Source organism: Nuphar pumila, chromosome 2 (genome assembly GCF_984573655.1).
Source record: "Nuphar pumila chromosome 2, dmNupPumi1.hap1.1, whole genome shotgun sequence".
Lineage (NCBI taxonomy): Eukaryota > Viridiplantae > Streptophyta > Magnoliopsida > Nymphaeales > Nymphaeaceae > Nuphar > Nuphar pumila.
The window spans coordinates 137,410,527-137,520,344 of NC_143250.1; the positions used below are offsets into that span (position 1 = coordinate 137,410,527).

Below are 109,818 nucleotides of genomic sequence, written 5' to 3' on the forward strand. Positions count from 1 at the left end.
GATTTTACCAATTTTGTGTAGGGATTGACGGACATGTAGTGCGCAGATGAAGAGAGAAAAAAGGTGTTGAGAGGTGAGATGAGTAAAAGGCCATCTTCAGGGGGATCTCTCACTTGTGATTTTGATGATATTCTACTTGAATGAGAACCTCTCCTTTAATAAATGAGAGTTGTTGGTCAAAGTCCTCCTCTTAGCAGCAGTTACCCAACAAAATAGGAAATCTACCGATTTTCTCTCTTAGTAACTGAACCACTTCATGTCTATCCAAGTAAAGTACATCCGAATGTGCCTCATTTGGATAGGCCAAGTACTGAGCGGTTCATGTGTTGGATAGAGAGTTGGCCCACCTCTCTTCTCAATGCATGAACCCATGCATGAACATAGCCAACCATAGTCACGTATGACCAACATCTCTCACTTGACCATGTGAATATAATCACGATGCAAGATTTTGCCTTCCACTATAAGAGTATTTCACTTGCATCAAGGTTCTTGGAATGAGTTACTTTTGTCACTCATTTATCCATATGCCTTATTAGACATATCTTAATCCTATACAAGATACATGTTTTGAGAACATTTCCTCTGATATGCCTTTTGTTAAGAGATCAACAATCATATCAGATGTAGTTAAGTAATTGACTTTGATTTCATTTCTTTCAATCATATCATGAATATAATGATATTTTATCATTATATGTTTATTTTTAGAATTGTCCTCTCCACTCTTTGTAAGAGAGATGGCAATTTGTTTATCACAATAAATTTAAACTGACTCGTTAGTTATATCTTGCTTCAAATCATTAATGAAGCGGCTTATCCAAACAATAAATGTGGTAGCAACATTGCATACAATATATTTTGCTTCCTGAGTATGCTAGGTTACACAACCTTGTTTCTTACATGACCATGAAATTTCTTCTCCTTCGAGAAAAAAATATATTTAGAAATGGATTTACTACCATCTCTACGGTCCTGAAAGTCAGCATCAGAATATCTAGTCAGTTCTAAAGCTTAATCTTGAAAACATAATTTCAAGCTTATAGTTCCTTTTAAATATTGAAATATTCTTTTCACTACTTGCCAGTGAGGCCAACCAAGATTACTTTGAGAGCGGCTATCGAGGCCAACAACAAAGCTGATATCAGGCCTCGTGCATAGCATAGCATGCATCAAGCTTCCAACAACTTGTGCATAAGGGACATTCAGTCTTTCTTGTCCATCACCAAAACTATAAATCTTGCTTAATTTGATACCTTTAACCACAGGCATTCTAACAGGCTTGCAATCACTCATTCTGAATTTATTGAGTATATAATTTATATACCTTTCTTGACTCAAGCTTAAAAGTTTTGAATTTCTATCTCGAGTGATTTTAATTCCAAGAACATATGATGCCTCTCATATGTCTTTCATCTTGATTTGAGAATTTAACCATGACTTGGTTTTGACAATCATATCATTGTCATTTTCAGTCAAATGAATGTTATCCACATACAGTGAGATGATAGCAAATTTGCTGCCACTTTTCCAAACATAAACACACTAGTCAAATTTATTCGCCACCAATCCCAATAAAGTATTTTTCTTATAAAACTTTAAGTAACACTCACATAGTGATTGCTTGAGTCCGTATAGAGATTTTTTTAACCTATATACTTTATTTTCTTAGCCTTTAATAATATAGCATTCAAGTTGTTTCATGAAAATGGATTCCTGAAGCTCACCATTTAAAAATATGATTTTAACATCGATTTGATGTAGATCTAGATTGTAATGAGCTACAATAGCAAGAATTATCCTTATTGAGGCAAAATTTGTAATAGGTGAATATGTATCAACATAGTCTGACCCTTCTTTTTGAGAAAAACCTTTAGCTACCAACCTAGCTTTAAATTTATCAATACTACCATCAAATTTGAATTTTTTCTTTAAAATCCATTTGCATTCAATTGTAATGATCACAAAATTTTGATAATTACTTAAATAAATAAAGATAAATTATTATCTTGAATATGACATTTATTTATTTAAATATGCTTGAGAATTATAGTTTATATGGTATATTGATTCAAAATGAAATTCTAGCTAAATTAGAATTTTATTGAAAGTTAAAATGAAATTCAAATTTTATTCAAGGTTAATTTCACATAAATTAGGAGTTAAATGGAATTTGAATGAAATGTAGATGAATTTGAATTCCAAACAAATTTGAATTTTAAATTTTGGTTTGATTTGCATTTGAAATTAACTTGGAATTTTAAAACCCCATAGGGACAATTTAGGGGTTTTGAAAATTATTAATTAATTAATTAATTAATTATTAAATTAGGAAGTAGGGGGTGGGATGTCCACCTAGGTGGGCCCACACCCTTGCTGGACATGCTTTCCATAAAGCAAGTCCAAGTCAAAATTTAAGAAAAAAAATCTAAAAAAAAAAATTGAATTTTTTTTGGCTAAGTCAAAACTTACCAAAAAAAATGGTAGGCCTTGACTTGGCTTAAGCCAAGAGTCAAGGGACTCTAGCTAGCCAAGCTAGTGCTAGGAAAGGACAACATGAGGCATCCCTACCCCTGGCTCAAGCTAGAAAGAAAAATAGAAAGGAAAGAAAAAAAACTGAAAGCAAAAAAAAAAAGCACAAGCAAATAGGCAAGTATTTCTTGTCTTGACTTTTGGAAAGTAAAGAAAGAAGGGAGGGTCATGACCCACCCTCCTTCCTCCTTACTTTTTAGACCTAAGCAAGGGCTTTATTAACTCTTGCTCAGCCAACCCATTGTTGAGAAAGAGAGAGTTCGTGCGGAAAAGAGAGAGAGTTTAGAAAAAAAATAAAAGAGATTGTGTGTGTGTGTGAGAGAGAGAGAGCAAGGTAACCGTCCAGCCCCCTTCTCCTTCTTCTTCTTCTTCTTCTCGATGAAGGTGTCCAGCAGCCATTGGAATTTTCAGTCAAGCTTAACGACCTTTGTTGGCGAATCCAATATGGGACACGAAGGTTTTACCGATTCGAAACACCGAAAGAAGTAGGTTCACCTATCGTATAGGCGTAAATTGATCCCAACACATGAAATATGCATAGGACCAATTTTTAGATCTGATCCAAAGTGAATCAGACCTTAGAGTGATTCAAAATTTGGTTTTACGTAAGTTTTAGAAAATGTTTTTTGGTGAAAATACATCACCAAAGTATATTTTGTACAAACCGGCTTTTAAAAAGGGATTTTAGTGAAATCGGTTTCTCTGGTTGAATATGTAGTTTTGATTCATGAAAAGGAAGCATATTTAGGTGGTTTAGATCTTTAATTTTATGTTACAAATCTTATTAGTATGAGAATGGTGCTTGATCGATTGTATGATTAGTTTGATTAGGTTTTTATTAAGAAGCATGAATAAATTGATTTTTTTTTGTGATGTTTTCATGAATCATGAATGAGTAGTGCTCAAAAATCATGCAGTTTAGCATAGAAAATTTATAATCAATGGTTGTATTGTACTATGATCATGTTATTTTAAGTAATAAGCATGTTAGATTAATTTTTGTGTTACAATTAACATTAATTAATGACGGATTTCTAAATTTAAATTTTTGTTATGTTGTTCACGTTTTAGACCTGACATGTTTTGAAAAAAAAATTGACAACTCAATACATACTAGTCCACTAAATACAAATAAGGATACAATCGTATTTTACACATCTCAGGCTTGATTTTAGAGCCTTTATTTATTTTATTTAAGTAAGTTTTTAGACCAAAATGACCTCTACAACAGGGCATAAGTTTTCTGCCCTGACAATAGGACTGACACTAAAATTGTTTTATTTTCAACCTGACAAATTTTAGAAACAAAACTCTATCTCCTATAATACGAATCAAAAAATAAAAATAAAAATGATGAGATGTTCTACACATCTAGGGCTTGATTTAAGTCTCTTCATTTGCCCTGATTGAGTCTGTTTTAAGGGAGTTATGTCCTTTGTAACAAAGCATTATTTTCTAGCACTCTTTACAGGGTTGTTCTGACCAATTATTTTGATAGTTAGGAAAAACCATTCAAAACAGCTTATTTAATTTTGTGAAAAAATTGAGTGAGAGTCCACATATAGAGGAAGACTTAATATAACGAATTTTTCAAAAAGAGTTAACAGTAGCTCCCAAGAAATTCCTAAATTTAGAGGATTTTCTGCAGACTATAGAAACTTGTTTACAAAAATTTCTGAACAATCTCCAGTCTTGAAATTTTCCTGATTTTATTAAAACTGATTTTAATGTTGTGTTTAGAGTTATGTCCCTAATATGTTGGGGCAACCTCAGTTAAATTTTGAGAGTTAAATCAGATCCCTGTGAGTTCGGTGGATTTTTTAAAATCAAGTTAATAGTGACCCAAATTACCTAATTACTACATGTTAATGCCTAGTCATTTTCTATATTATTATAACATAATCATGGATGCTTAAACTTGATTATGGGATGATAGGCATGTTAACTGAATGTATTGCATATTCAATCACAATTGACCATCATGTATATGTTAGATATGCTAATGAGTATTATTCATCATATGGCATGAACTGTGGAAAAATAAATGGATGCACGTGTTGGTCGTTGATTGGGGCATGATCAGGATTGAATTGTGTATGCAGCCTTTGTGCAGGCATGTGTGCATATGATGTATGCTTGATAATAAAGAATGTGTGGTATGAGCTTGAACACGGCTCATGAGTGAGCCTGGGTTCAATAGAACCCATGAGTGCCTATGAAGTACCAAGGAAATAAAAGATTGTACAACAATGCACATAATTGCCTGAAGAAGGTCATGCTTGAAGTCATCTAGAGATGGGGTTTGAACTTCGAGTTGTGTTTGAATTGGTTAAAACAACCTTGTATTATATAATCTCCTTGAGTGGAGATTGGGCTAGAGAGCCCATGTGCTGAGAGCACTAGAAATTAATTAATGAGGCTAATGAATAAATAACACCTATAACTCATTCAAACACGGAGCCACTTTAAAGAAAGTGGTGGTACACACAACTGGTTGACCGTTGCCGCTTTGGAGAGCTAGGTGTCTCCGTTGGTCCCCAGTCTCCAGTCGTAGGGGGTCGGACTACCGTGTGGCCTAGGTGATATGTCTTGAATATCTATAGAGTAGGAATCGATTCCATATGAACCACTAGGAGATTCTCTCGGTCACAGACCACTCCAGTGAAAACTCTGAAGGGAGTTCGCAGATTCTTCTAATTGATGAGGCTAAAAAAATACGTGGCATAACAGACACCTCATTGGATTGGATGAATCAGAGTTAAGAACTTGAGAGTGTACCTTCAGGGTTAGAAATGATAAACAAATCATTAAGTGCAGAATCACTGGTTTTGAGACAGTCTGTACATAAACTTATTGGTTATTTTAGATTTTTAAATTATAGCATAATTGTTCTGAAATTAATTTCAAGCGTGATTGATTGTGATAATGTATTTATACATGTCCTGATATACCATGTTGTATGCTTTAATTGATATCTGTAATTGTGTCAATGCCTATTTCTTGCTTTGAGGGATATTTGTGTTTATATGATTTGTACAACCTACTGTGGTTATGGTTTGACGCCCACACTTTAACATTTTACAGGAAGCACTTAGGCTGGACTAATGGAGAATTACTCGACAACGTCAGGCAGATGATCACATTTTTTCTTGATGGATCCAACATAAATTTTGGATTACTTTATCTTTTATTTATTGAAATGTAAACTCTAAATTATTTAAGCATGAAATGATATTAAATTTAAAAGTTATCGCTTAGTGTTAGTGTATGTGGAGCTAAGTTATTATAACTCGCCCAAAGTTGCATCAGATTTCAAAAGATTTTATTATGTTGTGTTATTGGTGTTTTAAAAAAAAATATAAAAATTCTGATATAATTTTGGCACGTTACACCAATGACTTTTATTTTCTCATGTAAATCAGTCAATTCCCAGACTTGATTTTTCTTAATGGACTCAATTTTCTCATCCATAGCTTTTACCCAGTTTGTTGACTCATGTAATTTTATTGTCTCATTATATGATAAGCTATCTTCCATGTCATCAAAGTCTAAAGCATATCACAGTTCCTTTGACAAGTAGACATAATAGTCATCTAAGTATGATGGAGGAGCTTTAGACCTTTTATGGCCAACCTGAGTTTATTGATAGAAGACAAATAACTAGTAGTTGATTCATCATTACTTAACTGTTCTTGTGAGTCATCAGAGTCATAGTATAAATCAAGATACTCATCTCTATTTATTTTAAGAATAATTGGTTTCATATTTTGATCTTTCAATAATACAACATATCTACTTTCAATTAAACCCTTATCAAGATGGTAAAATCTACAATCTTTAGATTCTTTGGGATATCCAATAAAGATACACTTTATAGATCTTGTATCGAGTTTATTTCTTGATCGCTTTATAACCTTTATATGAGCTACTGATCCCCATCTACGAAGGTGATTTAGGTTAGGTTTTCTTTCAGTAAAAAACTCATAAGGTATAGAGACAATAGTCTTACAAGAAACCGTATTTAAAACATATGTTGGTGTATGTATCGCTTCTCCCTAAAATACTTTGAGTAATGAAGCATTAGACAACATGCATCTAACCATGTCAAAAAGAATCATATTGTATCTTTCAGCCACACCATTTTGTTGAGGTGTGCCCAAAGTCATAGTTTGAGGTATGATCCCATTAGTCCTATAGTATTCAGAAAATTCATTTGATGTGTATGCTCCTCGATCGGACCATAAAACTTTTATATTTTTACCAACTTGGGTTTTGGCTTCTTGATGATATTCTTTAAATTTTTCTAATGCTTCGTACTTATATGTCATAAAATATATACAGTTATATCTAGAATAGTCATCAATAAAAGATATGAAATATTGCATTTCGTTATAAGTTTAAGTCCGGAAGGGACTACAAATATCAGTGTGAATGATTTTTAATAATTAGGATACTCTAATTACATTATGTGTAAATGGTTTTCTTATCATTTTACCATAAATACATGATTCACATATATGAAAAAAGATTCATCAAAGCCAGACATTAAATTTAATTCAATAAGTTTTCTCATTTTCTTTAAATTAATATGTCTGAGTCTTTGGTGCCATATATCTACATCCACATTAAGGATATTATCAATATAAACAAAAATAAATAGAATTTTATTCATCTCGGAATCTGAAATTTTAAACAGATCATGTTGTTTGTCAAAAACCTCATAAAAAAAACTCGATCGTGTTTCCTCATAGTAACCTTTCCAGATAAAAACCTAACTTCAAAACCCTTAGCAACCAATGCGGGAAAAGGCATTAGGTTCCATCTTATGGACGGTATAAACAAAACATTTGATAACAAAACATTGTTTCTTGAAGTTTCAGTATGATAAGTCTCAACACCCATAACATCAAGGTAGGTGATGTTTCCCATGTATACACGATGTTCCTCGGGTTTATACTCCACCATGTCCACCATTCCTTCCTTACTCTTGGCTATATGTCGTATCACCTTAGAGTCCATGCACTATCCAAAAAGTGCTTAGTCTGCATATGAGCATTCCGATATCATGCGGATTATACCACGCATCTCCTTTTGCTTGTCATTTTTATTGTTCCTGCCATTGTTGTTGTTTGGCCGATTCCAATAATCTTTCATGAAATATCCGAGTTTTTCACACTTGAAACACTTCACTTGGGAGATGGTTGTCTGTGGCTTGTATAATGTTGGAAGCTTTTTCTTATCAAATTTTCTATTACTTTTAAAAAACTTGCTTTTGAAATGTGGGTGCTTGAAAGTACTATGGTTATTGTTTGAGGCATCTTTAGCAAAATGTAATTCACTTTTTTTGTATTGATGCATATGTTGCTTCTCAATTTTAAGTTGAGTTGTTAGTTCTAGTGTCAAGTTTTTAGAAATCAACATAAGAGTAGTTTGGACAATTTTTCATGAAGATCGGAGGCTATGGAAAATAATTGATGTCCGTATACGATCAGAAATCACATTCTCAATGATTGCCAAGTCCTTTGCTATTACTAACATTTTATTCACGTGGCCAACTACATTGTCATTTTCTTGCATCCTACATAAAATATATTGCTCCAAGTGCAATTCAATATGAATTTCTAAGGTAGTATCATATTTCTTTGAGATAGCTTCAAACATAGACTTTGCAGTAGGATAATTTTCGAACACTCTGATGAGATCGTCATCCATGTAGGTGAGCATGATGATTCTAGTTAACATGTTATCCTTTTTTATATTTAATATAAGCATTTTTATTTGATTCAGGAGTTTTGTCACCAGGGTCTATCATTTTAGTAGCTAGGCATTCACAACGCTCTCTAAGGTCAAAACAAGAAGAATCCTCTTCTTCTAAATATGAAAATTGATTCCATTCAATTTATCAGTTTTGGCTAATTTGATAAAAAAAACCTACAAGACACTTTTCTGGTTTTAAGTATTTTATGTTGGCAAAAAATAATACAAATATATCCAACATTCAACAGGAAGATAAATATCACAACATTAGCCATGAACTCACAAAATATCATGTTCACAATCTGTAAATTCATGATATTAAACACATTTTGTCATGCAAATAAAAGAAAATATAACAAATACTCAATTTTCAACAAATTTCAATTAAAACAAAGTTTTATGAGGTAAAATGCAAATTCTAAACACTTTTGTAATTTTAGAAAAGTCATAGGTCTGTACTGACAAAAAAATATAGAACCCTAAAAAAAATAATAAACTAAACTTTTTAAATTAAAAAAAAAGTTCTAAGGGGCTTTTTGAGAATTTTTAAAAAGATAGGAAGCTATCTTGGGTATTTTTCATACTATAAGTTCCTTTATGAAATTGCCCAGAAATCTAGGCCCTCGTTTTATAAAATAGAGAGTACAAACATAAATTTGGAATTAACGGAGGGTAGAGAAGTAAATTTTCAATAGCAGGATATAAGTGGACTTAAATAAAAGATAAGAGGCAAATTAGTAAATGAACTAAAAAATATGGCAAGTACATATCAAAAGGACTAGGTGTAAAACGATAAAAAAGGCAGAGAAAAAGTATAAAACCAAAATCGTCGGTTCTAGAAAACCCTAATCTCAATTTTTTTTTCTTTCAGTCTGGTTTCTTTCTACAAGTGTTCTTCTAGATCTACCGCTTCACGACCTTCTACAAGCCTCTGGCAACCTCAATCCGGTGGATTGAGAAGGGGAAAAGAGGTATATTACCTCTGGTTTACCTTGAGACAAAAAAAGAGAGGAAAAACCTGTTAGAGATGGGGAGATTCGCCGCCTAGGGAGGAAAAACAAGTTATAGGAGAGGGGATCTTCTTCCTCGTCCCTTTTTTCAATTTCAGGGGTCGCTGGATATCGGCGACCCACTGTGTTTTCACCCTTTTTTATTTTGTGGCTGGATAACTGTGTTTTTTTTTGTTTTTTCTTTTTTTTTATTTTTTTGGTAGGAATCAAATGTTTGATTCTAGTGACAGAGGTCACCGGAATCCGACAACTTCTTGAGGTTAGATGCAAACCCTGATTCGGGTTTGCCTCTTCTTAAAAAACAAATTGGTGAAGAGGCTTGTTTTTTTTAACTCGTCGTAGTCAAGAGAAGAAAAACAAAGACTTTGTTGTTACTATTGTTTGTTATTATTTATTTATTTTATTCTTTATGCTGATCCGGTGTGACAAACTCACACCTTGCTATAGTCTATCAATAGGGGTCGCCGGAGTTCAGCGACCTCTTGACAAAATAGTGTGCTTTTTCTTAACGTAGGAAGTAGACTCGGCAAGCGCCACCGGTGACTCAGACCTAGCATCGGATGAGATGGCCTTTATGTACTCACACGACATTTTTTTTATTGTTATGCTTTTTTTTATACAGGGGTTTCTGTTTTTTTTTTTTTTTAGATTTAGAAACAAAGGTTGTCAGAATCCGTCAACCTACCTGTAACGACCTGATCCAGGGCCTCTTGAGCCTGGGTTCGTGGACGTTAGTTCCCAGAGGAAAATTACTCAATAATTTCAAACGCAACTCCAAACCATGACAGAAATTTTTATTTTATTTTTTTTCCATTAATAATTAAAGATCCATACATCTAGTTACAATATCATAACCATTCAAAGACAAAAATAGAATAGAAAGCAAAGGTAAACCATACTTCTGATGTGGCAAAGTCGCGGTCTGATACTAGGTCATGTAAGTGATGACAGCAGTCCCTAAACCTAGAGTTGCAACCAAAAGAAAGAGATGAGTCTACAACTCAGTAAGATTTCATTTACAAATAGACACGACCGTTGCAACTGTAGTGAGCTTTAAGCTCCTAGTCTTAGTTTAGTTTGCTACTTATGCGCACATATTATTTATGAGTTTTACCCCCTTTACCGTATCTCTATTATCATTTTCAAACACATCTACTCTAATCGGTTATTCCGGACATAGCCTCTTCGGGCGTGGCAACCCATGTAGACAACTCAGAGTCTACGATATTGGCCAGACATATGAACCACTCACAACAACGTAGTTCAAATCGGGTCAGACTATAGACACAGGTGTTGCAGCCGCTCGCTGGTTATAAGCCGAGAGCGAAAAGAGCTCAAACGATAATTAGCCATAGAGTCAGGGTGGCTATACCTGCCCCCAAGGTGTCTCAAGAAACTATACCTGCCCCCAAAGTTTTGTGGTTCATGCTACATCCTACATGTGTCTAGTGGGCAACGTTTTAACCCGTATGGGTCACTTAGGAACATCTGAGGTATTCTCAAGTTGCTCAAGAGGTACACACCTCAACATTGCCCCAGACCATGCCTCCTAGTAGAGTAATTCATCGTATTCTATGTGATCATCCTATACACAACTTTCTTTCATTGTCCACATCTTGAAGTCAGTGCGTTATATAATCATCAATGTATGTCCACTAACCACTCTTTAACACATGTTCACATCTCTGAACTGTTAAGGATGGCAACCCACAATAGATTACTTCACGACACTTACAATGCCCCTCCTAAGGCATAAGCGTGACATTTCTCAAGGAAATACCTACCCTGAGACTCTGGAACTCTACCATCAATTTTCATAACACATTAATATCATACATGCAATCATGTCATGCTACATTTATTTCATAACTCCGAAAATATGCATGATTAGGTTTAAGCATCACACTTCAACTTTATAAATTCCTAGGCATGCAAAACAATGTCTATTTAAAATAAACAAAACTAGCATACTTGAAGTACTTGGAATCATCTACAACGATGCCTAAACTAAATAACATGTGTTTTAATCAACTAAGCAGGAATTTGCAAATGTTCACTTACCTGAAACGCTTAAATTCCAAATTCTGAGTTTTACGCAACCTTTGATCTGAAATCAATAAATACCTTATATTACCAAAATACCCTTAAACTTAACTGTCAAACTCTGACCCTATTCTTTCAGAGTTTGTCCTCACATCCCCTACTAATAGATCCTACTCAAGCAGTAGAATCCACGGATTCAAGAATCGCATGAATCTGACTTCAGAGTACTTAGCTATGCCTTGTATATTTTGTAGGCATTTCAAGGGCAAAAAAGTCTTTTTGCTTTTTCAACCAATCATAATGACCTCTATGTCATCTTTATTTCATGTTACTTTAAGATCCACCTCTATACTAAAATTTGACCACTTAGGTCCTCAACTCAACTTCGATTTGGATCTTGGATTCAGTATTCTTGATCCAAACCCGCTTGAAATAGTTTGACTGGATCTAAATCGAGTCGTCTTATCAAGTCTGACTTGAGTTTTGGGTCCAAACTGGGATCCAAACCAGAATCCAATTTGTAACAAAAAAATCGAGTCTTCACTACTTCAATTTTTTCACCATACACGCGCGCGTATCTTTACATACCTCACGCATCCGATCTATCTCGGTCTAGACTGAGTCGGTTTGACCCATATTGGGCCCGCCTTTGGTCTGGACCGAATTGATCCCCCATTACAACCCAACTCCGTCTGCTTACTAATCCAGACCCGATTTGGTCTGAATAGACCATGACGGACTGTCACGGTATATAGCCCCAACTTGGTCCGTTAAGACCGAGTCGTCGGTCAGTCAGAGTACTCAGACCTTGACTCGGTTTGCGTTGATCTGTCTCGATATGGGTCATGCCCAAACCGAGCAATATGGCCCACTCGGTCTGCAGAAAATGCAAATTGAGTCTGCTCTGTATTGACTCTGCAATAGTTCTAGCAACACCATTATCGCCGAGTTATTGCAGCTTCTGCAGATGGGTCGATGCCTGTGGTGATGAGGGCAACGGTCGGACCTCCTACCTCCTTGCGACAATCGATCCTCCCCTCCCCATTTTTGTCACCAGCAAGAGACAATAACAGAGGGGAAACCACTCTATCGCTCTCCTTCTTCTATTGCAAGGCAGAGACAGGGTTCTCCCTGTCCCTGTTTTATTGCAACTCGTCGGCAACTGTGAGGTTGCCGGCGACCCCCGTATTTAAACAAACAACGAGAGGGAGAGAGCTTACCTGACGGGAACCGACAACGGCTGCAACACCTCCTTCGCCTGTTTATCCCTTCACGTTCCCTCTCTGCTCCTCTGGTGATCGAATAGGGAAAGGGGAGTAGCCCCTCCATGGCTTTTATAGCCATGGGGTCGGTTACCCCATCCCTTCTGTATTAAATGGGGGCAGCCCCCTTCCTCTCCCACAATCTGATTCGTGGGAGAGGAAGGGGCGTCGTTTCCCCCTCCTTCCGTAATTCCCCACGATGGGGGGAGCGTTACACTACCAGTTTAAAAAAAAATAGCAGCCTTAATCTGAAAGGAAAGAATTTTCATTCTATGTTTTGATTTTTTTATTGTATTTTATTCTCCGGTGGCCGGATTTCCACCCACTGCAATTGAAAATCTGGTTATAGGAGAGTAGAGGTCACCAGATAGGACCTTCCGATTTTGACAGCCCCTTACACACACAAAAAAAACTGACCTCTTTCACTTTCCTGTTTGCTTTTCGATGGGTTCGAATGATCGGTGATTGGTGGCTCTGTGTGACGATCGACAACTCTGAAGAGGATATGCACACTACGAATATGAACCTGTGGCTCTAATACCACTGTAGTGATAGAGCGCATATGAAGATAGAGAAAATGAGAAGAGAGGTGAGATGAGTAAAAGGCCTTCTTCAGTAAGGATCTCTCACTTGTAATTTTGATGATATTATACTTGACCTCTCCTCTAATAAAGGAGAGTAGTCGATCTCCCTTGGTAGCCCTTATTCAGCAAAATAAGAGATTTACCTATTTTTTATCAACTCCATGTCTATCCAAATGAAGCTTCTAATGTGCTTATTTTGATTGGCCCACTAATGGGTGGTTCATGCATGAGTGGGCCCACCACTTTCCTCTCCTCAATGCATGAACACATGCATGAACATGGCCAACCATGGTAATGTATGACCAACATTTTGCTTATAGGATGAACTCATTTAGAAACTTATATAAGTTGTATCAATTTGGATCCATTAAAAAACTCCATTCTCAGGGGATATATGGATGTTCATCTTTGATGTCTTACAAATTAAATTAGGCGTATAAGTCAAGTCTCAGTGAGTTTGGATGATGCAATCTATCTTATTCTTTTTCTGCTTTAGTTTCTTGATTATGAAGCTTTAAAGAGATAGACTTATTCACGGCACCAGTAAGAGAAAATTACCTGAAGATTCGACAGAGACCGTGAAGCATGTGGCACACATGCTTGTAGTAGACCTGACATTGTTTCTTTGTTAATTAGACAATTTGATATGTGTAGGAAAAACTTGCCTTATTGAGAGATAATGATTAATAATAACAATCATTAGAAGTTTTCAAGACATTATTAACTACAAGAACTTTGGTCTTAGACAATCAATATGTCTTATATTGGTATTGTAAGTTAATGTATTGGGTGAACAAATTTTTTTTATTCTGATAATGGTAACTAGCATGAGTGCATTGTATTAATGTCAAACATCTAGTACGTCTTTTGATATGGTATCAATTAGTATATTAGTAAATATATATGTATTGAGTCAAAGTCATGATTTTATAAACAAGTTTTTTGTAAATCTATTTTTTCTGAGATATATTTATAATTATTGCATTTTTTAAATTTTATTTTTGGTATTCCTAAAATTCGTACCACTTTTAAAGTCTTATTTTAATTAAAAGTATTACCTAATAAGGGACTCTCTCATCAATTGAGAAAGTGGAGGTTGGCATCAACTCAAACTCAGTTTCTTAACGAGAGACTGGAGTCCTTGTACTCTATAAATAGAGGGTCTCACCTTAAGGAGAAGTGATAGAAAAGTCGTTTTTAGTAAACTTGTGTTATGTAGCCAAAAGGTAAGCTTAGGTCCGCCTCCATTCTGTATGATCTTACCCATTTTGTGTGATCTTAAACCCCACGGTGGATACAAAAGCTTAAGCAATGGTGGTTCCAGTTAATGTTGATCTAGCCTTGTTTCTTACTCTTTTTTTTCAAACAATATGGATTTAAGAGCTTTGGCTAGACAAAGGTATGTTTTTTTTTCTCTTTATTAAGGGCATTCTTGGTTTATATATTATTTATTAAAATTCACGCTTGGATCTTATACATATACTTGGATCAGATTATACCTAAAATTGGACAACATTTGACATAGTCATTTTGAAGAAGTCATAACTTTTCAACCTCATATCAAAATTCAGTGATTTTTGATGTATCAGAAAACTTATTAAATTCTCTAAATTCTATTTTTTTAATCCAAAAGAAAATTCTTTTTCTTTCATGTCTCAAATTGCATGCCAATCAAATTATTTTTATTTTGACAGATTTGGTTGCTTATTTAAATAAGTTTGATCTTATTTTTTATTTTAACTAAAAAGATATTTATTATCGTTGATCATAATTGCATGTTTGTTTATAATTGCAAATGTCTATTATTTGAAATTTGATGCAGCTAGATAAGCTTGGATATTTCAATTGATTATTTATGATTATATATTAATTTAAAACACTGATTTGGTCATGAAGATTTAATTTGCATATTTAAATTAACATGACATATGGATCATTTATAGAAATGCTAGTTAATCTCATTATTATGATTATTTAAAAAAATATGATTGTTTCTAACAAAAAATAATATAATTTTATACTTAATTGTAATTATATGTGGATATGTCATACTCGATTGATAATATTTTTTGTAGTATTTAAATTGTATAAAGTTTATAAGTTATTTTTTTAAATCTTGTCCTACGATATTTTTTAAAATATGAAAAATTAGTAGAGATGACTTAAGTTTAAGACATTGCTAAAAGCACACATAAATTTTGTTACAGTTAAGGGCACGTTTGCATGCTACAGAAACCAAGCCGTTTTTGCTGAAATGCCCGTTTGCATGCTACAGAAACCATGCAAATGAGGGTTTCCCTTTCCTAGCAGAAAGGGTGCCCCATTTCAAAGGGAACCACCCCCTTTCCACGGTAACCTTTCCCGTGTGGTGTTGTTCTGAGTCCCCTTCAGCAGAACAGGACTCCTCAGAACCCTCTTCCTCGGGATGCAAACGTGCCTAAAGTTGCCCAAAATTTCCTTTTGACAAGGTGGGCATCAAATCTTCGCTGCAATTTACTATTTTTTTTTTTGACAGAGAAAGCTGGGGTTAGGCAGACATCTGCCAGTTATACAACTATACCATTGGGATTTGAGCTTGCAACGTCCCAACACAAGGTGACAGGAAGTAACTGCTCCTGCCAGACAAGTGGAGCCAGCCCCCGATGGTTGCAATTTACTATTTCACTCAAAAAAACACTAACCTTCTTAGCAATAATCAAAAGCACACCAAATTTGAGATAAGCAAAAAAAGTTGTCATGGGACCCTCAAATTTTGACTTGAGTTAATGACAAACCCAAGTTAAATTGACAAAAACATGAGTTTAACTAACAGAGCGAAATGAGACTTTGATTATAATCATAATATTAACTTCAAATTTCTATTTGACAGTTTCAATATAAAAGTTGGGTCCTAAAATGTCCTTTGAGAAAAGGAGGGACTCCAAATGCATTTTCTTTGATTTTAAGAGCGTTCTATATCCAAAGAGAAACATCCAAGAAAAAAGAACCACCTAGCCTCATACGGCAGCACCATCAAGCAGGAGACCGGTTTCATAGAATGGCATTCTGTATATCAAAACATGCAACTTGCTGATGCAAGCAGAGGAGCACATTCATGGGAGCATAAATTGGTTGTGGCAGGTCAAAACCAAGAAGAGCCTAATGAAATTGAGAAGCTGAACCAACTTACTATAGTCTAATGGCATACTTCGTTGAGTATCATGAAAGAATGAATGCAAGAAATGGACTCTCATGTGCCTTTACAAATTAGAGTTGCATTCACATTTAATTGAGAATCAGAATCACTAGGAGCCTCATGTGATTCGGAATCACGACTCCAAACCAAATTTGATGGTATCACATGTGGACCAGCAAACCCTAACAAAAATGTCCAGAAATAGACCGGGACAAGACAACATTTTCCATCACAAGCATTTGACCACAGTTCCGAGGATCTGTGCCTTTCAAAAAAAAAAAAAACAGTTCTAAGGATCTGATGCAGCATGGGTAGCCACTGATGTGCAGCGCCAACACCTACATTCAAGGCATTCAAGCGATGCATCACATATCCTAAGATGTCACACATAATTCACTTTTCTTTGGCCAACCTGGAGGTCGAGTCAGAGATCCTCAATTCTTAAATCTGATCCCTCGGATTTGAGAACTGAAGCATTGAAAGATAGACACCCTAAGCCACTCAACTATAAGTAATTAAACCAAAATTGGCTAAAAAGGATTGGCATATTTCCTTTATCGACTGAGATTTTTACCTAATGAAACCGAGAAAGTTCCCCAAACGAACACCCAGATTAAACAAGAATTAGGCCTGGTCTGGACCCAAACAGAGCCTAGATGTCAAAGAAGGGGTCTTACTAGGGTTGGATCGAACCAATTTAAGATCAGGGTGCTCACCAAATAGCTAAGCTTCAGTTGTTGATTGCATTTCAGTGCCTGTCAGTTGTCTCACCACTTATGCATGAATTCTATTCGATTAAAAAAAAAGCACAACAAAAAACAAAACAAAAAGGATCCCTGTTTGTCAAAAAGATATTAGTAGCAAAAGATTTGTATAGGAGGCCCATTATAATCCATTCCCCGGTTAAGGATCTTTTTACAGAACAAATGTTCATCTGACACAAACTACATTAGCTTACACTCGTAACACATCAGTTTGCACATGGTGAAACATGCATAAGAAACATGAGCATAATCATACAACATTCCATACAAACATTTGGAACTGTTAGTTAGAATCATCAAGAAAAACCATGAATAGCGAACATCTCTCCCGTTTGCCATGCCAGTGCGAAAAAATGGGTTCGAATCATATTGCTTACAATGCTATGCTACAAGTTGCAATTAGTTACACCTGCAAAAACTAAAAACTAGTTAAATAAATATTGCTTTCTTCCTTTCTTTTTAAGCAACATCAAGTGCAAAAGTAACCATGGTTCAGACAGCTGCAAAACAAGCATACCTCGACTACATGGTACAAATCACAACTTTTTGCTTGCTTAGCGCATGGTCAATAATAGTGTTTCCAAACCGCATCTAATATACCAGACTATGAAAATGGGAAAAAATTGGAATCTTGTTTGCAGAGAGAACTATTGATAGTTCTTGGCTGATAGCACATGTTGAAGACCAGATTTTAAAGCTACTGAAGCACACTGCATACAATGAAAAAATAGTTGAGTGACTTGCAAAAACTGAGAATGTTATCAGGTCACACTAATAGGAATATCCAATAGAATGCAGGTAAACCAGGCATGGCAATTTAACAAGACTTCTCATCTACCACCGAGACCCAAATTGAGCATCTTCTTTGATCACTATGGTAAATCCAGCATACAAAATATGAATGGACAAAAAACGTGAAGCAATTCATCTTACAATACAAGTACTCATCATTGCTTATACAAATTCCTCCCAGTAGACATTACTACCAAAAACTTCATAACATCATGTTTATCTTTGTAAAATAGGAGAAAATGCTGGATACCAATTTTGTAGTACCTGACATTTTTGACACTGTAAGTTACATGATTGGCAAAAATTGCATCTAGTTATAAATGCATTTTTGTCTGTTCTATTGGTAATGTCTTTTCAAGTTAGTATTTTGAACTCTAAAGACGCTTTCTAACACACCAAGAAAAGAAATAAACAATCTCCTACATAAAAAAATGCTAGTTTGACCATAATGGTGGATGCACCAAAGATAACCCAGTCATGCAGTCATGCTATAGGAAGTAGACACACCTGCAGAATCAAATGGCATAATCTGGTGCCCTGTACGGATGGTATGACATGGCAATTTAAAAAACTGAGGGTACAGGGACACCGCTATATATATATATATATATATATATATATATATATATATATATATATATATATATATATATATATATATATATAGAGAGAGAGAGAGAGAGAGAGAGAGAGAGAGAGAGTAATGCGCTGGTTCTGCACACTTTCTCATTCTGCCCCCTCAAAATCGCATGTTTTTGGTATTTTTTCTTACATCTAACACCATAGATGTGATCCATAGGTTTTGTTTAGTGGGAACCAGCATTTGGATCACCGAAATCTGACCTGTATACAGGTTTTTCTGGTGAACCAAAATCAATGGCTATGAAGGTATCTTTTCCCGGCTCATAAAAATATATTTTCTCATCGAAAAAACATGATCCAAGAGACGATTCCCACTAAATCGAGCACGCTAAACACATCTAACGATTCAGATCTATCATAGAACACTTCAAAACTATGGGGCAGAACGAGAAGTGGGGCCTAATATGTTCATCTCTCTCTCTCTCTCTGTATATATATATATATATATATATATATGGTTTGGGTCTAGTTCATATGTGGATCCATATCAAGGTCTATATTAAAAAAATTTAAAAAAAGGTCTGTATGTGTAATTTTAGAAAAAAGGAGATGGAAATGAAAATTTAAAAAACAAGGTCTATATGTGTAATTTTCAAAAAAATAGAAGGGGAATGAAAAGTTTTTATATAAAGGGAAAGGGGTCTCTCTCTCTCTCTCTCTCTCTCTCTCTCTCTCTCTCTCTCTCTCTCTCTCTCTCTCTCCACGAAGGAGAACGAGAAGACAACGAAGAAGAAGGTAGAGATTGGGAGATTCCCAGCCAAATCAACATCCAAAGTTCCAAACAGGTTCCAATTTTAACATGTAAAATGCCTTGTCACGATTTCATAACTTTAGATGATTTGATTTTAGAAATCTTTTACCAGATCCAACTATTTACCACATGTGGAAAAAAAAAACGAGTGTGGATTTTGGGTTGAGTCTTAGTTGGACCCGACCCAACCCACAGGCCCACGTATCTGTGCCACACCTAGTACCCGTAGTCCCGTACACATGTCGGGCAGTGTCGACATGGGTACGTGGCCTGTTTTGCCGTGTCCAGGTAATATAGATGGTGCCACACATGGTCATATCAGAGAATGTGAGAATAATATGCAGTTTCAAGGCAAGGAAAAGGTGAAAAAAGAAAAACATAGACCAAAATTGCTGCTCTCATAAAATAAGAGTAATAAAACATTTTATGTTGAGGAAAATAACTCTGCCAATGATTGCTAACATAACATCTGTGAGGATCCCTGCACTAGTTTTTCTTTTTTTTCCTTTTTCTTTTCATTATGATGCACCCCCATTATAGATTTCCCATATTCTTCAGGATTCTTCTGCACCCTTTTTCATCAAGATGTTGATGGCAGTTGGAGATCTAACAATGACTTTTAAGACATCCAAAGGAAACATTTCCTCTTTTCTTTCATATTATAATCCATGATTATTACTTCAATTTAAGGTCATGTCCCTAAATCCATGTGCCAATGTTGACATGCATAAAAGAATACTTAGAAAAAAATTTAACAGTTAATGCAAGAGACCAAGGAATACAGAACTCAAAAAGAACTACATGATGAAGATAATTAGTTGTAATATAGTCAGCCATTGACAAATACCTCTCGCTGAAATGATTACAGGTTTTCAGAACCAATCACATATAACTAAAGGTAATAAGTACCCTGAAACAGTAAAAGAACGGACGAACAAATGCACACACAGAACCACCAGCAGGATGAACTTAAATATGATGTGAAAGAAGGGAAAAATACCAGCAAACATTACAAAACAATCTTTGATCAGTCAGTATTAAGGCCACCAGAATTCTTGTTTAAGTGCCAGGTGGTTTGGCGCACAAGGAGCCCAAATAAGCTCCAGAAACTCGGATCGACTGGATGTCTTCAGTTGTGACTCAGAAGGAGCAAGCTAGTACACAAACCCCGCAACTATCGCCCGACCTATGAAATGTGGGTACTACCAGGCATCCGTACCCATGTTATACCATGCCAATACAGGTATAACATGGGTACGGATGCCTGGTATACTCTGCTAAGGTTTACAAAATACTTTGTATAAAGCCAACAGATTGACAATCATGAATCGAAAATCTAAAGGACATCAAAGATATAAGTCAACTAACAATCAATAAATAAGTATATAACTAACCTTATACACTTTCTATCTTCATCATTGACTAAAAGCTAACTGGATCATAAATGGACAAAAGGGGTTGGTTCGGGTCCAAAACCTAGACATAATCTATTCAGCACCTTTTAGATATAAGTTGCATCTACTCTGACCTCACAAATGTGTTACAGTATGTTTTGTTTGCTAGGAAACACACCATGGTTCATACTTTTTCAATGTAAAAATATGATCTTTTGATTCTTGAAAATTTGGGCAAATTGTGGGCCGTTGATTCTTTAAGCCCTTGGAAAACCTGCTTACATTACATGCTGTGATACATGTTCTAAAACCTATTTGCTACTAAACATGCAATGTAAATCACATCTATAAGGTCAGATCCACAAAAAAATTGCAAAAAAAATTGAAAAAAAGGAGTTTTGTACTACATTGTATGTACAAACGAATGTAGCAAACATATATATATAGGGTTAATATTTGGTGTTATTGAAGACAGAACTATCAAGCTACAGTTTGGTTGCTAAGGATTATACCTTGGATCATGTTATTTCCATTTAAAACTATGAATTTTTGAATCATGAAATTTTAGTGCATTGTGGGACGCTAATTTTTTGAAGCCCTTAAAAAAACTGCTGACATGTCATAATCACACGATTCAAACCAAGGTTTCTAGACTAGGGAGCGAAAGCAGGAAACGACACGGAAAGCATAAGCGAGAGACAAGGCATTTTAAAATTTATAAGCGAGAAGCGAAGTATCAATTTGAAAGCAAAACAGGAATTCAAAAAGGCAGCAATATGAGAACTGAATAAGAATCGAACAAGCAAATAAAAACTAAAATAAAGTTGATTATTTTTATATTCATGATTTTTCAGTAAAATAACTAAATTTTTGTTAAAATCTAACAATGACGGTTTCCAATTCACAAAAAGCACATGGAAAGTGAGTGGAAGCATAAGAGGAAGCACATGAAAAACATGAAAAGAAACGTGAGAAAAACATATAAGAAGCATGGACAATGCATGTGGGAAGCATAGAAGAAGCATGGGGGAATCGAGATTCCCATGAAGTTTCAATAGTGAGGAGTATCACGCTTCCAAAGTGAGTTTCTGGGAAGCATGCTTCCCACCTACCTAAGAAGCTTCCGGTAACTCTGATTCAAACACATTTTCTACAAAACAAGCCTTGTAGTTCGAACACACCCATAAGGCCCAATCTAGAAAAAAATATGAAAAGAAGGTGATTTATACTTAACAGTTCTATGCCTTCAGTAGCACCAAATATTTACCCTATATATATATATATATATATATATATATATATATAGAGAGAGAGAGAGAGAGAGAGAGAGAGGAATTGATTCCTCCTAATCATCCAAGAGGTGTGAACGGAAGTGGTTTTCATTGTTTCAAGGCATGCTTGATAAATCAGACCCAACAGATGTATTCAGCATAATCTATTTGCAAAAAATCAGCTGTTGGATCATGCTTTTTAGACGAAACAATATGATTTTATGAGCTTCAAAATTTATAAAATTTTGGGCCATTGATTTTGTAGTTAAAAATTAGCTCACATGTCATAATCGGATGATTCAAAAACCAATTTTTACTAAACAAACCATGTAGATCACCTGTAAGGTCAGATTCTGAATAAAGTACTGAAAAAATGACAATGTCCACACCCTCGAATCAATAGGAGGAACCTCTCTCTCTCTCTCTCTGTATATATATATATATATATATATATATATATATATATATACATTTTCCTCCTGCTGAAGAAGGATAGGTAAGAGCTCTTCTCTGAGTAGTCACTCATGAATAACTGCTGTTTGAGGGAGTTGGAAAGTCTTGGATAAAAACTATTCCTGTAAGTTCTAGTTCAAGGGCGAAGATCGAGTTATTTGGGTCTTGGGGAATTGACAGAACGAACTGCCAGTTAAAGTATATGACATATCCATCCATTTAACTATGGACTTATTTGCCAAATTGACATGTCCAAAGGAATCCATGTTGGACTTATTGGGTCCTTGGCTATTCATGCAAGGGTTGGTGATTGTGTGTCTATAGAGAGAGCCCTTTTTATGAAATATCTGAGATGTCAGAAGTGGAACAGATGCTTTTTACCAAATCCTATTAATCGGAGTCGGATTCGAACTAGAAAAAGGAAGAACTAAAACTGAATCTGACATTGAATGTGAAGGAAATAACTGAATCCAACCCAGGGTCCTGTTGAAGATGCGGTCTGGGTCGGGTCCCCCATTGAAGTTTATGTAAAAAATCTTTCCATAAAATCTGCACACGTGTGGAAAGCAATCAGCTGGTTGGATTGCTACATCGAGCAGTGTTAGTGAGTGCGAGCCTCAAGGTTGCAATTTTCATTTAGACATATGAGAATCCAATTGGATCTTGGTAAAAAACCGAATCCGGCCTGATTCTGCCATGCAAAACCCAGTCTGACCTGATCTCTCAATCAGATTTAGATTTTTAACCAAACCAACAAAGGGTTCGGGTTGGTCGGATATCCAACCAAACCAGCTACAAGAACCTAAACATACTGCACTAGGCATAATGAAGAAATGTATATATTTAATATTATGAAAAAGTGAATAATACAGGAATATTTTTATCCAAACTACACAAGCTGGCTCCGTCATTTGCATACAATCACATTTTCTTGTCCTTTCTGGAACAATATAATATATTGATATTGAAGAAATAAACAGAAGACGGTAATACCATGGCAGAAAAACATGACCAACATACCTTAAACCATCACGGATAGATGAAAGCAACTAAAGAAAAATCTTTTCATTAATACCGCTATTTCATCTTAAGAATAAGCAAGAAAGCAGTTATCCACCATCCAGAGGGACAGCAACTTTCCAAATGCACCCTTAACTATTTATTTAATTTCCAAAGTACCATAGGCTATGTCACAAGGTTACTCCATGTTGAATCCTGTCCCGTATCCCCTTATATGTAAGTCCTATTGAAAACTTTATAAAAATAGTTGTATCCATTTAAAAACACTCGCATTTGAAGTTTCAGGTTAATATTTTATGGGAGTATTCACAGCACAGCCACAAAGAAAAAGCAATTTTTGAGATCTCATGAACTTCACGTGCACAAAATTACCACAGTACTCTCAGTGTCTGCCAAATTTCTTTGGCATCAAAATTAATCCATAAATTCAAAAGTCTTCTAACAGTTTATTAGCAGTAACAATAACTAAAGTAAAACCGTAGACAATCAATTATCATAACAATGTTATAATATATATTATTTGTTTTGTCTGTTACAAGTGTTTATCTAGATGAATTCACCAGCATACCTGCAGATCACGCATAAACAAAATCCCACCGCTCTTTTCGCATGTCTAAAACCTCTATATCTCCATCATCATACAGTATCTGCAAGAAAAATTAGGTACTGAGGCATTATTTTTTCCACAACCACACAGAGTAAGCAACAAATACAACACTGGTGCAGGAGTGCAGCTAGCAACAAAACCAAGGTCAGATATCCATAAATGGATATGCATCACTAACTGTGTGTTTTTTCTCCTTTGCATTATAGGATGATATTTTCCCCTTATAGAACCTGCAATTTCCAAGGTACATCAGTTAAAAAAATGTAATGTGAAAACAAGATTGGTAAATGAAACAGAAAAGGACATTTTGCAAGAACTATAGAAATAAAATCCTCTACTATTAAATAAAAGTTATAACAAGAATAAAAACAGTTAAAATAATAGCTACGCTTTCGATGGTTGTCGTATATTTTATTCATCAAACAAATGCGCAAACTTTTTAAAAGATACAGAAGACCTATGTCAAATATGTTAAGTATGCTGAATAAAAGAGCCTAATACCATTGTCAAATATGTAAGCGTGTTGAATAAAAGAGCTTGCTAACAAATGAGCAAGGAATGATACCAAGGCAGTTTTGGAAGAGTTACTTGCATATTCACAAGATGCAGCTTATTTATTGCTTTGTTTGCATCTTACCATTTTTGTTATCAATTACATATGTGCACCTATCAAAGATCCTATCAAAGCTCTTGGGTTACACCAAAACTTGTGCAACAGAGGAAGAACAAGCAACATGAGAGAGGGCTGTGGGTGATCACAATTCCCAATATGGGAAATCCTGTGAAATCTCCCAATATATACCGCAAAATGTAACAAAATGGATAGAATCCAAAACACATGCAAGAACACTCCTTCAATCAAGTGAAATGCTTGATTGAATCAACGAACCACCCACACAAGGGTTTTAACAAATGTTGTTATTGCATATAATCACTCATAAGAGTGTTAAAGAATACATGGCCACTAGTGGCCTATTTATACTATAAACACCACAAGGTCGGGCAGCCCAAAGTGGCTGTTGGGCTGCTCCCAACAGTTAGAATTATAACCGTTAGGAGCAGCAACAACAGCTACTTTGGAGCTGCTCCCAAAAAGCAGAAAAAACTACAGTAAAAAGCTGCAAAAAGGAACAGTAAAAAAAGACAGAAAAAACAGGTTGTCAGCCCCTAGTGGGCTGACGCTTATTACATTGAAAAGACCAAAATACCCTCTATGGGTATTTCGGTTTACAGAAATTTATATATACATATATGTATATGTATACATATACACATACACATATGTATATATATGTACATCTTACCACCACCCCTCAAACTCATGGTCCAGCAACCAAGAGTTTGCCAAGTAAGAAGTGGAATCTGGGTGACGGTAGCACTTTGGTAAAGAAATCCGTTAGTTGATATTCGGATGAAACATAGGGCAAGGTGATAGTCTTCCACAGGAATTCTTCACGAACGTAGTGGCAATCCATCTCAATGTGTTTCGTCCTCTCGTGAAATGTATGATTGCTTGCAATGTATATAGCGCTCTTGTTGTCACAACACAATTTTGAAGGTTCTGCAATGTGAACCCCCATGTCTTCAAGAAGTCTCAGCAATACTAATTCAGACGCAGTAGTTGTCATAGCACGATACTCAACTTCAGTGGAGGAGAGTGACACCTTCTGCTGCTTTTTACATCGCCATGAAATTAAAGAGTCACCTACAAATACACATAACCAAGTGATTGAGCGCCTATCATTGACATCCCATCTCCAATCAGAATCAAAACAGGCAATGACTTCTAATGAAGAGAAGGATGATAAAAGCATACCAAAATTAATAGATTTTTTAATATATCTAACAATTCTCATTACAACACTCATATGCACCGTAGTGGGAGTATGCTGAAATTGACTAGCAAAATGAATAGCATGAGATATTGTGAAAGTATCTCCAATAAGATACTAATATCAAGACCTTAATATTCTTGATATTAAACCCACCACGAAAGCACAATATAAGAACACTTTAGAACACTTGTGCACAAAAAGCACAACCCACAAATAACTCACAAATGCACAAAGGCATAAAAACAATGGAATCGATTTATTGAGAACTTGGGCTTTGACTCAAAGCCATAAGAGAATACAAGGGAGAGCCCCTATTTATAACCACACTAAAAGGAGCCTTGGAGGGGCTCCACTCATAGACGTTGGATCCCCTCCAACGGTCACAAATGTGATCGTTGGAGGGGCCCAACGTCTATTTGAGTGGGCCCCCCAAGGTTCCTTTAAGTACAAAAAATAAAAAAGAAAAATAAAGAAAAAGAAAAACTAAAAAGAAATTACAAACACATTCAAAAAGTGAATGTGCGTAAAATGGAGGAAAAGACGAAACTACCCCTACGACTAAATAAGAAGAAATATATATTATATATATAATAAGTAGATACATATACATATGTATTAATATATGTATATGTATTACCTTATATATAAAAAATATATATATATATATATATATTACATTAGGTGATAAGGTACATAATTTAACACCCCCCCTCAAACTTAGGGCAGGATGACCGAGAGTTTGCTAAGAAGAAAGTTGAAACGCGGAGCACACAAGGCTTTGGTGAAGAAATCCGCCAATTGATATTCGGACGTGACATATGGAAGGTCAATGATTCCTTTGAGGTACGCCTCCCGAACGTAGTGACAATCCATCTCTATGTGTTTGGTCCGCTCATGAAAGGTGTGATTTTTAGCAATATAAATCGCGCTTTTGTTGTCACAGCAAAGCTTGGTAGGCCCTTCAATAGTGATCCCCATGTCTTCCAACAACTGATGAATCCAAACGATTTTCATGGTAGTAGTCGCCATGGCTCGATATTCTGCTTCAGTTGAGGATAAAGACACCTTTTGCTGCTTCTTACATCTCCATGAGATTAATGAGTCTCTTAAGAATACACAAAAACCAGTGGTGGAGTGACGGTTATTTGGGTCACCTCCCCAATCAGAGTCAGTATAAGCAATTAATCTCAACTCAGAAGAAGAAGACAGAAAAACTCCCTTATTAATAGTGTGCTTTAGGTATCTTACGACACGTAAGATAGCACCCATGTAAACAGAAGTTGGTGCATGCTGAAACTGACTTGCCGTATGCACCGCATGTGAGATATCTGGTCTGGTGATACTTAGGTACATCAACGATCCTACTAATTGCCTGTACGAAGTAGGATCAGAGAGAGGAACACCATCATCAATCTTCATTTTAGCTCCTACTATAGCAGGAGTTTCACAAATTTTATCATCTGTAATACCTGACCTGTCAATAATCTCAGATGCAAGCTTAGTTTGAGACAAAAAATATCCTCTATGAGAGTAAGCTACCTCAATACCCAAAAAGTAAGTTAAGAAGCCTAAGTCAGACATTTCAAACTTATCCTTTAAAATAGATTTTATGCTTTTAATCCCTTTAGAATCGCTCCCAGTTATAAGCATGTCATCCACATAAAGTAGTAGAATAACAATCCCTGCATTAGATTTTCTAACAAACAAAGCAGTATCAGCAAAGCAGGATGAGAAATTATTTTCTAACATAACGGAGTTAAACCTATCATACCAAGCCTTGGGAGCTTGTTTCAAACCATAAAGTGCTTTCCGAAGACGAAGCAATTTTCCTTTAGGATACTCCATTCCAGGAGGAGCATCCATATATACTTCTTCGTTTAGGTCTCCGTTTAAAAAAACATTCTTAACATCCATCTGATAGATGTTCCATTTATTGATTGAAGCAACGGTTATAAGACATCGGACGGTGACCATCCGAGCAACGGGGGCAAAAGTCTCCTCATAATCAATCCCATATTTTTGACCATATCCTTTTGCAACTAAGTGGGCCTTATATCTCTCAAGAGACCCATCACTCTTAGTTTTGACTTTAAAAACCCATCTACACCCTATAGCTTTCTTGTCTTTAGGAAGGTCTTGAAACTCCCAGGTCTTTGATAATTTCTTTAGGGCTTCAAGTTCATTATTCATGGCGACTATCCATTCCGGGCATTTTCGTGCTTCCTCGAAATCCCTAGGTTCTATGTATGAGTGAATGGCGCTTAGACAGACTCTATATTTTGGTGAAAATGACTCATATGAGATGAACCTAAAAGGGAGTCTTCTTGATCTTTCGGTCCTACGAAGATTTCCTTCACTTGAAGGGGTAGATTCACTATCATATCTTTCGAGAGCACTTCTAAAAGTATTCCTATCTCTATGAGAGTAGGTTATAGGATCTCTATGTTCTTCATTGATATGTTGATCAGAATGAGTCTCATTATTATTCAAGTCATTTTGATTTGTTTCATCATCACTAGTATCATCATCTTCAGTTAATAAATCAAACAGAAAAAAATAGTCTATATTCTCGTCATTGGTTTCAAGTTTTTCAAAACCACTAACATTTTCCAAAAAACTTACATTTCTGGAAACATATAGTTTATCACTCTTAACATCATAATAGCGAAAACCTTTATGAGTTTCAGAATAACCAAGAAAGGCACAAGGAATGGCCTTAGGAGAGAGTTTGTCATTTTTATCAGTAAGGACAAAACATTTACATCCAAAAACCCTTAACCTGCTATAATCAGGTTCTTTTTCATATAATTTTTCAAATGGGAAAATCTTGTTCAAGTTTTTAGATGGAAGTCTATTTATGAGATAGACAGAAGTAAGAGCGGCCTCCGCCCAAAGTTTTTTCAGAATATTTTGGGAAATGAGCAAAGTTCGTGTGGTTTCAATAATATGCCTATGTTTTCGTTCAGCCAACCCATTTTGTTGGGGGGTTTTAGGACAAGACTTTTGATGGAGAATTCCATAGCTTTCAAGGTAGCTTTTGAATTCATTGGAAAGGTATTCACCACCCAAATCGGTTCTAAAAATTTTAAAATTTCCATTGAATTGATTTAAAACCATCATATGAAATGTTTTAAAAGTTAAAAAAACTTCATGTTTATGTTTAAGAAAATATATCCAACTAAACCTCGTGAAATCGTCCATAAAGATAACATAGTAAGAGAAACCTCCCTTGGATATCACCGGAGCCGGACCCCATACATCGGAGTGAACAATTTCAAAAGGTTTTGTTGTAAACATGGATCTTTGAAAAAAATGAAGACTTCTCATTTTTCCAAGAATACACTCATTACAAACAAAATTTTCATTACAAAGATGCTTAATAAAAGGCAAATAAGAGATTTTAACAATGTTGGGATGACCCAATCTCTTATGCCATACATGAATATCTTTGTTTTGAGCAACATTACAAAATTGATTCTTGGAAATTTTAAGAAAATCAACATAGTAGAGGTCTCCTCTCCTAGAGCCTTCTCCAATCAATTTCCCGGACTGGCGATCCTGTATCCAACATTTATTAGAAGAGAATTTTATATCGCAACCACAGTCCGAGAGTTGAGAAACGGAAAGTAAATTTAAGTTCAGTTTTGGTATAAGACGAATTTTTGGGATAAAGAAGTCTTGTTTTTCAAAATTGCCCATTCCTTTAATTTCAAGAGGGGTTCCATCCGCCGTTGAGACAAAAGATGAAAGACAATTTTTAGAATAATCAGAAAGAAAACAATGGCTTGGAGTCATATGAAACGAAGCACCGGAATCAAGTAACCAAGATGTCTTACCAAGAGAGGAAGAGGATGACATAGCAGCTCTAGAAATGCCTCCTTTGAGAAGAGGTTGAAGAGCATCTACAATTTGATGAAGCGAAAGAGGTTCATTTGAAGTTGAAGGTCGTTCCTCTAATTGGGATGCTAAAGCCGCGGCAAGAAATTTCTTCCATTTGGGACAATTGGGTTTGATATGTCCCGGTTCTTTACAAAAAATGGCAAGTTAGTTTGCTATAATCTCTCTTGCCATATCGATCATTTTGCCCTTGATTTTTGAAATGGGCGGTTTGTAGGTCTTCAAATTATTTCTGGGTCTTGACACGGCATTAACCACTTCATAGTCATTTTGAGAAGGTGTAGCAAGGATGCTTGGGTTATTTTTACTAATCCCCATACGTGTTTCCTCACCACTTAGCTTGGTGATGACATCTTCAATAGATGGGGAGGTGAAAGCCGATAGAAGAGAGGACCGAATTTGCTCAAATTCGGGTCTAAGACCATTTAGGAAGTTGAAAAATCGATCTTCCTCTAGTTGTTTGTGCCTTAATTCAATAGCTTCTCCGCTCCATTTTGGTTCGAGCATGGCAAGCTCGTCCCAAATAGATGACAATTCGGCAAAATATTCCCGAATAGATAAATCATTTTGTTGAAGAGTCAAGGCTTTCTTTTGGAGATAGTATTTGTGAGACAAGTCCCTTGACGTATACATTTTTTCAAGGTATAACCAAGCTTCGGAGGCCCTTTTAAACTTAATGATGTTGGCATTGATCTTGGTTTCTACGGACGAAAAAATCCAAGACAATATTTTGAAGTTCTTCATTTCCCACTCATCATGCCTTTTGGAATATTCTTCTAAGGCCTTTTGTCTATCTTCTCCTTCAAGAATCTTAATTTCCCCTTTCTCTATAATAGAAAGCTTGGGTTCGGGTTTCGATATGGAGCCTTGAACGTAACCCCAAAGGCCTTTCCCTTTGATATGGGCTTCCATATTGCCGGCCCAAACATGGTAGTTCGAACCACTAAGTTTAAACCCAAGGGAGAAATGGGAGTCTTTTTCACCCATTAGAGACAAGAGAAAATGGAAAATAATAAGTACCTTAACGGATTTTCAACCTTTTCTTGACAAAAGTTGCTTCTAAAATATTGCCCGAAGTAAATGCTTCACTAGCTTGAGGGCATGTTTTTCGAGGTGCTTCACAAGAGACGAGATGCACGATCCTCTTTCTTCCAACGAGGCTCTGATACCATGTGAAAGTATCTCCAATAAGATACTAATATCAAGACCTTAATATTCTTGATATTAAACCCACCACGAAAGCACAATAAGAACACTTTAGAACACTTGTGCACAAAAAGCACAACCCACAAATAACTCACAAATGCACAAAGGCATAAAAACAATGGAATCGATTTATTGAGAACTTGGGCTTTGACTCAAAGCCATAAGAGAATACAAGGGGAGAGCCCCTATTTATAACCACACTAAAAGGAGCCTTGGAGGGGCTCCACTCATAGACGTTGGAGCCCCTCCAACGGTCACAAATGTGACCGTTGGAGGGGCCCAACGTCTATTTGAGTGGGCCCCCCAAGGTTCCTTTAAGTACAAAAAATAAAAAAGAAAAATAAAGAAAAAGAAAAATAAAGAAAAAGAAAAACTAAAAAGAAATTACAAACACATTCAAAAAGTGAATGTGCGTAAAATGGAGGAAAAGACGAAACTACCCCTACGACTAAATAAGAAGAAATATATATATTTTATATATATAATTAGTAGATACATATACATATATATTAATATATGTATATGTATTACCTTATATATATAAAATATATATATATTACATTAGGTGATAAGGTACATAATTTAACAGATATATCATGACGAGTAATGAAAAGATAAGACAAAGCCTCAATCATCAGTCTGTAGGGTGTTGGATCTTGCAAGGGTTCTCCATCATCTATCTTTATTTTGGCATTTATGACTTCTGAAGTATCGACAAATTTTTCATCTGAGAGTCCTGATCTTTCAATGATCTCCGCTGCATATTTAGTCTGTGACAAAAAATAACCACGATGTGAGTAAGCAACTTCTATTCCAAGAAAATATCGTAAAAAACCAAGATCTGTCATGTCAAAGTTAGTTTTAAGCACATCTTTGATATGGTTAACTCTCTGTTTATCATCTCCTATGATTATCATATCGTCTGTGTACAGTAGTAAAATCACCATTCATGTATTAAAATACTTAACAAACAATGCAGTATCAGTAATGCAAGATTTAAAATAAAGTTGTGTCATCACATCACTGAACCCATCATACCAAGCTTTTGGAGCTTGCTTTAGGCTATACAAGGCCTTACGTAATCGGAGAGTTTTTTTCATGTGCTAAAGACAAGCCAGGAGGGGGATCCATGTATATGCCATTTAAAAAGGCATTCTTAACGTCCATTTGAAATATAGGTCATTTCTTAATCGATGTTGTAGCAACGAGAGTTCTAAGTTCTAATAGTAGTCATGCGAGCAACTGGGGCAAATGTCTCATCATAGTCAATCTCATATTCTTGACTTTATCCCTTGGCTACTAACCTAGCCTTATACCTTTCTAATGTTCTGTCGTACTTGGTTTTTACCTTGTAAACCCATCTGCATTCTATAGTTTTCTTTCTTTAGGTAATGTTTAGATCTCCCAAGTTTTTGCTCTTTCTAATGCTTCCAACTCGTCATTCATGGTCTTAATCCATTCATGACGGTGTTTAGCCTCATGATATGATTGAGGTTCGGAATACGAATGACAAGATCTAAACCGTTGTTCAAAGGAATCATATGATACAAATCTACTATACAACAAACAACAACAACAACAACTACGCCTTCATCCCAAAACAATTGGGGTCAGCGATATGAACCAAAAAAGAAATTCACTTTGGGTCTTCCACATGAATCCTTTTCCTCCAATCATTTCTATCCAACGCCATGTCCTGGGTGAGGTTCAAAGCATTCATATCCTTTCCTATCATCTCCATCCAAGTCTTCCTAGGCCTACCCCGACCTCTTTTAACTAATATATTTTCCCATTTCTCCAACCTTCTAACTGGAGCATCATTAGGCCTTCGCCAAATATGTCCAAACCACCGTAAACGATTCTCTCGCATCTTATTTTCAATGGGTGCAACACCTACCTTCTTACGTATCTCTTCGTTCCGAATCTTATCTTTTATTGTATTTCCACACATCCATCTAAGCATCCGCATCTCAGCTACACTCATTTAAGATGATACAAATCTACTATGAGCTTTCAAAATTCTTAAGGATTTTCTAAGGCTAGAAAGATCTTCTTGGTTTTGGGAGTAACTTTCTAGAGCACATGGTGGGTGACTTTCAGTATGTCGAGCATAGGTTTGTAAATTATAGTGAGATAGGTCTATATTGTCAAGACTTCTACTCGCATTCTCATTTCCCTCGTGTATGTCTTGGTTCTCATGAATATTTTCATTCTTATCATTGACTAGGTCAAAGAGGAACGAATAATCACAACTCTCTTGGATATTATCTTTGGTAAACCTGTTTTCTTTTTCAAGAAACATAACATTTCTAGAAACATATAATTTGTTTCTTTCAATGTCATAACACCTATATCCTTTTTGGTTTTCGGCATAGCCCAAAAACACACAAGGAATGACTTTAGGGGAGAGTTTATCATTTTTGTTGGTAAGAACAAAACATTTGCTCCCGAAAACCCTCAACATTTTGTAATCGGGAGACATTTTACAAAGTTTTCAATAAAAGAAATGTTTTCAATATTTTTTGAAGGCATTCTATTTATCAAATAGACTGTTGTAAGGGCGGCTTCGGCCCAAAAATGTTTAGGAACATTTTTATATACTAGAAGTATTCTAGTGATTTTAATAATGTGTCTATGCTTTCTTTCGGCAAGACCATTTTGTTGAGGGTATATGGACACGACTTTTGATTACAATCTCATTTAAGTCAAGATAATTTTTAAATTCTTTTAACACAAATTCTCCCCCAGAATCAGTTCTAAAAATTTGAATATTGGTCTTAAATTTATTTTGTATATAACTATGAAATTTTTTAAAACAATCAAATACTTCTGATTTGTGTTTTAAAAAGAATATCCAAGGGTGTATATTATAATCGTTCACAAACACAACATAATAAGAAACGCCTCCTTTGGATATGATTGGTGTGGGTCCCCATACATCCGAATGCACTAGTTCAAATGGATTCTTAGTTATAAGATGTCTTGTTCCAAAAGGTAAAGACTTCATTTTGCCAAGAATGCAATCTTCACATATAAAATTTTTCCTTTTATAATTTGAAAGAAATGAAAATAATTGTAATTTGGTCACACTAGGATGTCCTAGTCTTTTGTGCTAAATTTCAAAGTCTTTCTTTTTCACAAAATTACAAAAAAGTTGTTTTGGCAATTCAAAATTGTTCATAACATAGAGGTCTCCTCTTCTATGGCCTTGCCGAATCGGCTTCCCGAACTGAAGATCCTGTATTATACAATCATTAGATGAGAAAACTATTTCGCAGCCATAGTCCACAATTTGAGAAACTGACAGGAGGTTTAAATTTAATTTTGGTACTACTCTAATATTTGGTATCTGAAATATAGGAGGTTTTTGATAAACACCAAAACTTTTGATTTTCAAAGAGGTGTCATCGGCAGTTAAGACACAAGAATCATTTGAGTTAAACTTGCATTCAGACAATATGGACTCATTAGGGGTCATATGAAATGAAGCACTAGAATCTAAGATCCAAGAGGTCTTACCATGGTTGTCGCTTATCAATATGACCGCTCCTGAATAAGAAGATTGAGCTTTAAACATAGGTTGCAATGCATCCATCAATTGAGCTAAGCAGAGCAAACCGATGCATTTGGAGTCGTGCACTTCACTCCTTTCAATCGAAGTCACTCTTTTGTCTTCTTTATAATCATCCTTCTTTCTTTTGGGACAAAAAGGTTTGATGTGTCTCGGTTCATAGCAATGGTAGCAAATAATTTTTTCACCTTTCTTTGGCTCATGATCACCCCCCTCTTTTCATAGTTGTTAGGGTTTTTACCATTCTCATTTCTTACAAAATGAGGCGGTTTATAACTTCTCATATGATTTTCGGGCTTTGACATAGCAGGCACGGATTCTTTATCCTTAGAAGTGGACGATCTTTTCAATCTATTTTCTTCCATAGTTAATTTTTCAAGTGTCTCCACTATAGAAGGGACTCCTCCTCTATGAAGAAGAGTGGATTTAGTTCCTTCAAATTCGGGCCTAAGCCCATTTATGAATTGATAAAAACGTTCCGCTTTGATTTGATTTTCGCGAAACTCAACATCTCGTGGGTGATGCCACTTAGGCTCAAGAAGAGTCAATTCATCCCAAAGGAGAGGGAGTGCATTGTAGTACTCTCTTATGCTCATCTCGCCTTGAGTCATTGTCTACACTTTATTTTGGACATTACATATATGCGCAATATCCTTAAGACTATACATGTCTTTAAGATATTTCCATGCATCGCTAGCGAAGTCAAACTTCGTCAAACTAGAGCATTTGTGAATGTCCACACTATTGATGAGTCATCCAATAATTTTGGAATGACTCATCCTCCATTCCTTTCATCTTTTCTCATATTCGGAAACGGCTTTAGTCATTTCCTCTCCTTAAAGCGCAACTTCTTTTCCATTCTCCAACTTTGTAAGAATGAGTTTAGGCTCCTTGTCAGTGCCGTCAACCAATCCCCAAAGCCCTTTTTCCATATTTTATGTTTTACTATGAATGCCCACATCACATAGTTAGTGTCATTTAGGCGTATGAGAATGGAGACAATCACTACACTCTCATTCTCCATTTACAACAAGAGGAAGTAAAAAACAAAAGAAGACGAGAAAGAGAGGAAGAGAGAAAAAAATGTGATATAAGGCCTTTTTGAAGATGGTCTGCGATGCAACAACCGGAATTTTGCCAAGTCTAAGATCCACTTTTTTATCACGACCTTTCTTCTAACAATCGCCTTTTGGAACACCAAAGCTCTAATACCATGTAATAAAATAGATAAAATCCAAAACATGCAAAAACACTCCTTCAATCAAGTGAAATGCTTGATTGAATCACCGAACCACCCACACAAGGGTCTTAACAAATGTTGTTATTGCATGTAATCACTCATAATAAAAGTGTTAAAAAAGAATACATGGCCACTAGTGGCCTATTTATACTATAATCACCACAAGGTGGGGCAGCCCAAAGTGGCTGTTGGGCTGCTCCCAACGGTTAGAATTATAACAGTTGGGAGCATCTCCAACAGCTACTTTGGAGCTGCTCCCAAAAAGCAGAAAAAACTACAGTAAAAAGCTGCAAAAAGGAACAGTAAAGAAACAGTAAAAAAAAGACAGAAAAAACAGGTTGTCAGCCCCTAGTGGGCTGACGCTTATTACATTGAAAAGACCAAAATACCCTCTATGGGTATTTCGGTTTACAGAAATTTATATATACATATACATATACATATACATATATGTATACATATATGTATATGTATATGTATATGTATATGTATATGTATACATATACGTACATCTTAACACAAAACCGTTACAATGCTGTACAATGACAAAAATACCCCAATACTAATATACCAAGCTTACATAATAAAAAGGAGTACAACAAAAAAACAAAATATACACTAATGAAACACAAACATTAATTGGATCCGGATATGAATCCTAGATTCATGACCCATCATAAGCAATCACATCTCAATAACCTATTCATGAAGATATTTATTAGTAACTATGCAGCATCATTAACTCAGTTCTTCATCGTAGAATGGCTCTTTATTATATTACTAAATTGTGTCAGCTAGGGGTGCACACGAGCCGAGCATGGGCTCTTCAAGCTCGGCTCGGACAGAAATAACACTGCTCGAACTCGGCTCCAGCACGGAGGCGAGCTTGAAGAACATTGCCTAGGATCGGATCGGTCCCAAGCTCAAGCTGAGCCGAGCTTGACCAACTTCCAAAAAAAATGTTGTTTTACATTTTTCAAAGGGCGGGATTTGATCCCGCCGCCTCTAAAAAGTCAGATATAAAGCCTGACCACTAGGGTAGCCCGTACTTATGATTTAAAGGACAAGGAAAATATATATAAATGAAATTTACAGCTGGATTGTCAAAAATATAAAACCTTTAGTCGGCGGCGGGATTTACACAGTTAAAAATAAAACAACTTTAGTAACCGTGGGATTTGAACCCATCACGTTTTGATAAAAAGGCATTCACCCTGCCCATAAAAGCAAATACACTTTTTCTACCATATGACAAACAAATATTTACATATCACCTAACCGAGCTTTTCGAGCTTAATCGAGATCAGCAACTTGATCAAGCTTGGCTCGCTTATCTAAGTCGAGCCTGGTCTTATGTTCAAGCTTGGCTCATATATCTTTATGGACAAGCTCGAGCCGAGCTTAATCAAGCCGAGCCTGAGCCAAGCTCAAGCTAGCTTGGCTCGTTGTGCACCCCTATTGTCAGCATCATTTGAGTAAATTATCCTTGCACTTCTTCATTTCAAGTATCAACATTTCAGTATCATCTCACTGCTTTTCTTTTTTATAACGAGAAGAAACCACCATTATGGTTCAGACATCCTGCTATGGGCTGAGGTATCACATTGACCGTGGCTCTGTTTTGGTGTCCACAGCGTAAAACTCTATGGGTACTACCACTGCCCACCAGGGATAGTTTCCTGTTGGCTTCAACCTTCCGACAAGGATGCACACCCTGGGTATTGAACTCACTGCATCCTTCAACTTGAATGTTTGGTTCCTCAAGCTAAATCCACCATAAGTCCTAGAGCTCAACTCTATCTTAAATACAAACAAGCTATCACAACTACAAGCATTTCAATGTTAGCCTGCGTTCAACTGCAGATGACAATTTGCAATTTTCGACTCATAAAAAATTACATGGTTACCATGACCAAACTGAATATTTTTACTCATGTTCTCACTTTCTTCAGACACTTATCGTATACAGTACCTTTTTAGCACATTATTCACAATAAACAATCTCATATAGTGGAATATGTTCTCATTCAGTTTCTTCATATATCTCATTGATCAACGCTCAACAACTGATTTTTGTATATTTTGGGATAACTTGTTATCTCACAGTGGTCAAAAAGCATACTTGTTTTCCTCTCACCTACTCAGGCTGAGTAGCTTGTCATTGCCTTCATGTTCAAAGGAAGTTTAGCTCCATTTGCTTTAATAGGAGCTAAAAAAAAATTGATGATGACATCCCTCTCTCCAATCCCACCCCCTACAGGCAGCTTGTGGGATCATTGATGTATCTGAGTATTACTAGACCAGATATTTCTCATGCAGATCATACTGCAAGTCAGTTCCAACATGCATCAACATCCGTCCACATGAGTGTCATCTTGCGGATTGTGAGATACATAAAGGGTACACTAAACAATGGAGTATTCTTATCCTCCTCTTCTGAATTGAAATTAATTGCTTATACTGACTCTGACTAGGGAGGTGACCCAAATAACCGTCACTCCACCACTGATTTTTTTGTGTTTTTAGGAGACTCGTTGATCTCATGGAGATGCAAGAAGCAACAAAAAGTGTCTTGATCCTCTACTGAAGTTGAATATCGAGCCATGGCAACTACTACCATGGAAATTGTATGGATTCATCAATTATTAGAAGATATGGGGATCAATGTTGAAGGGCCCACCAAGCTATGTTGTGATAACAAGAGTACAATTTATATTGCCAAAAATCATACATTTCATGAGCGAACTAAACACATTGATATGGACTGTCATTATGTTCGAGAAGCGTATCTTAAAGGAGTCATAGATCTTCCGTATGTAACTTCAGAATATCAGTTGGCAGATTTCTTCACCAAAGCTCTGTGTTCTCCGCAATTCAACTTTCTTCTTGGCAAACTTTCGGTCATCATGCCCTAAGTTTGAGGGGGGTGTTAAATTGTAATCTATTATCCTTGTAATGCCCATATATATTTTATATATATAAAGAAAGATACATATACATATATATTAAATATATATGTATATGTATATGTATCTGTCTAATTATATATATATAAATATATATCAGTCATAGGGGTATTTTAGTCCTTTTCATTTTTGCGCATATTTCCTTTGGAATGTGCATGTAATTTCTTTTTTACTTTTTTTCTTTTTCTTTTTTACTTTCCTTTTTTTCTTTTTTTGGATTGCCTTGGGAGGGACCCAATATGATCGTTGGGCCCCTCCAACGGTCACATTTGTGACCGTTGGAAGGGGCTCCAACGATCACATTGGGGCCTCTCCAAGGCCCCACTTTTTGTGTTATATATAGGGGTCTTCTCCCCTTTGTAAACCCATTCTTTGGAGCTTATGCTCTCCAATTTCTTCAATACAAATTTGTTATATTTTTATGCCGGTACAATTAGTTACTGTCACCTGAGCTGACAAACAAATCACCTAGAAACATCATTCAAGGAGCTAATAACACAATTTCTCCACAATCCTGCGAAGCAAGCAAGCCCATTGAGTTGGATTGTGCAATAGCATCATAGCTTGCACTTCCATTCCCCATAACTCGATCATTTCAGGACATCCCTTCCCCTTTTCTCTTTAATAAGAAACTCTGATTGCTATCAGTGAGTTTAGGGGTTTAACATGTACATACTGCAAAGGTTGTATCTTTTTGTTGTTTTACTGTTTTACTGTTTTCCTGGAAACTTAGAGGTAACTAACTAATGTTCACTCTTTTCCATCTGAAATATTATTGGAGTTCCTCAAACCAAATAGAAACGTGAAATAGTTGATGAAATGAAATTTTCTTGATTCAACCATTTATTCGAATTTTAAAGCTTCACATCTGCATGTTAAACAAATGCTCTTCTTGGAGCCCCATGTGTATCAATTCATATGCATAACATAAAAAAGAATTAAACATCCATCTCTTTTCTGAACTGATCAAATATAAGTTCCAATTTAAGCACTATACCATGCTTAGCTCAATCGTCAATTGGTCATTCAGCATGTCATGTACATCCCATCCCATGTCAATATGACACAACACCAAACATGAAACTGGAAGTGGTCAAACACGCATTTCTATTTTTAAGTTGGGTCTAAACTTAATGTTTATTAATCATAGTGGTCTAGAATTGTCATTCAAGAATTTGCATTTAAGATGATATTTATACTTTATTGCTTTAAATTAGGAATTTTCAATGCAAAATCAAATTGACACAAGCATACATATAATGTATGGTAGTGACTCATGTCCTAGTTTTATAACGCTTCTGTGCATGAAGCATGTCTGTGCCATGTGTGTAACCATGTCTATGACTATGCAACACAGGTGATTAGTTTCTACAAAACCATTTGCATTTTGAACACCACATAGCATGTTTGAATGCCCACTACTGGAAATAGACACTAAAGAAAAAAATTTAGGCTGTGTTTGATTCGCTGGACAAACTCGCGCGTGGACAAAGTGGTCCCCACTCCCCAGAGGACCACTTTGAATTGTGCGTGACGCACCTGTCGCACCCCTAGGAGTGCGACTGGCACATTATGGACAAACGCCATGTGGCATTTGTCCAGCCAATCAAATGGTACACAAGCAATGAGATCAGATTAATATGCACAACAGATTTGAGGATAATATAACACTGAGTTTCCAAAATTCATATTTTCCAATTAAGGCCCCTTGTTTTACAATCACGTATAGTGATATGCAGCAAGATGGGTACTAGCAAGCAAAGTACAATCGGTATAAGGTAATTTACAAGTTTCCTCTAGTCAAAGAGTTTTGCTATTAAGATGGATACTGAAATAGGTTTATATTAAGATAGAGAGTCCACAATCAAACCCACTAAATAACTAGAATTTGTAAATTTCATATAAGCTTCAATATGATAAGCAAAGCAATAAGACTGGTACTTAGTCAGACACAATATCATGGACAGAGGAACATACTGCTGCCATATACATAATGTGAGAAGGCACAGAAATCAGAAAAAAAGTAATTCAAGGCAATGAAAATACCCTAGCGCATTAAGTGCAGAAGACATGCACTATAACCACGATATAGACAAGATAAAGTCCATCCAACAACCACAATGCTGCTAAAGAAAGAAAACTTCAAACATGGACAAAAGCTCTATTTGAACTACTGCTCAATTTCAATATCAAAATTGCTCTAGCACTGAACTTTTCAGCATCTAGATCACTCCTGACTTTGCAGTAAGCTGAACATCAACAAAGATGTTAGCATCCTATCATCCAAATGTGAGAAAATAAAGGACAAGATTGAATAGAAGGAATGACAGTGGGATGGTGACCAAGCCATTAAACCTTCCAATCATACCTCTTGTCATCTGGCCACCATACTTTCACATGTAGACCAATACAATCAGCTTCCTTTTTCTTATAAGGGCAACCATTGAGAAAGACTCCTGAATTATTAATAAAAGACATGATTTTTAAACATAAATCAGAAAGGAACAGGTCTCCGGAAGAGTGAAAATAAAAACTTAAACCACATATTAACAAGTATGAACTTACCATTAGCCATTTCTTCAACAGGCCAATCCTTTGCAATGAAAAAATAAAGAAGTCAGTTCCTTATAGACAAGCAACAAGTCACAAGAATCATCTAACGCAAAAGACATTACACACACATGTTACATGAACTTTTGCCTAGCCATCGTTATTGGCCAAATACTGGTGTCACATGCATTTCACACTAGCCGGCTAGCCTAGGGAGGCACCCACTTGGCTTGGGTAATCTTGTAATTCATATAAACATCTGAGATTTTATATTCAGCTGGGAACCGGGTGGCATGAGTGTAATAATTGAATGTATTAGGGGTAGTTAGGAAGGCAAAGCTCTACATAAGGCCCAGCTCAAGTGATGTGGCTCATTCTCTGTCTTGTATCTTGAGTTTGCGCTAAGCAATTGCAAAGAAGTTCCTTTGAGAATATGGAGGTTGCCCTTCCTCTAAAAAGGTTAAAATTAGGTAGTTAGGTCCCTAACTAGTTGAGATTCACTTCTAACAAACCCAAACCACCTCTCCAACCCCTTACCCAACCAACCCAACATCACTCGTTCCCAAACCCATCTAGCCAACCCACTACTTTCCCTCTCTAGCTTCTCTTCTTCCCCAACACCACCTTCTTCATTTTCACTTGAATTACACCATAACCAAGGCATTCAAAAGTGAATGCAACATATCACCACCACCACCACCATCATCATCATCGTCGTCAAGCCTCATCTCAACTACATAGGCTGGGATTAAGTGTAACTGTTTTTTCATTCACTCCTATTTATAGCTACAAACTTGGTCAATCCACAATATTTCATCACACCTTCCCGCCTCCAAATCTTCATTAGCCTTCTTCATTTCTCTACTCCACTTTCAGTGTTAACCTTCTTCACTCAGATAGGTTTTTATGAAACAAGCCAAACCATCTCTAACCATAGGCCTTTATGCAAGAAGTCCAAACAATCTCTTTATTTGTTTATCCTTCTGATATGTTCATTTCTAATTGTACCGTGTTCATGTTTAAACTCACACATCCATCAAAGAATACGCATCTTTGTGTTACTCAGCACCACATAAGAGTGCCGGTTTTATAAGTCTTGCAAAAACACGCTGTTAATGATAAAGGCACTCATCTATCACACAACACTTCACAGGATTGTCACCAATTCATCTAGTCATCTAGCCAGCATGAATCTCACTATTCATATCTTCCTCAAACCCACCATCTTGTTGCATGGTGCAAACTAAGCTGTTAAAATCTATGCATAGGTTAAGGGAGGCTACTAAAATCAGTGGTGAACATAGAGGATGCCACCTACAAGAGGCTAGTTTTTTTCTTGTAAAAATGAACGATTATATACTAACTTTAATAAGGCTCAACTATAAATAAATCAAGTTCTTCCCCCAAAACAATGGAGGTGGCAGATAAGTTTTCTCTATTGTGTTCTCATTTTCTCCTCCTCTCAAATCTCTGAAATGCTACATTGCAAGTTCTTGCATCTTGATTACAACATTTTTCTCGCTAGCATTGTTAAATGTGCATTATGCATAACTTTTTTTACTAGTTTTTACATCACTATTCTTTCGTATATTCCTCCAAAGTTCTACTTACTTTCATCCATCTTCTTTATCATACCTAGCAAGTAATCTAAAAATATATAGACAAAATGTGAGTTTTGTCCCACATGTCCATGTTAAAATATGTATCCATACCTATGTCACACGGACTCGGCTCCAAGGTCGCCGCACCCGCGTCGACACGCACCGACACGGGTGCGGCTCGGACTCGGTCAACCCGACCCTGGGTGCGGTCAACGCACCCAGGGTCATTTTGGTCCATTTTTTGGAAAAAAAAATTTGAATTTTTTTTTTTTGAAATTTTCTGGGCTACAGCTGTAAGGAAAAAAACCCATCACAACTAAAAAACCTGTACACTTTCAAGTTTTAAGTACAGAATGGGCACAACTCAAGTTTTTGTGGTTTTGTCCTGTATGAAGAAAGTGAATTATTACAGTGTATGAAGAAAGTGCCCAAAAGTGAATTATTTCTGTATGAAGAAAGTGTACAGAATGCCTTCACAACTCATCACCTGTCCCCTAATGGGCACAACTTTGACCGAGTCTTATATATATATATATATTATTTTATTTTTAATATATATATATAGCCGAGTCCCCGTGTCCAAAATTTTTGAAATTGCGCCGCACCCGTGTCGCACCCGCACCCGCACCCGCACCCATGTGACATAGATCCATACATATATATATATATAAGTATAATACCCGATAGGGATATTTATGTCTTTTCACATAGTTGTTTTAATAAACAACCATTTTATTAGATTAGGTTTTTCTTTATTTTTTTATGTTTTTCTTTTCTTTTCTTTTATTCAACACATGCCAAAAAGGGGCCCCTCCATAGAGTCATTGGGGGCTCCCAACGACACTATGGGAGCCCCCTTTTTGGCTCTCCTTTTGGCCCTTCTTTTGAGGCTATTCTTTTTGTATAAATAGGGGTGAACCCCTTCGTATTATTTATGCTTGAGAGTTCTCTTTCAATAAAGAGATTTTATATTTTAGTTTGTGCCTTTCTCAAGGCTTGTCTATGTATTGTCCCATAGTGGACTCGGCCATTATCTCTTTTATATTTGTCCATTGTTGGACATTGTGAATGCTCTTAGCATTCTTTATTTTTTCGCATACTTTATTACATGGTATTAGAGTCATTCGGCTCTTAGAGGAAGAAGCATGATATTCATTTTCACATACATTGTCTCTATCCTTCACACACTTTGGTGACATTATGGAATCCAAAATCGACCTATCCTTCAAGCTCAATGGAAAGAACTATATGATGTGGACATCGGTAATGGAGAACCTCAAAGGTAAAAAACTTTGGGGTTATGTTATGGGTTCTATTCCGGAACCCCAATTGGAGCTCACCAACATTGAAGGAGGCCAAGAAAAGGCTCTTGAAGGAGATGCACTCCTCAAAGCCATTGAAGACCACCAAAAGAAAGTTGAAGATTGAGAAAGCAATCACGCTAAAATCCTTACTTGGTTCATGAACAATGTTGAACTCAAGGTATATGCTAACATAACTAAATTTCGCTGAGTCAATGATGCTTGGTTCTTTATGAAGGGTATGTATACCCAAAAAGACCTGCAAGAGCGTACTTTTTGCAATAAAAAATTAGAACCACCAAACAAGGTGATTCAAGTATACAAGATTGCTATAGTCATTAAACCCACTATGGGATGAGTTGGCTCTTTTAGATCCAAAATGGGTAGCTATGGAAGATGTTGAATTAAGACAAAAATAAATGGAACAAGATCAATTGTTCCAATTTTTATTTGGACTACATCCCGAATTTAAGCAAGTGAGGTCATCACTTCTCCATAGATCCATTTTTCTTCTAATAGAGGATGTCATTGCCGAAATCACACAAGAGGAAACTAGGCTTGGCATGAGTAAGAACATTGATGAAGTGATTGTCGTATCCAAACCCAACAACAATGTCAAAACCTATAAACCACCCCACTTTGGAAAACAAAAAAAACTATACTGGAGGAAGAAAGAAGATTGTATGTCATCATTGCTATGAGTCGGGTCCTAAGTCACACGGACTCAGCTAAAAGGTCGACGCACCTGCGTCGACATGCCCCGACACGAGTGCGGACACGGGTGCATCTTCGAACACGGGTGCGGCTTCGAATACGGGACGAACACGGTCAACTAAGTGTCGGAGTTAGTCAACGCATCGAGGCTGAGTCCATCCATATTTTGGACTCGGTCAACTTTGACTGAGTCTATTTTTGTCCATTTATTAAAATTAATTTGGACTTAGGTTGGGTCCTGATCCGAACCCGACCCGGATCCAAGACGGTATTGGGGTCGGGGCCCAACCCTTAAGAGAATACACAAGGGAAGGGCTGACGGAAGACCCCTCCCCGCCGATCACTCCCTCTCCCCCACCCGTCCCTCGCTCCTCATCCCCATCAGGCTCGCCAGCTACCCAGACCTCGACAACCATAGCCACCGGCGACCCCAGCCATCGGTCCTCTCAGGTATATCATTCCTCCCTCTTCCGTTCTTCTTCCTCTTCCTCCGACAGGGGGCGAAGCCCCTTGCCTCATCGTGTTTTCCGGCAGGGGGCAGAGCCCCCAGACTAGGATCTGTTTTCCGGTAGGGGGCTCCGCCCACTGCCTCAATTTGTTTTTTCGAAAGGGGGGGAAGCCCCTACCTCCGTTTGGTTTTCCGGAAGGGGGCTCTGCCAAGTCAGTCATATTTTGACGCAATTGTGGACCATCCAAGTATTGGGAAGTAAATCCATAAGATTTTGACTTGGAGGGAGAACATGATCTGCATACTCTTAACATGAACTACCTCGATCCTATTCTTCCCTCTAATTCAGACGATGAGGCGGATTTATGATAAGTTTTGTGGTTATCACACTCACAAGCTTCTTTATGTGTTATATTTTGGTAAGTTTGTGTTGTTACTTCAATATAATTACTTTTTTTATTTTTGCTTTAAAATTTATAATCTTATTATTGTTATATATATTTTTAAATATATATATATATATAGTCGTGTCCCCGTGTTCAAAATTTTTTAAATTGCTCCGCACCCCTGTCGCACCCGTACCCGCACCCATGTGGCATAGGCCAGGTCACTCAATGGAACATTCGCCTAAGGTGGCCTCTCTTGAAGAATCTGAAAAGAGTCTCACAAATAATCAAGTTTATAAATAACTTGATAAAACAAACATTCACAACATGGGCTAGAACAAAATATCACTTCAAGTGCTCTACGGCGCAAATGTAAACAAAATGCATCAAATGCACTTATATTTTGTATTGACTTGAAGGTGAAAACCCTCTTTTATATATATTACAATGGGTTTATTGGCCTTATTTATAGCCACCATACAAGGTTGAAGAGTCGTTGGGTTGTTCCCAACGGCTCTAATTAGGGCCATTGGAAACAGCCCAACGACTCTTACTGACTGCAGCAGGTACAACAGTCAATTAATGGCTGTTGTACAGAAAAAATTATACGGAAAAGACAAAAAAGACTAAAAACTATAAAAATAAAAAATTACAGAAATAAATAAAAGACAGATTACAAGACTATACATATATACTTTTAAATATGTATTTATATACATATGCTTATACATACACATACTCTTGTATTAAGAATATATATATATATATATATATGTTCAAGGATATACATATATGTATTATTTTTCTAACAACCTCCCTCAAACTTATGGTGAAATCACAGAAAGATTGTCAAGTAAAAAGTTGAATCTTGGTGAGCACAGCGCCTTGGTGAAGAAATCCGCAAGTTAGTATTCTGATGTTACATAGGGAAGATCAATAGTCTTCTTTAGATATTCTTCACGAACAAAAATGACAATTCATCTCTATATGCTTAGTTCTTTCATGAAACGTATGATTTTGAACAATGTATATGAAACTCCTGTTGTCGCAACATAATCTTGTAGGATTCTGAAGCTGAACTCCCATATCTGAAATTAGTTGTTTAAGGTTAAGCTACACGATTTTCATGGTAGTAGTCGTCATTGCTCTATATTTGGCTTTTGTAGATGGCATTGACACCTTTTGTTGTATCTTGCACCTCCATGAAATCAGAGATTCACCTAGAAACACACAAAAACCAGTTGTTGAGCGCCTATTATTTGGATCTCCTCCCCAATCATCATCAGAGTCTGCAATAAGATCTAAGGAAGAAGAAGAAGATAGAAAAACTCCCTTATTTATTGTGCCTCTGATATATTTAATAATTCTCATGACTGCACTCATAAGAGCTGATATTGGAGCATGTTGAAATTGGTTGGCTATATGTACAGCATGAGCTATGTTCGGTCTTGTAATACTTAAACACATAAGAGATCTCACGAGCTGTCTGAAGGGAGTTGGATTGTCCAAAAGGACTCTATCATTGGCTCGCATCTTTATTCCAACAATCTCTAGAGTGTCAACAATTTTGTCATCTGATAGTCCTGACCAGTCAATAATATCTGAAGCAAACTTTGTTTGTGACAATATGTATCCATGTTAGAGTATGATACTTATATATCAAGAAAGTATGTTAGGAACCCAAGATCTGTCATTTCAAAAGAATTTTTCAAAAACTGTTTTACTTTCTTGATTCCTTCTTTGTCACTACCTGTAATCAACATATCATCAACATATAAAAGTAAAATTATAATACCTGCAGAAGATTTCTTAATAAACAAGGTTGTAGCATGGTTTAAAACCATATTTTGTAATGACATTGTTAAAAGTATTAAACCAAGCCTTAGGTGCTTGTTTAAGCCCATAAAGTGCCTTTTTTAATTTAAGCATTTTTTCTAAAGGAATTATTAATCCAGGTGGAATATCCATATATACTTCTAAAGGAATTATTAAGCCGACCCCAACTGTTTTGGGATGAAGGCGTAGTTGTTGTTGTTGTTGTTGTTGTTGGAATATCCATATATACTTCTTCATTGATATGCCCATTTAAAAATGCATTCTTAACATCCATTTGAAATATATTCTAATTTTTAATAGTTGAAATAGCTACAAGCATTCAAACTGTGGTCATCCTGGCAACAAGAGCAAAAGTTTCTTCGTAATCTACTCTGTACTCTTGAGAGTATTCTTTGGCAACTAGCCTGGCTTTATGTCTTTCCAAGCATCCAGCACTTTTAGTTTTTATTTTAAAAACCCATCTACAACATATGGTCTTCTTTCCAATGGGTAAAGTTAGAATTTCCCAAGTATTAACTTCTTCAAGAGTGTCTAATTCTATATGCATGGCTTTTATCCATTCGGGTAAATTTTTTGCTTCATTGTAACATGAGGGTTCAAAATATGAATGAATAGCTATAAGACATGCTCTATGTTTTGGAGAAAACGAGTCATAAGACAAACTTATTTGGAATTCTTGAGGTTCGTTCGAATCTACGAATAGTGTTTTGTTCTGAAGGAATTTCTAATGTTTCATGGTTACTTTGATTTACACCTTCGTTGGGTGCATTCTGATTTCTTCTAGTGTATAATATTGGTTCAACTGTTGTTCTATTCTCAATACGAGGTTCTACATAAATATTTTCATCATTAGACAGCAGTTTAAACAAAAAAGAATAATCATAATTTATGTCTTGTGACGTGTTTCCTTCAAATCCACTTTCATTTTCAATAAATTTAACATTTCTTGAGACGAGAAGTTTATCATTTTTGATATCGTAACATTTAAATCCTTTTTGTGTTTCAGAATAACCAATGAACGCAGACGAGATAGCTTTAGAACATAACATTTACAACCAAAGATTCTCAATCTTTGATAGTCAGGTTGATATTTGAATAATTTTTCAAAGGGAATTTCATTTGACAAAATTTTTAAAGGCATCATATTTATGAGATATTTTAAAGTTAATACAGCTTCAGCCCAAAGATTTTTAGGAATATTTTTAGCAATAAGAAGGGTTCTTGTATATGTTTGTGTTTTCTTTCTTAAATTCCATTTTATTGTGGGGTTCTAGGACATGATCTTTGATGTAAAATTCTTTCATTTTCTAAAAATTGTTTAAATTCATTTGATAAATATTCACCTCCAAAGTCATTTTTGAGGATTTTGAGCTTACTTTCAAATTGATTTTTAATCATGTTGTGGAATGTTTTGAAGGTTGCAAATACATCTGATTTAAACTTAAGAAAGTAAATCCAACAATATCTAGTGAAGTCATCGATAAACACAACATAGTAGGAGAATCCTCCTTTAGAGGCAACGGGAGTAGGACCCCATACATCCAAATGAACTAATTCAAAAGGCATTGAAGAGTAAAAAGTTCTTTGATCATAAGGCAAAGCTATCATTTTACCAAGTAAACATTCTTTACATTCAAAATTATCTTTACAAAGATTCTTGGTAACAAGTACAAAATTTAATTTTCTTATATTTGGATGACCAAGTCTATGATGCCAAGTCCGTATATCTTTTGTTTGGGCAGTGTTACAAAATGATTTCTTTGAAATACAAAGGAAATTCATATAATCGAGGTATTCTTGCCTAGAACCTTCCCCAATCAATTTCCTAGACTGTCGATCCTGCACCCAACATTTATTTGATGAAAAAATGACATCACATCCATGATCCGATATTTGAGAAACTGAAAGTAGGTTAAGATGAAGTTTTGGTATAAGTCTTATTTTTGGAATATAAAATTTGTTATGTTTTGACAAGTCATTTTTAAAAATTCCAACACCGTCTATTTCCAAGGCAGTGTCATCGACAGTGGAAACAAATGATGCATTTGAATTAGGTTGGCATTCGGATAATATAGTCTTATGTGAGGTCATATGAAATGAAACTCCTGAATCAAGAAGCCAAGAGCACATACCAGGAGTAGAAGAGGATGCAATGGTCGTACCTGAGGTAGATCCTTTAAGCAGTGGTTGCAATGCCTCCGTCAGTTTAGATAATGATTTGGTGAGGTCTTTGAGATTCAGAGTATTCTCATCTTGTTTCGATGGTGCAGCAACATGTTTTTCTTGAGGCCTATATTTGTATCTAGGACATTGAGGCCTAATATGACCAAGTTCATTACAGTTATGGCAAATGATTTTTTATTCTCCTCTATTCTTACCAAAATGAGGAGGTTTATATGGCTTGATATAATATCCTGGTTTTGATGCGGCAAGTGTGCAATCAATTTCTTGACCATTGCTAGAGGTAGCGAGCACACTAACATTTTTACTCATATTTAGCCTAGTTTCTTCTCCACTAAGTTTAGTGAGAATCTCATGAATAGGAGGAGATGAAGATGATAGCGAAGAGACCCTTATTTGTTCAAACTCGAATCTCAAACCATAGAGAAAAGTGAAGAATCTATCTTCTTCAACTTGAACTCTTCGCATTTCTATACACTTTCCTTCCCATTTGGGTGCAAATTGGGCAGGTTGGGTCCAAATGGAAGATAACTCTATAAAGTAATCTCTTACCTTCTTATCTTCTTGTTTAGTATTTCTAACTTTTTCTTGGAGATAATATTTGTGAGCCATATCTTTTTCGGTAAACATACCTTTAAGATATTCTCATGCATCATTTGCCTTTTTGTAACATAAAAGGTTTGAGGCAATTTTTGTCTCAACTCCACTTAGCATCCATGAAAGAATCTTGGCATTTTTCATTTCCCATTCATCCAACTTTTTGTAGTATTCTTCCATAGCCTTGTTCCTTTCTTCAAGGCTAGTCTCAACACCATTTTCACCTAAAGTAATTTTGGGAGTAGGTTCAAGAATAGTACCTCTTACGAATTCCCACAAACCTTATCTCTTTATAAAAGTCTTCAAATGTCCCTCCCAAATGTTGTAGTTGCTTCCTTCAAGTTTGAATGGCGGAATAAAGTTGGAATTGCTTGTATTGTGTGAGAAAAATTCACCCATGATGAATCAAGAGAGAACAATGAACCACCACCACGAAAGAGAGCAAGCATGCTTTACGAGGCAACCCACCAATGCACGATTGATCATACACCAAGCTTTGATACCATGAAAAGAGTCTCACAAATAATCAAGTTTACAAATAACTTGATAAAACAAACATTCACAACATGGGCTAGAACAAAATACCACTTCAAGTGCTCTACGGCACAACTGTAAACAAAATGCATCAAATGCACTTATATTTTGTATTGACTTGAGGGTGAAAACCCACTTTTATATATATTACAATGGGTTATATTGCCCTTATTTATAGCCACCATACAAGGTTGAAGAGTCGTTGGGTTGTTCCCAACGGCTCTAACCGTTGGAAACAGCCCAACGACTCTTACTGACTGTGTGCAACAGTCAGTAGGTACAATAGTCAATTACAAAAAAGATTGTACATAAAAGATAAAAAAGACTAAAAACTATAAAAATAAAAAATTATTTTAGTACTCTTGTATTAAGAAGAATATGTATATGTATATATATATATTCAAGTATATACATATATGTATTATTTTTCTAACAGAATCTACCACCGAAGAAGATGAAGGCAAGAGCGGTGACCTCAAAGAGACTCTTGGTTAAATATCTATAGCTCTTCAACAAATTCTTAAAGCTACTTCCTTCACATCGGGTGCAGCCATTGCATCTACATCATCACCCGGTAAGTATTCTTGGATCTTAGACTCTGAAGCAGCGTTTCATATGACCCCACATGAACACGCATCAACAGACGTATGCACCAATTCAAAAAGTTCATGTGTTTCTACGGCCGATGGAATCTTTTTAAAAATTTCAAGTATTGAAACTCTAAACTCTAAAAATTCTCAAAATCTTTTTATTCCAAAAGTAAGGGTTGTTCCAAAGCTAAATTTAAACCTTTTTCAGTTTCTCAAATTGCCGACCATAGATGTGAAATATCTTTCTCATCTAATGGTTGCTTTGTGCAAAATCTTCAGTCCGGAAAGCGGATTGGGCAAGGTCATAGGAAGGGAGACCTTTACTATATGGATCACCTAAACCTTCCTACTAACTTTTTTTGTACCTATGTCCAAGATAAAAGTATTGAAACTTGGCATGAAAGACTTGATCATCCAAGCTATTCAAAAATGTATCTTTTTCCATTTGGAAACAAATTTTGTAAGGAAAAAGACATTAATTGCAAAGATTGCATTTTGGGAAAAATGAAGTCTATTCCATTTCCAACTAAAACATTTCTTTCCACTAAGACCTTTTGAATTGGTGCACTCGGATGTTTGGGGTCCATCTCCGGGCATGTCTAAAGGTGGCTACTCATACTATATCACTTTTATTGATGACTTTACTCGTTAGGTTTGGATTTATTTTCTCAATCATAAATCAGAAGTATTTTTCTTTTTTAAAGAATTTCATATGAAAATACAAAATCAATTTCAAAGTAATATATTCATCCTTAGATTTGATTCCGGTAGAGAATACTTGTCCAACGAATTTCAAAACAATTTAAAACAAAATGAAATTTGCCATAAAAAATCATGCCCTAGAACTCCACAACAAAATGGACTAGCGGAAAAAAACAGACATATTATAAAAACCACTAGAACATTACTTATTTCTAAAAATATTTCAAAAAAAATTGGGTCGAAGCCGTCTTAACTTCAACATACTTAATCAATCGAATGCCTTCTTCTAAATTAAAGAATGTATGTACGAACATAGTTTCCCGATCTAGATACGGCTAGAACAGAGTCATCATCACTCTTAGAGATTCGCTTCTCAAGCCTATTTTATTCCATACCTAATTCCTCTATAGTGTCTTCTATTGAGAGAACTTTTCCTAAATGAAGATGAGCAGATTTGGTGGTTTCAAAATCCGATCTCAAATCATTAATGAATTGGTAAAAATGCTCCATGTTTATTTGATTTTGGCAGAGTATTATGTCTTTGGGACTGTCATTTTGGTTCAAGAAGAGCAAACTTTTCCTATAGTTCCGATAATCCATGATAGTATTCTCTAATACTCTTGTCCCCTTGAATCATATTTCGTATCTTGTTTTGCAAATTACACACATATGCAATATCTTTAAGATAATATATTCTTTTGAGATAATCTCATGCATTGTTTGCATGTTCGAATTTAACAAGACTAGAACACTTCTTAATATCAATACTACTAATGAGCCAAGACATAATCTTGACATGCTCCATTCTTCATTCTTTCCCTTTCTTCTCATAAGTGGTTATTGTCTTATTTTTCTCATCCACAGTAGGAGGCACTTTTTTCTCACCTTCTAATTTGGTAAGAATTAGCTTGGGTTCTACATCAGTCTCATCCACTAGTCCCCACAATCCTTTTTACCATATAAGGTGCTTCATAATTGAAGCCCCTGTTACATAATTTGAATCATTGAGCTTAATGGGTTTTATGGTGACATTTTCATTGTCATCCATTTTTACAAGGCAAAGAAAAAGAAAAATGGTAGAGAGGAGAGAAAGAAGAAAGAATAAGAACATTTTTACAAATCTATTAATGGGTTGATAACGGAGTTTGAATCCACCAAATTCGCTTGCCTTCATCGAGGGAAAGTCCTCTCAATAGAAGACACTATAGAAGAATTAAGTATGGAGGAGAATAGGCTTAAAAAGCGTATCTCTAAGAAAGATGATGACTCGGTTCTAACTGTATCTAAACCGAAAAACTATGTTCGTACCTACAAAGCACCACACCATGGAAGGCCAAATGTGAGAAGCAAGACAATGAGTATGAAAGAAAGAAAGTTCTTTGCTATCATTGTCGAGAACCAAGACATGTGAAAACATATTATCCTAAATTGAAGAAACCTTATGAGAAAAATTATGCCTCTGACGAACCTCCGTAAGAGTCAAGTGATCCATCTATTGAAAACATGTCCTTGACACAATTAGTGGAGGCTCTTCGACCTCTACTCAAAGGAGCATCCTCATCCACTAGAGTCGTGGTCTCTTCCTTCAGTTTCTCCGATCCCGATAAATCTCTTTGGCTTCTTAACTCAGGTACCTCTTTCTATATGACACAAAATGATGATAGATCACAAGCACTCTACCAAGCAAACGCCACCGATCAAGAGCATGAACACTCTTTCACTAAGCAAGCAGGACCAATCTATCACTTGAAACACAATCACAATCTTACTTGAATAGGGATTCAGAGAGAGCTTCAACACTTTAAATTTGAAGTGGCGTGCTTCCCAATGCAGCAAAAACAATTTCAGCTTGATCACCAAGCTCTGACACAATGTAAGGATATGAGTTCCGCTGAAGATGTTCACTAAATCACCAAAAGTGGACACTCAAAAGAATTCCACCAAAATACCAAAATGAACACACAAAAGAACCACAAATAGGTTCAATCAAAAATAGGGACAAGCACAGGAGATAAAAAAATAATATTTTATTGATTTCAATACATGCAAGAAGCATTACAAATGGTGGGGTTTTGCCCCATATTTATACACAAGGGAAGAGACTGAAGACTATGATGTTGACTAGTCAACAATTGTTAACTAGCCCTATCTCAAACAAAAAACTAAAAAAACAATCCTAACTAAACTAACTAGTTACTTTATATATATATATAGTTTTGCATTTTTAACTTAGACAAATATCTTAGAGATCCAATTAATTGATGATAAGGAGTGGAATTTTCTAAAGGAGTTCCATCATTGGCTCTCATCTTAGCATTTATTATTTCTCGAGTCTCCACCTTCTTTTCGTCAATTAATCCAGACTTGGCAATAATATTTGATGCAAGCTTCATTTGAGAAATAACATATCATCTAAGAGAATATGCAACTTCAATTCCCAAAAAATACCTTAGAAATCCATGGTCAGACATATTAAAATTATTTATAAGAACATTTTTAATAAATTCAATGTCTTTTTTATCATTCTCATTGATGATCATATCATCAACATACAACAGTAAGATAGTTATGTAGTCCTTTGTATTCTTAATAAAAATAGCAGTATAAAACAATTATCAAGAACAACTTTGCTAAAGCAGTCATACCAATCCTTTAGAGCTTGTTTAAAACCAAAAAGAGCTTTATTAAGCTTAAGAGTTTTTCCTTTATCTATCTTAAGACCCGAGGGAGGATCCATATAGACTTTTTTACAAAAATCTGCATTTAAAAAAGCATTCTTGACATCTAATTGGTAGATAGGTCATTGTTTGAAAGATGCTAAGGCTATTAGAGTTGTTAAACTAATCATCCTAGCAACCAGAGCAAATGTTTCCTCATAATCAATTTAATATTCTTGTGCATACCCCATAGGCACTAACCTAACTTTATATCTTTCTAAAGACCCATCACTTTTAGTTTTTACTTTATGAACATATCTACAACCAATAGCCTTTTTCTCAAAGAGATAATTACAATTTTCCAAGTGTTAGCTTTGTTGAGTGCTTCTAATTATAGGTGCATGGCATCTACCCAATGTGAACGTTGTTTAGCTTCTTTAAAGTTTGAAGGCATTAGTCAAGCTCTATAATTTGGGGAAAATGAGTCATATGACACAAATTTTTTAGGTCTAATGCTCTAATGCTCCTAGAGGATCGTCGAGGTAGGCATTCCTCAACTTGGTCATCTAAAGGGAGATTTTGTGAATATATGTCAAAAGCATTTTGTTGTTCATTTGCCTCACGCCGAGTATACACATGAATATCATTAGGATTCTCAATAGGAGAAACATTTCTTTAATGAGAATTGTTGTCACAAACAATTTCATTATCACAAATTGTATCATTAGATTTTTTTAGTCATTTCTACGTAACAAGTCAAATAAAAAGGAACAATCAACATCTTCCTTGGGTTTTTGATGTTTAAATCCATTTTGGTTATCAAGAAAAGTCACATTTCTTGAAACATAAAGTTTATTATTTTTAAAATCATAACACCTATATCGTTTTTTATTTTCACTCTAGTCAATAAAAGCACATTCAAGAGCTTTTGGTGAAAGTTTATCATATCCTTGAAAAAGAACAAAACATTTGCAACCAAAAATTCTTAATCTTTTGAAATCCGTAGATATTTTAAATGATTTTTCAAACGAAAAAACATTTTTTAAAGATGAGGATGGCATCCTATTTATAAGATATATTGCGTAAAGAGCGGCCTCAGCTCCAAAATTCTTTAGAACATTTTTGAAAATTAGAAGAGTTGTGGTTTCAATAAAATGCCTGTGCTTTATTTCGGCACGGTCATTTCATTGTAAAGTTTTGGGACAAGATCTTTGATGAATAATGTCATTTTGTTTAAGGTAATTTTGGAATTCATTTGACATGTATTCTCCTCCGAAATCGGATCTAAAGATAGCTATATTATTTTGAAATTGATTTTGAAAAAGGATATGAAATTCTTTAAAAGTTGAGAAAACATCGGATTTGTATTTAAGAAAGTAAACTCAAGTGTATCTAGTGAAATCATCATTAAAAACAACATAATATGAATATCCTCCTTTAGACAAGACCGGTGTCGGTCCCCACACATCCGAATAAACTAGCTCAAAGGGTCTTTTCGAAATGAAGTTGCAATATTGAAAAGGAAGAGATTCAGAGAATGCATTTTTTCAAGTATACAATCATTGCATGTAAATTCCTTTTTATTACAAAAATTCTCAAAAAGAGGAAAAAGATTCATCTTAGAGAGACTAGGATGACCAAGTCTTTTGTGTCAAGTGGCAGGATCCTTAGTTTGAATATTATTGCAAAAATACTTATATGGTAATGACAAAAAAATCATATAATATATGTCTCCTCTTCTATGGCTTTGCCCAATCCGCTTTCCAGACCGAAAATCCTGCACATAGCAATTTAAAGATGAAAAGGAGACGCTCCAACCGAAATTGAATATTTGATAAATCAAAAAAAGATTTAAGTTCTGGAATAATTCTAATTTTTGGAACAAGGAAATTTTGCCATTACGCAAAATTGTTTTAAGAGTTTCTAACCCTTTAACTAAGGATGTATCATTGGCCGTAGAAACAAAAGAGTTTATGCTTGGTTCGGATAAAAGAGATGCATCTGGTGTCATATGAAAAAAAGCATCTGAATCAAGAATCCAAGAAGACATATTGGGAGTTGATGAAACTGCATCACCGAAAGTAGGTGTGAAAGAGTTTTTTCTCACAAAGTTTTGAAATGCTTCCATAAGTTAGCAATGGAGTCAATGATGTTAAAAATATATATATGTATATATATATAAATAAATATGTATTTCTAATGCATTTGCCCGATATGGGCATTTTAGTTTTTTTACATGTACTTATAGTTGTTTATTAGAAACAATTTTTTATTTCTTTTAGTTTTTCTTTTCTTACTTTTTTATTTCTTTTCTTTTGAGCTTTAGGACCCCACCTCTTGGAGTCATTGGGGCCCCAAAGGTCATAAATATGACCGTTGGGAGCTCCCCAATGACTCTAAGAGTGGGGAGCTCCCAAGGGTCCCTCTCTCTCCCTTTTGTATATAAATAGGGGTGTTCCCCCTTTACATGTATTCATTCCTTTCTCTCACATTTTCAATAATATTTACTTTTGTTAGCCTTTTGGCATTACCCCTTTGTGGATTTGTGTGTGCACTTAAAGTGCTTGTTTATTCTCTTTATATTTGTCCATTATTGGACTTGTAAGTGTTCTACACTTTGTTATTTGTAATTTCGCTTACTTAATTACAATTAAGTATTATAATAATCTTTAATACTCATATCTCCTCGGTTAGTTGCTCTCATTTTTTCTTGCAAAAAGAAATGCATAGTAAGGTCTCTTTGAGTATACATATCTTTCATGAAGAACCATGTTTCATTTGCCTTCTTAAATTTGGCTAGATTAACACAGATTTTGAAATCCACATTATTATGAACCATGTTAATATTTTGGCATGCTTACTTTCCCAATCTTCAACTTTGGATTGGTATTCTTCGATGGCCTTGGCTTTTTCATCGCCATTCAAGTCTTTTTCTTCATTTCCTTCCTTCTTTGTGAGCTTTAGTTGAGGTTTTAAAACCGTGTCACATACATATCCCCAAAGTTTCTTACCTTTGAGGTTGTTTTCCATAGCAGCCACCTAAATTCTATAATTGGTCATATTCAATTTGAATGAGAGATCAATCTTTGCATCCTTATCGGCCATTATGGATGAAAGAAAGGAGAGAAGACGAGAACAAGTGTGCAAAACACAAGCAAGTACAAAAAAACAAAACAAGACATAGTCCCAAGAGTGATCAAAACACCTAGGAGCTCTGATATCATGTAATGAAACACTAGTGCAAAGAACAATGCCACAAAGTGACTACAAGAAATGCACAAGCATATAAACAAGAAGTCACTAATAGGCAAAATATAATAAGCCACAAAGGGCTAAGCATCAAGCACACACAATATGAGAGAGAGCTTAAAATATAAAGAATAATATATTGAAATGCTTTAGAAAGCATTAGTGAGGAGTGGGGGCAAAGCCCCTTATTTATACACATTATGGGACCAAGGGGGCTCCCATAGAGCCGTTGGGAGCTCCCCAAAGGTTATAAATCATTTGTAACCATTGGGGAGGGTCCCAACGACTCTATGAGGTTGATGCTCTTGCCCTATACAAATGGAAAAAGACAAAAGAAAGAAAAATAAAGAAAAAGACAAATAAGTCCCCAGTGGACATGTCTATTTACATAGTAAAGAAAAAGACTGAATTGCCCCTGGTGGGCATTACAAAGGACATAAACAAATATATATTAGATATATATGATAACCATAGATTTTAACAGTTTTAACCTTCCTTTCTCCTCTTTCCCTTTCCAACCAATGGCCCCAGTAAGAGGCTAACCTAGAATTTTGGCCACAGCATCAGCATATGGCATGAGGAAATGGAAATGATAGCAACAGCAAAGCACCCACTTAAAGGAAATCATCAAAGTGCAATTACGAGTGACTTGTATGTTAGTGCTCTTCATAGTCTTATATTTTCTTGGAATTCAATATGGTTGTGCTGAAAGCCAGAAACATATGTCATTTATCATGATTTCAGCTAAAGCCAAAGTGAAGTTTTTGAGAGATTGTTGAGGTAATATTTAGTTTTGATCAGTATCACAGTGAGAAATAATGTGATTTATTCATGTGCATCCACATATCGGTTTTGACCAGGCCCAGCCTGCTTTTTATTTCCAATTGAATGCCCATCATATCACATCACTGGTGTCCAAGATCATATCCCATGTACAACTGGAAGGAGGCTATTAGAATGAAATTGTAGTTTTTATGTATTTTAGAATTGTTTTGTTTTAAGTTTTTCAGTGTTTGTTCGCCCACTATTAATAGGGAGTAATATTGAGGGAACTTTTGTACCTTTTGGTGTTCTCTGGGGTAAACTTGTAACTTCGTTAACATATTTTAATATAAAAGGAGGCCCAAGAGGGCACAACCTACATTGCAAATCATAACATTGTTTTCGTTGGATTCAGCCACTACACTCTATTATTTCTTATTTTCTTCACATGTGAGTGTACTGTGGATTACATCAAACAATACCGAAGGTTAAAGACACCTTTCTAGTTTATGCTATATGCTATCCACATGAACTAGACACTTTGAAAAACACATGTATCGGTACCATCCCTTTTTCAAAAAACTTTTCATTCCTAGTCGAACACTGTTTTCTCCACCACAGGATAATTGTATCTCCTGAGACTAGCAGCCCTCATAAGTGAGAAGGGATGGACAGTTCATTTGGAAATGATGGCTCCTGTTCGCTGAAAGCTCATTTGGTAGGAGAAGAATGTGTGCCTATTTTGTAAAACCAGAAAAAAAAATTGATTCGGGCCGGATCCGGACCCGACCCGAGGCCTCTGCCTCTCGCTGTCTTTAAGAGACAGCGAGGCAGGAGAAGGGGTTACGAAACCCCTTCCCCTCTCTGCTCTCTCGTTTCTCTCACTCTCTACCGACCGACTCCCTCTCCTCTGCGTTGCCGAGCTAAGCCACCTCCCTGCCTTCTTCAATCGCAAGGGAGGGGCAAAAGCCCCTCCTTGCTGCCCTAAATCGCAGGGGAGGGGCAGCGCCCCCTCCCTGAGACGTGTTTTGCAAGGGAGGGGCCCAACCCCCCCCCCCCCCCTCCCTGATGCCTCTGTTGCAGTGGAGGGGACAAGCCCCTCCCTGCATGCCGTATTAGCGGGGGAGCGGTCGAGCCCCCTCCCTGCGTCTCCTTCCGGCAAGGGAGGGGCCGAGCCCTCCCTATGCTCCCGGCGATCAGGGGAGGGATTGAACCCCCTCTCTGCACCACCTTTAGCAGGGGAGGGGCCCAACCCCTTCCTGCTTCTTTTCCGGCAGGGGAGGGGGTCGAGCTCCCCTCCCTGCTCCCTGCGCTCTGTTACGACAAGGGAGGAGGTCGAGCCCCTCCTTGCACCCTTTTTCCGACAGAGAGGGGTTGAGCCCCCTCCCTGTGCCTTTTCTCTCTTTAGGTAGGGGCATCGCCCCTGCCTCCGCTGTTTTTCGGCAGGCAGGGGCAAGCCCCCTCGCCTCGCTCTTCCCTGGCATCAGGCATGGGCTTCGCCCCCTGCTTGTTCGCATTTCATCAGGCAGGGGCCAAGCCCTTGCCTTCTTGCATGTTCGACAAGCAGGGGCAAAGCCCCCTGCCTCTCTTCTACTTTGTCAGGCAGGGGCGCAACCCTGTCTGCCCTCGCTCTCTGAAGGCAGGGGTGCAACCCCTTACCTCCTCGTTGGTAGCTGACAACAGGTCAGGGCTCGCAGCCCCTGCTACTTGCGCTGATAGCAGGTGCGAAAGGACACGATGCCCCTGCCTCTGCTTCCTTCACGTCAGGTCAGCGGCAGTGCCCCTGATTTTCTATTTTTTGTGTTAGCTTGCTAAGACTGTCGCTTTTGCAGCTCGTACGACGGATCTCGCTCGCGCTCCGCGACCCAAGCCGTCAATCGTTTACACCCACAGGCGACAGCAAGCTTGTAACTCCCTAAGGTAGGGGAAGATTGCACGAAGGACTTGGACAATTGAATTGAGTTCAATTAACTAAAAAGGACAATTAAATAAATATATATGCATATATATATATATATATAAAACTTAAGGACGCAGTTTTGTGATCCGTGTCCTTTACTGCTGTCATGTCTTTCCTTTGCCGTCGCGCTTTGCGCTCAGTCTCTTACTTTTGCAAATGTTTTGTTACTGCCTTGCCATTGCAGATGACGCTCAAGTCTTCGCTCATTGCATGTTCAATCAGGCATCCTCGTGGAAGATGCAAGGGGTATTTACCGCTCTCCCTCTTGCGATAAGAGTTGAGTCGGAGACTTAACGATACATCATCATCTCAGGAGAGGGATCCTTAGCAAGGATCCTGGCTTTTCGAGTGAGCAGTCCTGCAAAGCAGTGTTCGAGAAACGTTGCATATTTGCGAAACACTTTTGTTGAGGTTTCTATTGAGAAACTACACCCCTTTCATCCTAGAGTACTTGTGGTCATGCACTACACGCTAGTACTGCGATAATCGGATGAGACGATCGTGCGACCTCGAATAGTGTTAAATGCACAATGTTGTAATCACATAAAATGGTGATTATTCACCTTCACAGGCAAGATGCTCTAGTGGTTTAAAGACCACAACATTAGAATGAGTTGTTAGTTAAGCAACCGCTACCGCACCCATTCGCTTTTTGTTATCTGTCAAGGGAGAGGACAGAGCGGTACAAAAACTCCAATGGACAGGTTGTTAACAACCACCCCACGAGCAAAGATCCAGCCTCCTCAGTCATTGGAGTTAGGGGAAGGACTACCAGACATTATCCTAGGTAGTAGATCACATTGACTTCTGCAGAAGTTGCATGCATCTGTGGCACTACTTACCTGCCTTTAGGGAATTTTCTCTCGGCTGAAAGTCGTCCCCCTTAGTAGCGGACTCAACTAGCTATTCCGGTTATTGAAAATACATAAAATAATAGACGCCCGAACTAGTCTCAATTGTTTCTACGTTTTGGCTGCGTGTACCCGCAGGCAGTAATATCGAAACATAAAGGTTGTTCACACTCGTTGATGGTCATAAGACTTTCGTGTGCTTTGGGTACGTATTTTTTGTCAAGTAAAAGCTTATTGATGAAATTACGTATGACTTTGTGCGTCCCCGAGATTCTTATGATTATGATGCCTATGTTAGCATATAGGTGGATGATATGTCACACCGACAAATGATTAGTTTAGACTATTTAGGTGAATAATACATCACGCCTACGTAGTTTTATTACAGAGAATTGCATTATGAATGCCTAAGTGAATATAGCATACCTGTATAACATGATTGATAAGTATCTTGAATTCAATTAAAATGCCTTAAGATATGTCCGTGGGTTACACGCTAGAAAGGTCGAATGCGATGTGCCTTGAGATGAGAATTATGAATGCATATGATGATGCAATGATTTGAATATTTGCACATATAACTTGAATCCTTTGTAAATTTATTGAACTATGTAGGAATTGCATATGTTGATGTTTAGTTGATTCATATTATGTAATTTGCGTGTTCTCATGTGTTGTTTATGCATGCTTTGAGGTCCTATTTGAGGAATGCAATGTTCCTTGTGGCAATGATACGATGCGTAGTATTATATGCTTTTGTATGATGTGATTAAAATGCCACGTGATAAGAAATGTTGAAAGCATGCGATAAATGTTCATGGTTCATAGAACCTTATTGGAGGAATGTGTGATCTTGTGATTTGTTTTACCATGTGAAGTGATACGATGCATAGTTGATATACATGCTTGTGCCAATATTGGTGGCTACTGACCTCAAGAGCGGTCAATTATTCAACGCAGTCGATTGTATTGATGCATGTATCACTGAGTATGGTATCTGTTGAGGACCTGATCTTCAAAGAATTATCTGTGAGGGTATGTATAATCAAGATCTGGTAACCGGCTAGAGTAATAGATTCTCTGTGAGGATGTATATTGTCTACGAGCGGGTAGCCGCAAAGACGGTGAACTCCTGTGAGAAAGTGTATGGTCCAAGACCAGGTATACCATCTAGGACGGTTATTCCTTATGAGGTTGTACATTTCTCAAACCGGGTGATCTGACGTTGATCTTGTTAATTATAATAGTGACTATCGACCTTGAGAGCGGTCATTTGTGTTGATGCACGTATCGCAATAATTTTCATTGAACATGGCATTTGTTGAGGACCGGGTTCCCAAAGGATTCTTCGTGGGGGTATGTATGTCCAAGATCAGGCGATCCGACTAGAGCGGTAGAATCTCTGTGAGAATGTACATTGTTCAAGAGCGGGTAGCCGCAAAGACGGTGAACTCATGTCCAAGAGCGGGTAGCCGCAAAGATGGTGAACTCCTGTGAGGAAGTGTATTGTCCAAGACCGGGTATACCATCTACGGCGGTAATTCCTTCTGAGGTTGTGCATTTCCCGGACCAAGCGATCCGACGTGGAACTTGTGATTTTTTATTACCATAAAAAGTCATAAAACTCCACCTGTGTATAACTGTTTAGTTATACACTGCCGGTCCCAAGCCCGGATAAAGGAGGAGGGTTGCGGTAGGCCTGTGACAGCCAACATAAAAACTTAGTCATACCCTATGAATATGAACCAATATGAGAATTTCGTTGGGGCGTTCCCTACTGAGCAACGCGCTGTACTCTATAGGCCCGGAGGCAGTGATAAATGGGCAAGGGTTGCTAGGTCGTCGCCCGGAAGCGACGCGTCACACCGGCGCCCGGGTGTGGTGTCAAATAGGCAAGGGTTCCCTCACTTTATTGGACGGGTGGGGGTAAAGAAGTTAGTCCAAGACCATAAAATTAGGTTAGCCACTTGGAACATAGGATCTTTAACTGGTAAGTTGGTAGAGTTAGTAGATGTTATGTGTAGGAGAAAGATTGATATTTTATGTCTACAAGAGACCAAATGGGTAGGGGAGAAAGCAAAAGTGATAGAACCTTGGGGATATAAGATTTGGTATATAGGAATAAATAGGAATAGGAATGGAGTAGGGATTGTTATGAGTCGTGAGTTTATAGATAATGTAGTTGAGGTCCGTAGGAAGGGTGATAGGATTTTACTTATTAAATTAGTATTAGGTACGAATATTATTAATATTATTAGTGTTTATACACCTCAAGTAGGTTTAGATGATTCCATTAAGCGTCAATTTTGGGAAGATTTAGATGGAGTAGTACAAGGGATATCTTATGGAGAAAAGCTTTTCATCGGCGGTGACCTTAATGGACATGTAGGCATTAGTAGGGATGGATTTGAGAGTATCCATGGAGGCTATGGTATAGGAGAAAGAAATGAAAGTGGAGAAAGGATTTTAGATTTTTGTTTGTCCTATGATATGATCTTAGCAAACACTTGGTTTAGGAAGAGGGAGTCTCACCTAGTAACTTTTAAAAGTGGGGTTAATACGAGTTAGATAGATTTTTTCCTACTTAGAAAGAGAGATAGGGGTTGTTGCATCGATTGTAAGGTTATACCGGGAGAAAGTGTAGCTACACAACATAGAGTCTTAATTCTAGATCTTAGAATTAGACAATGCCGCAAAAGGGATAGACATAGGATAGATCCTAGAATTAAGTGGTGGGCACTGAAAGGAGCTAAACAAGGAATGTTTGTAGAACAGGTAGTTAAGAAAGCTGATTGGTGTCTCGAGGAGGATTCAGAATCAATGTGGAATAAGATAACGGGTGGCATGAGAAAAGTGGCTAAGGAGGTATTGGGTGAGTCTAAAGGCGGTGCACCACTAGGTAAGGATACATCATGGTGGAACGAGGATGTCAAATTAGCTATTAAGGTTAAAAGAGAGTGTTATAGAAATCTAAGTAAGAGTCGTGATAATGAGAATTTGGAGAAGTATATGATAGCAAAGAAGGAAGCTAAAAAAGTAGTTTGAATCGCGAGGGCTAAGGTATATAAGGAGGTTTATGACAAGTTGGATACCAAAGAAGGCGAGAAGGATATTTATAGGCTTGCAAAGATGAGAGATAGGAAATCGAGGGATTTGGGTATGGTTAGATGTATCAAAGATGAAACGCAAAGGGTTTTAGTCAAAAATGAGGAGATTAAGGAGAGATGGAAAGATTATTTTGATAAGCTATTTAATGATAGTCATGCTCAAGATCTTGGAGACTTTTTCATTCCTTTTCATGAGATAAATCGTGACTTCATGCGCAAGATTCAAAAGAAAGAAATTGCAGAGGCTTTGAAGAAAATGAAATCAAGAAGGGCAATTGGCCCAGATGGTATACCTATCGAGGCTTGGAAATGCTTGGGAGAGAAAGGTTTAGAATGGTTGACAAATCTTTTTAACAAGATTTGGCGGACAAATAAGATGCCTAATGAGTGGAGGAAGAGTACTTTGGTGCCTTTATATAAGAATAAGGGTGATATACAAGATTGCACAAACTATCGTGGTATAAAACTCATGAGTCATACTATGAAACTTTGGGAGAGGGTGATTGAGTCTAGGTTGAGGAAGATTGTCATGATATCGGAGAATCAATTTGGTTTTATGTCTGGAAGATCAACTATGGAAGCTATACATCGTCTTAGACAACTTATTGAGAGAAATAGAGAGAGGAACAAAGATTTGCATATGGTTTTTATTGATTTAGAGAAGGCTTACGATAGAGTACCTAGGGACGTTCTCTGGTGGACAATGATGAAGAAAGGTGTTTCTCTCAAGTAAATTAGTATAATTAAAGATATGTACGAAGGAGTAGTAACCAATGTCCGCACTTGTGGAGGGGTGACAACCAATTTTCCTATAATGGTTGGGTTACATCAAGGATCTGCTTTAAGCCCTTTCCTATTTGCTATAGTGATGGATGAGCTTACGAGATCAATTCAAGAAAATGTGTCGTGGTGTATGTTGTTTGTTGATGATATTGTTTTGATTGATGAGTCTAGAGCTGGGGTTAATGCTAAGTTAGAATTATGGAGACAGACATTGGAAGCAAGAGGTTTTAAGTTGAGTAAGAGTAAGACAGAATACATGGAATGTCGATTTAGTAAGCAACAAAGTAGTGATGGGAGTGTAGTGAAGCTTGGTGAGCACGAAATACCGGTGGATGATTCTTTCAAATATTTGGGATCTATCATTCAAAAGTATGGAGAAATTGATGGAGATGTAATCATAGGATAAAGGTTGGGTGGATAAAATGGAAGAGTGCAACTGGAGTGTTGTGCGATCGTAGAATGTCATTGCGGTTGAAGGGAAAGTTTTATAGGACGACTATTAGGCCCGCTTTACTATATAGTACGGAATGTTGGGCTGCCAAGAGACATCATATTCAAAAAATGAGTGTAGCTGAGATGCGTATGCTGAGATGGATGTGTGGAAATACAATAAAAGATAAGATTCGGAACGAGGAGATACGTAAGAAGGTAGGTGTTGCACCCATTGAAAATAAGATGAGAGAGAATCGTTTACGGTGGTTTGGACATATTCGACGAAGGCCTAATGATGCTCCAGTTAGAAGGATGGAGAAATGGGAAAATATATTAGTTAAAAGAGGTCGGGGTAGCCCTAGGAAGACATGGATGGAGGTGATAAGAAAGGATTTGAATGCTTTGAACCTCACTGAGGACATGGCATTGGATAGAAATGAATGGAGGAGAAGGATTCATGTGGAAGACCCATAATAATTTTCTTTGTTGGTTCATATCGCCGACCCCAATTGTTTTGGGATGAAGGCGTAGTTGTTGTTGTTGTTGTATAAAAAGTCATGGTGAGCTGTGATGATCTTCTGAGATTGATTGAAATAGCCAGTTATGAATCTATAGATTTGGCGTTCTGTTATAGCATGATTTCATGCAGGACTCAGATGTGAGAATCAGATCTTTATTGATTTTAAATCATGTTAGAAATTATGACGCCTTAAGCGAGTCATAACAGGTGACAGTTGGTCGCGTAAAGCCTTAAGAGATGGGAATAAATTAAGGTTGTTCAGGACAAAGAGTTTGTTAAGAATAGTGAGAGCGATAAACGATGACTTGATAATGATTAAATGCAGAGACCTTGTTCTAGGAACGAAAACAAGCTTGTTGCGTGGTAGTTCACAGCTTACGATCAAATGAATCGTCATGCTGCGTTTGACAGTTGCACTGCTTACTTGCTTTGAACTGCTTACCTGCTTTGAACTGCTTACTTACCTGCTTTGAACTGCTTACTTGTTTTGATACGATTTACCTGTTTAACTGCTGATCTGCTATAAACTGCTTAGCATGCTGAATTTAATGTTCTTAATTCAGTTTCATGTAGTCTCTCTTGTGTACCTACTAGTTTTTCGCGAAACTAACCCATTCTATGGGTACAGGTGATGATTAGGTAAACCACAGGCGATGGCGTGATGGCAAGATGACTTCAAGATTTCATTTTTCCTGCTCATAGCTCGAGTCCTGGACGTTTTGGGGTTTTGTCACGGGTTTTCCTTTGGATATCCAAATTTTGTACTTTTTTGTTCTTTTAGCTAACGTGCCCAAAGTTGTCAGCTTGCCTTTCTAAATTCAACAAAAGAATTATCTTCCGCTGATTACATAAACAAAGTCTGAAAAGAAAGAGATTTTCTTCTAGTCTCTTGCCTGTTTTCTAAAGGTTCACAAGTTTGAAATTTTGGGGCATTTCATATTTAGAGGGAAGTACACTAGTCTTAACGTCATTCATTAAGGCCTAGTTTGTTTCATTCCCATGAAAAGGAAATGCTGGACACTGATTTATAAAAAGCACTACCAACTCAGCCCAAGTGAAAGTTTTTCACGTGAAAGCTTTCATGGGGGGGGGGGGGATGAAAGGATTTACGTATAAAAAGCGGTTGGTGGTGGGAAAAACTAGGAACCACTTGTGCCACCATGGCACTTTCCCACCATGATGACGTGATGTTTGTTTCATTCATGGTGGGAAAGGATTACATCAGGTTGCAAAACTCAGCATTCCCCCATGTAAGTTACATGAAACAAATGAGGCCTAAGAGATAATCGAGCATGTGTAATGTTGAAATGGCCTGACCATGATCTCCCACAGATTGGGCCTTCAAGAATTGGATCAGGATCCTTGAATTGTAATTGCCAATTGATGTCTTTCTAGTGACTTGTCATCACTAATCCCAGTACCTTGATAGCATTTCTTCTACCTCTCACCAAAAAAAAAGCAGCACATCCACAACTTTTTATGTACTAAGAACAAGAATGACAAGATGCTTCACACAATATAGCGAGCTTTCAAAGAAGGTATTATGTGCTTTAATCTAAATCAACAAAGATAAATAACAAGCATTAGTAAATTAAACACAACCACAAATAAGAAGACCGATGACCCAACCACAACATGACCAACTTAATAAGGCTGAAATATGCGAATATGACTTACAGGAAATAAAAATTGAAATTATGTAAACAGAACTTACAGAAATGCCTTTTTCATAAAGAAATGCTTTCACTATAGGTGAAGTGGCTGCCATCTCACGAACAACAACTTCTGTAGCAGCCTCTGAAGATAGCTTTTGCCTGCTGGGCTTGACACCCAACTTTCCCCTGCAAACTAAAGCACCACAGTAGCACTCTTGATCCTTTCCAAATTCAATAAACCTACAAACATGATGGTTAAACAGATAATTCATTTTAAAGTAGATAAATACATTCAGTCATAGAAAATAAAGAAACAAATTAAAGCATAAAAAGAATCATCATTCAAACATGTCCACAAGTCAAATAGACATAGAATTCTAGATTAACCACAAAGAACATTCAATCAAACATGCACCGTGATAGGAAAAAGGATAAGGTGGGCGTACTGATAATCATAGGTCAAAGGCTCGCCCTTTTTAATGTCACGTATAGCAAAAATACCAATTCTTGTTTCACCATCAACTCTCCTGAAATAAGAAGGATCATAATCAATAAGAACAGAATTTGAGTTCACAAAAAAACACTTTCAATCACAAGGGCAGGTGGAAAACCATTTCTGCATTTCAGTATTTGGCTGACAGCTATGGTTCATAAAACGAGACTTATTTGCTTTGTATGTCGCATCAATAACCATATCCCTGTTAACCTCGCACAGGTAAAAATTAGTTTCGCCACGGTGTTTCATTTCCCAAAGCCTTTCCTCGCATGTTTTATCGTCAATAACTGCATAAACAAGATGAATGTTTCATGACTGATATATCAAGAAGAAAAAGATTATAATAAAGTTCTAGATGATGACCTTCACCCACATACTCTATCACAAACTCCCCTTGACGTATATCCTCTTCTGCTATCAATCCTAGTCCACATTTCTCAGTCTGAACAAAAAAAACAGTCATACCAATGAGTTCAAAGACAGATGTCAGTTATAATATACAATAAAAATCTTCAGTACATGTACCAAGAGAAAAAACATAAGATGTACTAACGAAAACTTCAAATCTCACAATAACCAAGCATTCATGGAGAAAGCAGCAAGTTTAAAGCTTGCCAGTGCTCAAGAATAAATGAATATCATCAAGGTCATCCAGTACTTAAACGAGAACATCATGAATATTTCAAAGAAAGGGATTCAGCACTAAGAGTTGTAATAAAACCTTAGGGACTTGGAACAACTCGCTTTTAGCTTGAGTTAGAAGTAAACAGTCAGACAACTGTTCTAATTATTTATCTTCAAATTACAAACAGCACTATGAATAAACAGTAATAACCATATGGAAGAAGAACAACTAAACCCCCATGCTATGTTATATTGGCACAATGACCGTCAAGAAAACCCCAGCAGATACACAGTAGAAATAATAAGATTTACAATGTCAATTTTGAAAAGATCTGGTAATTTATATAGTTATGGATAAGTTTGCAGATGAAGGGGCATAGTTAATTCTATGTATGATTTCATCAGTGTACCATGCATCATGGTCATTCATGTCCTCTTTCCATCGTCTATCATGTATTATGGCCATAGTTGCCAGAACAGGAATAAAAAACGGAAAGCAGTACAAGAATTGAAATCAGGAAACAGTCAATCCAAATTTTTGGAGTATTCAGGAAACGGGAAGTAAATAGGAAGAGGTAGGGGAATCATTCAGGAAGCAGTATAAGAAATTATGAAAAATAATGACAAAATGATGGATGTAAGGAAACAACTTTTAAAGAATGAAGTCTTTTGAAGAAAAAAGTAGGACAAAATGACGTCTACAATTGACAATTATATCATCTTATTAGGAAAACTACCTAAGATCATTTAATAGGATAACTAAATAACACACAAATCAATAAAAATGCAAAACCTTTAAAAACTACAAGTTCATAAGTTTATTTCAGAGATTAGATACAAAACATTGATATAGTAAAAAAATTCTACAGCAATTGATGTTTAATTCATTACACATTATAATTCTAAGAAACTTCAACTAAGCCTAACAATATAATCAATTGTTATATGATACCTTTAAACAACAAGAAATGTATAAGAGTGGACAATGTTATATATATATAGAGAGAGAGAGAGAGTATGTGGTAGCTGCCTACTAATTTTATAGCCTACCGGGCTTTTGAAGGGTTTTTTCTTTTCTTTTCTTTTCTTTTCTTTTTTAATCTGACCATACAGATGTGATCTACACGCTTGATTTTATAGGAATCAACTCTTGGATCATCCGATTCCGACACGCAGGTAGGTTCTGATAAGATTTGAAATTTGATGGTCTACAATTTTCATAAATATTCAATGCTTCAAAAATAATGTTTTTATCGAAACAACATGATCCAAGACTAGCAAATCGACCATGCCGAACACATCTGCAGGGTCAGATTTGCGAAAAACAACCCGAAGACACCAATTCATTGGTGGTATGCTGGCGGCAGGCTAAAAAAGTGGTAGGCAGCTACCACTTTTCATATAGAAAAAACATATCAAACTAGATATGGTAATTCAAAAAGAATAAAAGGAATTTTTTTTTTGCAAACAAAACAATAAGACTAAAGGCAAACGTCATGTGTATTTATATTCTATATACTATGTAAATCCGTGCAATTATTTGAGATGAAGAAGAGAAAAAGAGAGGCTTGTGGCTGCAATAGACAAAATCACAATACAAATGGTGAGGAACTAGTATTCCTATATATGAGGAATTGAATTCCTCAACTTGGGAATTATAATTCCAATGAAATTAAAAACTCGGTCATGGGAATCGGGATTCCATCAGTGGGAATCGGGATTCCCATTGGGAATTGTGATTCTCATACATAGGACCATTTCCAGTTCCCGCTTTCTGAGAATCGTGATTCCCACCTTATAGTAGTGCTTCCAATAACTATGATTATGGCCATTTCCATTAATAACTGACCCTATTACATTATGTTTGGTTTGACTAGACTTTCACTCCCATACTGATCTATGTCCAAGACTTACAGCAGTCCACAACTCGGTTTATTTCTGAATATGGACAAGGATTTCTGTTCATAAAGAAAAATACGTAATTTTTTAACCCAGGAAATATTTCCCAGTAACTCGCCACTTTTATAACATATTTTTGCATTTTAACTAAAGCCCCTAGTATTTCCAAGTTCCAACTATGCAAGGGGTGAGCCACTAATGGTTTTAGTTCTATAAGAGCACTAATATGGGTTGTAAACAATTACATCTGATTATGATACATACCATATGGGTGGCACCCATAGTTGGCAACATAAAGAAAATACAAAAGGCAGAATTGTTTTACAAGTATGCTACTCTCAAGTCGAGATGACATAAAATAAATACAGAACATTACAACATTATGACACAATATTACTATATATTTTAACATCCCCCCTCAAGTTGCACTTGTGTGAACATGTACTACTTGGTCCTCAACTCCTCATATATTCATGACGAGTGTTTGACAGCCCCTTGGTGAATACATCACAATTTGTTCATCAATTCTTACAAATTTAGTACCAGCCTCTTCTGATTAACCTTCTCTTGCATGTAGTCTACCTGAAAGTGCTTAGATCTGTCATGATGAACTGGATTTGATGAGTGCAATTGCACTGTTAGTTTCACAACAGACAACAGGTTCATTGGTCTTAATCTTCAAAACATTAAGAAAACTTTTCATTCAGAGTAAAGAGTTTTATATTCTGCCTTTGCGCTCAATCTAGTGATGCTTCCTTACTTTTTGCTATCTTTTTCAAGAAACACAATAATTTGTAATAGATCTTCCTGTATCTTCGTCTCCTGTGCAGTCCAAGGCAGAAAATCCAATCACAGTTTGAACTTGAAATTCATGGACTTCATTTTTCAGCCTCCATTAACCCACGGCTCCTGGTCCTTTTTACATACCTCACAATTCTCATGTGAACATTCATGGGTGACTGCATAAGCTGACAGATCTAATTTACCACATAAGAATAAGTACTGCAAAGCCCTGGCCATTCTATACGTCTCATATTATGTCTGAAATTTGAGTTTGAAAACAAATCTCAATGAATGTTTCGGTGCAACCTTGAAAGTCACGAATCGTAAACTAAAATTAGTTCACATGGAACAACAACACAGGTTTTATCAGGATTGATCCTAGAAAGTTTGTCGGCTCAAGATACAGTTACAGTTTTAAACAAGCCCCAAGGCCATGGTGTGAAAGCCTCTATAATGCAGTTAAAGACCTTGGCTTCACAAAAGCACCTGCATATAATACTCCTTTTGTTTATTATGGAAATAAAGGTATAGTCATCATACTTTTTATGTGGATGATGTAATAATCACCAAAAAAATCAGAATTCTTCATGAGAAGTTCAGCGTTAGGGACATGGGTCACCTTAGCTATTTCCTGATGATTGAAGTCAATAGACGGAAGGACTATATCCATTTTACACAGCAAAACTATGACTGATATATTAAAGAAGCCTATCATGCAAAAACTCAAACCCACTGACACACCTGCAGCCATGAACAAGAAGCAATTCAAAGAAGGCAAATTGAAGCAAAAGAACCACAATGCCATAGAACAATGTACAGGACAAACGACTGAACCCCTTTTATTTCCTTGAGAAAGTAACGATATATGAAGTTCAACAGCATACTTTCACCACTTTCATCTTCTTGCTGGCACGATGCTGAAAAGGCTTGTTGGCACAAAATTTTCCACAGCGGCAACTGGATGAGCAGCAAGATAATAGCATTCTGTGCACATAAGGACATACAGCAATGCAAACTGTTTTATTGGAAAGAACATTTCAGAAGACCAAGCTAGAAATTGACAAGACAACCATGAAAATATCTTTTAAACATTCATGTAGCTCATTACATAGGGATTGCAGAAACTGTCAAATGTACACACCAATAACAAGAGCAACAAACTAACATTGGATCCGCTTACCCGCAATGGCAATCTTTAAGACACACTGTCGATGATCCAGGAGAGGGACTGCAGGAACAGAATATTCCATCATCTTCATTACGCCTCTTTGTTTTCTTTGTTAGATAAATGTCTTCAAGAGGTCAAGACTAAGCAGTAATACTTTAATCAGTCTACTTAAAACACCATAACAAAAATGAGCAAGTTCCTAGGAAGGCCTCATGAAAGATATAATTGATTTTCATTTTAGGTCTTCCTGTGTTTCCATTTATCATGCAAATGGTGGATAAGGATTCCCAAAACTTTGGAACATCATATATACCATGTTTACATCGCTTGCACCTATGTCACCTGGGTATGGGTGTGGGTGTGACTACGGGTACGGGTACGGAGTGTATGACACGGCAATTCCAAAAAATGTGGGTAAAGGGACACGGCTATATATATTAAATATCACATAAATACAAAATAAACTGAATATAATTATAAATTATAAATTGAATACAAACTTGTATGTACGGAGGATAAAATGGCGTGTTCAGGTGCCGATGTGTGTCAACACGGGGACAACCGTGTTGACATGGGTACGGAGGGCAAAATGGAGTGTCGGTGTGACATAGGCTTGCACGCATATATATATATATATATATATATATATATATATATATATATATATATATATATATATATATATATATAGTCACTAGAATATGAGAACTAATGTGTGAACTGCAATTTTCATGATTTTTTTATTCTTTTCTCTTGAATCTAACCATACGCATGTGATCTACATGCTTGGTTTCATAGGAACACGGTCTTGAATCATCCGATTTTGATGCATAAATGAGATTTTTTTAAGGCTTTAAAATCAATGGCTCATATTCCTTATAAATATTCAAGCATTCAAAACTCATTTTTTCATCGAAAATACACAATCCAATGGTTGATTCCTAGCAAATTAATCATGCCAAGCACATCCACATGGTTGGATTTGCAAAAAAAATTGTTGGAAAGGCTTGTATTTTCAGTTCTCATATTCTAGTGATTCTATATATATATAGGGAGAGAGAGAGAGGTAGATTTATTGGCCACCCTCGAGTGTATGATGCCCTCTAGTAGAAACGCCATGTTCCATCACATTTTCTTGACTTTTTTGTGAATCAAACCCTACTGGTCTCATCTATATGGTTTGCTTAATTAAAACATGTTTTAGATTATTCAACCACATTGTGTAAGCAGACTTTTTAAGGGCTTCAAAATTCAATGGTCTACAATGTATCAAAATTTCATGATTGAGAAAATATGTTTTTACACTAAAACCACTCAACCAAAAGTGCATTGACTAGTAAATGGGCCATACTGAACATATCCATGGGATCAAATTAATCAAATAAAACTTGCACCTATGAGTTTTAGCAAGAGATATGGTGTGCTACAGTGTAACCAATATTTTCATATTATATACATGTGTGTGTGCACACACACACACACACAATTATATATATATATATATATATATATATATATATATATATATATATATATATATATATATATATATCTATCTAATTGTGTGTGCATGTACAGATATAAGATATAGATAGATATAATATATATATATATATTACAGATATAAGATATATAGAGAGAGAGAGATGCACGGAGAGAAGAAGAGAAAGACCCTTAGGATATGTTTGGTTGCATTCAAATGTGATTTGGAATATGCAAATGAGAGAACAAATCACATTTTCACAGCAAACTAAACATGTGATTTGGAATCTCAAGCAAATGAGAGAATGAATCTCATTTGCACAACTAACCAAACATGTGATTTGGAACCTCATGCAAATTAGAAATGAAAAGTGATTTGACTTCATATTTGAAGTGAATCTCATGTGATTTCAAATCACGGTGGAGTATGTGATTTGAAACCATATGCCTTCAAATCACATTTGATTCAATCACATGAGATGCAACCAGATATACCCTTAATTTTCGTTTGAGCGACTTTATTGTTTATTCCATAAGGACATATAAAGAGTACATGATCACAACTGGATCGAACTGAAACTTTCTCTTCTCTTTACGTAGAATACTTTAAAGGTACCTTGGTGATGCCTTGTAATTGATAGGAAGTCATAGAGGCATTAGCACTTTAATAAATGTTTTATTGTGACACAAATTTATATCTCCAGCAATGCACTAAGGGCGTCCTGGTTATTGTAAACACAACCTTTATAAAGTAAAAAATAAACCCATAACCTTGGAAAAGAGTTTCTTGAACATTCTATATTTACAGTAATTGAGCATATTGATGGTTCAGGAAGGGATTTCTTTTGTCAAACATTCAACATTTACGGTCAATTATAACATCAATGGTTCCTCGAAGAATTTAGAAACTTAGCAAGAAGATGTAGGTGCTTCTTCATCCATGATGACCCCCTGTCATTCTCTTCTCTTCCTACCAGCCCTGAAACACTAAACCTTTCGGTAGTAGTTTTTCTTGTGATCATTAGGCTAGCTCCTTCAAATTTCTTAGGGAAATGCCAAGAATTGCTACATCTTCAAGTCTTGCTACTGCTCACTTCCACCAATGTCTCAAAAAATGGTATAGAGATGCATATAACAATCAAAATCTACACACGTGTGACACATATTTTCGTTCTTAGTCCCATCTGAGGAATTCTTGTATTATGTCCTACTCTTTCTTTGTCTTATTACTGAAAGTACAAGAATTCAATATAAGGCAAATAACCTATGTCACATGGGTGCGGGTGCGGGTGCGGCGCAATTTTAAAATTTTTGGACACGGGGACTCGGCTATATATATATATATATATATATATATATATATATATATATATATATATATATATATATTATTTTATTTTATTTTATTTTTTAAAAAAAGATATTATTTTATTTTGTTTTGTTTTATTTTATTTTATTTAAAAAGTGCACAGTCACATCACTGTGCACAGCACCAGCACTGTGCACTGTGCATAGTGCACAGCACTGTAAACAGTGCACAGCACTGTAAACAGGCACAGCACTGTGCACTGTCTCTTTTTAAATAAAAAAATCAATTTTTTAGTTTTTTCAATAGACATTTTTGGACTCGGTCAAAGTTGACCGAGTCCAAAATGTGGACGGACTCGGCCTCGACTCGTTGACCGAGTCCGACTCGGCGTTGACCGAGTCCGACTCGGCGTTGACCGAGTCCGACTCGGCGTTGACCGAGTCCGACTCGGCGTTGACCGAGTCTGAAGCCGCACCCGTGTCGGGCGTGTCGACTCGGGTGCGGCACCTCCCTAGCCGAGTCCGTGTGACATAGCAAATAACACTTTTAAGCGCAAGCAATGGAGGGTAGGTGTATATCTATGTCACATGAACTCTTTATGGAGCACAACACGCCCGGTGCAGTGGTATGCAAGTCTCGCCACACCAGGAGTGGTCAACATATCTCAGGTGCAGTCAACTGCACCCAAGGTCATATATGTCCAAAAATGGACTCGGTCAATGTTGGCCGAGTCCATTTTTGTCCAAATTTTAGTATTAAAAAAATTAAGAAGTTAGGGCATGATTCCTTCTCCTACCCCCTGCAGGACCCCTTGAAGCTCTCCTCTTCCTCACATCTCTGAAGCCACAGCCGATGCTCCTCCTCCTCGACACAAACTCCCTTCGGTGAGGTAACTCTCTCTCTTGGTTTAGCTTGTGTAAGCTTGTAGGATTATAAATTTATACAACAACAACAACAACTACGCCTTCATCCCAAAACAACTGGGGTCAGCGATATGAACCAAAAAAGAAATTCATTTTGGGTCTTCCACATGAATCCTTTTCCTCCAATCATTTCTATCCAACGCCATGTCCTCGGTGAGGTTCAAAGCATTCATATCCTTTCCTATCATCTCCATCCAAGTCTTCCTAGGCCTACCCCAACCTCTTTTAACTAATATATTTTCCCATTTCTCCAACCTTCTAACTGGAGCATCATTAGACCTTCGCCGAATATGTCCAAACCACCGTAAACGATTCTCTCGCATCTTATTTTCAATGGGTGCAACACCTACCTTCTTACGTATCTCTTCGTTCCGAATCTTATCTTTTATTGTATTTCCACACATCCATCTAAGCATCCGCATCTCAGCTACACTCATTTTTTGAATATGATGTCTCTTGGCAGCCCAACATTCCGTACCATATAGTAAAGCGGGTTTAATAGTCGTCCTATAAAACTTTCCCTTCAACCGCAATGGCATTCTACGATCGCACAGCACTCCAGTAGCACTTTTCCATTTCATCCACCCAACCTTTATCCTATGATTTACATCTCCATCAATTTCTCCATACTTTTGAATGATGGATCCCAAATATTTGAAATAATCATTCACCGGTATATCTTGCTCACCAAGCTTCACTACACTCCCATCACTACTTCGTTGCTTACTAAACCGACATTCCATATATTCAGTCTTACTCTTACTCAACTTAAAACCTCTAGCTTCCAATGTCTGTCTCCATAATTCTAACTTAGCATTAACCCCAGCTCTAGACTCATCAATCAAAACAATATCATCAGCAAACAACATACACCACGGTACATTTTCTTGAATTGATCTCGTAAGCTCATCCATCACTATCGCAAATAGGAAAGGGCTTAAAGCAGATCCTTGATGTAACCCAACCGTTATCGGAAAATTGGTTGTCACCCCTCCACAAGTGCGGACATTGATTATAAATTTATAATATACAGAAATTTAGTGCAATACCTGTCACAAAAGGTAGTGTTGTTTTGTTGGTGAGGACTTATAGCATGTAAAAGAGAGGTTTGCTGTTCAAATCTCATTGTTGTCATTGTTAAAATACAGGGTTTTTTTTAACAAGCCAGCTTGTGACTAGGCTCGTGATTGAGCTCGGCTCATCTAGTTATGAACATGAGCCAAGCCTTAGCTGTGTTAAATGATAAACAAGCCAAGCCTAAACAAAATAGGCTTGACTCGTTTGGCTCATTTAGCAGCCCTATATACACTGTCCCCACACCATCGCACCCAAGTTTCTCTAAAGTGCCGCATCACTGCATCCGCACCCGCACCTATGTGACAGGTGTATATGCATTCTCATTGCAATTGACAGCACCCAAACAGGAACCTTACTCCTACTATTTTGTACCAGTATTGGGTTTGCTAATGCTGCATTCTCTCAACTAACAAGGTGATTCAAGAAAGTCTTTTCATAAGAACCCCTTCATAGTCAATCCTTGATTGCCCTTCAATTGTGAGGACACAGCATATAGGAGGAGGAAGTAAGAACGATGCAGAAAGTGGGCATCTGCATAGAGACAGACAGATAGATAGATAAAGAGAGAGAGAGAGAGGTGTGACTCATTAGAAGTAAAGGTGGGCTAAAGAAATGGTTATTTTCAAATCAAAAAGCTATACTCAACCATTACTCAAATGTATAGAGAAAAAGAATCATGATCTTTGTGTTTGGAAAATTTAACCATGTAAGAATTTAGAACTTAATCAAAATAAAGTTCTGCTTGACTTGGATAAATGAGGAACCTCACAAGCAATAGAAGGGGAACCCCATTCACCATGTTCAGTCTTCAGTGTTTCTCCAATCCCACCTGAATAAGGAAGAGTATGCCTACCCACATGAGAAACCACGTTTAACAAGCCTCCATGTTAGACAAATGAAACTTTAATCCCATTCATGGATATTGAAAGATGAAGAAGTCACCAATTATTTGAAACTACTACGTGCATCATTCAGTTCAAAAGGGAAAAGGAATGGCTGCAGACATAAAAGTTAGAAAGTTTAACCCTGTGGATGTTGAAAATATTTAAAAAAATAGATAATTATTGTAAACCAATAAATGGATCATTTAGTTCAAAAGAGAAGAGAAACAACTAAGACATGAGTTAGAGATTCATAAAGCATTTCCATTAACCATAAATTAGTTCAGGCAAAAATGATGCATTCCTTTGTTTGTGATACTAACTCCTATATCAATTCAGGGCTACCTAAAACAAACAATCATACATCTCAAGAAAATAAAATTTCAATAAGCATGAGGATACTACGCTTTATGAAAGTATATTCCATAGACTTCTGTTCCCTCAGCCATCTTGGAAGTTGAAAATCAACAGGAATCTCAGGCACGTGCAGCATAGTATTGAAAATGAACTCAACATTTCTCTCAGGTTTCTTCCTTGCCAAAAAACAAATTAGTTGTAAAGCTGGGGCTAAGTAATACATAATACAAGAAAGGCACCAGATACAACATAAAAAAGTCACAGGAAGAAATATTTATCCAAACGGTGATAAGATCCAAGAAACTTGCAAAATAGAGACAAAATACAAGTTTCCTCTTAAAAGATTCACAAAAGAAAATTAAATGTAGAATATTTGACACAGCAAAACTGAATTAACGTTTCTTCAAAAAAACTAAATGGAATAAAAAATGCCTGCTAGAAGTCAGAAGTCAACCATGACAGAGATTGAATGGCATAAAAAGTAAAGCAAAGAGTGTTAAATATATTTGTTGCAGTCTGCAAGGAACTAACTACCTTGAGATCCATCAGCAGTCTATAGCATTAGCAGAAATTTCTGGTCAAAGAATTTAAAATCAGTAGAGCAATTAAAAAGGTGAAGGCTCTTCAAATGTTACTGACAAACCCAGCAGAGATTAGTAAAATGAGAATTCCATATATGCATGTATAGTGTTTCAAGCTCCAAACACACAAACTAGAACTTAGAAGTTAACGGACAAAATCATTAAGAAAGACACCATATACATCTATAGAAGTTGAAAAGAAGAAGCAGGACTCGATGAAGAAAGTCACATCACTACCCTTACTCTCTATAGTGAGGGGCAATACACCTAGATTTAATTTTATCGAACAAAAAGGAACTTAAAATTTACAATAATAAGTAATAAATAAATTTAGTGAGAAGAAATACAAAACATAGCAGTAATACCACACTAGACATCATCTAACATTCCTCAAGTTGTATTAATATCAACAGCTTGATATTCTGAACCAAGAAAATTTGCTTTGATTTCTTCAATCTTCTAACCAATGAAATGATAACAATCACAAAAAACAGGATTTCCAGTTAAAACTACTGCACCTTTCATAATTAGCAGACACTTAGATCTTTTTTGAATGGTTAACAGAAGACTCATAATCCATATAACTTCGAAGTTAATGCCAGCTGCCACTATCTACTGAACTTCAATACTTGACCACGAAACAGTTGTCTGCTTTTAGCTCTCCAAGGATACTAAATTCTTCCCAAGGAAAACAAAATATTTTACGGGTCAGCTGTTCAATCCACAACAAAAGATCTTGATACAGTAGCAATATCATGTCTAACAAATCAATTTTACAGAATATCAATCAATGAGAGACTACCATTACAGGCCTCATGTATCCTTTGAAGACTACAATATGAGCATTCACCACAGTTCATAAACTGGCAAGCTTACTTTACTGTGTGCACTGGATCTGGATTCAGTTTGAAATATGGCAATCCACCTACAATTCTTCTATATGTTTCACCATTTGAAATCGATTATGATTCTTACCATAGCACCTCTCTTTTTAATATGCAAGTGGGGGAATCCTGTAGGTTTGAATCTGAGACCCCTCCGTTATGATAGTGTGATCTTACCATCCAGCTATCAGCTATCAGCTATCTTATTTGACCCAGTGTTATCAAAAACGCACCTCGCCTTGAGGCACGGCCCTCTGTGCCTCAAGGCGCAAGCCTGAGGCCCAAAAAAAAAATTTTTTTGCAACAAGACTTCAGAGAAGTAATCAAAAAGATTTTTGTAGGTTAATCTCATATATTTTCCACTTATTTCAGTTATGTAATCAGTTTTTTAGTATATTACTATATTTTAACTTTTGTTGGTTAATCTCGTGTATTTTTCAGTTATTTCAGTCATGTAATTAGTTTCTTAATATATTTTAACTTTTGTTGGTTAATCTCATATATTTTCCAGTTATGTAATCAGTTTTTTAGTTACTTTTACATGTTAATCTCATATTTTTTAGATTAATCTCATATAATTTAACTTTTGTAGGTTAATCTCATATATTTTTTAGTTATTTCAGTTATGTAATCAGTTTCTTAGTATATTTTAACTTTTGTTGGTTAATCTCATATATTTTCCAGTTATGTAATCAGTTTTTAGTTACTTTTACATGTTAATCTCATATTTTTTAGAATAATCTCATATATTTTAACTTTTGTAGGTTAATCTCATATATTTTCCAGTTATTTCAGTTATGTAATCAGTTTCTTAGTATATTTCAACTTTTGTTGGTTAATCTCATATTTTTTAGAATAATCTCATATATTTTAAACTCCGCCTGTGTATAACTGTTTAGTTATACAGTGTCGGTCCCAAGCCCGGATAAAGGAGGAGGGTTGCGGTAGGCCTATGACAGCCAGCATAAAAACTTAGTCATACCCTATGAAAATGAACCAATATGAGAATTTCGTTGGGGCGTTCCCTACTGAGCGACGCATTGTACTCTCTAGGCCCGGAGGCAGTGATAAATGGGCAAGGGTTGCTAGGTCGTCGCCCAGAAGCGACGCGTCACACCGGCGCCCGGGTGTGGTGTCAAATAGGCAAGGGTTCCCTCACTTTGTTGGACGGGTGGGGGTAAAGAAGTTAGTCCAAGACCATAAAATTAGGTTAGCCACTTGGAACATAGGGTCTTTAACTGGTAAGTTGGTAGAGTTAGTAGATGTTATGTGTAGGAGAAAGATTGATATTTTATGTCTACAAGAGACCAAATGGGTAGGTGAGAAAGCAAAAGTGATAGAACCTTGGGGATATAAGATTTGGTATACAGGAATAAATAGGAATAGGAATGGAGTAGGGATTGTTATGAGTCGTCAGTTTATAGATAATGTAGTTGAGGTCCGTAGGAAGGCTGATAGAATTTTACTTATTAAATTAGTATTAGGTACGGATATTATTAATATTATTAGTGTTTATGCACCTCAAGTAGGTTTAGATGATTCCATTAAGCATCAATTTTGGGAAGATTTAGATGGAGTAGTACAAGGGATATCTTATGGCAGTGGCGGAGCCACGGGTGGGCATGGGTGGGCGGTCGCCCACCCTAGATTTCGAAACCGAGTCGACTCGCGACTCGGAAAACCGAGTCGACTCACGACTCGCGAAACCGAGTCGACTCGGGACCCGGGCTCTCATTGAGTCTAGAGCTTGCCGAAAGGGGGCGAGGGGTAAAACCCTAGCCACTTTTTCTCTTTCCTATGTGCTCTGCCCTTCCGTTCCGGCGTTACGGCACCGGCAACCCCATTCGCCGGCTCTCCTCCCCTGTCCTCTGCAGCCACCGGCGACTGTCGCCGGCCTCCCTTCGGTGAACCCGCGGTGCCCCCCAAGCTCCGACGACGCGAGGCACGGGTGTAGCAGTCGGACCTTCCTCCTCGTTCGCCGACGACCATCGCTAGCCGGCGTAGCCGCCGACCGTCGCACTGTCGCAGGTAACCTCCCCTCTCTCTTGCTTTTCTAGTCGATCGGCAGACACGATAACCCTGCTTTTGAAAACACAATAACCCTAAACCCTGTTTGCCGAAAATTTTCAATTGAGTAGTAACACCAAGGTTGGATGTTATTTTTGGTTTGATTTTTCATTTTGGAAACCTTAGAACTACGATTACCCTTCTTTCCCTCTCAAAATCTCAACTCAATCCCAGGCTCAGTCCCTCTCTCCTGTCATGCGGTCCATCCCCCTTTGACCATCGTGCTCCCCCACCATTTTCCAGCGTTGGTGACAGACTCAGTCTTCTTGTTCTTTTGACATCACACAGCCATCTTCAACCAGTCTTAGGTGGTAGGTTTGGGCGTGTATAAGCAACCAGACCATATGGGATGCTCTCTGCAAGATGACTTTGTTTTAATTTCTTTCTAGTGGTCCTCTTTCTGTTTCAGGATGCCTCCTTGGCATCTATACTCTTCTGCCTTCATCTGTTTTACTTTTTCTTTTGCCAGTTTTTTTGTTTATCTCGCTTTTTGTGAATTTTCAATCTTGCAGCTAATTAAGTGCTTAATTTTCATGAAGTCTTATCTTTCCCTCAATCTCCAACGAGTAGATTATGTTATACTTTATGTTTCTGTGAAAATGCAGGTAAATGCTACTGCAGAAGTGATATATGACCTTGTTGATCCCACTGCAAACCTAATCTTTGGTGCGGTTATAGACCAATCACTCGGTGGACAAGTAAGTTGGTGAATAACTATTTGCTGTTTTACCCCTTTCTTTCTGGAATTTCTGCTGCTGCTTCCAATGTAGAGAAATGCTTAGAAGTTAGAATCTAATAGTATTAATGATTAATGAGTCATGCATTCTCAAATGAGTGCTATAGTTCTTCTAAAGACCAACAATTCTATCTGGATTTGTGTCAATACTCAATAGACATTCTTTCATTGTTCCTAATCAAAATTAGTTGCTCTCTTGTTTTTTTAATAATCATGTCCTGTTTTAGTTGGTTTGAATGCCTTTTCAAAGTTCAGATTCTTTAATCAATCCTATCACTAGGTTATTGGCGACGGATTTGTAAAGGCATCTTACCCATGTATGTTGATGTGCCTGAGTTTGACTGGTAACTTAGTAATTTCTTAGTAGTAAATCATACATCGGTGTTTGAGATTGATATAATTTCTTCCAGGATACTCGTCATGACTTAGGGCACGTTTAATAGTGAGAGGAAACTTCTCTGCCAGAGAATTTTCCCCGCTTTTCGGGTGGGACCCACAGGGGGCTTTGCCCTCTGTCCCTCGATTATCGGTTGGGGCTTTGCTTCTGATTGCCAACAGGGGGCTTCGCCCCCTGCCTTGTTCTTGTTGTCATTTCATTTTACTCGATCATTTTTTGCAATGAGATTTGGCTTATATAACATTGTCATATTTTTTTTCGTTGCGTAGAAATGGATAAGTTTATAACCCCTTCCTGCTTCTTTTCCGGCAGGGGAGGGGGTCGAGCTCCCCTCCCTGCTCCCTGCTCCCTGCGCTCTGTTACGACAAGGGAGGAGGTCGAGCCCCTCCTTGCACCCTTTTTCCGACAGAGAGGGGTTGAGCCCCCTCCCTGTGCCTTTTCTCTCTTTAGGTAGGGGCATCGCCCCTGCCTCCGCTGTTTTTCGGCAGGCAGGGGCAAGCCCCCTCGCCTCGCTCTTCCCTGGCATCAGGCATGGGCTTCGCCCCCTGCTTGTTCGCATTTCATCAGGCAGGGGCCAAGCCCTTGCCTTCTTGCATGTTCGACAAGCAGGGGCAAAGCCCCCTGCCTCTCTTCTACTTTGTCAGGCAGGGGCGCAACCCTGTCTGCCCTCGCTCTCTGAAGGCAGGGGTGCAACCCCTTACCTCCTCGTTGGTAGCTGACAACAGGTCAGGGCTCGCAGCCCCTGCTACTTGCGCTGCTATTTTTGTGTTAGCTTGCTAAGACTGTCGCTTTTGCAGCTCGTACGACGGATCTCGCTCGCGCTCCGCGACCCAAGCCGTCAATCGTTTACACCCACAGGCGACAGCAAGCTTGTAACTCCCTAAGGTAGGGGAAGATTGCACGAAGGACTTGGACAATTGAATTGAGTTCAATTAACTAAAAAGGACAATTAAATAAATATATATGCATATATATATATATATATAAAACTTAAGGACGCAGTTTTGTGATCCGTGTCCTTTACTGCTGTCATGTCTTTCCTTTGCCGTCGCGCTTTGCGCTCAGTCTCTTACTTTTGCAAATGTTTTGTTACTGCCTTGCCATTGCAGATGACGCTCAAGTCTTCGCTCATTGCATGTTCAATCAGGCATCCTCGTGGAAGATGCAAGGGGTATTTACCGCTCTCCCTCTTGCGATAAGAGTTGAGTCGGAGACTTAACGATACATCATCATCTCAGGAGAGGGATCCTTAGCAAGGATCCTGGCTTTTCGAGTGAGCAGTCCTGCAAAGCAGTGTTCGAGAAACGTTGCATATTTGCGAAACACTTTTGTTGAGGTTTCTATTGAGAAACTACACCCCTTTCATCCTAGAGTACTTGTGGTCATGCACTACACGCTAGTACTGCGATAATCGGATGAGACGATCGTGCGACCTCGAATAGTGTTAAATGCACAATGTTGTAATCACATAAAATGGTGATTATTCACCTTCACAGGCAAGATGCTCTAGTGGTTTAAAGACCACAACATTAGAATGAGTTGTTAGTTAAGCAACCGCTACCGCACCCATTCGCTTTTTGTTATCTGTCAAGGGAGAGGACAGAGCGGTACAAAAACTCCAATGGACAGGTTGTTAACAACCACCCCACGAGCAAAGATCCAGCCTCCTCAGTCATTGGAGTTAGGGGAAGGACTACCAGACATTATCCTAGGTAGTAGATCACATTGACTTCTGCAGAAGTTGCATGCATCTGTGGCACTACTTACCTGCCTTTAGGGAATTTTCTCTCGGCTGAAAGTCGTCCCCCTTAGTAGCGGACTCAACTAGCTATTCCGGTTATTGAAAATACATAAAATAATAGACGCCCGAACTAGTCTCAATTGTTTCTACGTTTTGGCTGCGTGTACCCGCAGGCAGTAATATCGAAACATAAAGGTTGTTCACACTCGTTGATGGTCATAAGACTTTCGTGTGCTTTGGGTACGTATTTTTTGTCAAGTAAAAGCTTATTGATGAAATTACGTATGACTTTGTGCGTCCCCGAGATTCTTATGATTATGATGCCTATGTTAGCATATAGGTGGATGATATGTCACACCGACAAATGATTAGTTTAGACTATTTAGGTGAATAATACATCACGCCTACGTAGTTTTATTACAGAGAATTGCATTATGAATGCCTAAGTGAATATAGCATACCTGTATAACATGATTGATAAGTATCTTGAATTCAATTAAAATGCCTTGAAGATATGTCCGTGGGTTACACGCTAGAAAGGTCGAATGCGATGTGCCTTGAGATGAGAATTATGAATGCATATGATGATGCAATGATTTGAATATTTGCACATATAACTTGAATCCTTTGTAAATTTATTGAACTATGTAGGAATTGCATATGTTGATGTTTAGTTGATTCATATTATGTAATTTGCGTGTTCTCATGTGTTGTTTATGCATGCTTTGAGGTCCTATTTGAGGAATGCAATGTTCCTTGTGGCAATGATACGATGCGTAGTATTATATGCTTTTGTATGATGTGATTAAAATGCCACGTGATAAGAAATGTTGAAAGCATGCGATAAATGTTCATGGTTCATAGAACCTTATTGGAGGAATGTGTGATCTTGTGATTTGTTTTACCATGTGAAGTGATACGATGCATAGTTGATATACATGTTTGTGCCAATATTGGTGGCTACTGACCTCAAGAGCGGTCAATTATTCAACGCAGTCGATTGTATTGATGCATGTATCACTGAGTATGGTATCTGTTGAGGACCTGATCTTCAAAGAATTATCTGTGAGGGTATGTATAATCAAGATCTGGTAACCGGCTAGAGTAATAGATTCTCTGTGAGGATGTATATTGTCTACGAGCGGGTAGCCGCAAAGACGGTGAACTCCTTTGAGAAAGTGTATGGTCCAAGACTAGGTATACCATCTAGGACGGTTATTCCTTATGAGGTTGTACATTTCTCAAACCGGGTGATCTGACGTTGATCTTGTTAATTATAATAGTGACTATCGACCTTGAGAGCGGTCATTTGTGTTGATGCACGTATCGCAATAATTTTCATTGAACATGGCATTTGTTGAGGACCGGGTTCCCAAAGGATTCTTCGTGGGGGTATGTATGTCCAAGATCAGGCGATCCGACTAGAGCGGTAGAATCTCTGTGAGAATGTACATTGTTCAAGAGCGGGTAGCCGCAAAGACGGTGAACTCATGTCCAAGAGCGGGTAGCCGCAAAGATGGTGAACTCCTGTGAGGAAGTGTATTGTCCAAGACCGGGTATACCATCTACGGTGGTAATTCCTTCTGAGGTTGTGCATTTCCCGGACCAAGCGATCCGACGTGGAACTTGTGATTTTTTATTACCATAAAAAGTCATAAAACTCCACCTGTGTATAACTGTTTAGTTATACACTGCCGGTCCCAAGCCCGGATAAAGGAGGAGGGTTGCGGTAGGCCTGTGACAGCCAACATAAAAACTTAGTCATACCCTATGAATATGAACCAATATGAGAATTTCGTTGGGGCGTTCCCTACTGAGCAACGCGCTGTACTCTATAGGCCCGGAGGCAGTGATAAATGGGCAAGGGTTGCTAGGTCGTCGCCCGGAAGCGACGCGTCACACCGGCGCCCGGGTGTGGTGTCAAATAGGCAAGGGTTCCCTCACTTTATTGGACGGGTGGGGGTAAAGAAGTTAGTCCAAGACCATAAAATTAGGTTAGCCACTTGGAACATAGGATCTTTAACTGGTAAGTTGGTAGAGTTAGTAGATGTTATGTGTAGGAGAAAGATTGATATTTTATGTCTACAAGAGACCAAATGGGTAGGGGAGAAAGCAAAAGTGATAGAACCTTGGGGATATAAGATTTGGTATATAGGAATAAATAGGAATAGGAATGGAGTAGGGATTGTTATGAGTCGTGAGTTTATAGATAATGTAGTTGAGGTCCGTAGGAAGGGTGATAGGATTTTACTTATTAAATTAGTATTAGGTACGAATATTATTAATATTATTAGTGTTTATACACCTCAAGTAGGTTTAGATGATTCCATTAAGCGTCAATTTTGGGAAGATTTAGATGGAGTAGTACAAGGGATATCTTATGGAGAAAAGCTTTTCATCGGCGGTGACCTTAATGGACATGTAGGCATTAGTAGGGATGGATTTGAGAGTATCCATGGAGGCTATGGTATAGGAGAAAGAAATGAAAGTGGAGAAAGGATTTTAGATTTTTGTTTGTCCTATGATATGATCTTAGCAAACACTTGGTTTAGGAAGAGGGAGTCTCACCTAGTAACTTTTAAAAGTGGGGTTAATACGAGTTAGATAGATTTTTTCCTACTTAGAAAGAGAGATAGGGGTTGTTGCATCGATTGTAAGGTTATACCGGGAGAAAGTGTAGCTACACAACATAGAGTCTTAATTCTAGATCTTAGAATTAGACAATGCCGCAAAAGGGATAGACATAGGATAGATCCTAGAATTAAGTGGTGGGCACTGAAAGGAGCTAAACAAGGAATGTTTGTAGAACAGGTAGTTAAGAAAGCTGATTGGTGTCTCGAGGAGGATTCAGAATCAATGTGGAATAAGATAACGGGTGGCATGAGAAAAGTGGCTAAGGAGGTATTGGGTGAGTCTAAAGGCGGTGCACCACTAGGTAAGGATACATCATGGTGGAACGAGGATGTCAAATTAGCTATTAAGGTTAAAAGAGAGTGTTATAGAAATCTAAGTAAGAGTCGTGATAATGAGAATTTGGAGAAGTATATGATAGCAAAGAAGGAAGCTAAAAAAGTAGTTTGAATCGCGAGGGCTAAGGTATATAAGGAGGTTTATGACAAGTTGGATACCAAAGAAGGCGAGAAGGATATTTATAGGCTTGCAAAGATGAGAGATAGGAAATCGAGGGATTTGGGTATGGTTAGATGTATCAAAGATGAAACGCAAAGGGTTTTAGTCAAAAATGAGGAGATTAAGGAGAGATGGAAAGATTATTTTGATAAGCTATTTAATGATAGTCATGCTCAAGATCTTGGAGACTTTTTCATTCCTTTTCATGAGATAAATCGTGACTTCATGCGCAAGATTCAAAAGAAAGAAATTGCAGAGGCTTTGAAGAAAATGAAATCAAGAAGGGCAATTGGCCCAGATGGTATACCTATCGAGGCTTGGAAATGCTTGGGAGAGAAAGGTTTAGAATGGTTGACAAATCTTTTTAACAAGATTTGGCGGACAAATAAGATGCCTAATGAGTGGAGGAAGAGTACTTTGGTGCCTTTATATAAGAATAAGGGTGATATACAAGATTGCACAAACTACCGTGGTATAAAACTCATGAGTCATACTATGAAACTTTGGGAGAGGGTGATTGAGTCTAGGTTGAGGAAGGTTGTCATGATATCGGAGAATCAATTTGGTTTTATGCCTGGAAGATCAACTATGGAAGCTAAACATCTTCTTAGATAACTTATTGAAAGATATAGAGAGAGGAACAAAGATTTGCATATGGTTTTTATTGATTTAGAGAAGGCATACGATAGAGTACCTAGGGACGTTCTCTGGTGCACTATGATGAAGAAAGGTGTTTCTCTCAAGTACATTAGTATAATTAAAGATATGTATGAAGGAGTAGTAACCAATGTCCGTACTTGTGGAGGGGTGACAACCAATTTTTCGATAACGGTTGGGTTACATCAAGGATCTGCTTTAAGCCCTTTCCTATTTGCTATAGTGATGGATGAGCTTACGAGATCAATTCAAGAAAATGTACGGTGGTGTATGTTGTTTGCTGATGATATTGTTTTAATTGATGAGTCTAGAGCTGGGTTAATGCTAAGTTAGAATTATAGAGACAGACATTGGAAGCTAGAGGTTTTAAATTGAGTAAGAGTAAGACAGAATATATGGAATGTCGGTTTAGTAAGCAACAAAGTAGTGATGGGAGTGTGGCGAAGCTTGGTGAGCACGAAATACTGGTGAATGATTATTTCAAATATTTGGGATCCATCATTCAAAAGTATGGAGAAATTGATGGAGATGTAAATCATATGATAAAGGTTGGGTGGATGAAATGGAAAAGTGCAACTGGAGTGTTGTGCGATCGTAGAATGCCATTGCGGTTGAAGGGAAAGTTTTATAGGATGACTATTAGACCCGCTTTACTATATGGTACGGAATGTTGGGTTACCAAGAGACATCATATTCAAAAACTGAGTGTAGCTGAGATGCGGATGCTTAGATGGATGTGTGGAAATACAATAAAAGATAAGATTCGGAACGAGGAGATACGTAAGAAGGTAGGTGTTGCACCCATTGAAAATAAGATGCGAGAGAATCGTTTACGGTGGTTTGGACATACTCGGCGAAGGCCTAATGATGCTCCAGTTAGAAGGTTGGAGAAATGGGAAAATATATTAGCTAAAAGAGGTCGGGGTAGGCCTAGGAAGACTTGGATGGAGATGATAGGAAAGGATATGAATGCTTTGAACCTCACCGAGGACATGGCATTGGATAGAAATGATTGGAGGAAAAGGATTCATGTGGAAGACCCAAAATGAATTTCTTTTTTGGTTCATATCGCTGACCCCAATTGTTTTGGGATGAAGGCGTAGTTGTTGTTGTTGTAATCTCATATATTTTAACTTTTGTTGGTTAATCTCATATATTTTCCAGTTATGTAAACGGTTTCTTAGTATATTTTTCTTTTATTGGTTAATCTCATATATTTTCCAGTTATGTAATCATTTTTTTAGTTACTTTTATATGTTAATCTCATATTTTTTAGAATAATCTCATATATTTTAACTTTTGTAGGTTAATCTCATATATTTTCCAGTTATTTCAGTTATGTAGTAAGTTTCTTAGTATATTTTAACTTTTTTTGGTTAATCTCATATATTTTCCAATTATATAATCAGTTTAGTTACTTTCATATGTTAATCTCATATTTTTTAGTACTTATTTGAGATTTTCTATTTCTTATTGGTTGTTATTTCATCAATAAAGCATTTCTTTATTTATTTGTACTTTAAGATATTTTTATAATTTTTTTAAAGTTTTAAAAAAAATTGAGGCTTACGATTTACGCCTCGCCTCGGTTTTTGGTGGAGCGCCTCGCTACGCCTCAACGCTTTTCACAACACTGTTCCATTGTGAGAGGTTCAACATGAGTGATTTGGGAATTAAATTTTTTCAAAGGATTGAAGTTGGCAACAGTGAAATAAACACTATATGATGGATGCAACCAGATGAAAGAACAAGTGAAAAAATAAACTTTGTATACAATCATGAAGTTCTAGAACGATAAAAATATGAGGTTTGATGGAAAATTTTACCACAAAATCTTTCTGGGTTTTTAACTTTTCTTCATGAAACCTCTTTGCCTGCATAGCAACACCAAACTTTCTGAGTTATAAAAGAAACATAAATAGTAACATAAACGAAGACAAAAGAAAGATTATTCGCATAAAGCATACCTAGTATATTTTCACAATTCAAAAACATACCCACTATAACTTATAATTCAAAATCATAGTTTTTTTCTCAGTTATGAAATAAATATCTGTAATTACTTTAACATAATTAATGATTAACTAATAAAAAACTCTCTCTCAAAGGGAAGATACCACAGAAAGATGCAGAAATCAAGGCTATTTCCACGGGGTCCACTGGGAGGAAGCCAATCCCCTAAACACACATGTGCATAACTCCCTTTTCTCTTTTTTCCATGATAAACTGTCCCAGGGTTGGGGGATCAGACTTGTTTACCACCAAAGGGTGGATGGAACAGAGCCGCCTTTTTGCGCTATACAGATACTCCCTAAATGATTCAACCTTGAGACAGTATGAATAGGGTCACAACTATCTCACATAGGTGCGGGTGCGGGTGCGGGTATGGGTACGGGTAAGGCGATGCGGCACTTGAAAAAAACTCGGGTGCGGGGGTGCGGGATATATATATATATATATATATATATATATATATATATATATATATATATATATATATATATATATATATATAGTCACTAGAATATGAGAACTAGAAAATATGGACATTACCAAACTTTTTTTGCAAATCCACCCATGTGGATGTGCTTGGCATGGTGAATTTGATAGGGATCAACCTTTGGATTGTGTATTTTAGATGAAAATATGTGATTTTTGAATGCTTAAATATTTATGAAGATTATGAGGCATTGATGTTAAAGCCTTAAAAAATCTCGTTTATGTATCAAAATCAGATGATTCAAAAATTGGTTCCTATAAAACCAAACATGTAGATCACATCCGTACGGTTAGATTCAAGAGAAAAGAACAAGAAATTCATGAAAATTGTGGTTCACTCACACATTAGTTCTCATATTCTAGTGACTATATATATAAGGCTCAGTACGCCCGACCCGACCCTTCCCGTCTCAAGCCCCGGGACCTCTCTCTCTCTCTCTCTCTCTCTCTCTCTCTCTCTCTCTCTCTCTCTCTCTCTCTCTCTCTCTCTCTCTCTCTATGTGTTGAGCCCGGGGTCAGCTCGATCTGTTGTGCGGAGACCTTACAAGCTAACGGGCCGGGTCAGGCTCGATACTCGACACGAGTTGCGTTCGAGCAAGGTCGATCCAGGCTCGAGTCGAGCTCGAACTTGACTCATGACCGAGTCCATTTTGGACAATGATAACCCCGGATGCGGGTTGATCGCACCCAGGGTTTATTGACAGCAATGGGTGCCGCACCCGCATCGCATCGACACAGGTGCGGCGACCTATTTGGTGAGTCCATGAGACATAGGGTCACAACAGGGTCAGATATGGGTTTGGTCATGCTTGATCCAACACTGTATTTTGTATTTATCAAGTTGGGTGTTTCAGATCCAGATTTTACTTAGATTAAACATCGGTTCTGGATTCAAATATGATCTCGACGTTTATGATTTCAGATTCGTTGGAAAGGAAAATTTCTAGAAGTGTAATACAGGATGGACCAGACACATTTCTAGCTCAGATTCACTGCTAAGTTGATATCCAATATTAGATCCAGATTTAAATAGACCGGCATACATATGTTCAATATTAGTAACAAATTCAGATATATATCAGATAATTCATGTTAGATCATTCTTGGACCTGGATTTGATAGCCAACCCGCTGACACCCCCATAGGTGAGTAAGGATGTAACTTTAGTTTTGGTTGGACATTTGAATGAACTGAATCCATTTAGTGGGATATCGTAAATGATTTTGGATCTTACTAATTAATCAGGTTGGATTTGGTTTTATGCTTTCACGTCTGAATCCCAGTTTGAAACCAAACCTGCCTATAAGATCAAACTCCAGTTTCACATAAATTTAGATACAGTTAGCATAAATAGTTAATTGGATCTGGATTCATATGGCGTTCTTAATTAGATTCATTATCTGAACCCAAATTAATGTTGTAAAAAGCATATCGGAAGGGCCAGGGATACAGATGTATTGTACCATATCGTAATGTACTACAGAAAAAAAAAAACTTTAAAAAAAATACAAAAGATCAATTACACAAAAAAACAAAATTCTAAAAAAAAACAGAAAAAGCGAGAAAAAAAAAACATATCATGCAATAAGGGGAAAAAAGAAATCAAATTTAAGCATTATGATCAATTAAACATAGACATGAACTACTAGAACATGTGAAACGATATGTAATAACTAACAAAACAAAATATTTACTATTTAAGAGTTACATTAGGAAAAAAATCAAAATGCCTAAATTTGTCAATCATGTCAAGAACGATAATAGAAAGGGTGTAGTATGATACTATACGATTGATAACCATATCGTACAATACAGGGTGAAACATCCTGATAATCAAAACCTGGTGATACTTGATACCCTACAGCAATACTAATAACACTCACTCGAATATGTTGAGATGTGTAATGAAACAACAAGTGCACTACAACACCACAAAGGGACTACAAATGTGCACATACAAATACAAATGCCACTTACGGGCCAAGTACACCAAGACCACAAAGGATCAAGAACATAAACCTCTCAAAAGAGAGGAAGAACACAAAATATAAAACAAAATTCTAAAAAAAAACAGAAAAAGTGAGAAAAAAAAAAACATATCATGCAATAAGGGGAAAAAAAATCAAATTTAAGCATTATGATCAATTAAACATAGACATGAACTACTAGAACATGTGAAACGATATGTAATAACTAACAAAACAAAATATTTACTATTTAAGAGTTACATTAGGAAAAAAATCAAAATGCCTAAATTTGTCAATCATGTCAAGAACGATAATAGAAAGGGTGTAGTATGATACTATACGATTGATAACCATATCGTACAATACAGGGTGATACATCCTGATAATCAAAACCTGGTGATACTTGATACCCTACAGCAATACTAATAACACTCACTCGAATATGTTGAGATGTGTAATGAAACAACAAGTGCACTACAACACCACAAAGGGACTACAAATGTGCACATACAAATACAAATGCCACTTACGGGCCAAGTACACCAAGACCACAAAGGATCAAGAACATAAACCTCTCAAAAGAGAGGAAGAACACAAAACATAAAACAACTATTATTTCAATATGCTTAGAACAAGCATTAAAACAAATGAGGGTGAGTGTCACGGGCTTACTTTTTCAATAAGCCAATGCGGCGTGACGGTCCTTCCTTACCGCCGCAAGCCTAGTTATCGCTCTGTCACGGGTATAAAATGTTTCGCAAACCCGCAATGCACCAAACTGCACAAGCTGGACAGCCTAACGGCCAAAGGCCGCGTAACAATACCATTCCATGTGTTGAATCATTTTCATTGGCTCTACGCACCACCCCGTGCACAGCTGCTTAGCGGAAGCTGATCAAGCGCATTTCCAAATGTGCATTTCATGTAGTCCATGTCGCTTAGTGCATAGTCGTCTCGTACCAGTTATCACTTCCGAAAGAGGCACGAACTTTGCCTTAGCCTTCGTGCCATGAAGCGTCTTGCAGCTCCATGCGCACGACATAGCAAAACCTCGCCACTGAAGAAACAAGACCTTGCGGCCCTCAGTCCGAAAACCAGTTGATGATTGAACACCATAGCGAAGAGCACCACTCACACTCATTCACTGGCGCCTAGGCATTCACTCGCCCAGTCCCAAGTCACCATACATGGTTGGAATCACCTAAGGTGATTTATAGGGGAATTAGCCCTAACCCACAAGCATCCAACCGCTACGCGTGGAAAACATATTGCAAGCCGAGAGGTCCGTAACCAAATCTCCAAAGGCAACATACTCTGATCCGCTGGCACTGCATAACCGAACAATGCTCCACGTCTGTGCTGCCACACAGCGATGCACTAACGACGATACTGATGCATATCACATGTCATGCTACCACCGCATGTCACCAATCAAGTCAACGCATACCGCGCATTCTTACGCTCAATGCATTTTCCACTCAATAGAGCTTCGCACTGCACATGCCCCGTTCCGAAAGATCGGCCGGGGACAGTGAGAGCCCTCTATTTATATAATAGCCTATGGCCTTGGGGAGATCCCAAGAGTCGTTGGGAGCTCCTAACGGCTATATTTATAGCCAAAGGGAGCAGCCCAATGTCTCCATGGTCCTAAAGACCATAATGCCCATTTACTAAATTAAAAAGACAAAAAATAATAACCTAATAAAATGACTAACCTGTCCCTAATGGACAACATCTATTACATGTACAAAAATAACCAAAATACCCCAGGTCAAATACCCTAATTACACAACCCAATATATATATAGAATAAATATATATGTACATTTGATTATACAATACATTTTAACAAGACGCGAGTTATGTCCATCTAAATCTGCGAGAAGATCAACAATTTTTACATCTTCATACTGTTCACATATTAGAGAAAGGGAGAGGGATGGTTGAAGAGTAGGGACTTCCTAAGGAGGAGTGAGAGAGGTTTCAATGATGGTAAAATAGGAAAAGAGAGAGGCAGAAGGGTGGGAGAGAAAGTGATAAGGTATGTGAAGAGAGAGAGAGAGAGAGAGTTTCCATGAGGGAAAATTGGGTGAGATTAACCAGTTATATATTATAATTAAAATAATAACAGTTACAGTAGGTATATATTTGAATAAACAAGGGAAAAACTATGTGTGATTTTGAATTATACCATTGATTAGGTATAAATGGGATTTAAAAAACATTTGATATCTTTCTGTAAATAAACCTAAAAACAACTATGCAATAATCATGCAAAGGCAATAAAAGTCACAGAATATGCAAGTCAATCACTGGCTAGGGCATGGGTTAATGGTACATTCCAAATCCTAAGTCTTAGTGGAAAAAGAGTCTTCAAATTAAATAGATGATTTTGGAACACTAAAAAATCTGTATCTCGAAGGTTGGGGCACATACTTTCTTCATATATGTCAATGCCATTGATGCATATTGCTACATTAGTATGCTCACATCATAAAGTACACTTCCTGCACAGTAAGTTGACATTTTTTACAGTTAAACTTAGCACAGTTAATTCTAACTTATAGAACAATGAATACACAATGAGAAAAACATTTAAAAACAAAAACAGAAAGATTCCCACCACCGACACTTTCAGTCATCACTGGTGTGTGCATAAGACGCAGATTATCATAGTAAAAAACCTCAATCAATTTTGTAACACCATCTTTTTTGTTTTTATAATGGAGACAAACAAAATATAAGCAGCATGATGTGAAGTTAGTGAAAAACCTCAACGTATCCATCAAAGATAGTAACAAGATCAATGAACACAAGCAAATGAAAAAAGGCTAGTAACAAATACCATTCAAGTTTCACCTTCAATGTTGAATTTCACCACTTAGTAGCTTTGTTGGTAGCTTTGTGGGGCATAAGATTTTCAGGTTTCCACAATCACAAAGACAATTACTCAAGAAGATATTTCTATAAGGAAAACTGATGAAAGTATTGAAGCTTAAGATATGCAGTATGTACTTTGTGGAAGTAGAAAGAGATACGGTTTCCCTCTTCCTATAAATATAGATTTCATTGAACAAGAATCACAGAAATCTGACCAAAATTTACATGTCCGAAAAAAAACTTTTACTCAGAATTTCATCGACATCATCCAACATCAAGAAGAAGTCAAAGAAGCACTTAAGCAAGGTGAGAAAGAAATGCATAGTTTCATGGATGTGTTTCCAGACCATATTTTAAACTAAGACAGCAATTCAACAGACCAACAAAACTTATATAATTTAGTTTTCTTTCTTTTACACTGGTCAGATAACAGAAGCTGGGCATTCAAAGCCTAAGACAACACAATACAGAAACTCTACCAGATTGGTTTCCACATGAGTGGTGGAGATATATAATCCCAGGATCAAAAGTTCAAAACCTAGCTCTGATACCGTCACACAGCCTTTTTATTTTTAGTCAAGGCACCTCGTGCAGCCTGATTTTCAGTTAAGAACAAACAAGATGTTTCACCAAATCAAGTTATGGAAACCTGGGAGTGACCTCATCAAATGATAAGAGGTCTGATAGCTGGCATTCGCGCTACTACTACATTCAGGGTAATGTCATATGCTTCTTCATCTACTCCACATTTAAAAGATGGTTCTACTATTACAAGAAAAGGGTGCCTACCTACCATATCACTCACATGGTGAACACTCAATGTTCTATATGATTATCTTCAAAAATATTTTGTCAGCTATATCACATAGGTGCGGGTGCAGATGGGGGTGCGGATGCAGGTGCGAATGTGGTGATGCGGCACTTTAAAAAAACTTGGGTGGGGAGGGGTGCAGGAAGGGTATATATATTAACAGTTTTAAGTTAACACTACGTGTATGTGTGTGCATTTATGTATTTATTTATATAATATAGATAAAACCGGACTTGGTTAGGGTTAACTAAATCTACGTTTAGACAAATGGCCCTCAGTGTGGTTGACTTCACCTGACAATGGAAGCCGTGTCCAAGTGTCGCATCCGTATGGGTGCGGGTGCGGTGCCCTGTTAGAAGAGTCTGTGTTACATAGTTTGTCAGTTGTTTTCATGACTCAAAGTGCTCAATGAGGATCATTTCTATAAGCAAATCTATATTTTACCCATCTTTTTCTTTCCAAACCGAATCATGTTTCTTTTTTAAATAGGTGGTAAGTAATTTTATATATTTTATTCATGTTGCCAAAAAAAAAAAATCAATCACAAGAAATCCCCTTGTAATAGTTATAGTGATAGCAACTCTGCATTTTATGCAAAATCACATGCATATAGACATTATCTTGCAACAATTTTAGTGACACTGGCACTACATTTCAATGATACACATACATATATGAACTCATCACAGAGATAAAATAACATAATATTTTACTTTTCGAGTAATCATGCTATTTTTTATACAATTTGGCATATTTTTTCTTTTCTCTATCTCTTTCACACACATAATACGATCGCAAGCATCCACGTAAATCAATTCTATTTTCTTGTCAACTAAATTGAAATTTTAACTCTTTTTGAATCAGGTAAAACCAGATATTGCGACAAAACTCTTTTAAGCACCAGTAAAACGTGAGAACATGTACATACAATGAGATCTTGATAAATGAAATTGACATGAATATTTTATCACGTTCTTGAACCCATTAATCTGGACGGAAACATAAATAAAATAAGCTTGAAAAGGGGCATCAATTCAGTTACTAATTTGTGCAAACCCTACCACGAAAGAAAACCAAAATCTTTGGGTTATGCTCAGCCATGACCAAGTGATAACTTGTTTAGTGGACAAGAAACTACATAACATATTAGTAATTTCGAGCCATTGACCGGAAAATGGGTTCGACCGGCGAACCATCTTCCCCTTTTTCAAGCAAGCCAGAGAGAGAGAGAGAGAGATCAGTCGCCGGTCAAGAAAGCGACCAAGACCATTTTCCGGCCAGTAAAACATGACCAGAAAAATCTCTCGGCAACACCATTTCCCGGTCACATAAAGAGAGAGACCGTAAAGAAACCGGCAGGAAAATGGGCCACCGTCGGCCCCTCCAATCCGAGAGAGAGAGAGAGCGAAAGAAAAGGGTACCTGCGTGGCTCACGGAAGTTCGCCGGTGCCGGAGAAAGCCAGACGGCGCCAGAGTTAGGGCAAGAAGATGAGCGACGAGGGAGAGGGACGGGGCGGGATTCTCCCGATAAACTGCTTGACAGAGGTGAAAACGGTTCGGGTTTGGTCGAAATTATAATCTGAATCCGAAACCTTTATTTCCGGATACCGCTCATTAAAGTAAGATCCGAAAGAGTCCATACATTCATATCACTTTCGGATCTGGGTCAAATATGAATCCATCGAATTTATCTGCATGTTTTACACCCAAAAACATTGATTCTGGTCTCCTTTTGCCCGATCCAGTATCCATACTTTGGATCCGAGTTCAATATTACATCATCGGATTTTGTCCACATTCAGATTCAAACTACTCGCATCAACTGCACAAAGTTCGGATTCAAATTTGAATCAGGTAGGATCCCGCCCTTTAGGTCCTATACAAGTGCTCCCACGTATGGGGGGCTAAACCATGTCAACATAGGCTATATGTAGCCTCTGTATAGCAATATATCTCAATGTGCTTCAAAACCTACATATTTCCCAAAAAAAGGCTAAGAAGATAAGTATAACTGTATATCACGATAAGTTTGGAATAAAAACCACGATATTTGTTCTTTATTTTGTTGTTTTGCAAATTTAGTCTTCCAAAATAATATGAGCTTGAAGAAGCAAATTCTCAAGGTATTCATTTTGCAAAGTTCATGATTGCTCAATTTATTGATATTTTGACAACCATTGTTATAAAAATTAACTATTTTTTTATTTTCTCTCTATTATTTTTCTTTATATTTCCTTTCACTTTATGCTGTTGTCATGGTCGGATGTCTAGTCTTCTTAATTTTCTGCAAATCTTTGCAGGTTGCACTCTTTAGTTTTCTTTTGTCATGCCATTCATTTCTGTTTAAGACCAAATTTCTTTAATTCGTGCTATAATCTAAATTTTCCTTTATGTTTCAATATTTAAGTAGTTTATATTTTTCATTCTTGTTTTAATTTAACATTTGTTGTAGTGAAGATTGTCTTTAAAAAAAATGGCCGTAATGTACCTCTAGTTTGACACATTTTTTTGAAATGCCTTACAATTTTCGATATTTTTTACATGCCCAAAATGACAAATGTTTGAATCTAAAAAGACCTTTTTACCCTTCACACATACAAACTTTCTCCTTTATCTCTTTGATTCGACGTCAAAAACTTTTTTTCTATAGTCATCAAAAAGTTGTGACACGGGACTATAACTTTCATATTTTGAATCATAATAAAAAAACACTCTAGGTTCCGGTTTCTGAGTTCCAAAACCAAAATATAAACATACTCTGCAAACTGGAACAACCAAATAATCTATCTTTAGAGGATGTTTCGACCCATAAAATAAAAGATTTTAAAGAAATATAAAAACAAATAGAGAGAAATACCTTTTAACAACACCTGATCTGCTGAAAAATGATGAACAAGTGGTAAGATACAACCCTGATAGTGTTCCTAAAACAAGAGATAAACAGTCGTAGCTACCCATTTTCTGTTTATTCTATGATATTTCTTGATCACCTACACTGAAATTTCAAAAAAAACAACAAAAAGAAAAAATTGAGACGTTAGCCTTCTAACAGCACTAAGATCACCTTGTTTCGTTGAGAGATTTGGGAGGAATGTTCTATGAAAGATATACTATTGAATATATGCAAGGATGAGAAGGTCCGCATAAAATATATGAGAGGATGATGAAGTTCACGTAGAATATATGTGAGGATAAGGAAGTTTGCATAAAATATACTCAAAGATGAGGAAGTTCACATAAAATGATGAAGTTCATATAAAATACATGCATAACATGAGAAAGTCCTCATAAAAATAAGTGTGAACATCCTGTTAAACTCAATCCTCAAAACTTCGCAAATATCTAACTAAGTTCGTATATACATTAAAACTTTGCATAAAACTTTGCATGAATATCCTGTTAAAATTTAAGAATCACATCTATTTAAGAGGAAATCACATGTTTAAGAGGAAAATTGCATATATAGGATGAACTCTGCATATATTTAGAAGAAAATTGCATGTATAGGAGGAACTCCATATATATTTAGGAAGAAATCGTATATTAAAGAGAAAATCACACGTTTAGGAGGAACTTTACATATATAAGAGAAAAATTGCATATATAGGACAAAAATCTCATTTATAGAAAGAAAATCACATACATAGAAGGAAATTTACATATATTTAGTCGAAAAATCATATATATTAAATAGAAAAATCATATATATATTTTTTGTAGAACAATTTATGCTATCAGATCTGTATCTCCCTGTTCTAACATCGAAAACCTACATTATTATAGTTGTTGAAAAACTTAGACATAGGCTTATCATTTTTTTGTTTTGAGTTAAAGCTGAAAACCGCTCTAGGGTTTCCGTTTTTTTAGTTCCAAATTCATAATAAAAGCATGTTTTATAGATTGAAACAATCGAACAATCTATCTTTTAGAGAACGTTTCTCTTGAACCGCTCATCATATTAAGGCGATATTGGTGGTATTGAAAATCTAACATTTTGATATATCTCTTTTGTTTTTCTCAATTTTCAGCGTAGGTAGCCAAAAATAACATAAAATAGATAGAAAAAACTCAGTCGTGCATGTTTCAGTCTGTAGGTTATGCTTAAATTTTGGATTTGAAACTAAAAAACGGAAACACTAGAAGGGTTTTCATTTCTAGCTCAAATCAGAAAAGTTATAGACTTGTGTATCAACTTTCCAGTGACTATAAAGATATAAGTTGTTGATGTCATATCAGAGAAATAAAAATCTTAGAACAAATATTGTTATATATAAAATAGTCATATATTTGAGAGGAAATTCACATATGTTTAGGAACTTCGCATGTGCCAAGAGTAAAGAAGTCAAATATGTCATTTTTACCGTACAATACAATCATATTTCCTTTAAAAAAAACTACTTCTTCAGTTTGTCTTCTTTATCTAAGTTCACATGGGTTTGTATATAAACATTCTTTATTTACATAAGATTATTTGATAATTGCAGCCAATGAAATTAAATTATTGATTTTCTTATGTATTTCAAGGGTAACTATGTTGTCGATAAATTGCCAATATAAAGGCTATATATATATATCCGATATGCGATATTAGTGGAAAAAGATATGTTGAGGATATATTAACTTGTGGCCATGGGCTAAACCTAGTTAGTCACAAAGTCACCAACCATAATGTAGGTGTCCAATCAGTAACCTTCAAGAATTTACTAAAGATTTTTGCTTGTTTCTTTTTTTAGTAAGATCAAATGTTGGGCTTGTGCAGACCCCAACCAGTAAATTAATTGGGAAATGATAATGTTGTACGACAAAATATAATGTGTTTCTCGAAATGTTTTGAAAGTTTCGCTATTCTCTTCATGTCTAAAATCGCAAATACCCAACTTCATTATAACCTTTTTTAACCCTTGCATGTACTGAACTAGCGAAGTTTGCGTGATATATCGCTTCACTCCTCAGGTAACACAAACTCTCACTTAAAAAGAGATATGCTCATCCATGTGGCAGTGTTGGTTGTTCACTGCTTCGTAGGCGGTTTGCCGCGAAAGGAACAATAGGATCTTTGAGAATCGATGCCAGCATGCTCGGTGCCTGCTTAGCTATGTTCTAAGCGGTCTTTTTTTTTGGTAGTTCTTTTTATCTCCTTATTTGCTTCTCTAATAAAATTAACTTTTCTTTCTCTAAAAAAAACGTTCATGTATAATAGGGTGCCATGGCTAAGGAATAAGCCATGCCAAAACGTTCATGCCAAATCGGTCACCCAACGAATAAGCCAAGTGGGCTAAGGAACGTACTAAATCATTGCTAAACCTAGGCTATGTCACAGAGATTCGAAGATACAAGTACACGAGTTGGACTCACAAGTTCGGAATTTTTCACAAGACAGGATACGGATATTTTAATGGCAAATTTGCACTGTTTATTCAAAATTTTAAAAATATTAAAATAATTAACGTACTTGTCAGTGTCCATGTCAACGTGTTTGTGTGTATCCACTTGTGTCACAAGGGACACTCGCCCAAACTGGCGTGTCCCTGTGACATGTAACCTAGGCATAGAATGAACTTAGCACCGGGAAAAAAAAGGAACAAAGGGTGTGAGTCAGGCATTTACCGAAGTTGTGAAGCCAAACAAAATTGCAGATGGATTTCAGCAAATGGAGGCATATGAGAGAGAGAGAGTTTTTTTTTTGTTAAAAAATAAAACAAGAAGTCAAGCAAACTTATCTCTCCCCCATATAACTAAATTTATAATTGTTTATATTTGTCAAAGTTCAAAGATAAAAATGAAACCCATTAGTTAGATGAAAACTCTTTTCGTAATTTCGGTTCAAAGACAAAAATATCCTGGATCATTCTACAATTTGTTCCTCATAGCATAAGGTCTAGAAAAATATCCAACTTTGTTTTCTGGCTAGACCAAGGGACCCTTCACCCCCTCCCCTTCCAGTCACCTACTGTAGGTTAGTATGTTGGAATTTCTGTTTTTTTTTTTACAGGAATCGAAGGGATTGATGCTTGGAGGCTTGCAACAAAGATGCTTTCTTAGAAGTGATAATTGCCTTTATGTGGTTAAAAGTTGCCAATTTAGAACGATTTAGGCCTGAATCTGAATCGCTTGATTCTTTGAAAATTGATCCATTGTCTCAGACTATACTGACAACATTGTGTTTGATGGAATATATTTCTTTCATTGTGGTGCCTTTTCAATTTGACATGTTGGGACTTTTTTCATTGAGAGAATGCTTGATTAGTTCAACATGGTTGATTAAACTATTGTAGTTAACCACATAATTTGGGTAAAAGACTCCAAATCTTTTATAAAATGAGGCATGCTTATAAAAAACTATATGGCCAGTTCTTATTTCATTTGTTTGGGCCATCAAACATCAAAACCAATATTCAAAATAGACAATTTTTAGATATTTTCATTCTAAATAGACATTTTTTCAATTTATTGTGCTTCTATAATCCTAAAGACAACATAGTTTATAAAGTTGTGATTCGATGAAGCTGCCTATTATTTAGGTGCATCAAGGAAGAAACAACCATAAAATAATGAGAAAATAAAAAAAGTACCTTCCTTCCATGCAGGAGCTTGTCCATATCAAGTCCACAAAGGTGTCTTGCTCGCTGCTCAAAGACCTCAACAAATCATGCTTTATCCTGATCCCAAAGGATGATAGGTTCATACCAATATTCCTATTGGGGACTCCCTACAAATTGCTGACAAAATTGTTATCAATCGGGATGAAGAGCTAAAAAGAAACATTTCGCCTTCCTTTCTGAGCGGAAGGCGAATGAAGTGATTTTTTTTTAAGGCAGTCAACACTGTCAACTGGTCTTTCCTCAAAGCAACTATGGAATCAATGGGCTTCGGGAAGCGATTCATTGTGGGGGGTTAACCAATGGCGCAGATAGTGGTGTCTATTAATGGAGACTGAGGTAAATATTTTGACATGAGTAGAGGACTTCGACACGGATGCCCTCTCTCCCCTTTGCTCTTCAATATTCTTGGAGATGCCTTGAATGCATTGTTCCAAAACGCAGTCTCAACTGAGATTTTTTTTTAGCAAACATAGATTTAGCAGGCCTTGACAATTTCACCATGCTGCCATTCATGGATGATGCGCTACTTGTCAGTGAAGCATCACAGCCACAGATCATCCGTACATCAATGTTGCTCAAAGCGTTCGAAAGTGTGTCCGGCCTTTTGACATCCGAAGGAAAATGCAAACTGACCCCACGAGAGGTAATCTTCTTTGTTGAACACATATTTGGGTAGTACGGTTTTTCTCATCGAATATTTGGAGTTCTTCGTCAACCAAGGTAGAGCAGCATCCCTTAGTTTGTGGGCCAATGTCGAGCAAAATTGACAATAAAAACATATGGCAGCCTGAACGGTTGGATGTAGGAAGAGGAGAGGAGGGAATTCAAATAAAGAAAACTTTGGGGACTACTCCTTTAGGAAGTGTGTTTGGACTTTGATGATGTGGAATAATCTCATATTGAAGATTCTCTAAATAGTTGTGGGCTTTATAACCTACATGGAGGTTCTAACACTTGCTCCAAAGAACAAGGGAGTGGGATGACTACCTCACACACGCATGTCCGCCCACCGTGCGGGGTTGGGGTCGGGTAATTGGCCATTTAGGGTGATATCCTTTCTAAGTCCAATGATCCTTTTGTCTCGTATTATGTTTTTTTTTATTTGAATTAAAATAAAGAGAAAAAACAAAATGAATAACAGATCGATCCGTTGAATGGTCACATCCGTTGGATCGAATGGTAACGGGTCTCTTCCACGCCTTTTATAACCGTTCAAGGGTTATAAAAGGGCGTGGTTAAAGGGTTACCGCAGAGACATTCAGAGAACGTGAAAGGTTTCTTCTTTTTCTCTCTTGCTTTCTCTCTCTCATGCGTTTCCCAAAAAGGGGTTTTCTGCAACAACGGTTTTGAGAGGTTGTCTTCGAATGACGATCTACCGTCGGAGTGCACCGATTCGGATTACCGAGGCTATTGTATCCTGAGGGAAGGACGCCAGACTCTTTTTGCATTGTATATGGGGCCGAATCTTCTCTAAGAAAAGTATTTTCATACGCCTTAGCCTGTTACAAAGTATTAACATGTTACCGTTGTTTTTATTATGTTCTATGCATCTGTTTGGTCCTTTGTATTTGTTTGGATTTTGGTATAATATGAAAATCAATATGTTTGCTCCCTGTTTTCGTTTCGATCAACTATTAATCATGTTTATTATGTTAATCCTATTCAGATTTATATCACGATATTGATTATGAAATGATGTGATCTGAAATATGATCCAACATGAACAACCGAATAATCTATTTTCAAATGATGTTTCTGTTAGAAAAGTTTTAAAATTAAAATTTTGGTGATTTTGTTTACTACAAAAAATGCCTTGAAAAAGTTTAGTCCCATATCTAAGAGAGAAAAGTTTTTCAAGAGGTTTAAATAGAGAGTTTGTTATCTATTCTTTACTTTGGTAATCCATGTGTCTTGGGGTGGCTTGCATACGTTGCTGCGCATCGTGCAGGAACGGATGCGTCGTTCGCGCACACGCGCACGTGTGTGTGCGCAAGGGCGCTTGAGGCACAATATGGCATTTTGATGGCGCACTTTGCACTTCGCACGCTCGCAGCGGTGCGAGGTGCATATGAGGCGCAAATGTCCATTCTGATTTTTCGGTTTTGGGATATCTGGCTGTTTGAAAGGTTTTAATAGCATTTATATTGAGTTTATGATGCTTTGTGGCTGTTGGACGGTTTTGAAGGCCTTTGATTGACAGTCAAAGGTGGGTGATCATTCAAGGACTTTTTGGTCTTATTTTCCAACTGTCAGGATTATGACCATTAATCTCATTTATCTCAAAACGTTTTGGCCTGGCTAGTCTATAAATCTCTTCCTTTTTTGTCTTTTGGATCATGAGAATTTCTGACTCTCCAGTTTTCTCATTTTTTTCTTCGCGGTTTGGCTTGCAGAGTTCATGTGTGAGAGAGGTCATCTGTTCTTGCGAAGCAGTGACTCTCTTGAGGTTCAAGCCTAGTTGTATCCTGGGAACTCAGTCGTAACAAAACCCGTTTTTGCATCTTCGAAATTCCCGGAGTGGGGCGATTGAAGTTCTAAAGATAGCGATCTTAAGAACACGCCTCTAGGCTTGAAATCTCTTTTCTGAAATCCATTTTATGACAAGGTTGGAATAACAATTTTAGAACTTCAATATGGTCTCTGGTTCGACATCCAACTTCATCAATCTGCTCAGTTGTGACCTTGAAAAACTCGATCGATTTGATGGGTTAAACTTCAAGCGGTGGCTATCAAATGTCACTTTCTTATTGTCTGAGTTGCATATCGACTATGTCCTCAAAAAGGCATGTCCCACTGTCGTTGTTTGAGAAGTTGAGACTGAAGAACAAAAGAAAGAGCGAGAGAAGTGGCATACTGACAACTACCGATGCAAAGGGCATATCTTGAACACTTTAGCCGATTCTCTCTTTGACTTATATTCTCCATTGGAGTCAGCTAGAGAGTTGTGGAATGCTCTCGAGATCAAGTACAATGCAGAAGATGCTAGTAACAAAAGGTTTATCGTAGATCAATATGTTAAATTTTCTATTGTTGACGGTAAGCCTATACTTGCTTAAATTCATGAGATGCAAATTTTGGCCTATAAGATCAAAGGAGAAGGTATGTATCTTGATGATGATTTCCAAATTGTTGTCATCATTAGGAAACTACCGAATTCCTGAAAAGAATATAGGAACCACCTAAAACATAAAAATGAGAAAATCACTTTAGATGATCTTTTTAAGGACATTCGAATTGAGGAGGAGACACGTCTTCGTGACAAAAGGAATTTGAGTCCTAAAGAGGGTTATCCTAAAGTGAATATTGTTAGTAACAAGAGTGGAAAAATCATGAAAACCCATAAAATCAAAAAGAATTTTGTGAAAGGGAAAAAGCCAACTGATAAAAAAAAATTAATTGTTATGTTTGTGGTAAGTTTGACCATTTTGCTAGAGAATGCAGAGAAAGAAAGAGGACTGGTCCTAAGCCAAATGAGTCAGATGAGAGGCTTGTCGCTGTAATCTCTGAAACCTTCATGGTGGCTGCAAATAAGGACTGGTACCTGGATACTGGAAGCACTGTTCATGTGGCTAACAACAGGAACTTATTTAAGTCGTATGAAGTAGTGGGGGAGGGATGCAATCTCTTTATGGAACACTCTTCTTCAACTAAAGTGCTGAAAAAAGGGAGTGTGGAAATTAAATTCACCTCCGGGAAAATCCTAACACTTGAGAATGTCCACTATGCTCCAGAAGTTTGAAAAAATTTAACCTCTGCAGATCTACTGACACGAAATGGTTTTAAGATTGTTATTGAGTCTGGGATTGTAACTGTGACCAAAGGAAAAATCTATGTAGGAAAAGGGTTTGCCACTGGTGGTATGTTCAAGATGAGCATAAATGAAGCTACTACTTCTGTTTATATGGTTGACTCCTATTTTCTTTAGCATTCACGATTAGGACATAGAAATTCTCGTTGCATTCTTAATATGAATAACTTTGGTCTTCTTCCTTGTCATGTTAGAATAGAACATAATCATAAGTGTGAGACATGCATTCCAACAAAGCTAACTAAACTCTCATTTCCCAGTGTAGAAAAGAATTATAAATTTCTTGAATTAGTGCATTCTGATGTGTGTATGATGGATAAAGTTTGAGCCACGGTGGCAATAGGTACTTTATTACCTTTATAGATGACTATTCAAAATTCTGTTATGTTTATTTGATGAAACATAAATCTAAAGTATTTTCAAAATTTTTCCTTTATTTTGCTGAAGTACAAAATAGATTTAAAACGAAGATTGTACATTTAAGAACAGATAAAGGAGGTGAATACTTAGGTGAAGAATTTGATAAATTATGTGGAGATAATGGTATTATTCACCAAACATCAGCTCCTAGAACTTCTGAACAAAATGGAGTAGCAGAAAGGAAAAACAAAACACTTGTAGAAATGATGAATGCTATGTTTCTTAATACGGGTTTACATTCCAATTTGTGGGGAGAGGCTATACTTACTGCTTGTTATATTCTTAACCGAGTTCCTTATTCCAAATCTGAAAAATCACCTTATGAATTGTACTTTGGTAAGAAACCTAATCTTAGTTATTTTCGTGTTTGGAGCTGTTTAGCATATGTTAAAATTCTAGAAAATAAAAGAAAGAAGGTTGGTCCTAAAACATTTAAATGTGCATTTGTTGGATATGCTGAACATAGTAAAGCATATAGATTTATAGACATTGTTAATGATGTTATTGTTGAATCTAGAGATGCATCTTTCATAGAACATAGAAATGCATTTGATTCTCTTCTTGATGGCAGTCATATTATAGTTGATGGACATCATGTTAATGACATGATTGAATATTCTAATGATTATGTTGCTGAACCAGAAACTGAAGTTAGGTACAGTAAACGCATTAGAAAACCAACCAATTTTGGTTCTGACTTTTATACATTTCTAATTGAGAATGATCCTGTGTATTTTCAAGAGGCGATGTCTTCTCAAGATACTGCCTTTTGGAAATAAGCTATTAATGATGAAATAGAATCAATTATGTCTAATAATGTTTGGAAATTAGTGGATTTACCTGTTGGTTGCAAAACTATTAGCTGCAAATGGATTTTCAAAAAGAAATTAAAAGCTAATGGTACAATTGATAAATTTAAAGCTCGTTTGGTTGCAAAAGGTTTTAAACAAAAAGAAGGTATTGATTATTTTGATACTTTTGTTCCTATAACCAGAATATCTACTATTACTATTCTGATTGCCATGGCTGTCATATATAAGCTTCAAATTCATCAAATGGACGTAAAAACGACCTTTTTGAATGGAGAATTAGATAAAGAGATATATATGGAGCAACCTGAAGGTTTTGTAGTGCTAGGGCAAGAACGCAAAGTTTGTAAACTTGAGAAATCCTTATATGGATTAAAGCAAGCCCCTAAGCAATGGCATAAAAATTTTGATAGTTCTCTGGTACATAATGGTTTTAAAATTCATGATGCTGACAAATGTGTCTACAATAAAGTAGATAGTAGCTCAATTATTATTATATGTTTATATGTTGATGATATGCTTATTTTGGGTAACAATAGTGAATGCATAAATCAAACAAAAAGATTTTTATCTTCCTTGTTTTGTATGAAAGATTTGGGTGTTGCAGATGTTATTTTAGGAATCAAAATTGTAAGAAATAATA

The 109,818-nt window shown here is 36.8% G+C and overlaps 1 protein-coding gene across 4 annotated transcripts; it reads right to left on the reverse strand.

The window, feature by feature from the left end:
• Window positions 1-17,239: 17,239 nt before the first annotated feature.
• On the reverse strand, window positions 17,240-80,476 carry LOC149847270 (histone-lysine N-methyltransferase ASHH3-like). 4 transcript variants are annotated; one of them, XM_089996885.1, is made up of 14 exons: window positions 79,722-80,476; window positions 78,719-78,778; window positions 73,171-73,218; window positions 72,875-72,974; window positions 69,048-69,126; window positions 68,800-68,971; window positions 68,635-68,715; window positions 68,248-68,428; window positions 41,338-41,365; window positions 41,141-41,228; window positions 24,236-24,287; window positions 24,019-24,097; window positions 17,645-17,837; window positions 17,240-17,536 (listed from the first exon to the last, which is right to left on the reverse strand). In XM_089996885.1, the coding sequence occupies exons 2-12, from the start codon at window positions 78,739-78,741 to the stop codon at window positions 24,026-24,028; spliced, it is 924 nt and encodes a 307-aa protein (XP_089853011.1). In that variant the 5' UTR covers window positions 78,742-78,778; window positions 79,722-80,476; the 3' UTR covers window positions 17,240-17,536; window positions 17,645-17,837; window positions 24,019-24,025. The 4 variants fall into 4 exon arrangements, with proteins under 4 accessions (XP_089853011.1, XP_089853009.1, XP_089853010.1 ...); XM_089996883.1 differs by lacking the exon at window positions 78,719-78,778 and adding an exon at window positions 79,233-79,359 and having other exon boundaries at window positions 73,171-73,282; XM_089996884.1 differs by lacking the exon at window positions 78,719-78,778 and adding an exon at window positions 79,233-79,359 and having other exon boundaries at window positions 17,240-17,545; window positions 73,171-73,282.
• Window positions 80,477-109,818: the final 29,342 nt, after the last annotated feature.

Coding starts and splice junctions, on each gene's coding strand:
- LOC149847270 (XM_089996883.1), bottom strand. Junction 68,716..68,799: donor AATACTGAAATGCAGAAATG/GTTTTCCACCTG, acceptor TTCTTATTTCAG/GAGAGTTGATGGTGAAACAA. Junction 41,366..68,247: donor TTTATGAAAAAGGCATTTCT/GTAAGTTCTGTT, acceptor TTCATTGCAAAG/GATTGGCCTGTTGAAGAAAT.